The following is a 144,179-nucleotide window of genomic DNA, read 5'->3' on the forward strand; positions in this document are numbered from 1 at the left end:
CATCACACAAATAACTTGTACAAACCCATCCACTGTGTGAAATCACAGCTTTTCCCCCGTGCCTCCAAAGCTACAGAGAAGTCAGTGTTGCACCAGAGTGAAGACTTGTTGTCCTCTGTTCTCTTCCTCATCCCTTTGCCTATCCTCTTGTAGACCCCACTGGTAGCATCACCCCGTCACCTGACCTGATGCAGTCACGCAGCCTAGACATATATCACAAGGGACAACACAGGTCAGCTGGAGGGGTGGGGAACGGGCTCCACTTTCTCATATAAAGGCAGCAGCCACCTTTGGCACTACAGTATTCAACTGCAATTAGCACAACGGAGTGTATACATTTCTGAATAATGTAGCTATTTTCAGGAAATTTTTTGTTTGGCCACATGACATCAAATGTTGAGATAATTTTGAATGCTTTGAAATGACACACATATGCAATGCAGTTTAAACCAATTATTGTGCTAGGCTTCAACTCAGATGGAATAAACACACTGAAATCAACCTGGCATGCCATGACAGTTTCCGAGCTTACCCTCAAATATGGGTCTTCAATTAGTAGCTGCTTGAGTCTGTTCACTGTGAGGAGAAAATAGTATTTATCACCAACTTTTATTTCAGCTTATTCAAGCCAAAAAAGCACTTTCTACGTATATCTCCTACTCTTAGTTGGTAAAGCAAATATTACAGCCATTGCCCTGATATACCTTCAACATCTTTTTATAAACATTCCTTTCCATCTAACTGCATGACTTAATGTTTTATTTCAAATAGTTTATCCAATGATCTGAGCAATGAAAAGAACTAAAGTGAAATCTGATAATTACCTGTGGATGAAAATAGGAATTAGATTAAGAATGTATTTCAAACAGGTTCTACTACAGAACAGAATAGTAGAAGAGTTCATAATATTGGTATGTAACACAAAATATTATGATGAAATTTAGACCAAAGGGAAAACCACCATGGGTGTTTTATTTGAGTCAGAATTGCTGAGTGTCAACTTTGTTCAATAATACACACAGCTGCATGAGGGCTTTCACATTTTCTGAATGTCGCATCTGTTCAATACAGCATTCTGTATTCAGTGCTGCTCTTCATATTGCAGCGGTGGCCAAAAGAAATAGTCAGACTCAGTGCCCTACTGTGAGCATTACTGAGACTATCCATAGGAAGCCACGGTCCCTGACCTGGAGAGCTCACAATCCGGCTTGAGAAAGGACATAACAATTGGAAAAAATCAATAGAGTAGTAAGGAGGAAAGATAACAGGACCAAAACCATGTACTTGGATAGGATGAGAATGTGAACAACAAACCATTTCTCAATAGGTTTAGTGTTCTTTTCATATCATAAGGAAGGCAGATAAATAAAGTCAGCTTTTCCCAAGACTCATTCAATTAGACTTTACTTTTTTCAGTCTTCCTAGGACAGTTATACATAGTTATGCCTAGAGAAAGCAATAGTCAGCAGTCAAGAAATGCTCACTAGTCCAGACCATCAGTTTCGGTAAACTGGCGTATCCACTGTTGTATGTAAGCTGATTTGTTTCAGGACTGGAAAATGCATCCATTTTCATAGAATCATAGCATGCTTTCGGATTGGAAGGGACCTTCAAAGACCATCTACTTCCAACCTCCCTGCCATGGGCAGGGACATCTTTCACTAGGTCAGGTTGCTCAAATCCTCATTCAACCTGACCTTGAACACTTCCAGTGATGGGACATCCACAGCTTCTCTGGGCAAACTATTCCTGTGACTCACCACCCTCATCATAAAAAATTTCTTCATTTAATTTAACTCTACCTGCTTTCAGTTTAAAACCGTTGCCACTGGTCCTGTCACTACAGGCCCCAGTAAAAAGTCTCTCTCTGGCTTTCTTACAAGACCCCACTATACGCTGAAAGGCTGGACCCTTCTCTTCTCCAGGCTGAATAACCCCAACTCTCTCCACCTTTCCTTGTAGAAGAGGTATTCCATCCCTCTGATCATTTTTGTCACCCTCCTCTGGACCTGCTCCAGCAGGTCCATGTCTTTCCTGTGCTGAGGGCTCCAGGGCTGGATGCAAGGCTCCAGGTGGAGTCTTACCAGAGCAGAGCAGAGCAGCAGAATCCCCTCCCTCAACCTGCTGGACGCACTGCTTTTTATGCAAGCCAGGATATGTTTGGCTTTCTGGGCTGTGAATGTATGTTGCCAGCTTATATCCAATTTTTCATCTACTACTGTCCTCAAGTCCTTCTCCACATGGCTGCTTTCAATCCCTTCATCCCCCAGGCTGTTGTACTGGGGATTGCCCCAACCCTTGCACTTGGCCTTGCTGAACTTCATGAGGTTCACATGGGCCTATTCCTAAAGACTGCCATCCTAAAGGATGTGTCACTTCCCTCAAGCAAATCAACTGCGCTATTTAGCTTGGTGTCATTGGCACATTTGCTGAGGGTACACTCAATCCCACTGTCTGTGTCGTTAACAAAGATACTGAGCAGTACTTGTCCCCATAGGGACCCCTGAGGGACACCCCTTCTGACTGATCTCCATTCGGACATTGAGCTGTTGACTGTAACTCATTGGATTTTGCCCTCGGTGAAGCCGTGTCGGCATTACCTCTCTGTCGTCCCTATGCCTTCACACAGCTTCCAGAAGGATGGACCACATCTGTTTGCGTAATCCACACAAAACTTTTTTAAGGGTTTACAGATGAAACTTTCTACATATAACTGTCTAATAAGCAAAACAGAGCCAATGTGTCTTAATAATATCAAATATTTTCTTGCCAATACCAAGCTAACAACCAAGACTGAGTTGCAAATATGAGGGTATTTATTTCAGAAACATCCTGCCCCCGATCAGACATTTACATTTTGAGAACATCACGTACAGCAAAATGCTGCTGGAGGCATCTAGGAGGGATTCAGGGCTGATAAATGCCTAAATTATACTATGTTTTTCTATGGGAACTTGGCTAATATAAGTTACCTTATAAGTTTGATCCTGCATCTCTATCAGAAGACCTTTTGTGAGGTGGGTTTCTGTGTCCTGCCAGAAGTAGATCTTGCTGTGGAGAAGTTGGCCTATCCATCTGTTCCTAGTCTTGCCGCATTTCATTTTGAATACAAACTGCAAATTGTATTTCTAATGTCCTTGATACTCACCTCTAAAGCACTCTCTCTAATGCAAAGATGTGGGGGGTTTTGTTTATTGTTTACTGTGTACATATTCTTCAGTGAAAACAAAGTAGCAAATAATTAAAGTCCTGATCATAGCAACACAGGAGTTCCTCTGCTAGTTCTTTATTCTTTATACATTGTTCCACCTTTTATGCATTCACATTTGCAATATGAATGACATTATTGATTGCTATTTTAATTGAGCCTTTGTATGAACCTCATCAGTATAATGCAGAGCTCTTTTCCAATGTCAGTTATGAAAGTTCACCTGGGGATTTGGAAGTAGGCTGTTCTCTGGACACTGAGGTTCCACAAAGAAAATTACCTGTCTCTGTGACCACCATGCAAATTCAGAGATGGTTATGAGGGTGACGACGCTGTACACTAGATGGAAAAGAACTATCAGATGCAGCTGTACAGGAGAGTTAGGAATTATATCTACTTGTAAACTGAGCAACCTAGATACGATGAACGGGACACAACAAATCTGGAACTCCTTTATGCTATTTTTACAATGTTGCCTTTGTTGTAGAGATGTCAAAGCCGCACTGTCTACCTTTGATGAGATGCATAGTAAAATTATGTTCCAAAATTTCTGCCAATGTGTTCTGCTTTTACATTATGTTGGACCATGTTCCACTTCGTGAACAATTTGCAAAGTCTTCTCCCCTGCTGAAGAGGAAAGGAAAATGATGGGCTTGAAATGTTATCCATTCCTCTCCTTTCATACCTGATGTTCCTAATCTCAGAACAGTCTGGTGAATACCTCAGTTCAAAACTGTTTTCTCAAGTATTCCTCAGCTTCAACTTAGTAGCTGAGTATTTTTGCCTTTGTGCAAAACATGCAGAAGGAAAGACTCATTTTGGAGCCCTGCCACAACAAAGACATGCTTGTGTACAGAACTATTCAGCCAAACATTTGCTTTTCCTGAATTTAGTTAGGTTTTTCAAGTTTATCACGATAACCTCTTCTCAGTATTCAAAAACTTCAGTAATATTAGGTGGTTGTCTCTGAGATGGCAAGCAGTTCTTGAGCACATGCTCTGCTTACGAAGTCAATTCAGAACTGAACTCCGTAAACAAAAAAGTACTGTTTCCACATACACTGTACAAATCTAATTTTAATTTTATTAACTTTCCTAAATGAGATGGTTGATTTTGAACTCTTTCTTGGCCTGGTGCAGGCGATTGCAGTTATCCTAAATGTAGGTCAGTACACACAACTTGGTTTATCAAGACACAAATTGGTATCCCCATCTCCTTCGTGCTGCCCCACCTTACCAGCCTGAGCACTTGCAAAGCTTCTGTTGGGATGTTCTTGGTCTTGGTCACAGAGCACAGAACTAAGGCTCACCACACCACATCTGTGCTGCCCTCCGGTATGTGACGCAGACAGAACCTCACCAGAAGCAACCACTGAATGTTCAAGCTTAAGGTGCCAGTTCTCCGAGAGGCTCTTGAGGAGGAACTATCTGAAGTTGGGATTAGGGCCAGTGCACATCACCCAGCAGCCAGGTGGATAGAACTGGTTTAGCTTGGATCTTAAGAAAAAACTCTTTACTGAAAGAGTTCTGAAGCATTCGACCAGGCTGCCCAGGGCAGTAGTGGAGTCCCCATCACTGGAGGTGTTCAAAAAATGCGTAGATGTGGCACTTCAGGACACGGTTTAGCAGGCGTGGTGGTGTTGGGGTAATGATTGGACTGGATGATCTTAGAGGTTGTCCTGGGTTTGGCCAGAACAGGGTTAATTTTCACCGGACTCCAGGAAGGGGCACAGCCGGGGGGTGGGGGCTGACCCCACCTGGCCAAACAGAGCCCGGTATTCCATACCATGTGACGTCACGCAGGGTTCCGGTGGGGGGGGGGGCGGTGCGGCGGGAAGGCACTCGCGGCTTGGGCGGGCGCAGCGCCGGTCCGGTTTTGGGAGAGCGGCTGTTGTACGGTTCGTGGTTGTGTTTTCTCCTTATTTGTATCGTTCTTGTTCCTGTTTTCCCTCTGTTTGCTGTTCTGTTAAACTGCCCTTATCCCGACCCACCAGTTTCTGCCTCTTTCTTTCCATTTCTCCTCCGCACGCCAGCGGGGGGAGGGGCGGCCGCGTGGCGCTTTTGTTGCTGGCGGCAGCCGAAACCAAAACAGAGGTCTTTTCCAACCTTAATGATTCTATGATTCTACGATTCTATCACAGGCATTATTGCACAGGTAGTGGGCTCTTTATTTTGAGTGCCTTGGATTTCTATTCCTTTGTACATGTCATCAGACAACTTACTGGAATCAAAACAAACATACCTGGTTATACTACTGATGGTAAGTTTTGCATACCATTGCAATGGATATTTCAAAGACAATAGTTGGGGAAGCTTTCATTACAGACGCTGACTGTGTAAGAAAAGAAATAACTTTGGATTTTCAAATCTCTCATTGAATTTGTAGTAGCTGCCTATTTATCTGTTTATATCACTTTTTTAGACATCTCACTTCTTATAGAAACCTTTGCAAAATCAAGAGAAAACAAATAGAAAACAAATAGAAAAGTTTGAAATCAATACTCATAGAAGAAACACACTATAAATTTAAGAAAGGAAAGAATTTTCATGTAATTTTCACTGTGCTTTTTTAAAATCTAGGTTCAAATAAGAAACCATGTAACTGCGTGCTGTGAAACCATTCATAATCAGCTCTACTAACACATCAATGTGGATGCTGTCTACCTTGACTTCAGCAAGGCTTTCGACACAGTCTCCCATAACATCCTCCTAGGGAAGCTCAGGAAGTGTGGGCTGGATGAGTGGTCGGTGAAGTGGATTGAGAACTGGCTGAATGGCAGAACTCAGAGGGCTGTCGTCAGCGGCTTTGAGTCTAGTTGGAGGCTGGTAACTAGTGGTGTCCCCCAGGGGTTAGTACTGGGCCCAGCCTTGTTTAACTTCTTCATCCACGTCCTGGATGAAGAGTTAGAATGTACCTTCAGCAAGTTTGCTGATGACACCAAACTGGGAGGAGTGGCGGATACACCAGAAGGCTGTGCTGCCATTAGGCGTGACCTGGACAGGCTGGAAAGTTGGGCAGAGAGGAACCTCATGAGGTTCAACAAGGGCAAGTGCAGGGTACTGCACCTGGGGAGGAACAACCCAATGCAGCAGTACAGGCTTGGGGTGGACCTGCTGGAGAGCAGCTCTGCGGAGAGGGACCTGGGTGTCCTGGTGGACGACAGGTTAACCATGAGCCAGCCGTGTGCCCTGGCTGCCAAGAAAGCCAATGGGATCCTGGGGTGCATTAGGAGGAGTGTGGCCAGCAGGTCAAGGGAGGTTCTCCTTCCCCTCTCCACTGCCCTAGTGAGGCCTCATCTGGAGTACTCTGTCCAGTTCTGGGCTCCCCACTTCAAGAAAGATGAAGAGCTACTGGAGAGAGTCCAGCGGAGGTCTACAAAGATGATGAGGGGGCTGGAGCATCTCTCCTACAAGGAGAGGCTGAGGGAGCTCATCTTGTTTAGCCTGAAGAAGAGAAGGCTGCGAGGGGACCTAATATATACTTATAAATATCTCAAGGGTGGGTGTCAGGAGGATGGAGCCAAGCTCTTTTCAGTGGTGCCCAGTGACAGGACAAGGGGCAATGGGCACAAACTGAAGCACAGGAAGTTCCGTCTGAACATGAGGAAGAACTTCTTCCCTCTGAGGGTGACGGAGCACTGGAACAGGCTGCCCAGGGAGGTTGTGGAGTCTCCTTCTCTGGAGATATTCAAGACCCACCTGGACAAGGTCCTGTGCAGCCTCCTGTAGGTGACCCTGCTTCGGCAGGAGGGTTGGACTGGGTGACCCACAGAGGTCCCTTCCAACCCCTACCATTCTGTGATTCTGTGATCCACAGTCTAAACTAAAAACAAAAAATCCCCTGACATCAGAGGGCTTTTGTCTTCAGATCTCATGCAAGAGAAGAACAACAGCTACCTCAGGTTCTGTAGCTGCTTTTCTTGATAATGTTGTCAGATCCTGCAGAGACAGACAAGTGTGCTCAATTTCCTTTATAAGGGTGTAGATATGTGCAATTCAGTAGCTCTACTCACAGTGTATAAAATAAAGTAGCTACAAATTAGTCTTGTAATGCAGATTGATAAACTGAAAGTACTAGACAGGGGCCAGGAGGCATTTTGGCTGATAATTTTGAATCGAGGACATTACCTGCTAACAAAATTCTAAGCGTTTTCTTGCTTCAACGGATTGAAAAGTTCATTGAAGCAACTAACATGTGTGTATTCTTTTATAAATTCAGAGCAGAAGAAGTTCTGAAAGTTTACTCTTGCACTTTACTCATGGTTGTAGGAAGCTGTCTGAGTACAGACTTTGAAATTGGACCAACGAATGGTACCTAAATTTAACTAGAAGATTAACTTTTGTGAAAATAAATTCTTACAGTCTGCTCCAAAGACTACTGATGTCATAAGAAGTCTATAACCCTGGTGTCTAATTAAGCTGGTTTGTTGAAAAAAAATCTCATTACAGACCTGATAGAGAGGATTGTAAGAAATGTGAAACTATAACAAAAAGGCCTTAATATTCTCTAGTTTTTAGTAGTCTTTAGTACTGTAACTTGTACTTCTGCATGCATAGTGATCTAACAATATAACTGTTACACTAATCCCTGTTTTCTCATTAAGGAATGTAGTGGAAGGACATGGGCACAAGCTATCACTTAGTCGTTAGACAAAATAATTAAGTGAAACAAAAGTGGTCTTGATTTTCAGCAAATAATTGGGATAATTGTGGGATAAAAGAGACTCCTAAATAACTCTACTTCAGACAGCTCAGCCTTGGGAGGGCAAATGCACCAAGCTACAGAGATAAGGAGGCACCCAGAGAGCAACAAGACCGAAGCAAAACAACCTGAAGGACATGGTGGACGTGATCCTAGAACTGAGTTTGCGCAGAAACAAATGTCAATCAGTGAACAGCGTGATGAAGAGGATGGGCCTTCATCTTGGGACCCCCGAAGACCACCCAAAGATACTAACAGACATGCGTGAAAGATATTTACATATGCTAATTAGTTCCTAGAAATATAATGAATAATTACCTGTGTGATTGTATTTAACCTGAAGCAACAGGGTGTCTGGCGTGCACGTTTGGAGGAGAAATCCCCCGTGTTCCCGGCGCCGCAATAAAGAATACCTGCTTAACAGTATACATTGTACTGTTAGGTTTTTCTTACCGGATCTTCGAATCAGACCTGAATCTGAAAATAGTCAGTGTTCTTAGTTTCTAGTGAAGTTCACATACTATAAAGAATATCTTAACATATTAATTCTAACTATTAAGGGGAATTCATTCTAATCAGGAACCTTTTAATCCTGTGTACTGACAAGTGAGTTTCTGAATAAAAATATCCGGACCTGCTGTAAAATGTGCTTCAGAATAATGCGTGTTCCAGTGTGCAATAAAATCACCCAATTTTGAATATTTGAATGTAAAAAATGACAAGTTATAAAAAATATTCTAAGATCTGCTAAACAATATAAATTTGAAAAATCTAGTTGCAACTCAGTGTTCATGCAAAGAGAAAAATTAAAGTTCTTTGTCTGCTCAAGCATAAGTCAGATGAGTAAACTAAATTCTTCTCTGGTACAGAAAGCTGAAACAAACCACTACTCTTCAAGCTTTTCTCATAGCTACTCCTTAATAATCAACCCTTCAATCCCAAACAAATAAATACCAATTTCAAAGAAATATACAAAGAAACACACGTTTACTTTGCCTAGTTTCACATTAAGATTTTATAAAATTATTTGTATTTCTTTCTTGATGTATGTGACTTTAGGTAATCATCCCAAATTAACACTAAACAAGAACACAAATTAGCCATCCTATAACAACAAATTGATGATTTTTTTTCAAAACAACATTAAAAATAACAGATAATGTTGTTGGTGTAAACTGTCTGTCACTTAAAACAACTTCCCCTTTTCTACACTATCACACTCTTGTCATCCACAGACTAAACAGTAACATCAGAGAACCTTAAAAGGTCTTTCTTAAAACATGTATTAAGACAAGCACAAATAGCTTTGGTTCTGCTGTTTAATAGTGGTCTACACACAAGCGGGACTCCAAATGCTACACATGCTGTTGAAGACATTTTTTCATTTGCAACCGTTGAATGAGGACTGCATCAATCTATCAGTTAAATGTAAAGATAAAATACCTCCTGGTCTCAGATTTTGAGAAATTACTGCGACTACTTACTGATACCTTTTCTTCAGTTGGTGTCATCTCCTGGTGAGGGAAAATGTAATTTCTCAGTTGGTATAAACTGTATTTATTTCTGTAGGTGGCAGAAATCAAAATCCCCAATGCAACAAGTATGCAGACATACCAGTCATTCCAGCCAAAAAAGAAAGAGGTAGATAGGCAAGTGCTTAAGTAACTAAATTAACTACTGTGATCCAATATCAGAACCGGGCTTTACAAAGAAGCTGTGTTCACCTCATGAGAAAGCTTAATACCAGAGTACTCAACAGCTCTTGGGGTATTTTTAAAGCAACCACAGTACCTGGCTGGCTTAAAAGACTTTTAAGGTATTGCAGAGATTTTCGCTTCCGTATGCTTGGTCACAAGTACTGACGGGCTTTTTGATGGTCTAGACAGACCCAAGGTATAAAAGCTAGGTATAATCAGACAACCTGCGAGGAGAGGACAGTAGTTGACTGGACATAGGCACCTAATGATGAGTGAAGGACCTGACTCTAGGGACTCTGATAGAGCTTTTCACGCTTTATAAAGCCTGAATTACTCAGCAAACAAAACTCATGCTATGGAAAAAATGGTAAACAATGTGAATGGCCAGTAAATGGGCAGGACCAGCCTCAGCTATGCCTTCTCCAGTTTGATGAGAAATAGTAACTTAATGGGGGAAAAAACCAAAAAAAGGCTAGAATCCCACTGTGCGGAAATGTTGTCTAATATCACACATTGGGCAACAACCTGCTATTTGTAACACGACTAAGATTCAGAGGAAGATTAGAAAGACAGAAACTTCATTCTTTCAGTGCTGTATTTTCCCTACCTTCAACCTTTCCATTTCACTCAGTCTTAGTCACTGATTGTTCCAGGCAAACCCTTAAATGGATAATAATATTTTCAAAGCCACAATGAGAAAGATCAGAGCGGATGAACAGCCTGCAAATACGATGAATAAGGGAACTCAGACCCAACCACCTCTATAGCAGGCTGCCCAGATTAGTACTAACTGGAGCATCAGAAACAACTTGCTGGTGGAAAAGCACGGGTTGCTGGTCCTGGTTGGGGGGCCCAGTCCAGTGGATGCTCCCAGCCAGCCTGGTGCTGGCTAGCAGCGATAACAAACACTTGCTTTGCTGTTGGGGGTATTCCCAAGTAAGGAGACTTTGCCCTCTTCGATGCGTACCTGCCCTGTGCTGCTTGGTGTTCTGCAGACTGGGAATTTTTACAGTTGGCTGCTGATTTCACAGTGATTTTAACCCTCTGGGTCATTTGGGTGACCGCAGGGGAGCGAACAGTGCTTAAGCAAGTCCGCCCAGGCTGCGCGCATGTCTGCGGCACAGGTCTCCCGAGACCAAGAGCAGAGCCAGCAAGGCTGGCTTGGTGAGCAGCTCGCACCAGGCACCAGCCTCTGCATCTGCCCTGCCTGTCCACAGGGCTGACTTTGATGCCCAGGATGGCACCACTGATGTCAGGGGCTATCAAGAGCTACTTTAAAGCTAAGCACTACTACAACTAATGGGACAGCAGTGTAAATCAGCATTCACAGTCGATCACAGCCACAACGCGGGACCGCGTTTTGTAGGATTCTGAAGTGCGAAGCATTTGAAGTAACATGCAGTCAAAATAAACTACACTACAAAAATGAGAGGAGAACTGTATCAAGAACATCAAAATGCAGTGGCAAATACCTGCCCGGCCAGCAGCATGCGGGCTGTCCACCTGACCTGGGGAAGCCAGCAGTGACGGGAAGGTGCCTTGCATCTACCTCAGCAGGGTAAAAACTTCCAGCCTGGGCCGATCGTCTTGGACGGGAATCAAACTTAGGAAATATCCTCACCACCAAAATTTCGGTGAAGGAGAACTTTTGTGTATTCTTCTCCATTCCTTTGCAAGGATTCATAAGCAAATGGCCCTTGGAAAAATACACTCAAAAGGAGCTCTGGCTGAAATCCATGGACCTTAATTCATTTGCCTGGCTGGGTGATCGGACTTATCAAAACACAGCATTGATGAACTCTTATAAAAGCAGGAAGGGAGGGAGAAGCTTTCGGGCCACATCCTGCTCCTCTCCTCCGGCACGGTTTTGGGGAGATGCTGCCCGAGCCAGGTTTATTTGTTCTGGTGACGGGGCTGAGCCTCTCCCATGTGAAATTTCACTCTTCAATGAAAACTTACTCCGGGAGGAGACGCCGCCAGTATATTTCTCGTGTGACTCATACGCAGAAAACCGAAAAGTCAATAGTCGAGAGTTTATTTGATGGAGGTTTTCTCCTAATTAAGAGGTCATTAAGGGGATCCGACCGTTACTCAGCGCCGAGACGAAGGTCCCCAGCAGCCGCTCCAGCCCGGGAGATGTGCCGGCCAGCAGATTTTCCAGAAACATGTTTCCTCTCTCGCTAGCGGCCCCTTCCCCCTCCCCGCCACCCCGTTTCTAGTCTCTCCAGCGCTGATGAGCTAATAGCATTCTTCCTTTGCATACTTTGGCGCTGCCCCACGGCATGCTCTGGCAGCCTACGTGTGTCTGAGCGCGACCGCCCGCCCGCCGCAGGCTCGGCACGGCTCGGGGGGAGGCAGGCAACGACGGAGGGATGGAGGGAGGCAGGGAGGGAGGGATGGAGGGAGGCAGGCAGGGAGGGAGGCAGGCAGGGAGGATGGAGGGAGGGAGGGAGGGAGGGAGGATGGGGAGCCCCCGCCGCCGCCGGCCCCCCCCCCCCCGTTCCCCCCCGGTGCGGGGCGGGCGGGGGGCGGCCGTGGGGGAACTGTCAGGGCCGCACGTTTCCAGCCGCATTACGTGAACAAATGGCGGGGGCGCAGCCAGCCCAGCCAGGGGCGCTTGTGTAACTTTGCGAGCTTGCCAGCAAGTTTAAAGTCCCTGGTCTCTCCTCCTCCTCCTCCCTTCCCTCGCTCCAGACACCAGCGCGGGCCGGAGGACGATGAGAGGCTGATTGTTTGCTCCGGCTCCCATCCGCGTCCTCCCTCGCCTATAAATACCGCGCAGAAGAAAAGCCGCTCCCGCCGCCTCCCCCGGGCCGGGTTTTCCTTCCCGACGGCCCGACCTGCCCGATGGCACCGCCCGGGTCCCGCCGCGCCTGAGACCCCGCTGCCCGCCCAACCCTTCCAGGGGCGCAGCCCGCACCCCCCCCCGGCCTCCCCGCAGCCCCCGCCCCGGCGCGGGCAGGAAAGAGCCCTTCGCTCTCCGCTCGCCCCCCAGTTTTTTTTCTCTCCACCCCCCCCCCCCCGGACGCCGTCACCCAGGGAAGAGGAGAAGATGCATTTCGCGCCGCCGGGGCTCCTGCTCGCCCAGCTCCACGCGTGCATTTACTGGAGCTGCCTGTGGCCCGCCGGCTGCCAGCAGCCGCCGCCGCCGCGCCGGGACCCCCCGCCGCCCCCCGCCGCCTGGAGGCAGCGCATCCAGTGGGAGAACAACGGGCAGGTGTACAGCCTGCTCAGCCTCGGCTCCCAGTACCAGCCGCCCCGGCGCAGGCAGGCGGCGGAGGCGGCGGGCGGCCCCATCCTGCTGCTGCGGAACAACGGCACCCTGCCGCGGGGAGCCGCCGCCCGGGCCGCCGCCGCCCAGCCGCAGCCGCAGCCCCAGCCCGCCGCCGGCAGCCGGGCGGGCTCCGGCGCACGGCACTGGTTCCAGGCCGGCTACCAGGCTCCCTCCGGGGGTCGCGGCGCTGGCGGGCAGCGGGGGCCTGGCGCCGACAGCCCCGCGGGCGCCGGGGCGGCCCGGAGCGCCTCGCCGGGGGCGTCGCGACCCGGCGCTCCCACCAGCCCCGCCGGCGGCACCGGCACCGACGGCAGCCCCGGCAGCCTGCCGCCCCTCAGCGGCTTCAGACCTGGGCGGGAAGATGTCATGGTAGGAGACGACCCCTACAACCCCTACAAGTACACGGACGATAACCCCTACTACAACTACTACGACACCTACGAGAGGCCCCGCCAGGGCAGCAGGTACAGACCCGGCTACGGCACCGGATACTTCCAGTACGGTAAGCGAGCCCCGCTGCCTGGCCGGCCCGGCCCCGCTCGGTGCCAGCGCGGCGCGTCCCGGGGGGTCGGCGGCCCTGCGGGGCGGACCCGGGCCGGGCGGCGGTTTGCGCGGCTCCCGGCCGGCGGGGAGCCCGGTGGGCGGCGGGGGGGGCGGGCGGGGCAAGGCGGGGAGCCCACCGTCGGGGTCCGGGCGTCGTGCCCGGGACGCGGCCTTCGAGAAGAGCCGAGGGGCCCGAGGAGAAGGGAGAGCGAGCTTAAAGGGGGGAGGGGGGCCCGCGGCTTCCGACGGCCGGGGCGGACGCCAGGCGTTTGCGGACGTGTCCCGGGTTGATCTTGCTGTTGTGTGGTTGGTTTGATGAACTGCAGGTCTCCCTGACTTAGTCCCGGATCCCTATTACATCCAGGCGTCCACCTACGTCCAGAGGATGTCCATGTACAACTTAAGGTGTGCCGCCGAGGAGAACTGCCTGGCGAGGTAGGCATTGCCCCCGGCTCTCCGCCTCTTCGCTGCGGGTCCTGGGGCTCACCCGGAGTGCCCGAGGACACGGTGAAGGTACAGAGGAGCGAGGCCAGAGGGCTCTCGAGGAAACGTCGCCCGCTCCGTAGCCTTCTTCGAGCCTGCCTCAGATGGTGGGGTGTGCACGCAGGGAAGCGCTACCGCCATGTTAGAGAGACAAACCACAGATGCTTCGAAGAACCTGCATTTTGTGAAAAGTTATGCTGCATGTTTCTCTCGCAAGGATCGTTTGAACGTATCTGAATTTTGGAAAACGGAGGCAGCTAAAAAAAGCACTTGGATCTGGTGATTTTGATCTCTCTCCTCTAATCCAACCGGATCACATTCTACTTCATTTAAAAAAACCCAACCCTGACCTATTCGTAACTAGCACAAGTTACTATTAAAACTATAACGTGCTAATTGTTTCTGGGCCTATGCCTGGTAACGTCTCTTAAGACTAAAATCTCCCCGAAAAGTGTTTCATAGTCTTTTAGCGGGTTGAAATAACAGCTTTGCTATGAAGTTAGGTCCTGTCCAGTTGGCAAAGAGAGATTTTTCCTGTTTTGTTTGGAAAGGAATCACCGTGGCTGTTTTTAACCATTTTAACTTGTTTGATACCTTATCACGCAAAACAGATTTATTTACATATTAGCATCATTAATTGATGTCAGACCATTTCCAGGGTTGGGCTCTTTCTTCACTTGCTGGAAAAAGAAAACATGGCATAAGAAGCAGTATTTTTTTTATGCTAGCTTTACAGTGACGACTAACTGAAATGTTCTTGCTGGCTATCAGTTGATTAAAATATTCCAGTATATAAAAATACTGTTGATAATAGCTATGTGAAATAGGAAAATACAGCCCGAGGCATGTATTTATTAATTTCTTTTACAACAAAAACAAGCATCTGTTGTGTGATCTTACATACACATTGAGTTATTTCAGTGAACAGTAACTGATGAAATTGTATTTTTGGTACCAGAGTAACTTTACAGCTAAATGCTGATCTGCTTTGGGGGCGAAGGCAGAGAGTCAGCGGTCAAACTCCGGTTTATATTATTAGAAGCAGATCTGAATCTTATGCGGTTCTTGGTCTGACACCAGGCACTTCTGAGCACACCATGGAGAATTCTTCTGCCTCTCCAGTGCATGAGCTTTGTGGGGGCTGAAAAGATCTGTGCTATCAGTTGTTTCTGAGACAATATAAAGTGTTTTTTTAAGGTGTTTCTTGCATGTGCTTACGCTCTTTTTTTGCATTATTACAGTTCAGCTTATCGAGCAGATGTTAGAGACTATGACAATCGAGTGCTCCTGAGATTCCCCCAAAGAGTGAAAAATCAAGGCACATCAGATTTTCTGCCCAGCAGACCCCGTTATTCATGGGAGTGGCACAGCTGTCACCAGTGAGTGAAGTGCTCCTTATGGTACCTTCTAATTATCTTTTTCACTAACAACTTCTCACTTACAAGGTGACATTTTCTAAAAATGCAGTGAGGCGAGGGAAGCCGTGGGGTAACTTTAGCCTTTTACTGTCTGGTTAATTTTATGGTAGTCGTAATTATTCTTTATGAAACCAAAATGGATATGAAGCTTATCTACTAGTATAAAACTGTTACTGTATAAGTTCATTATAAATACCACTGTCAAAACTGATTTCAGACTTGTACCTTCTCCCTTTAAGTACACTTTACATAGGTTATAGTCCAGTGACACTTCAGTCATCCAGTAAATAACAGTCCCAATCATGTTAAAATAACTGTGGAAACCCTAAAAGGTACATTTACTAGCATGTTCCCTATAATACATCCTGACCCATACCTCTTGACCTGAATTTTATGGGTCAGTTCTTGACATGGAATGGTCTGGTTAATATGGAAAAGAGATGATACTCAGTTGGCTGATCCCATTATCAATATCATATCGTGATACTTTAACATAGCAGTATTGCTCTAGAAATAGCAAAATTACTGGAAACATGGCAAGGCAAACGTAGTAGAACATTTTCAACATTTTGGGAGCAGGTAGCACTGCAAACTTGTACCTTTTCATAAAATTCACATACAGCAGTTTGCAGGTTTGTTCCAATTTTTGCTATTTTGTAGCAGGACCAATTGTAAAACACTAAAAAGCTTACATTGCTTCCACTCACTGAAAGTACAATTCTGCTGATACAGGTACATAAGTGGTAACTTAATAATATTCTGTTAAAAAGATAATACGTAATATGGGCTTGATCTAAAGGCCCCTGGAGTCAATGGAATATTTCTGTCTAGCTTCAGAGGGTTTAACCTTTCAATGCAGTATCAGTATCATTAGACTGATACTAGTAGTTTATAAATCTTGTAAGGACCAAAACGCTAAAATAAATCAAACCAAATTAAAAAAGCCTCCATAAATGCTTTAGTTAATCCCCACTCCTGAAAAAATCCATCAGCAACAACAAAAAAACCCCAACTCTGGTGCTTAAAAAGCTCATAAATTTGGATAAAGAGCGATTGAAATCTTCCACTTGTAGAAAAGCAGTTTCTTACTCTGCCACGACAGCCCAGCTATCACTATCCAGATGCAAAGTGTCTCTGATGTTGATTCAGTTCTTGGACAGAAAATACATTGCCTACCAAAAAAATGCATTTCTTGTGATTATTTCCATGGCAGTGAAACAAGCTCATTTGGAAATGAACTATAACTGCCAATTAATTTGGCTAGCATCGGACTTCAGTGTTAGTCATCATCATCTGTGGACTGGTTTTAGTGTTCTTGACATGCGTGCTTGTGAGGCATGTGTGCTCCTCTTTGTTTTGACAATATGTTTGAATTCTGTTTAATTATGTCTTTTTCATATACCTCTTGAGCTGAAAGCACTCCTAAATAACAGCAGCCACATGCTGCACAGACAATGTGCAGGTAGATAGCACAAGTTTAGTCTTCCACATGTTTGGAAAAAGTGAAATTACAAGAATAACAGGAGTTGGAAGTCCACAGTAAGAGCTAGAATTGACTTTATGTGAGAGCAAGAAAAATGCATCACTGTGCTCAGGTCAAAAGAATACACACTTTTGAAATAGAGACTGCATTAAGTATAGACTACAAAAAGTGTTGACAATGGGTGAGATCTGCATTGCTAGTACACAGAAACCGATTTCTTTATGCAGATTTTTGTTTTCTGAAGTTATGGATGTGTTACATTGATTAAGAGCCATGGAAATGTGAAAGTAAATTTCTGGGTTTTTGCTAGCAGGTAGCAAACTTCCCTGGAATTTATAATATGTAAGGTAAGCATTCCTAGCAAAACTCTGGCTAAAGGCAGTTATAAGATGTATAATTCAAATATGAACTACTTAATACTTGCTATTATTATTGGAAAAGAGCTGAAACAGGAAATTTTGGAAAAATGGTGCTGCTGTGGAGTCATTCCCTTAACAAATTAAAATCTATTATGCATTTAAAGAAGATGGCATTTTTATAGTAATTGAAAATTAGAACAATGGAAATTTAATTTAATTGAATGGCCAGTAATAGGAAAGCATGCGAACACACAAGTTCTGTGTAATAAATAAGATTTGGCCAGACCTAACAGAAGGTAGATCAAGCAGAAATACGTTAAAATGTTATTGACAAGATCTGATCCATCTTTAATGAGGAGGGACTTTTTACAAGGGCATATAGTTATAGGACAAGGGGTAATGGCTTCAAGCTGAAAGAGGGGACATTTAGATTAGCTATTAGGAAGAAATTCTGTACTGTGAAGGTGGTGAGGCACTGGCACAGGTTGCCCAGAGCAGCTGTGGCTGCACCCTCCTTGGCAGTGTTCAAGGCCAAGCTGGATGGAGCTCTGAGCAACCTGGTCTAGTGGATGTTGTCCCTGCTTGGGGCAGCGGGGTTGGAACTAGATGATATATAAGGTCCCTTCCAACCCAAACCGTTCTGTAAGTCATTCTATGATTCTATGATAATAATACATCTATGGTTTAACAGACATTATCACAGCATGGATGAGTTCAGCCACTATGACTTGTTGGATGCAAGCTCACACAGAAAGGTTGCTGAAGGACACAAAGCAAGTTTCTGTCTTGAAGATACCTCCTGTGATTATGGATATTATAGACGGTACGCATGTACAGCGCATACGCAGGTAAGAGTTGATTTGGAGACAACCATGTTTGTTTTCCTCCTCTAATTTAGCTTTGGATATTTTTTTCTACCAATCATCTGCTACCGTAAATTATCTGATGCCCTAACTAGCTCTGAAATTCTCCATCGTAGAGGCCAGGATAGCAGCTTGGTGACTTATAATTTACCCAGGTGCTGCTAAATGTGGGTGTCTCATTAAAATGCAGGGACACTCATTAGCATCACTGGTAACTGAACTGTATTAAAACACACCACAAGCTCTTGTGGTTATAGGACTGGTCAAGGGAGCTAAAGGGAAGTCAAGACAGAATCAGTGAAGAAGTCCCCCACAAACCGCTTGGTGATGTCCTCGGCTAGTCTCAGAGCTCACAGCTAGTATTTTTCTCCCTTGCAAGAGCATGAGGCTGCCAGGTGCTGAATTCCCTTAATACCTATAGCTACCGGCTGGCAGTCCAACACAGAAAACTTACAGTGTAGTTTTATGCGTCTATAGAAGGCTGTTAAAGACAACGGCAGCCATATGAACATTATGATGGGTCATATACAAATGTAAAGCAAGGTGTTAGGCCCTATTAAGAGAAAAAATAAAAAATGGAATGTACTATTACGATATTATGCAAATCCATGGTAGACTCTTACCTTGCATAGTGCATGATGTTCTGGTCACCACCTCTCAAAACTGCCACAAAAAAGCTTAAAAAACCCAAACTAACCAACCCCAGGAGAACAAGGATGATCAGCAGTGTAGTATGGCTACCACACTAAGAGATTTCATAGACTATTCCATTTGGAAAACCAGAAGTAATACCACATCTTGAGTGGTCCTGGATAGAAAGAGGGAGTTGTTGATATTCACTGGTTCTCACAGTACAAGAATCTAAGGATATCCAAAAGAACTGTCAGACAACAGCTTTAAAACAGAGGAGAGTACTCTTTTGACTCATGAATAAAGTATTAAACTCCTTGCCATAGGATATTGCAGACATCAAAAACATCTATATGGGTTAAAAAAATATTTAGACAAAGTAATGGAGGCTATTAAACACAAAAATCTGATGGTACCCCATGTCTTAAATACAGTTAAATGCCTGGTGGAAGGAATTTGCCTGGGTAAAGCACATTACACATCCCATTTCTTACATTCTTTTCTCCTCAGGCATGAGCTGACCACTGTTGGAGACATGACACTGAGCTTGATGGATCTGTGGTTTAACTCAGTGTGGCCATACTTATACATAAACTTGTATCCCTTATTCTGTAGTTTTTAATCTAGGAGGTAGTTATTTTATCACAGAGAAATGACAACTGTGCTTCACTGGCTGACATGTCCACATTTGAATTTTAAATATAATGAATGATCTGCAATACATAAATGCTTTGAAGAGGTTTTGTAAATATCTTTTCTCCTTCTGTATACTATGACATCTAACTAAGCAACATACATATTTTACAGCTGGAGTATTTGTGTCACTAGAATCATGGCTGTGTCAGCGTTTCCACTGGAAGCCCATATTTCAGGGGTTTGTAATTGGACTGTAAAACTTTCCTCCAGCCTCAGACTTGGCACATACATGCTAGAGTCTGAGCTGATCACCAGCTGGGTTGAGAGGGAATTCCTGCAGGACCTGGGTTTTGTGCACTCTGTGTGTTGCCAGAACAGATCAGCTTTGCCCAGAGCAATCTGTATCAGTCACGCTTAAAGACACTGGATTTTAACCACCGAAACATATATGAGGATTCTTACTAATGTTCGTAACAGCAAAGAATTTTTCAGAAAAGATTCATCTGGAAGAAAGGCTACATTTTCAGTTCCATCAGATTCTTGTGTCACTGTTTGCCTGAAGAGACACCATTTCCTTGCAAATATCAATGTGAAAATAGCCCCACACTCTACTACTATGCAGAGATGGCACTTTGGCAGAGTACATCTATAGCAAAAAGTCGTGTGATTCGTAAGGGTAAAGGCAGGTTCCAACATGGTGATCAAGTTTGTGCTCAGGGACCTCAGAAGCTATTTACTTGAGATTCACAGATATTTAGGTCCAGTATTTGGTCAGTTTTGTGGTGTTTTTTCCTCACCATTTGTAAAGAACAGTGAGTAAAACATCAACAATATTTGCATAAAAGGAGTACTGTAACAAGTGCTAACAAAATACAGATATCTCACAGAAGAACATCAATAGCGCGGGCGTTTCTTATGCAGTGGTAATACAGTGCTGCCTATAAAAGTGATTTGTTAGACTTACATATTCTAGTGCAGATATTCAAATAAACTGCCAAGATAAAAAAAAACTCATTTCCTGAGGTAATTTTCTTAGTGAAAGGTGATGGTTAAGTGAACTTCAGTCTGAGTGTCTCTAATGTCTAGAGTGCTACTATTCCTAATGATTTTTTGACATCCATCTTCACTTCATTTTTAAGGGCCTGAGTCCTGGCTGCTACGACACTTACAATGCTGATATAGATTGCCAGTGGATTGATATTACAGATGTAAAACCTGGAAATTACATTCTGAAGGTAAGGGTTTTGGAAGTGGGGAGATTTGTGGGGTCTTTTTTGTTTGTTTTTTAAAGAAGTAAATCATATGCATATAGAATTTTGAATGAAAGTTATCAACTCAAACCTGGAAGTAGACAACACTGTGCTTTCTCCCCTTAAGGTCAGTGTAAATCCCAGCTATTTGGTGCCTGAATCCGATTACTCCAACAATATAGTGCGCTGCGATATACGCTATACAGGCCACCATGCGTATGCCTCTGGCTGTACAATTTCACCGTAAGTACACTCCTTTATCTTTGCAACTGTTTTATATTCACAGGACTAAAGCTGACAAACAGATTTGTAAAGCTTAGAGATTTATTTTGTATTGAAAAAAATAACTCCCACCATTAATTCTAGTGACATCAGCTTCTTCAGTATATTTTTTCTTGGGTTTCAGGATCTAGTGTGATACTTCAGATGGTACTTTTCAAAGGTCTTTTTTGGCAGGAATGATGGGAACGGTTGCTTCACTGTTGACAAGTGCATAGTTATCAGCAATTCAAATCCTGACCTCCGGTAATTAAAACTGTTTCTGTAAGGCTAGCACTGATTTTTAAAAATTATTTTGTCTTGAAAAACAATCATAAGTGAGAATTTTGCTCTTGCAATTGTGCCATCAGGATATATAGCACTTTTAAAATTGCCACTACTGTCTGGGCTGCTAGATAACTACCTCTGGCTCATGCCTTCTTTGTATTTGCACTAAAACCTTTCTGTGCTTATTCAAGACCCATTTATAGCATCCACACAGAACTGTTGAGCAGTTACAGAGCTCTTAAAACATTCTGCAAAATCCCACACGTGTATGTTACTTTGCTGCTGCTGCTGACACAGCAGCTATCCTCCTTGAAACAGTTCTTCCAGACATACTCCATTTACAGTTTAGTTCTTTGAATGTTTGAACAATGCCACAATTATGCCTCTCCCCCCTGCCCCCGCAAAGGCAAATTCATTTAATTAATGCTCTCATGGTAGACCTACTGTAGCTTAGTATCTATGAAACACACACACAAAAAGCAATCAGTCTTCTGTTACACTGAGGTAAGCAGTTCTCAGGATTACGTATTAGTTGCTCATACAAAATATTTATCAAGTGGTTTCATTTTCATTACATAAGGAGTGAGTATCCACATTGTATAGAGGTTCATGTGAGAGAAATTCCAGAGCAGTAAATGAAAAGTAAAATAAATGACCAGCGTAGTCTGCTATAACAGCATCAGTGAAACAAACATACTGAATTAATGTGACTATTGCTTAATTAGCCTTTAAAATATTCATTACTTCCTTTGTATTAGAAAACCAGTAGTTAAATGAGACTGAAATGAGAAACATCTTTTCACACCAGTGTGGAAATCTGTATGTATAATCACACTTTGGTCATAAACGTGTGAAATGAAATGGCTGCAGCAAAATCCTCTGTTTGCTGTTGTGGTGTGGTGGTGAGACTTGCAGGAAACAGAGGAAGAAGAACAACAGGCATCCTGCAGGTCATGAGCCATTATTTTTGTCAGACCTGTGACAGCAGCTTTTAAAACATTTTTCTGTAACAGGACTGACTAATTGGTACTTCTAGGAACACCATAACTGCTCACATTCACGTTGAAGGGTAATTTATGCTTCACGCCTTTAATTTTTAGTCTCCCCATCTTACCCCTGTATTTGTTATCACTAAATATATTCATGCAGGTTGAGGCAACAAAACTTCTGCTATTGTTTGTTGACCTGAGCCTTGAAGCTCACAAAAGGGTATTTAGCAGATAGTCCTTTTGTATCTGCTTGGTTATCTGCCTAACATTGTTTCTTTTCTTTCGACAGATACTGAGAAAGATGCAAGAAAATGGATGAGACCTTGCCAAATGTTTTGAACTGAAGTATCGTTATATAAACTTCAATAAGATGTAAACACTATAGAAACAAAAGTACAGAACATACACACATACACTCACACACCTTATGTGATTTTGAAGCACTTAGGTGCTTCTTAACCAAATCTGCAACTGGATTTTAAGCGTTTAAATTGGCATTGCTTTTATTACTGTTGAAATGTGTGGAACTGGTGATTCATGCACAGATACTTTAAATTTTGAAAATCTAACTCATTCATAAAAACATGAGCATTTAACTCCTGAAAATTTGGAGTTTAGGTGATAATAGACTTCAGTGGGAGCATTACTGGTGAATGAGTTGAACACATTTTAAAAGGTAGGAAAAATTTATGTAAAATGAATTAAATAAAATGCAGTAGAAAGTACTAATGACAGCTATCTCGGAAAATACCAGAGTGAAAACCAGCTTAAGAGTAATGCTACAGTACCATTAAAACTTGCTAGGACACGTTGATATGAATAAGAAAAGTACGTTCAGTTTTCAAGGAATATTAACATATAGCAGAGAAATACATATATATATATATATCTCAGTTATACCCCTGCAAGAAAAGTTATGTTTACATTTTTAATACATTAGAAGTTTTTCCATTTTCTTAAGTAAAAAACAGATGGGGTTTTGAAAGAAACTTTTCATCTGTGGAAATGAATTAAAGAACTTAACCACCTTTCTATGTTCAAGAGATTTGTCAAGGTGGGGCTTTTAAAAGACTTCTGCAAACTTAATGTGGACAAAAATAAATACCTGTCAAGAAAAGGGCTCTTGGAGATGGTGAAGAGTCCCTGAAGTAGTCATCTGTGAAACACATCCAACTTGAACAGGTTAACCATTAAAATAATACAGGCAATTAACTCAGGTGGCACCACAAACAGAAGTAGGTCAGAATCTATAACAAAGTATTTTTATCGTGAAGAAGCCTACTGCCTGCTTCCCCCTTAAGTACTGTATTTGACTTTAAAAATGTATATCTCAGTATTCAGACAATGAAGTTGAAAATATACTATATATAGAGGGAGAACAAAAGTCAATGTATTTAACATCCTACTTGAGGCTGTTCAGGAACCAAATGTAACATTGTTAAGGGGAAAAGCTTCCAGCCCAAATTAAAGTTTTTGCTGAACTGCTTGACTGGTGCTGGGTACACCACTCCTCCTCCCATCCCCAAGTTGTTTTGCTTTTGCAGTGCACCCTGCTGTAAGCTACAGTAGCTGTGATTTTGTTTTTAAACTGTGAAATAACACATCACAAGGGGATCTGGTGTTTTTTTCAGAAGATTTCTTATCATGTAAAATGAAGGATCGACTTTTGAAACAAAGGGACCTAGAAATATTAGCATTGGTTAAGTTTAATCAGCAGTTCAAAACACCTAATGAAACATGGAAAGCTCAATATCTTTTAAAAATCCCTGAAAAATAGACATACTATTTAGTACAGTTAAAAATGAGAAATCTGAGGAGTATGGAGAGGTTTTATTATCACTATTGAGAATACTTCAGGCAGTATCTGGAAGTATTTTATGCAATGGAACCCTATGAATGTAATTTGGAAGTTTTATGAATTAATCATAATATCATTTAAGGATCAGCTTGTTCTTTACTACATATAAGCTTATTTCGTGATTATAAAGTACTTCCATCTTAACTGTAACTCGTTTACAAATTTGCACAACTAACATACATACTTAAAAAGAATTAAGAACCAGCATCCCAGTGATTACTGCCCAACATTGGGAGTGGGTGCAGAATGAATATGATTTATACCTGCAGGTCCCTTTTTGTTTGCTGAGAGATCCATTTTAGCAATCAGTCACCAGTATGGGCAACGAACAGAAGAAAAATTTGGAAACTAGATTTATTAGAAAGCCATTTATTACGTCTGCAAAAATGATAGTCTGTGTAAAGCCTAGGCTTCTGACATCTCAGTCCAAAGGGTTTTTAAGATTAAGAGGTGTTAAGGAATGCAAGTGTATTCACCTTTCGATAGACTTAATGTCAAAATTGGGGTGAGAGTCTTGACAGCAGCCTGGGCAATGGACACAAAAGCTACTGTAATGGAAGCTAGGCTGTGGGCACGGGCTGCTTCCTGGTGAGAGGTGGTGTGCTTGTACCTCATTGTGCCTGATGCTGAATGTGGGAAAAGAGAGCACTAACTGGACACAGAGCAGCCACAGAAATTGAGTTTTTCCCTCGGCTTACGAGGCAGTAACCTGCTCATGTCTATACCCAAACTACTTGCAGAACTCCACTGGAAGTCAGCAAGGAGCCAGAGGACCTTGAGCATCTGTGTAGGTGGAGCAAGTTGTAATACTGGACTTAGTCCTTTCAGTGGGAACGGCCTGGTTCAGAAAGGTGTTGAACGCCGTAACTTTGAATATTGGGGATATTGTTGCTACAAAAATGTAGCTTTTTTTCCGTAGCAAAATATTGTATTTGTTTTGAAATGTGTGTTAAGCAACATGACAGTGATGTACAATAGCACAAAAATTGCCTAAGGTAACATGAACAGTCTATTTAGAAAAACAAGGGATTTTAGGATTAAAAAAAATGAAGGAATGTGACTTTAACTTCCCCTGTTTAACTACAGCAAATCACAAAGCAGTAGAAGAGTTTATTATTATATAGCATGTGTAGAAGTAGTTCTAAATAGGGGAGTGCCAACCAGTATTTTCAGTATTTTGGATCTGCAGTTTTGACCCAGACACCTTAACTGACTTTTTTCATACTGGAATATATTTATGGGATTACGTGTATTTTTGTTGAAAAACATTTATAAAAACTGTTTTGATAAATGCTTATTTTTTACGGCAAATTATATTTTGGAATCCTTTCTACCAGACATTGGGCTTATTCCCATCATCTTTGAAAGGCATCTTGCCATTGGTCTCAGTGGGAGCAAAATCAGATCTGAATTTTGTGAGAATTCTAGTATAAATTTGCTGTCTTGCAGTCTCAAATTTCCTTTGAAAAGCCAAATCTTAAGAATGTGTGTGAAGCAATTATCTCCCACATTTCAGATCTTTAGATAAAAATTGCACATAAGGAACATATTGTATGTCAGGCTCATTAGGCTCATTACAGGAGGGGTTTGTTACGTATTTTTTTTTAATCCTGAAATACATTTGATATTTGCGTATTTCTAGAGGGAAGTGTAACAAAAATGACAGATTGGTCACCAAGGGAACCAACGTACTGTGTAGATGATGTTTTTGTGTTAGTAAAAGTCTACTCATTTTTTCTCTGCTCCAGAGTTTACTATGCAGTGTCGAATGAGTGCAAACACCACATGTTCCTTCCTGTAGTCATTCATGCATTGTTTGCAGTGTGCTCATTCAAAACCAGCAGGGTGAATTTCATAAATGAGACATTGAAAGGTGGTTTATCCTGTGTCTCACATTTATGCCGATAAGGCATTTTCATTTTCTCCAAATCCTAAAAGGTGCTGAAAGATTTTAACTTGAATTAAAATCAAAGAGTATGTTATTGGGAGGTTTTTATTATGCAACTAAATGCTACAGATACAGTGAAATGCCACTTGTTTTTGCAACTTTTTTGAAGATTTTCATTATTTCCTTCACTTTTCTTCCAAGAGTCTTAACTTCAGTAACTTTGCATCTTTATCTGAAGAGCTCTAATTTATACTATTCAGGCACTAGCTTTGTATTCTTCATTGCACTTTCATATTCTTGTGTTACATGCCCGTATTATGGTTGCAAGTTTATGTGAAAATGACTTGAATAAAAATGTTTCAAGCGTTCTACCTGTCAAAGTATTATACTTAATGCATAGGCCAGATCCATCTGTCAGTAAGAAAGCTTCAATTAAAGTTGTTACATCTATGTGAAAATGAGGAAGATTCTGTCATGGTGACATGGTCTCAAAAAAACCGCCAGAAGTTAGAAACAAGAAAGAAAAAGTTGAAAGGCATGATAAATTACCTCTCACACTATATGAAGGCTTAACACTTGAAGGCATAACAGGATGAGGTATAGTTCATCTGGATACAAGATTTCCTTACCCTATCGGCTGTCTCTGTAGGAACAAAAACTTGGAAGCTACTCCCAGAATTTCTGCTCCAAAAACTTTAATGGAAAGAACATTTGACCAGCCCATGCTAGAAAGTCTATATACTCTAGAAAATTGACTAACACATTTAACATTCAGTTACTCCAAAAATGTTCTATCCTCCATTATTTACATTCTCTGAGTACAAACCAATGTCGTGCTGCCTCTTCAGTCTGTATGCTAAACTGATTAAATAGGCTGAATTGTGAAGCCGCTCCTGTCCCTTCACTGGGGGGTTAATACAGAAGAGCACAGTTACAAATTTTGGAATGCTCACTCTAGTGTTAAACACTTAAGTATCAGCTAATGGCACTCTTGGCTTTGAGTAAATGGGAGATAAAAATGGTGTAATACCTTTGAAAATTCATAAAATAAATGTAGAATTATTTCAGATATAAACAATATGGTGATGATGTTTCTGCAATTTACTTCACGAAATTATTCCTGTACTACCACATATTAGAGCTAAAAGCTTCAAACTGAGAAGAAACTGCCCTAGAGTGCAGAACTTGGTGTGGATCTGAATCCATGCAACTACACAAATGCAGTCAAAAATGCATACAATTACTGCAGAAAGCATATTCAAATTTATTGAAAATTAAGCATCTCCGAGTTCACAAGTATCTTCTACTTGCTATTCTACAGTCTCATTTTCACATTAGATCACCTGCCTAGTATCACAAAATGATCTATCACCAGTCTACAATTAGAAAGCAGCTCAACGCTTTCAGTTAAGATGGTATTGCTGTAATTTGAATTTAAGCCCTATTTCTCCTGGTCTAATCAGTCCGTAAAAACTGATGAGAGAAATATTTATGCCGGTCTGGAAATCTTCAAACTGGTGCTATCAATAGTACACCTGTCTTTCTTCTTCTTAAAAAAAAAAAAATCACATTTAAACTAATACTGACTCTCTTAAAAGATATGGAAAAATCGGATACTGTTTTGTCCGTAAGTCTGAAGTGAAAAAACTGTGCGCCTGAAGCGGTCTAGTAGTATCTGACAGTATGTACCCTTACTGAGAACCTTTCTTCTATGGTATGGTACTGAACTGCAAAGCATAGTTCTCAAGATTTTTGAAATCTAATCACAGAATTAAATGATTTTCCATATCACTATAAAAATAAACAGGTAGTGCTTTGTGAGAGGTCTCTGTCTAAACACTATTACAGATACAAGTTACTTTAAAATCACGTATATACTGAAAACGTTATGTTGTTATGATCAGGAGAAAATGTTCCAAACTTTTATCAACAAACTCCAGGCAAGTTCATTGGGTTTATCAGTTCACAAAAAAATGCCCAACTGCACATAAAAAATATCATCAAGTCTCAACCACCACTACTCATTTGTATAATGCATTACGGCTGTGATCCAGGTGAGTCACTAAGCGCCAGCTAAAAGCAGTAGTAACCCATTAAAATATGAAGCAATGCCAGTAACCTAATCTTTCTACCCTCATTCATGTTCACTGTATGTTACCTTTTTTCGTTTCTCTAAGAGCTCAGAAGTGTTTCTGAAGACAAAAAAATATGTTTTGGTAAGTCAGGCTTCCTTCAGGAAGAATTCTATGGCCACAAATTACAGCTGTGAGAACGGAGTAAGAAACTTGCTCAGATGCCAAGATAAACCAATGTTTCTATCTCTCCAAGCACATGCAGAAAAACACTTTAGAACACTAGCTCCTTAAAGCGTCTTTTTTTTTTTTTTCCAAATTATTTGCCATCTTTAACTTTTTGGTCTTTAATGCAAATGAACTCATAAAATAGGGTGCTCATCTGCTAAAAGAAAGATAAGCTGTCCATGAAAAGCTGTATTATAGCCAATGACATCTACTAGAAGAAACTTTTGTTGCCTTTTATTGGAATGAGAGAAGTCACACATAAAATATTTGTTTGGCTTAGCATTCGGCTAGGATTTATTTATTTATTAATTTAAAGTATTAATGATTAGCATTTACATTTGTAAATTTAAAGAGTAACAGGTAAATGCATGGCTTTTTCTACAAAATACGATCCTTCCCTACAAAACCACAGTAAACATGTTTCCATGTTTTATTTTGATGCTTCTGGCCTTAAACGTTGTTCCACATGGTACAGTGAAAATAACAACAATGAAAAACACCGGGAAATGGAAGGTTATTTGAATTTGTAATTCCTCTGAGCGGCAGTGCCATTCAGGAAGATAATACCACATATACTGACATTTGTTTAAGATGCAGAAAAGAAGCCTAACTGAGTAGGGCAAGGACATGCCAGATAATACTACAAAATGGACCAACTGGAACGTTTAGCCTTCAAGAACTTAACTCAGGGTGGAAGAATAGGCAGAAATTGCTGGACTATAAATATTAAGATACAAAGTCTGCAAGGGGGAGGGAGAGAGGTGGCCATACCAGTAACAGAGTAATACTACATTAAAAAAAACTTGCTCCTGCTATTTGACTCTAATGTCATCCCAAGTGGAATACACTAAGGTATTACACAGGGACTACCTGTTTTACGACACAGCCAGTAACTCCCCTGTGGAGCCACTGCTGGTTAGTGAGTCATTGCTTGACTCAGTCCTAAGTATACAAGACCACAAGGAGTAGGTAAGGTAGGAAGAGACCTCTGGATATCATTTAATTCAAACCCACTGTCCAAGCAGGGTCACCTCAAGATGGTTGCCCAGCATTGTGTCCAGTCACGTTCTGAGGTATCTCCAAGGATGGAGACTCCACAGTCTGTCTGCGCACCTGTGCCAGTGCTCAGTCACCTTGACAGCGAAAAAAGGGTTTTCTTGCTTAAGTAGAATTTCTTGTATTTCAATTTGTGCCCACTGCCTCTTGTCCTGCCACTTGATAGCACTGAGTCTGGCTCGATCTTCTTGACCCTCCGACTCCCCTCCCCATATTTATACACATTAACAACATCCCCTCAAGCCTTCTCCTCAACAGTCCCAGCTCTTTCAGTCTCTACTCCTATGTCATATACTTCAAACCCTTCATCGTCTTAGTCACCCTTTTCTGGACTCCTTCCAGTCTGTCCTTGTCCCTTGTGTACTGGGGAACCCAGAACTGGACCCAGCACTTCAGATGTAGCCTCACCAGTGCTGAGTACAGGGAAAGGATCACCTCCCACATCCTGCTGGCAACAATCTTTCTAATGCAGCCCAGGAGGCTGCTGGCCTTCTTTGCCAAGACATAGAAAAAGACTGGTTTTCATAAGAGTGTAATATGTAGGAAAGACTTCTACACCTTAAGGTATGACAGATTCCACAAGTTTACATGGATTGAAGAGTAGACAAATCTGCAGAAAAGAAAGACATCGAGGATTATTAAACACAATAAGCTACAATATCACAAGATGTCCCTGAGCTATAAAGTCGGAAGCTTGACGAGTTGGAAACTGGATGATGTCTCACTGTATGCTTCCTCTACTCCTATGCTTAAAGGATCCCTTTTCAAGTACTATTGAAGATACTAGGCTAGATGGACCTTTGATCTGATGCAGGGCTATTCTTAGGCATTACAAAATGCCTCATGAATTGTACAGTGTCTTATCTTACACCTACTGCAGTCATTTACCAAGTTTCTCAATTAATTTGATTATGAAAGATACAAGATTATGAAAGACAACTGTATTTACATAAACAACACTGTTAAAGATTAATGACAAGTTCAGAACTTGTTTCAATCAAGCAGTAGGAAAAGCCCATGAAGAAAAATCCAATGAAGATTTTACATCATAACCCAATCAAATGAACTCAAGAACTCAGAACGGCACTTCAAAGTCAAATGTCTCTTAGTGCACAAAGACCTTTTAGTTTTTCAGCATTCTTTCAGAAGGTGCAAGACAAACATGCTGGGAGCACCCAGATATATCCACCAGGACAACAGTATTAAAGACACTATTTCAGTTCTTCAAATTGGCTGTATAATCGCAGAATCACAGAATCACAGAATAGTAGGGGTTGGAAGGGACCTCTGTGGGTCATCTAGTCCAACCCCCCCGCCGAAGCAGGGTCACCTACAGCAGGCTGCACAGGACCTTGTCCAGGCGGGTCTTGAATATCTCCAGAGAAGGAGACTCCACAACCTCCCTGGGCAGCCTGTTCCAGTGCTCCGTCACCCTCAGAGAGAAGAAGTTCCTCCTCATGTTCAGACGGAACTTCCTGTGCCTCAGTTTGTGCCCATTACCCCTTGTCCTGTCACTGGGCACCACTGAAAAGAGCTTGGCCCCATCCTCCTCACACCCACCCTTCAGATATTTGTAGGCATTTATAAGGTCCCCTCGCAGCCTTCTCTTCTTCAGGCTGAACAAGCCCAGTTCCCTCAACCTCTCCTCGTAGGGGAGATGCTCCAGTCCCCTCACCATCCTTGTAGCCCTCCGCTGGACTCTCTCCAGTAGCTCTTCATCCTTCTTGAACTGGGGAGCCCAGAACTGGACACAGTACTCCAGATGAGGCCTCACCAGGGCAGTGTAGAGGGGAAGGAGAACCTCCCTTGTCCTGCTGGCCACACTCTTCTTGATGCACCCCAGGATCCCATTGGCCTTCTTGGCCGCCAGGGCACACTGCTGGCTCATGGTTAACCTGTCGTCCACCAGGACACCCAGGTCCCTCTCCGCAGAGCTGCTCTCCAGCAGGTCCACCCCAAGCCTGTACTGGTGCATGAGGTTGTTCCTCCCCAGGTGCAGGACCCTGCACTTGCCCTTGTTGAACCTCATCAGGTTCCTCTCTGCCCAGCTCTCCAGCCTATCCAGGTCACGCTGAATGGCAGCACAGCCTTCTGGTGTATCTACCACAAATAATCAAAAGACAGAGATCACAATTTAACAGGCCAGTATTTTATTGCTCTCCAGAAATTTCCGTATCACGCATACCAGTGATAGGCTCTTCTAGATACCCGATACATTCATTAATTTGTGAAGTCTGTTCAAGTTTAAGAATCTTTTACTTTTTCTCAGTTGAGATGTATTTGATAATATAGTCCTAGGATTATCACCTCAGTATTTTGCATTTTCCCCTCCCTTTTGACATCCAAGTCCTCATAGAGTTTAAAGTAAATTTTTACACAAAAAAAAGCTTCAAGGAATCTGTACTATTCCTACAGGGCACAAACAGTGTTCCTAAAAACCATTCATTCACATTAGGGTGTATTTCATAAATGGTTGCATATGTAAAGGGACTTACGAACCAACACCATATGACCACACATTAATCAACAGACAGCACATTAAATAAATGAAGCAATCTGCACTTTAACAGATGGTAAGTTCTAGCAGTTGCTATTTTATAGGTGCAAAGGATAAGGAAAGTATAACAAAAATGTTCAAACAGCAGTTGTTACTTCATAAGAAAATACCACAGGATGCAAATCTGCAAGAATTTTTTCTTAAAATCTCAATTTACATACAGTCTAGTCATCAAATATAATCTTTTTCCCTTGGAATGCTGTAATTTGAGACATTTGTTCCCGGCGTCTCTTGCTTGCTTCCCATGACGGATGAAGAGGCTGCTCCAAACGTGCTTTCTTATTGTCACATTTAATACCTGCAGCTTCTGCAAATGGCTGCTTCTTGAGCCGTGGTTCCTTTTTAAGAAAAGCTGTGCAAGAAGTACAAAATAAAATATTAACTACATCATGAACCTTCACAAAAATATACTAAAACTACCTTGATATTGCAGACGTTTTAAAGAATTTCTTAACAAGCCACAGGGAAAACATTAATCTTCAGATGTTCACAACAAGATTTCCTCATCTTGCAGCCCAGTAAATTGTCACTTGGTAGACTGCAGATAGTTAAGATTTATCATTATTGACCACATTCAAAATTTGTGTAGACAAATATATAGGACAGTCTCAACTTTTCTCACAATAAAGCAATGAGATACTATACAATGTAATTCAGTATGACTGAAATAATATCCTTGATCCAATGAACTCCAAAATCTAATAATGTAGTATAAATTGAATAAAATACTGAAGGAGCTATTGAAGGTATTACATGATAAATTACTTGTTAAATATCATAATCTGATACCTTTACCAGTGCACAGGTAACACTAACTGCTCAACATGAAGACAGATGGAAAAGCACTTTCCTGTGTAAACCCTACTTTAAGTATATCTAACATTCAAAAATCGAAAATAGCAAACCGTATCCAGAGATTAAAATGAAAGCTCAATAATTTGACTATTTTAACAACAAGTGTTAAAACTGAAATGAAACAAAAAACAGCCTATCACAATTAGACTGCAGAGCCAACAAGACCTCATGATGTTTTTACTCTTGTAACTTTACCAGGTTAAGTAATACATACCCGTTCTTTCATTTTTCAGAGGCTGGTTGTCAATATTTCTAAAAATAAAAAGAGAATTTAGAATTTTTCAAGAAACTTGTATGATGACAAACACCTGTGAATCAAGAATCGTCATCACCAAAACTCTCACGCAACGACTTTTCAAGCATAATGGGGACAGGGTGCTAGCGAGGGCCCTTAGCCTGGTGTCCTGAGATATGCTGGCTACATTGCAGCACACTTGAAGTCTTACAGAGATAAGCCAGATGCTCCTGAGGTAACAGAGGCCAACAGGGAAACACCAGTGAAATACCTTAAATGAATTAAGGAGTTTTTCTCTAAGAAGGTGACCCAGCCAACAGAAAGAAGAGCCTCTACCGCAATGCACACCAACAGGGGCGAAAAACAGGAGTTGGAAGCCACTGTGCTGCTAGAAAGCTATGACCTAGCTGGCATTACTGAAACTTGGTGGGACAAATCCCATGACTGCAGTGTGGCTATCGATGGCTACAGACTGTTCAGAAGGGACAGGCAAGGAAGGGGAGGTGGAGGCGTAGCCCTCTATGTCAAGAAATTGATACAGTGTGAAGAGCTGTCCCTGAAGAACGCCCACGAGCAGGCTGAATCAAGAAGAGTGTGGCCAGCAGGACGAGGGAGGTTCTCCTTCCCCTCTACACTGCCCTGGTGAGGCCTCACCTGGAGTACTGTGTCCAGTTCTGGGCTCCCCAGTTCAAGAAAGATGAAGAGCTACTGGAGAGAGTCCAGCGGAGGGCTACGAGGATGGTGAGGGGACTGGAGCATCTCCCCTACGAGGAGAGGTTGAGGGAACTGGGCTTGTTCAGCCTGAAGAAGAGAAGGCTGCGAGGGGACCTTATAAATGCCTACAAATATCTGAAGGGTGGGTGTGAGGAGGATGGGGCCAAGCTCTTTTCAGTGGTGCCCAGTGACAGGACAAGGGGCAATGGGCACAAATTGAGGCACAGGAAGTTCCGTCTGAACATGAGGAAGAACTTCTTCCCTCTGAGGGTGAAGGAGCACTGGCACAGGCTGCCCAGGGAGGTTGTGGAGTCTCCTTCTCTGGAGATATTCAAGACCCGCCTGGACAAGGTCCTGTGCAGCCTGCTGTAGGTGACCCTGCTTCGGCAGGAGGGTTGGACTAGATGACCCACAGAGGTCCCTTCCAACCCCTACTACTACTATTCTGTGATTCTGTGAAAGCTTATGGGTAAGAATTAGAGACCGAGGCAACAAAGGGAACCTTGTGGTTGGTGTGCGCTACAGGCCTCCTGATCAAGGGGAGCCTATTGACGAAGACTTCTTCCTCCAGCCAGGGGAGGCATTGCACTCACAAGCTCTTGTCCTGCCAAGGGACTTCAACCACCCCAACATCTGCTGGAAAAGTGGCACAGCAAGCTGTAGGCAATTCAGGAGACGGAGTGTATAGCAAATAACTTCTTAGGCCAGGTAACAGCCCTGCCAGAGGGGATGGGATACTGGACCTGATGGTCACCAATGCAAGTGAACTACTCAGTGATTTCAAGACTGGAGGCAGCCTGGGCTGTGGTGATCATGCACTGGTGGAGTTCACAGTCCTGAGGCATAAGGGTCAGGCGAAGAGTGAAGTCAAGACCCTGAATTTTAGGAAAACAAACTTCCAGCCCTTCAAGGACTTGGTCAATAGGACCCCCTGCGAAACAGTCCTCAGGACAAGAGAGCAGAACAGAGCTGGCAGATGGTTAAGGATGCTTTCCATAGAGCACAAGAGCTCTCAGTCCCCATGTGTAAGTAATCAGGAAAGGAAGGCAAAGAGACTAACATGGCTGAGTCGAGACCTGCTGGCCAAACTAAAGAGCAAGAGGGAACTTCACAGGCAGTGGAAGCAGGGACAGGTATCTTGGGAAAAGTACAGGGACGCTGCCCAGTTATGTAGGGAGGGCGTCAGGGAGGCCAAGGCACGGCTGGAGCTGAACTTGTCAAGGGATGCAAACAATAGTAAGCAGGGCTTTACAGGTATGTCAGCCAGAAAAGGAAGGTCACAGAAAGTGTACACCATCCTCTCCCTGATAAGCAAGACTGGCAAACTAGTAACGACGGACAAGAAGAAGGCTGAGGTACTCAACAACTTTTTTGCCTCAGTCTTCACTGGCAACCTCTCTTCCCACACCTCTCGAGTGGATGCCCTGCAAGACAGGGACTGGGGGAGCAAAGCCCCTCCCACTCTAAGAGAAGATCAGGTTCACGACCACCTGAGGAACCTGAACGTGCATAAGTCTATGAGACCTGGTGAGATGCATCCCAGAGGCCTGAGGGAACTGGCTGATGTCACTGCAAAGCCACTCTCCCTAATATCTGAAAGGTCATGGCAGTCAGGTGAAGTACCTGGTGACTGGAGGAAGGGAAACATCGCACCCATTTTTAAAAAAGGTAGAAACAAGGAACCTGGGAACTACTGACCTGTCAGCTTCACCTCTGTGCCAGGGGAGATCATGGAAGAGATTGATACCCAGAAATGTAAAATTTCCACTTACTAGAGTGATTGTAATTAAACTTAAGTAGATTCTTGCTGTTTTGAGAAGACAGGAAAGCTCTAAGATAGTCTCCTAAATAATGTTATTTGGACAGCCCAGCCTTGGGAGGGCAGATGCACCAAGCTACAGAGATAAAGAGGCACCAAGAGGGCAACAAGACCAGAGCAAAACAACCTGGAAGGACACGATGTACGTGATCTTAGCACCGAGTTTGCGCAGAAACAAAGGTCAACCAGTGGACACTGTGATGAAGAGTATAAGCTTTCATCTTAAGATCCCCAAAGACCACTCGGGGACACTAACAGACATGAGTGAGAGACATTAACACATGCCAACTCGTTCTTGGAAAAGCCATGAATATGCTAAGCATTTCTCGGAAATATAATGAATATGTGTATTGTGATTGTATTTAACCTGAAATGACAGGGTGTTTGGTGCACACATTTGGAGGAGAGATCCCTCGTGTGCCCTGTGCGGTAATAAAGAACACCTGCTTAATAGCCCTCTGACTATTGAGTCTTCGATTCTGGCTTTTCACGGCATCAAGATCCTCCTAGAAGCTATGCTAAGGCACATGGAGGACAGGAAGGTGATTCGAGACAGCCGGCATGGCTTCACCAAGGGCAAGTCCCGCCTGACTAACGTAGTGGCATTCTATGATGGTGTGACTGCATCAGTGGGTACAGGATGAGCTACAAATGCCACCTGTCTGGATTTCTGTAAGGCCTTTGTCATGGTCCTCCAGAACATCCTTCTCTCTAAATTGGAGAGATATGGATTTGATGGTGGGGATGAACATAGTGGGATGGTGGGGATGAACATAGTGGGATGGTGGGGATGAACATAGTGGGATGAACTGCACCCTCAGCAAGTTTGCAGATGACACCAAGCTGAGGGGTGCAGTCGACATGCCTGAGGGATGGGATGCCATCCAGAGGGACCTGGACAAGCTAGAGAAGTGGGCCTGTGTGAACCTCATGAGGTTCAACAAGGCCAAGTGCAAGGTCCTGCACCTGGGTCGGGGCAACCCCTGCTGTCAATTGAGAACAGTCCGGCCGGGAAGTACTTGGGGGTACTGGTGGATGAAAAGCTGGACATGAGACACCAGTATGTGCTTGCAGCCCAGAAAGCCGACCATAACCTGGGCTGCATCAAAAGCAGCGTGGCCAGCAGGGTGAGGGAGGTGATTCTGCCCCTCTACTCTGCTCTGGTGAGACCCCACCTGGAGTCCTGCATCCAGCTCTGGAGCCCCCAGCACAGGAAAGAGATGGAGCTGTTGGAGCAGTTCCAGAGGAGGGCCACAGAAATGATCCAAGGGCTGGAGCATCTCTCCTGTGAGGACAGGCTGAGAGAGTTGAGGTTGCTCACCCTGGAGAAGAGAAGGCTCCAAGAAGACTTTATTGTGGCCTTTCAGTACTTACGGGGGGCTTAAAAGAAAGCTGGAGAGGGACTTTTTACAAGGGCCTGTAGCAACAGGGCAAGGGCTAATGATTTTAAAATAAAAGAGGGTAGATTTGGACTAGACATAAGGAAGAAATTTTTTACAGTAGGGGTGGTGAAATACTGGCACAGGTTGCCCAGAGAGGTGGTAGATGCCCCATCCTGGAAACATTCACGGTCAGGTTGGACGGGGCTCTGAGCAACCTGATCTAGTGGAAGGTGTCCCTGCCTATGGCAGGGGGGTTGGACTAGATGACCTTTAAAGGTGCCTTCAACCCAAACTATTATATGATTTTATAACATGCAAAACCCTTACGTATTGTTTCCTTTTGTTAATAAAGAAGTAAAAATAGAGGTATTCAGTAGTGATTTAATTTGGATGCAGGTTTAGTTAGGAATCCTATGTATATGGCAGTGCTAATGTGAATAGGAAAAATATACAAGTGTGAAGAAAACACAAGAAAACTGCACAATAATTTATGTGAAAGTGTTCTAAGCTGTAATTGGCTGAAATTCTCCTTGTTTGGTAAGGGCTACTAAAAAATCACAACTTCCATTACTGAGGAGGCGGGAGGAAATGGGACAGCAACATGGGGAAAAGGTTTACCTTCTCTTTTGAGATTTCTGATTAGAGCTGGACAAAGAACTGCAGAACATTGATTCTATCTTGCTTGCTTTTGCATGTCGCTTTCCTTCTTCCATGACCGAATCTTGTACTGTCCCGGGGACTGTGTTCTTTTCTTTCTTCGCTAAGTTTTTCTGAAGTCTATCCTTTTCTTTTGCTGAAGAAAGACTACTAACTGCTGCTATCTTTTTCTTTCTTTTACCTTTGCCAATGAAGAAATCATCATCGCTGTCACTGTCAGAATCTGATGACTCGTTATAAAACCTCTCTTCAGTACTATCATCAAAGTACTCCTCTTCATTAGGATGTTCCTGGTCACTGTCATCATTAAGTATTTGTTTTATTGCATTTAATTTGTTCATGCTCATATTTTCTTTCCTTTTTTGATAGCCATGTTTCTTTCCTGTTCTATTCTGAGTGACTGCTTGCATTTCTACTGCCTGAAATGAAGATTCTTCTGGAGCAGATACTCTCTCCACTGCCACAGTTTTCTGCTCAGATTGACTCTCACAATCTTCTTCCGCCACCCCGTCAGTTTCTATTTTCCTACTCATTTTTGCTTTGTCTTCACATCCTTGCTGTTTTTGAGCTAGTTTAAGAGCTTGGTCATCCAAATTGCTATTGATATGTTGCACTGATTTAAGCTGTTCTTCTGACGTAGCCTTTTTTGAAGAAGTGGCTTCGGCTGGGTTCTTTCTTGCATCCTGAAAAGCTTTTACAGCAGCTATAGAAGGGGCAGAAGAAAAATCTTTTGTTGCAGCTACACATGAGTTTACATAAGTTATTTTAATATAATAAAACATTTATGCAAGTTAAATATGTTGTAGTGAGTAAGCACATTTTGAATGTCTTTATCAATCATTTCTGAACACATGGGGCAAGAAATACCTTACAGTACAGCATCAACAAAAAGTGAGGAAAAGAACGTGAAACTATTACCAAGTGAATACACTGTTAAAATTGGGTTTAACTGTGAACTTCTCTTTCAGAAAATAATCTGCAGCTGATACCCATGTCAATTTAGGGCATTACTTTGTGTGTAAAAACTGCAAATAGTAAATTGCTTAGATATAAATAAATTGATATCTGACTTGCTCTCTGTTATTAACAAAGTTACTTTATTACTAGGACTTGACCCTTTTTAACATCACTTTTAGTTGGAAAATTTAAATTTAAAGAGAACGGGAGATAACCTAAAGAACCAGGAAAGATTCTCTAAGGATTCTGGGGACAGTTTCCAGGGAGTATTACGTGAGTCACTTGCAAAACCTTTTAGCTGCCTTTGGAAACCTAGTTGCAATGTTGTAACGCTCCTCTTACCTTTGCATCTGCAAGTTACTGTGCCCACTGGCAGTTCACTTCTATTTAATTTAGAGACACTCCATTACATCCATTCGATTTTTAGAGTTCCCATTATGAGCCCTGTTTGTCCTACACCCTATATCTTAAATGACATATAGCATACTGTCACATATAAGCCCATTTCAGCCACTATGACTACAAGCTTGTGACACTTGGTTCACTGCAGCTAGTTGAGGTAGTTACAGGAGCTTTTCATTTTTCACTTTTCTTTTTATACTGGTTGTTCATGTCAGGAATATACAGGAACAACGTAACACACCAGTAAGCTACTGAAGTCACAAACAAGTTAATATAATGTTTCATACCTTTAAGTTCAACAAATTTGGGTTTCAAGATGCGATGTATCGCAAGTCTTGCAATGGCTCGCTCAGTTGCAGTACAATTTGGCTATACAAAATAAATTCAAAGGCATGAAGTCAATAGAATGGTGAGTACTTGTACAGGTCTGTATCAGTTATGCTACAATGCATACTAATGTGATTCTGGACTACAAACAACAAGAGGAAAAGCTTATGACACTATCATATTTGAATGTTTCTTATTTTTTCTGTATTACTGTCATTCTAAATGAGGAAAAATCAGACTGCCCAAACATTAACAGAAACGTAACAGACACGTAAATCTGCTATTTCTCTGGTACTGAATAGGGATAACATGATTTTTATTTTGAAAGCATACCAGACACATTTTTCAAAGTTAACACGCTGAATTTACATTCACTGTTTCTTACACACGCAAAGCAAATCCATGAACCTCCTGAATAAAGAACATCCTACTGGTAGAAGGCATTCTTCATGAAGGAATACAGCAGCTTGCAATAAGTGCAGTACGGATGCCATAAAAGTAGGCAAAATGACATAGCAGGTATTGAAGGAATATACATGAAATTTGGTTGACAGGCAAGGTCTAAGCTGATCTTAAAGACAAACAACCTTGAATTTGATCTGGTAGAATACTGGAGCTCTGTAAGCTGATTCAAAGAACAAATATGATCTTCATGTTTTAATTTGAAGAAAAAGGAGAAAAGTAGGAATTGCTTCCACCTCCAACTTCCTCTTTTATATATTAGAAGTCACAGGTACAACACATTGTAAAAGCCATCTCATTTTCAGGTTCTTGTCATGACTCTGCTTGAATAACAAAATGAGAGGTTTCTTAGACTTGCTCAAAGACAGCTTTGTCTTACTTTTTTTGAAGGGCAGGAAAGGGGGTGCAACAAGCTTGTAAAACACAAATTTAGCAGGAAGATTTTTTAAAGCCTGCAGTGGAATTTGGGAAAGAGGAGAAAAGACACACCTCTATCCCTCCATCCTAGTGGTACTGTAATTGATATATGTCTAAATTATTGCTACCTGCAATCTGAGCTATATGCTACAGGAAGTACTACTGCAGAAGCCACCCAAACCAACAGATGATGAGACTTGTAAAGAACCGGGCAAGTGGCCCGTGACCGAACCTGAGCTGGTGCCCAGCAACTCAACACAACACGCTGCCTCTCCCGTCCTGAGCAACTACTGCAACAGATGGAGCCCAAGTCACAGGTATGTAAATGGCAGGGAATAAGGAGATTGCACTGGCTCTGCCCTGAGAGTGAACCTTCTCCACAGCAGTCAAGATGCTGCTGTGCTTTGGATTTGTGACTAAAACATCTTAAAAATGAGTTGGTAACACCCCAGTGGTTTAGTTATTGCTGAGCAGTGCTTGCACAGCATCAAGGCTTTCTCTGCTTCTCACTCTACCCTCCCAATAAGCAGGCAGGGGGTGGGCAAGAGGTTGGGAAGGAATCCAAAAGGATATTCCATTCCATATCAAGTTGTGCTCCACAATAAGAGCTCAAGGAAAGGAAAAGGAAAGGAAGGATGTTTGTGGTTATGGCATTTGTCTTCCCAAGTAACCATTATGTGAAATGAAGCCCTGCTTTCTGGGATGTGGCTAAACATCTGCCCGCTGATGGGAAGTAGTGAATAAATTCCTTATTCTCCTTTGGTTGCACACATAGCTTTGTTTCACTTATTGAATTGTCTTTATCTCAAGCCACGAGTTTTTCTCACTTTCTCCATCCTGTGGGTGTGGGGTGAGCGAGCAGCTGTTGGGGACTTAGTTGCTGGCTGGGGTCAAACCACGACAAAAACACCACCCAATAATCAGCAACGCATGTTTAAAGTATCTGATTTGCTTGACACAGGAGTGTGCAGTGGGGAATCTTAGTTGCTCACATGTACATCTTCTTCCAGCAGAATTATGCTACTTAGTATAAACAGTTGTTTATTCATTGCATAAAGATAGATGGACACTTCAAACCAACTACTCGTGTAGGAGAATTTCTTTCAGTGCTTTAGTCTGAAGGAAACAGAGCAGAAGAAAAGACTACAGCTACAGCAGAGCCCGTACTTCTAAACACAGAAACATTTAATTGGTTTGCAAAGTGTGAATCTTGTTCCTCAACCAATGCAAAGCAAATACCATTTGTATTTCTTTTGCCAAGGTTCTACAGCTTAGAAAACTCTGCGTATGTCTGCTCACAGTTCACATTTGAAGTGCAGAGCATCTGGGAATTCTAGTACTTTCTCCTTAAGTCTCTGCTATTACAATGTTATTCCTTCAGGTCAAGAAGAAGTGGAAAAATGTTTTCTCTGTAGACTGTCTACAGAACCATGAACACTGGCCAGAGGAGACAGGTCAAAAGATGGGTCCATTTCCAAGGGCCACAGACTGGCTTACTTTCAGGCTAGCCTAGCTCTGAGAACTTGAAATCTGAATTTTGATCCCCATGTGACAGCGCTGCATGCTGCCACCAGATTCCTGGGACAGCAAGCTCACATTTCTGAAGATCAAACACTATTTTCTTTGGAGATTTTTCTAAAGCTGGAAAATCTATTTCTGAACTTAATTAATACACTTTTTCCCTCAGCTACTTCCTGTGGGTTTTGAAAGAATACACCATGAAGTTCAGAAAGTAGCAGCAGCTTCTGTGCAACATCTGGTGTCCTTTAATTCAAATATTTATAGAAAGGGTTTAAGCATGTACATGCCGATCCATATGGAATAACAACATTTTTTCCTTACAGCAAAATATTTCACAAACACTACTCACACTGATAGACAGTAGCCAACAAACATACAATACGACATTAACATTCTTTAAAATTTCCCATTTTCCTGTTTTTTTTGGCACATCCAATGCTCAATTTATTTTTCCTCAAGTATTTTCCAGTATATTAAACCTTGGCAGAAAATCAAACTTAATAGAAAAGTGTCAACTGTATTTACAGCAAGAACACCCTCTCCCCCGCCCCTACTATGTTTAATTATGCAGATACTGTAATTGTACACATTTATTCTTGCAGGTTCCTGCTACTTCTTGTATTATTTTGCATTTTTCATTTTTTCACACAAGAATGTCCCAGTACTTTCCACAGGAACACTCTCCCTCATTCAGTGTGCAGCTAGGGTGCCGCAAAGTGAACAAAGAAACTGAGCAGTGTATAGCCACATTTTTCAGCAAGAAGTTGTAAGCTACATACAGAACCACCTGAAAGTCAAAGTCCCCTCACACTTTTTGTCTTGCTAAGTAACAAAACAGTATAGACAGTGTTTCTGTACATAGTATTAAAGACATCTGTCATCACTGATGTATTTCATTAAACTCCATGTGGACATTTAACTCAATTAACTGCACTGATCTCTATATTTTCGAATCTCTTAAAATGAAAAGAAATCCAAGCTGCGTAAACAAGCATTCCTCGTCCTGAATGGCAGATATGCACACAGATGCACAAAGCTCAAACCACAACTTGTAGCATAATAAAGCAGCAGTTGTATAACTTGCACATGTGCAAACACACATGCATGTCCCACATAAGGGAGACAAACTTTGTACAATGTGGAATGACTGGGAAGAGAATGGACATTACGAGCTTGCTAAGATAAAAACAGATTCACAATGCAAGTTTTGAGATGTGCTGGAACAGGGGTCAGAAGAATTATGGAACGGCTCTGAGAGCTGGCAGCAACTGGGTAAAAAAAAATGCCAGGCAAAAGTTGTGTGGGTAGTACTTGCTTCAACAACGCAGGTTATAAAGTGAGAACGAGAAACTGAGTGTCTCAGGGTCTCGGCGCAGATGGGATTGCAGGAGCTGAAAGGGATTCCCTGTTGTCATGCTTGAGACAGTAGAGCTTCAGGAAGAACTAAAGAGCAGAAACCTGGGATTAACTCGGGAACATGACATGGAGACTTCTGACCATTGCTTCATTCTGATTACTCCTCCTTGTTCAAGTCTACTTTTGGTCGTACTCTCTCTGCTACAATTATAATCAATAATTGCAAAAAAAGAGGTCATACTTCTATTCTTCAACTGGCTTTTGTCCAAAAGGCGACTGCCTTGTTACAGGTCTCACCAGAAAGAAGACTGCTACTGGAAGAGTATAGTACTACAAAGACTACTACTAGAATTTCAGCTGGGTCAAAGGACAGTGCCACCAAACTGGTAATGCTTGGTGGCCCTGCATGTGTCAGTGTAGATCATGCCTATTATTTAAAATAATGACATTCAAATGAAGACAGTCAGAAACCCCACTGACAAGTATGCAGTACATAGCAAAAGCCATGACACAAAAAGTAACCTTGAAGCATGTTATACTCAAGTTTCTAAACTAACTGGAAGTGCAGGTTAATGTTGAGTCCAACAACAGCCTCATTTTAAGCAAAAAAATGGCAGAGCTAATGCTAACAAGGGTAAGCATAAAAAAAATAAATCCCCAATTCCAGGCCAAAACAAGACGTCATTGCAATACCCTTTGTGGCAGCTTAGGAGAAGAGCTGTCTCTCTACTAAGAAAAAAACTCAGAAAACCTGTTAAACCACACGTTCTTCCCAGAGCTCTAACTAGTTACAGCTGTCCTTCAGAACAGCAGATGTGGTTAATGTGGAGTCACAGGCTGGCTGAAGGTGCCAGATCATCACTGCTACCCAAGTCTATCCCATGACTTCATACTGCTTTGGAACAAGACCAACAAAAGTTACTTTCTGACTGTGAAATGCTGCTAATTCTCCCTCTTCCTTTATGTCTGGAAGACATATAGGATGTGATTTGTGGCCATCAGACATGGCAAAGATTTTGGTACGAGAGGCAACTGGTTAATGGTATCACTTGTAGCAGTGCTGTTGTCTCTCAGCTCCTGACAGCAAGAGACTGTTAACTGTGTCTCACTTTGATAATGGGAAGATGGATCAACGAGGGGATGAAGTAAACAAGACTCCATTAGACGTGGCAAGAGTTTAAAACAGAGTGGTTCTCCCAAAATACAGAAATAACAGAGAGCAATACCATAGTATTCAAAGGAGAGAAACATCAGCATTAAATGCTTCAGACTGCACTGGAAATGAATAGCCAAAACCTGTCAGATTTATAATCAGCTTTTACTCAAGCTTTCCAAGTTTTCCATGTAACATCAAAATTACGGTACAGGTGGTACAAAGAAGAAGCTATACAAGCTTAAAAGCCAGACAGGTGAGACGTTCTTATGGCAATTAATTCTGTATGGATCTCATGATATCACGAAAATGTCAACATGTCAACAGATATTTTTTTTAATTGGACTATATACAATTTTTGAAATTGACTGATGAGAAATTTCTGACTGAAGCTAAAATGTATGTCCTAAGATCTAAGGTCTTTGAAAAAAAAATCCGCAGGATAATGTCTTGTAATAGAACTATAGAAGAAAAATGCAACAATTTCTTACAAAACTAACCGTGTCCTGGGCTGCATCAAGAGAAGCATGGCCAGCAGGTCAAGAGAGGTGATTCTGCCCCTCTACTCTGCTCTGGTGAGACCTCACCTGGAGTACTGCGTTCAGCTCTGGAGCCCTCAGCACAAGAAGGACATGGAACTGTTGGAGTGGGCCCAGAGGAGGGCCACAAAGATGATCTGAGGGCTGGAGCACCTCTCCTATGAGGAGAGGCTGACAGAGTTGGGCTTGTTCAGCCTGGAGAAGAGAAGGCTGCGGGGAGACCTGATTGCAGCATTTCAGTACTTAAAGGGAGCCTATAGGAAAGATGGGGACAATCTGTTTAGTAGAGACAGCAGTGACAGGACAAGGGGTAATGGTTTTAAACTAAAACAGGGTAGGTTTAGGCTGGATATAAGGAAGAAATTCTTTACAATGAGGGTTGTGAAACACTGGAACGGGTTGCCCAGAGAGGTAGTGGAGGCCCCGTCCCTGGAAACATTCAAGACCAGGTTGGACAGGGCTCTGAGCAACCTGATCTAGTTAGCGGTGTCCCTGCTCGCTGCGGGGGGGTTGGACTAGATGACCTCTAGGGGTCACTTCCGACCCAAAACTTTCTATGATTCTATGATTTTAAAACATAAGATACACAACTAAAGCTGAAGTCCCCCTTGGCTACTTGTTAATTATTCTTCTCAACGTTTCCCACAGTTTCTATTAGTTTAAACTGCTTTCTGTTATTGTGGTAATTCAGCCATGAAAATTTGGATATTTATTTACCTTGCAAGCTGTGGTGCGTTGACCCTGGCTGGAGGCCAGGCGCCCACCAAAGCCGCTCTATCACTCCTCTTCCTCAGCTGCCAACGAAAGGCTCATAGCTCAAGATAAGGACAGGGAGATCACTCAGTAATTACTGGCAATGGCCAAACAGACTTGACTTGGGGAAAAATTAATTTAATTTCTTACCAATCAAATTGGAGTAAGATAAGGAGAAATAAAAACTACATCTTAAAACTACCCCCACCCCTCCCTTCCCTAAAGTCAGAGAAGGAAGGCAAAGAGACTAACATGGCTGAGTCGAGACCTGCTGGCCAAACTAAAGAGCAAGAGGGAACTTCACAGGCAGTGGAAGCAGGGACAGGTATCTTGGGAAAAGTACAGGGACGCTGCCCAGTTATGTAGGGAGGGCGTCAGGGAGGCCAAGGCACGGCTGGAGCTGAACTTGTCAAGGGATGCAAACAATAGTAAGCAGGGCTTTACAGGTATGTCAGCCAGAAAAGGAAGGTCACAGAAAGTGTACACCATCCTCTCCCTGATAAGCAAGACTGGCAAACTAGTAACGACGGACAAGAAGAAGGCTGAGGTACTCAACAACTTTTTTGCCTCAGTCTTCACTGGCAACCTCTCTTCCCACACCTCTCGAGTGGATGCCCTGCAAGACAGGGACTGGGGGAGCAAAGCCCCTCCCACTCTAAGAGAAGATCAGGTTCACGACCACCTGAGGAACCTGAACGTGCATAAGTCTATGAGACCTGGTGAGATGCATCCCAGAGGCCTGAGGGAACTGGCTGATGTCACTGCAAAGCCACTCTCCCTAATATCTGAAAGGTCATGGCAGTCAGGTGAAGTACCTGGTGACTGGAGGAAGGGAAACATCGCACCCATTTTTAAAAAAGGTAGAAACAAGGAACCTGGGAACTACTGACCTGTCAGCTTCACCTCTGTGCCAGGGGAGATCATGGAACAGATCCTCCTAGAAGCTCTGGTAAAGCACATAGAGGACAGGGAGGTGATTCGAGACAGCCAGGACGGCTTCACCAAGGGCAAGTCCTGCCTGACCAACCTAGTGGCTTTCTAGGATGGCGTGACTAGATCAGTGGACAACGGAAGAGCTATGGATGTGATCTGTCTGGACTTCTTTAAAGCCTTTGACCCAGTCCCTCACAACATCCTTCTCTCTAAATTGGGTGAATGTTCGGTGGCTAAGGAATTGTTGGGAAGGTCGCAGCCAGAGGGTTGTGGTCAACAGCCTGATGTCCAGATGAACAACGGTCACAAATGGTGTCCCTCAGGGGTCCGTACTGGGACTGGTGCTGTTGAATATTTTCATCAATGACTTAGACAGCGAGGCCAAGTGCACCCTCAGCAAGTTTGCAGATGACTCCAAGCCGAGGGGTGCAGCTGACTCACCAGAAGGATGAGATGCCATCCAGAGGGACCTGGACAAGCTTGAGAAGTGGGCCTGTGTGAACCTCATGAGGTTCAACAAGGCCAAGTGCATGGTCCTGCATCTGGGTCAGGGTAACTCCCTGTATCAATACAGGCTGGGGGATGAAGGGATTGAGAGCAGCTCTGCCGAGAAGGGCTTGGGGTTACTGATGGATTAAAAGCTGGACATGAGCCACTAGTGGGTGCTTGCAGCCTAGAAGTCCAACCATATTCTGGGCTGCATCAAAAGCAGCATGGCCAGTAGGTCGAGGGAGGGGATTCTGCCCCTCTACTCTGCTCTGGTGAGACCCCACCTGGAGTCCTGCATCCAGCTCTGGAGCCCCCAGCACAGGAAATAGATGGAGCTGCTGGAGTGGGGCCAGAGGAGGGTGATAAAGATGATCAGAGAGTTGGAGCACCTCTCCTATGAGGAAAGGTTGAGAGAGTTGGGGTTGTTCAGCTTGGAGAAGAGAAGGCTCCAGGGAGACCTTAGGGCAGCCTTCCAACACTTAAAGGGGACTTACAACAAATATGTGGAAAAACTTTTTAGTCAGTCCTGTAGCAACAGGACAACAGGTAATGGTTTTAAGCTAAAAGAGGGTAGATTTAGACTGTATATAAGCAAGAAATATTTTACAATGAGGGTAGTGAAACACTGAAATAGGTTGCGCAGAGAGGCAGTGGAGGCCTCTCCTGGGTTTAGCTGGGATAGAGTTAATTTTCGCAAGAAGCTGGCTGGGCTGACCCAAACAGCCAATCAAAAGGGATATTCTATACCATGTGATGTCATGCTCAGTATTTAGGTGGGGAGCTGGCTGGAGGACGGACTTTTGCTACTCAGGAGCAAGCTGAGCATCAGGTGGTGAGAACACTGTATGTTGTACATGCTTTTTATCAGTACTATTGACTGTTTTCTTCTCCCTTTGCCATCTTGTCAAACTGTTCTCCTCCCAATCCACAAGTTTTTGCCTTTTTCCTTCTGATTCTCCTCCCCACCCCACCAGGGAGGGGGAAGGAGTGAGAGAGTAACGGTGTGGTTCTTTGTTGCAAATTGAGGGAAAACCACAACAAGGCCCCATCCCTGGAAACATTCAAGGCCACGTTGGACAGGGCTCTTAGCAGCCTGGTCTAGTTGAAGGTGTCCCGGCTTACTGCAGGGGGGTTGGGCTAGATGACCTCTAACGGTCCCTTCCAACCCAAAGCATTCTATGATTCTTCTTCCTGGACTGAACTTCACTCCCGATTTTCTCTCCCTCCTCCCACCGAGCGGCGCAGGGGGACAGGGAATGGGGGTCGTGGTCAGTTCACCACACGCTGTCTCTGCTGCTCCTTCCCCCTCAGGGGGAGGACTCCTCACACTCTTCCCTGCTCCAGCACGGGGTCCCTCTCACAGGAGACAGTCCTCCACAAACCGCTCCAGCGTGGGTCCCTTCCACGTGGTGCCATCCTTCAGGAACAGGCTGCTCCAGCGTGGGTCCCCACGGGGTCACAAGCCCTGCCAGTAAACCTGCTCTGGTGTGGGCTCCTCTCTCCATGGGGCCACAGGTCCTGGCAGGAGCCTGCTCCAGCACAGGCTCTCCACAGGGTCACAGCCTCCTTCAGGCATCCACCTGCTCCAGCGTGGGCTCCTCCACTGGCTGCAGGTGGAGATCTGCTCCACCGTGGACCACCATGGGCTGCAGAGGCACAGCCTGCCTCACCATGGTCTGCTCCACAGGCTGCAGGGGAAAATCTCTGCTCTGGTGCCTGGAGCACCTCCTCCCTCTTCTCCAGTGACCTTGATGTCTGCAGGGCTGTTTGCCTCACATCTTCTTCATCCTCTCTCCAGCTACAGTTCCCATTCTGCAGTTTTTTTCCTTTCTTAACTATGTTATCCCAGAGGCACTACCATCGCTGACTGGCTCAGCCTTGGCCAGCAGCAGGTCCGTATCGGAGCCGGCTGGCGTTGGCTCTATTGGACATGGGGGAAGCTTCTGGCAGCTTCTCACAGAAGCCGCCCCTGTAGTCCCGCACTCCCAAAACCTTCCCACACAAACCCAATACACAAGCATTATGAAAGCTGAAGACCCATGGCAACATAGGGTACTATGGACAATCTGTTCACTCATCTGCGAAACTGCACACAACAGAAGGCACCTGTACATCCAGTTCTGCTTGTCCTTTACCAAAAAGGTATGAAATATAAACTTGTTTCTACCACCATCTCCTTTTCTTTTAAAGTAAGAATTCAAAATAGGCCATAAATCCAAACAAAAATAGATGTCTTGCTGTTCTTTGCTGCATGCATGATAAATACTAGAATTTGAAAAAGTTTAAAAGCTCTTTCAGAAGCCTAGCACTTTACCAGTTTTAGAAGACCATATTTAACTGAAGTATAGAAGACTCTAACAGAGTTTCTCTGGATTAACTTGTCACAACTAATTTAGCCAACCATACAAGTGTGAGGCAAATGCTGATTTTTCAGATTGGAAAATGGTCAAAGAGAAATGGAGTGTTTCATCCCAGACTACCACAGTGATCTACAGCAGAGCTTGGCACAAACCCCAGACCTGCCCAAGTACGAATTATGTACTTAATCTCCTAATTCTTTCCTTCTTCTCTTTATGCATACTATGTTGTTTCAATAAAGAAAAGTCAGAGAAAAAAAATTCAGACTAAAGCAGACATGGATTCTCAACTGTCTCCTCAGGGAGAACAGAGTCAACTCTAGGTGTAAGCTGAAACAGAAAGATTGTGGGAAAACTCAAATGCCACTAGATTTTCCTCACTTCTTCCAGGTCTAGTAAGAATACGTGTCTACAGTCTTCTCAGTTTGGCATCCCACACAAACAATGCACACACTTTTTAAAGAAAAAAGTTAACTTCTTAAAGTTACGAAAGAGGACATGAAGCGAGCAACGTGCCAACTCCCCCACACAGTTGTGGTGGTCTAACTCATTGTGACTACTGACACTGAAACCTCTGCTGGCCTTTGAGAAAACCTAGAGGCATGCTGAACATTACTTTCTGCTGTAGACAAATGTGTCTATGATGTGTACAAATTCCCAGTGGAAAGCAGTTGTGAAGAGAGTACTCCCCATATTAGATTCTAAATTGAATGATACATCCAGTACAATTAAGCAGTATAAAATATGCATAGTTCTGACTTACAGCAATGTGAAATCAAATAAATAAAACATATAGTATAATATAAAGGCTATATGGTTTTTTTAATACACATAGCTTTGTATAAAGTATATGCATTTCATATATTGTGACATTTGAACAGTTAAGGCACTATATCACTATAAAATACATGCATCTTGCCAAAATGAATTAAAAAAAATTGGCACACAGCACAGTAAAATAGATGCCACTAAAAAAAAACGCAAACAAAAAAACACAAAAAAAACCTGGCCCTCAATCACATTGGGAAAGTAAACTGGAAAACAAAATATGATGGAACAGAAACCCTGAAGCAAAAAAATGTACTTCAGGGGAAAGAGAAACAAAATGCATCTTGGATAATAGGCAGTAGCTGTGAACAATACAAAGAGAAAGGTCTTTGCCACAAAATTCACATAGACTTCCTCAGAGAACATAATGGAATTTGGAGGAAAAGTCATATATAAACTAGTTTGACAACCACTGTGTATCAGATCTGAAACCACAACTGACTTTTGCAGCAAAGTTACTTTGACAGATCATTTGCTTGTAACTGTCCATCTAGAATGAGGGTCTGGAGACTCAGAACAGGCACTAGTTTATTAACTCCACACAGGGAGTTAAGCTGACCAATCTCGAAATTTGAAAGAACCACTATTTGGGATAATTCAATTAAAAAAAAAATGGATTACTTGTACTTATTTATTATAGGCAAGAGAGCAGAAACACAAAGTAGACCAACAACACTTAGGCCATGCTGCAAGCCGAGCGGGAAACAGTGTTCTCCAAATTAACTAAGACCTGAATGCATCTGAGCTCCCACGATCCAGCTGTGCATCACGGGCATGTCCAAAGGCTGAGTGGAAGCAGATGGTGGCAAATAAATTAGTGAGATACAGGGATGAGCTCCATATTATTAAAACTATTAATGGGCCAAAAAGTTCACAGTATTCTGCATTTGATGAACCTGAGCAGTTTCAGAATTGAGATATCCACCAGTCTCCTTACTAAGTCAATGTGGTGACAAAACTGTGTACTGAACTTTCAGGGATACACTCTTGAGACATCTTTACAATATTTCACTGTAAAACACATGCTCAGACCTCAAATTATCACTTGTCAGATGCAGCCGAAAACGGCAACCTATGTATAAGCACATATGAAAGAAAGTTTATACCAGAGAAAGTAGACATCGTTCAGATCTTCAAATTTAAAACATATGCAAAGCTTCAAAACTAGCTAACATCTGAAAAACAAGTTTCACTTTAATCAGGTATACTTCAGATAATTTATAACAGGAAGGTAGAAGATATATTGCTGCCAACAAACCCTGTCTTGCTCAGATCTTCACATTTGCAACCATTACCACCAGGGAACACACCTATATATAACTAAAGTGTTACTAGGTCAATGTCTTCAGATAAAACTCTCAGAAGAGATGTACTTAAGTTCAGAGCACTGCTGAAGCAACTAAATATGAGAGACAACGATTTGGAGGCACAGCCGACTTAAAGACTTCACGAACACTGCCCACAATAACCAGGGGTAGGCCATGTTACAATACGCTATTCAAAACAAGACGGAATTTCTTGGCATACCACATTGCAATTTTCGTGCACAAGTGAAAACAGATTTCTTTTAATCTATATGTTTTTCAGCCACTTTCTGAAAGAGACAATGGAAATACAAATTCAGTTCACTGAAAAACTATTAAAACATCTGAGATAAACATACCAGTTCTTTGGCAACAAAATGTAGATTTTCCATCATCAAGTCTATTGAGGGAGTATACGCATTTGAAACTTACTCTAATGATAAACACATGTCAGATATATATGGAAGCCCTGGTATTACTTGAGCATATCAGCAGATGATGAATGTAAAATAAATGGAAATCCTGGATATTCACATTTTATAGCAGGTATTTCACCATATGGCACACAGAACAGTCACCTTCATGCTTAGATACTCTCACGCATCTTGAAGGCCATTACATTATTATTACTTAACTCTGGCATGCAGCATTCTCCTGATGTGTAATCACACAACTATTTCAATTGTCATGCAGTTATTTGTATTCCAATCCCAATACAAACTAGACCATCACCCTTTAAATTGATGCTGTTATACTTTCACTGAGTGACTAGCTACCTCACATTTCCCATACTTTCTCTTACCTAGTAATCTTGCCATAGAGGGGCAATATGCTGTAAATCTGTGCTCTCATTTGACCAACATGTAACTTTTTAATGTAGCCGGTCTTAGGAGCTACATTCATTGACTTCCTGACACAGGAGATTTTTCTTTAGACAGAATTCCAGTAATTCAAGAACAGCCAGTCTTTCTCCTTCTACAGTTACATTTTCAAAAACTTCAGGCAATAGTGCCTCCAGCACTCTTCATCTAATTTTCCAGTGTTAGACTGACAGGCTTCATACTGAGCTGAAAGAGCCCTCCTAATTCCATAACTTCCTTTTTTTAGTTTTTATTTTTATAGATTTCAATTTCTTAACTCTGAGTTGCAGCACTTTAAAAACTGATCTGGATAGGAAAGGGGGAAAGAAATCAGAATGGTTTTGCACTTTATTTTTATATGATATATCATGAAAAACTGAAAGAGTTTGATTTATAAAAATTAAAAGAGACAGCAGCAGCTGTTTTTCATTTTTAGAATATCAGGAATGTCAAGTATTTTTTTTCTGATTTTGTAATGCAATTCTGAGTCACAGTACAAAGTATATATAAAGAGTTTTTCCAGTTAGTAATGTGTGAGTAGCTGCTAGTCCTTAAGCGATTACAATTGTTTATATAACATTAAAGACATCTTAACACTTAAAGTTCTCTAAACAAACAAAATAATGGAAGATTGCAACTCATGTATGTTCTGCCTTATGTTATCTCTCCTTGCACTTATCTTCTGTGCCAACTTTATGGTGCTTCTCAAAACAAGATCAACAGGTAAAGACCTACAGCCACCTTTCCCTCAGTGGTACACCGATATTGGTTTCTCACACAAAAAGCCCTGTTGGAAGTTAATGCTTTCAAAATCACCTCCAGTAACCTTGGCTGAAATTGCTCAATGGGTACCAATACACAGAGGATGAGCAGAAAGATACATCCTGAAAAGCAGCCACGTGTCCCCTGTTGGTCATGTCATTGTGAATCAGATGTTCCTCCATGCACATCGCCTTTCCCCTGCTTTTAATTTAAGCATTCCTTTATGACCTTTAAAATTTTCAGTGCCAGAAGCCCGCCACAATTTTGATGATGATGCAGTTCGTGTTTCCTGTCAAGCTTCCTATTGCCCCAAAGGTTTCCCAAACAGCTAAATCTCTCCTTTCTGTACCATGCTGTCATCCATGCCTTAAGATTCTGGAACTCTGCCTGCCTCTTGGGCACTGTATGCAAGCCTGAACAGTATTTTGGAGAAGACTACCGAGGAGATTCTGGACATCAGTATCTTGGCCTCCCTTTATTACAAAAAAAAGCCAAACCAACCGCCATACCTTGAGAACCTCTTGCTAGGCTACATTTTTTTTCCTGCTTTTTCTTTAAAGAAGGCATAAATCCAAGACTACTTCTAATATTTTCCTCTATTGTTCCCGTGACAGCTCATATCCAGTAAGATATTCATACACATCACTTAAACACTCATTGAATATAGGAAAGAAATTCTAGAGTTGCTTGTCTTTCATAAGTGCTGTGATACAGATCTTTCTGGGACTGAAAAAATACAGCCATGTGCATGTGAAGCACCATGCATCACAACATCACTACCACAGGCATATCTGAGCCTAAAAACACTGCTCTTCCCCACCCACCTTTTTGTCCATTTATGCTCTTGCAAGAGTGTTTATTGTGTTTGAATTACCTAGATGATCCATGCCAAACATTGCTTACAAAAATGTGAATCGACTCCCTCTAAGCTTTATTGACGACAATATGCCTGCCCACATTCTGGTCTGACACACCAAATAAGTGAAATAAGCATATTCAAATCAAAGCAACCACATCACTTTTGAGATTGAACCTTGTCCAAGCACAGAAATACATTTTAATAATCTTGAATGAACAGTGCAGCCAGACAACAAAATTAAGTAATGCAACTTCACAGGAATGCAAATGAGTGGTAGAAAGATCTCTGGACTACTCATATAAAATTTGTCAGGAGACAGCCTTTTTGTGTCAGAGATAAACACAGTATCTCTGTGAAAAACTGCCAAAGTTACTAGCAGTTTACTTCAATACTGAACTGTAAAAAGATTCTTTCCAGAATGGACAAAATCCAAGCTGTAATTAAACTGAGATCACTGCAATTGCTACTCTGATGTTGAAGGTGATGGTAACTTTGGTCTAATCTGTCTCCCTGCTCTCAAACAGTGATGCTACTGAGGCACATGTGCGGCAGCTTAGTTTGAATGCAAAGGGGCTAATGGAGAAGAGAGCTACAAAGAGGTCCAGAGAAAGTAAGGGAAATGGCGGGGGGAGAAGAATGGCTAACCAAAAGTGGGAGGGCAATAGATAGAACATAGCATAGACAGGAGCCTGAACTCTCCCACTGGCATCCTGGGAAGGGACTGGTACTGGCTGGGCTAGCAGACAGATGGACAATTGGGTGGAGAAGTAGCTGGGAGAAGAGTGGAGAAACATTAGTCAAAAATTGACAGACTTAGTTTTATATTGACATAAGACTTAAACTGCAGGCGTAGAAATGGATTCTAGGCTCTGAAACATAAAGGATTATATATAAAAGGCATCCTAAACAGCTTGCAGTTCAAGTGATCGAGTTTGGAAGATGAGGAACCTTCAGGAAAAGAAAACAAAAAACAGTCACACAGAAAGTATTTACACCTGAATGTGATATTCATCACTGAATGCAAAATTCTTCACTTCATCAGTAGTCTTAGAAAGACCACAGACATTCCTGTTTAACGTTAACATCTGGTGTTTGACATGGAAAATTCTCAGGAAACAGTGGCTTCGTACATTCAGCGTAACTTCCATTCAAACAGAGTCAAAATACTCATGACAAAAAGAATTCAACTCTGTAGCATTGATTCCCAGCATCAAGCCAATTCTTTTAGCCTGTGTTACAGGAAATTGTGCTATTAAATCAATGCAATACATTTTCAAAAACATAAGATGTTGACAGATGAAACTATTACCTAGAGAAAACTATATCTGGTATCTGATACAAATGAATAACCTTTATTTCCACACTAAAATAAGAAAGTAACATAACATTTTAACATGTAGGAAAATAAATGGATTATTACTATTTTACTGTTCTCAGCACAAACACGTTGTTGTAGAATGGAAACATCTTTGTATATCCAAGGCAATACATTCACTCTGAAGCAAGAGTAAGTAATATTGATAACAATGTTTCTGATACTTGATACTTACAAAAAAAGGGGTGGGGGGTGGGGGGGGAAAAGGAGATGAGATTATGAAAAGTCCAGGTAGGTGAGCATTAAGCTATTAAATGCTTATAATTAATCTCTGATTGTCTAACATGATTTCTAATATAAGAAGAGCGTAACAATCAGAATTCAGAAAAAAAAAATAATGTTTTTAATGGTTCCCTCAAAACACTAGCCATTCACCCCCATGTTGCCAAAGCCAAACCACAAAATAGCAAAGTGCGAAGAATTAATGATAAAGGTATTATACAAAGCTGATGGACTATCCCATCAGTATTACACAAAAGACTGATTCACACAGTAGTCCTCTCCCTATGGTTTACGGATTGCAAACACAATATTTTCATAAGCAAAGAATGTTAAAAATCCACACAAGTAATTATCTAGTTATGCTATTAAAGGCACTAACAACAGCAACAGAAGTTTTATATCAATAATAAGATCTATCCTAATCAGAATGTTTTTGCAGTGAGTAGAATTCTTCAGGGGGGCTTTGGCAGGGGGGAGAGGGAGGAGGCTGTGGAAAAATCCCCCACAGCCCAAATGAAAGACAGCAACTATTCTGTGCTCGATCCAAAGCCTTTGAAGTTAACGGAAAGTCTTCAATTAAACTGCAAGAGACCTTGCATCAGGCCCTTTCTACGATTTACTGCATTTTCCTCACATTAAATCCACAGAGAATACAGAGGTTTTGTTTTTATATATTTTCCACCATCAAGTACATTTTTAAAATAAATTAAGCCAAAGATCACAAGTGTACATTTAGGATTGGCAATTAAAATAGAAACCTTCCTATTTTTCAAAGTCAGAAACCATAGGACTGCTCCTCCTCAGATGCAGAAGTGTTTAATCAAAATTTCTGCTTGATACAGAAATTATATTTTCCTTTCTTTCCCTGTCACATAGTTAAAAAGTACTAGCAATATCAAGTTCAAAATTTCCTTAATAAATGTGTTCATTAGAATAAATGTTACGCATTTATTGGTAGTGTAACCATGTCTTGTATGTGTTAGTGCCTTGTAACTGAAGGTTACCATCTAGTGATATATTCCAGGGAACCTGATGCTCCAAATAATTACTTACTGATTGTTAATTAGTGCTCAAAGTTATTAGCCTTTCACAAATTGCCTTTCACAGATTGCTCATGTGAAACATATTTTCCATGTAAATCTACAAAGAACACAAAACAACACAAGCACTGCGATGACCCTATTCTTGCTCTCTTTTTGGTTACTGATGAGAGAGAGGTTGAGAAACAGACTAATCTCAGGCCATCATGTGCATAGTTTAAAAAGAAGGTGATATGAATCAGGGAAATGCTATTTTGATAATGTGATTTAAACACACTTTTGAAAGAAATAAAGGTAATATATAATCAGTCCTGTAACTTCTTCCTTTTTGTTCCTGTCTGTCCTAGGCAGAAGTACCTTTCCACCTCTTTCTCACTTCCTTGCCCAAGGACTTCCTTAGACTGCACCAGAGATCCAGTGAATTCACAGAGGAGTTTGGGAGGTGAAACAGTCTTCTCACACGTGAAGCAGCAGAACTCATTTGATACATCACAGAAAACCTTTTCTTATTACTGTTAGTATTTTAGCTGGTTCCCCAATCCCAAATTTATTTGAGCCATACAGGTAAAGAGCCATAGACATTAAATTCACTCACTCATGAAATTACCCCCGGAACTTTAACAGTAGCATAACCACCTTTGGGCACCCGTTAAAAGTATCTGGACCTGAAGCTAGACAGCACTAGTGTCATCCCTCCAAAATCACATTAAGTACCTGTCCTCATCAGGCAGCTTAGACTTCTAATGATCAAAATCATACTATGCACCAGGCTGCTCAGTCAAATCCTGGCACATCTCTCTACGGCCGTGCATAAGCTGTCTGAGGTCCTGTTTCTAAAGCCTTTGAATTCCTTTTAAATTCCAAACATGACAAAGTTGGTTCCCGAACATGAAGCAATCCAAAATAAGCTCACCAGGCCTTACATTAGCAAATAAAAAGCTTCTAAGAGCTAGTAATAGCTTACATTTCTGGTCTAGAAGAAATTTCTCAACATGCTTAGAAATTGTGGCAAGCTTTTTAGTAATCTCGAGACTCAGAGGGATGTGACATGGCCCCAATAAACCTTGAAGATCACAATATACTCAGAACTTGCTGTGTAAAATCCTCTTTGCAGACAAGCATCTGCATGATTCAAACATGACAGGACTGGAGTAACAGGTGAAAACACAGGACTTGACAGGAAAACGTGGTGCTCCTGTCAAGGACCACAGACTAGAGCTCAGTGCAAAAAAAGCAAAACTATGCTACTAAGGTTATGTGAAGATTGTATCTGGAAGTAAAAAGTAGGGGATGTATTTATAATCTGCAAATATTTGTTGGTTTTTCTGCCAGTCAGAAGCATATGCTTAGTTCAAGCTCTGACAATAATGTATACTACCTCCCTATTCTTCACTCAAAGAAAAATAGTTCTTTGCAGTTTCAGTTTCAATCCCCCCCGCTTCAAAAATCTGAAAGTCACTGAATTTTGAAGTGCATAGACTTTATTATTTAAAAAAAAAAAAAGAAGTATTTTGATGTCAGGCAAGACGGCACTCAGGATTGCTGCTTGTAGTAGAGTGCCACGAGAATTCTCTCATTCTCAGTGTTTAAAACACAGGAGTTTTTTTCTCATGGCCTATATACCAACGACTTCTTGGAAGAAAAACTAAATGAGACGCTACAATAAGTTAGTGAATATCTGTTTGCACCAGTGCAAAAGCAACAAAACCAACTGCGGTTATGAAGGTGTTCACAGCTGGACTGATGTCCCCTTTTCTCGAGAAACAGCACAGATGGTCCAAATAATTTCTCTAATACTGGAAAAATATTAATTCATGTTAACCTATCTATCCTGCCTATCTTAACCTATCTAAGGTACCTTAAACCTATGTTAGCAAGAAGTTGAAGATAACAGTTAAGACCTTTGTCAGTTCCCAGATCAGTTTCCTGCTTGTAATGAACAGCACTTTTAGGCATAGCTTCTGACTTGTAACTTTGGTGTGCTAGAGCACACCACCAATGCACCAAGCCTCCCATATAAGTTCAGTTACATATGCTGTAAAGAACACTTCAAAATGCACTCACAGCTGGAAATACCAGCTTAAAAGAAAACATTAGACAACAGATCTGCCACATGTTTTTTAATTTTATTAATAGCTGGCAAATATACTGGTTGCAGACATTGCACAACTGTGTACAGGAAGTGCATAAAAACACAGTCAAAACCTAGAAAATACAGGCAACAGCTCTAACTAAACACCAACAATATAAACCCTAGCTGAAGTCGCATGGCAACATTCATCACAATTTTTACAATAGAATTTATCACCTGTTGATAGTAATTGTGTCAACCACAGCAATATTAAAACAAATAAAAAATATTTCAGCAGAGGTGCACAAAGAACAACTATTCGTCTACTGCTTCTTGTCTTACAGTAACGTGGTAAGCCCTACAACATAACAAGGAAGAAGTCTTGTCTCCTGTGGCTGGTGACTCTTGCCAACCGACTCTGCAACTATCATAAATTTGATTTACTTATTAGCAATCATCAGTATAGCAATATTGAGAGCTAAATCATAAGAATTCAAGTTAGAGTCGCACTTGCTACACACTTGGCAGAATTTTATTGTACCTACCTGAAATCTATGCAAACTCTTTTTAAATAGGAAAGTATGCTTATATTATTCTGAAAATATGTGGGGAAACATAGTAATGGAACATAAAATCTCAGTGGGCAGAAGGAACTAAACAAATATCTTGACTACATGTCCACTATGCAAAACTAATATTCAGCATTCCACAGTGAATTAAAAGCAGATTGCCTTTTATCAATGAAAACAAATCTATTCTGAAAATTAAAACAGCCACAGGATGTTTTCCTTTGAATATTTCAAAACTCTAGTTAATGAAAAGGTAAACAGTGTGGTCTGCATTTCATGTGACCTACAGAATATTGCTGCAGACAGAAAATCAAATTTTTTTTTATAAAAACTGTGGGAAAAGAAGAAATAATATATTGGAAAATTAACTTTTGTTAAAACACAGGAGGGATGCGTGCTTTAGCTGGGGATATGCTATGGCCAACCAAAAGCAACCAATAAAGTTATGATGGCTTAGCCACCACTTGTCAACAATACTGTAATAATCAATTGTACGTGTTCTTCCACTGCAGTGAGGTTAAAAACTCTGTATGGGTTGAAAAAAGCATCAGCACCCAACCATAAACTTGATTTGAAACATGAGACCCATTCACTACAAGGTGTGAGATTACCAGACCTTCATACCACTGAAAAAGTAACAGAAATAACAACAGTTCTAAAACCCAGACCAACTCCATGAAGATATCTGTATCATCTGTTTTCAAGGATTACAGCTAAATGAAAGCCTATTTTATGTAAATATCGAAAACATACAGTCAAGACATGAATATGAATACATAAAAAATAATGGGAAAAAATAAACTAGTAAGATTAATAATACTCCTTCTATATTCTTGGCAACAGAATTGTCCGCTTAGAAAATAAAATTCCAACTGTAAACCTGTAAAATCCTTTAAAACAATAGCATCGATTATTTCATTTGGGGGCTCTTACACTTTATGCAACCAGCATAAGACTGATGCATTTGAGTTCTTGGCAGAAGAATCTCCTACAGCAAGTGACAAAATGTCTTATTGTTTGAGTTTAGCATCCCTCTTCAAGCATGAAATTGCCCTCCACGTGTCCTCACACATTCAGAATCTTCACTTCTGCACCATTTCTAACATTACAGTAACCAGTTTCTGACTAGTTAACCTTCAGACTGGAAAATTACGGTCAAATAAATTTAAAAGAAAGCTGCTTTTTAGCTCCATGTCAGTATATCTGTGTTCTTTTCCTCAGTCTGTTCTATCATTAAGGGAAGAAAAAGCAATACGATGTTTCCACCTAAACACTGCTCCAGAAATACCAAATTCTTATCATATTTTCCTATTAACTTGATTTTGCTCACATGAAGCATGGAAATCTTGCTGCACACTATGCTAATAGCTGAACTACACCACACCTGACTGCTTTGCAACAGCATAGTTATATTACAAACTAATGATGATATTATAAAAGGAAATGATCCAATTCTACATTAAAACTTGGCCTGTGGACTATAAACATTTCAGATTTCAGACTCACTTAGAGACCACTGATAGGAATTTAGAAAAATGTGGAAGAAAATATACACTTTCATGTATTGATATTTTTTGATTCAGAGTTGCTTTCTGGCACCATTTCTGCTGCACATCCCTTAAAATGGTACTTATTTCCACTCTTTACTCTTCTTTTAGAGTACCCTGTCTGTTCTCAACCTCAACTGCTTATTTCAACACGCGTCTTCCCACTTGTATGTTTTCATTTCATCTCTTACAGACATTGCTGGTTAGACAGTTAACATGTAATAATGTAACATCAGTGGCATTCAGGAAAAACACTGCACTGAAATTAATGAGCCACAGGGGTGTTGGAATTCCATCCTTACTTCAGGCTAATGTTTGTCATGTTTTGCTGACATGTGGAAACTTCTCTCTGCATCTAGAAGTATTTAGGGCCTTTTTCCAACTCTTGTTGAAAGCTTAGATTCTTTACAGTAACTGAACCACATATATGTGCTATATAAACAAAACAAATCTATTTGCAAAGACTCAAAAACCACCACTACGCTTCCTGTTATTTTATTCCAGTTACTAGTTGCCTAGATGACAAGCCACTTGTACTAAACAGCTACACAATTTTTTGTAGATATGTCCTAGTCAATAAATTTCCTCAGAAAAGAAAGTAAAGTCTACAATAAAGATGCAATATAACATACAGAACACGCTGTGCAAATGCACGTATTCCACCCACATATGCACCTCTTCCCAAGGAGCACTCTCACACTCAGAGAAGCAGGGGAACAAAACAAAAACCAACAAGCCTTACCTTTCTGCAGACACTGTCAAAATTCACTTCTGTCCTAAGACCAAGCCTGGTAACTTCATCTGGCTTTATTGCCTGTGGACAAAAGATGTATTTGTTCTTCTTATGATCAGACTTTATGAAATCTTTCTAAGGTTCACATTCCTCATAAATATTCTAACTTCACGGCATCTCCCACTGATCTCTTAAAGGAAGAAAATCAGTTTGTTATATAGAGATTTTTTTTTCTATGTATGGAAATACTACATTTACTGACTTCCACCTTACTGACACCTCATCTGACTGTATCTACTACTACTGAGGGCAACAGAGATTTTCGACAGTGAAGTATGCAGAAGGGTGGTTTTATTTAAAAAAAATATCTAAATTGCCTCTATTGTTGTGCTACAAATAAACTTTGGAAGGTTTATAAAGTCCCACTTATCTTAGACTCTTGAGTTACATCAGAACTTATCAACATATGTGAATATGTAAGTTTAAGACAATGAAAATGAAGTTGAGAAATAAAAAAAAAATCTCTTTTCTGAAGAGACTGACTACACATGCAGTTTTCATTCCTGGACTTAAGCATTTCCATTGGCAGCTGAAATAGAGGAATGAAAATCCTGGACAAGTGGATTTTGTTAAAAGTTGAATATTTTATGAAACATGCTCCCACGACAGATTTCTCATTATTTTAAAATACATACTTTATATAAGTTGTATTACAAAATGTCCTATTAACCTTATTGATTGAATGCACTGAATATTGGTTTTTTCCTCCTAGGGCAGTGCGTCAAATAAATCACGTTTCATACCAGTTGTTTGCCAGATGGCCATTTTAAAAGCGTTTAATTACTGTTATGCAGAGCCCAAATAACTTCCACACATTCATAGTTCTAAAAAATGAAAAACACTGTACAAAGAAACCTAGTTATTCTGATAGCTTTCATCTAGATCTAGCCTATATCACAATGCTGGTGGCTTCAACACCTGAAGAAAATTACGTTTACTGAATTTTTAAAACTCCAGGAAAGTAGACAGAATCATAGAATCATAGAAAGATCTGGGTTGGAAGGGACCCCTAGAGGTCATCTAGTCCAACCCCCCCACAGCGAGCAGGGACACCGCGAACTAGATCAGGTTGCTCAGAGCCCTGTCCAACCTGGTCTTGAATGTTTCCAGGGACGGGGCCTCCACTACCTCTCTGGGCAACACATTCCAGTGTTTCAGCACCCTGTGGTGACTTAAGTATAACAATACAGTAATTTTACAATACTTGTGGTCAATAAAGAAGAAGAAAACCTAAATTGGAAGTGCCCATGCAAAGTATTACAGTTTGAGAAAATAAGACATGTCCAGGTGATTGGGCTGCACCTATAGTTAACATTATGCTCAGACCTGGACAAGAAAGACGCTAACCGAAAACCCCTTAAAAGCAACTCCTGTGACTACTGGCTCAGAATAATTAATGCATTAGCAGATTCCAATGCAAATCAAATTACGAGAGACATGATAATTTACAAGTGTCTAGAAAAAAAAATGTATTATATAACAGCGAAAGGCTTTCATGTTCAACAACTAAATTATACTTGTCCCTTTCTCTCTTCTTCCCTACTTAATCATCCTTGATATGCATTCCACCACTTTCATTTAACATCCTGCTCCATTGTTGAGTTTCCATATTCTATCCTGGTCCTGTCCTAAATCTGGAGCAGTCTGTGCACTTACCTAGATGTAATTTCAGGACAAACCAAGTAGCTTACTTTCTTATAGAGGGTCATACCTTACGTTTCAAACTCTTATGCTGTTCTTCCTTCTATATATTAGATACCTTAAAGTGAGTTTGCATCTTACCTAGATCTTCAGGGTGTTGTGTAAATTGCGTATGTCTTAAAACTATAAGCTAGTATATAACATTGGGAATAAAGTAACAGAACAAAATTAAATTAAAAATGACAATAAAAAATTCTTTTTGTGAATGTCAGAAGAGCTTCCTGACAATGAGGTATAGAAGTCTGCAAAATAGTCTCTCAAAGGTACTGGTGGAAGCCCAATCACTTGGAGAGCAGAATCCAGACTGGAAAAACACTGGTGGATGTAGGAAACAATCTTCTACTGGCAGATGGACAGTTGGATGACCTAACAGAATGTAGAGATGGAAAAGACCTATGATTCAGTTTTCCATGACTTTCCAAAGCATTTCCCAGATGGTGAAAGTAGGACACAGTGGCTAAGTGACATGCTTACTGTCACATAGTTGGTTGGGGGCTACGAGTGAAGCTCTGGAACCCAATGCTATTCATTAAATCACGCTGTTGCTTTATTAAAAAAAAATTATATGATCTTCATCCCAAATAAAACTACCTATTTCTTGTCTCTTTAGGATTCAAATGCAGCAACTTGGTTCAGAGGAGAGGCAGGTAAACCAGCATTCCCCATGCTAGAATGTCAAAGGTTTAATTTTTCTATGACAACATTGCAGAATCATGCATAGTAATGGAGAAAGAACAACAGTTTGGAATGTGAAGTCATGAAAGCAGCTTCACTGAAACACTTGGTACACAGAATGAGGCCAAGAACCTCCTGTTAAGGTTTGCACACCCAAATTTACAAAGCACCTCCTTCACTTCTCTTACATTTAAGACAAAACAAGTGTTTTTGACTTACATAGTCTTCAGCAGTACAGTGGTTTTGTAAAAGTAACCACATAAATCAAGTTCTTGGAATATATAGACCTTTCTTCTGTATCTATTACTGGTCAACAGCACACAGGAAAATAGAAAAAGGATACAGTGATTATTTTTCCTAGTACAATCTTCTCAACTTTGAGATGCACGTAGCTCCTGACTCACAAAAAGCACCTTTGTATTGAATATCTATTATGAAATCTTCTTCCACCAATTATGTTAAGTGATGTTGTAAGTGGCTACCACCTTCAGAATCTCCAGGACCAGTCCAGGTACTCCTCCTGCCCTGCTGCTGGAGCCCAGCCCAGTGCATCTAGAGACCTGGACGTCTAGACCCCTGGTCCACAGATGTGGCAGTTGCTTTCTCATTAGCAGGTTTAACCAGCAGTGAAACTGAGCTATGCAGCTAGCTTCCACAGACACAGTACTGCCTTCGACAGACAGCACCCACATGCAACACTCCCAGGACTCACATGAACTTAAGTACAGACACCCAAGACCTCTTCCTCCTTTCCGCCTGGTCAGGATTGAAGCTCACTATTGCGAACATGTCCCCCCCATCCCCTCTAGATTGACGAACACATGCACATCCATGGATCCATCAAGTAGCAGCACAGCATATCCCTCTGTCCATCTAATACTCCTCTGCCTGGGTCCAGAGCCCTTTTATCCATCTCACTGGCCTCCTACTTGCTGGCTGGCAGCAAGTCACTAGCAGGCAGGTACATGCACTCTACTGTCTCACAGGCACTCTCGTCCTGCAGGCACCCCACGCTCACCGGTCCCTCCCGAACACCAGCACAGGCCCTCTACGCACCTGGTACCCCTGCCCAGACCCAGCGCCTCCCACTCACTGCTGGTCCAACTTGGAAGTTTACTAGGAATTACACAAGTCAGAGAAACACATACATGGGGTCAACCCACATCGCCAGGTATGGTGAAAACGCAGACACTCTGCCTGCCCCTGCCAGCAGCAGGCACCAGGCACACGGGCTGCGACCAAAGCCTCACTCACTTCCCTCACCCCTGTCTCACCCACACCTGTGCCCAGGACACAAACTGGTCCTGTCCTCCCAGCTGGGACGCATGTTGCTCTGTCCTGCAGCTGGGGCTGAGACCCTCACCCGCTCCTGCTGCTGACACCACAGGCTTGGGGCACCTACATCAATTCCAGTTGCTGGCCCTGCATCCTCTCATGCCGGTCGTCCCAGTAGCTGGCATCTAGTTCTTACATCACTCACATACGGAGGATAAAGAAAGCAATTACACGGAGAGTTAAGAAAAGACTTACAAAAAGATGACAGACTGTGGCGATCAGACACAGGGCTTGGTCACCTAAGTGTACCGACTGGCAATGGTTGGGATGGGCCTCTCTGATACCTGCTCCCATCTATGTCCCCTAAACGTTGTTTAGTGACTTTCACATAGACCACAGGTCCCCTCATATCCCCAGATTCTCATGTTCATCTTGTTTCCCCTTCTTACCAGTTACAAGGCCCAGGCTGGCCTTCCCCAGAGCAATACCAGTAGTTTCTTAATGGCCTGTTACTTAGTGACTGGGGACTTTTTGTCTTTGTCATTGCCTCTGTCATCCCTTGGCCACCAGCTCTGTTGCTCTCTGTGTTTTTGTTTACCCCTTCCCCCTTCACATATTGTCCCCTTAGCATTGAAAAGTCTATGACTGGAGACTCAATGAAGAACACTCTCACCACCTTCCACATGCCCTCACAGATTACAGCTGCTTTCTGAAATCATGTTACTATTTGGTATCACAACATCCTGTGCCAGCAAGTTTCCAAGATTAATGAGGTGTCATGTTCTAAGTGAAGGGGGAATACAAAAGTTAGGAGGCAACTGGGTAACTATGCTACTTCCTGAAGTATCCGGTCCACAACAATCCTAGATTAGGTAAATACTGACAAAGCCCCCCCACCAACCAACACACAAGAGTTTCCTTCTCTCCCTGAACTTCACCTCTTGACAAAGATTTTAAACAACTTCCAAATGTCTAGAAAAAAAAGCCTTAAAAATAAGGTGTTGAACTACTGACGGCCTCTTGAAGGATGATGAAAAACAATTGTTGGGATCAACAGACTCTTCTGCCCTGCACACTGACCATGTTTTCTCTTGTGGGAAAGAGACTACAGTTAAAATGAGAGCTAGGGACTTTCATACACACTGCTAGCACAGACGGTAGCAGTGGCCTAGCCGAAAAATGCTGGCACACTGATGGATAATAGGTAGTAAGCAACAAGGAGAACAGATGGATTTTTTTAATTACAGACTACACCCCTATCTCAATTTCCATCACAAAATCCTCTAAGAGACAGGCATGTGAGCAAGGGAAGACTCTCTGCAGGCTGACATACACCACACAAAGCGGAAGGGTGTAGCTCTCTTCATCCCGGTGCCGAGCTGAGCCAACAACTGCCACGGGAGCAACCAAGAAGAGACTGGAAGGAGGTGGCGAAGGTGACAGAGCAGCAGCAGCAGGACCAGCCTGACTCTCAGTGCTGGAACTGGCGCAGTTTTTCAGCACCTCTCACGTCGTGGGGATGGAGGCTCCTCCAGGCGTTCGCTGCCCGAGCAGCTCCACGCGCCGGCAGGCGGCGGGGGGACGTCAGGCAAACTGACCGCCAGCCAGTTGGACCTCGTCACGGCTGCAGGCCGATGACTAGGCCTTGGCCTGAAAATAAGCTGAATAAACAGGATGTGAAAAACTACTGGACATGACATAAGAAAACTGCTGGATGTGACAGATAATGCGAGAAGCTGACAGAGCGGCTGGATTTTACACATCATTAAGGGAGAGTTACGTGAAAAACAGGCAACCTCGATGGAAAGCTGAAGAGGAGCACAGCGCAGCTTTGGGGGGGGACATCTTGCCAGGCTGACGCTACCGAGGTAACCATACTGGTAATAGAGCATGCAGCCAAGACCGCGTACGAAGTCACACTGAAATACCAAATTTGGGGAAAAAAGTAACTACGGGCGGGCAAAGTCCAGCCTGGGCTGGTACAGGAGTGCTGGGGCATGGGAAGGGATACGGCGGCATGCAGCAGGGGTAGCTGCAGGACAGCCACGCAGCTCTGCTGAAGCGAGTCCCAGTACCCAAGGCAGACAGCTCCCCCCACTACTTGCACAAACTTAGAACTGAAAAGTCTGGGTTTTTTGTTTTTTAAATGAACTTATTTAAATAAGCCATAACTCTCTACACAGAAATGCAAGACTACACAAAACAGCAGTATGTCAAGCATAAGTGGCATCTGAAAACACGATTTCATGCCGACACTGATCACGGTTGCTCAGACAACACTTTATCCAAGTGACACTGAGGAAGATACAGTTTCTAACTTGATGGGTATGGAAATGTAATTCATGGAATAGCCTTTGTAAGACAGGAAAGACAAAAAAGTCCTGTCGGATGAGGCTTTGACACATCTCAGAAATGCAAGATTATTCACATAAAATATATTCCCAGCTATGCTGTCTAAGGCAGTTTTAGATGACTCAGGGGAAAAAAAAAGTTTGCCAGGAGTGCCCTGTGGAAGCAATTTAGGAATCCTCACACTATTAAAAACTACTCAATTTCAGTTTTGCCTTGACTACTATTTTCCTTTTACCTTTATCATGCAATTCATTCATTTTCTTCATTACTTTTTCACATTTTCTTAGCTGTGCAAGTGTTAAGCCTTTCCTTATGAAATCATTCCACGTACACCATCTTTATAAGACGATTTTTGTCTTAAAATGGAGGAATTTCTGTAAAAAATAAGTAATATAGTAAAAGTACATACAAGCAGGTAACAGAACACCCACACCAAAAATCAAGTACTTCTGGTGAAATCTGAACTGTAGTTTGTTACCCATTACTGTACTTCTATCTTTTAAAACATACAAGCAACCTGGTCTGGTGGAAGGTGTCCCTGCCCATGGCAGGGGGGTTGGAACTACCTGATCTATAAGGTCCCTTCCAACCCAAACCATTCTATGATTATCGTAACTTTTACCCTTTAACATGTGTTTAAGATTACTTTCTCACAAAGTTTCTTATATTTTATTCACAGCCTCATTTTGCTGTTTCTTGTCATTTTTCTAGGTTCCTTAGTGAGGAAAAAGGGACAGGAAAAAAACCCAAACCTCATTTCAGAACAGGTCTTCAGCTTCTTTTTTCTGTAATTTAATAACTGCATGGCTTCCTGTCATAACTAGTTTGTTCCCCAAGTCTGCAAAGGTTCAGTATTTTAGTGACTCAGAGCAAAAGTAGTCTTTGACTCTTTGTGTAAATACTACCATTGTGAATGTACACAAAAATGGGATCATGCACCTACAAGCAGGATACCTTCAAAGTAGTGAAATAAATCAGCCATGGTTCACCTGAAAGTCTATATGTCCTTCAAAAAGAAGCTAAATCCATGATAAAAGTACAAGTTTATTTCAGCTATGAAGGCCTGTTTTCAAGAAATGCAGTACTCTAACTGGTTATACCAAACCGACTATAAACTGACACTTTCTTTCCCCTGACAGTTTACAAATCCAAATTCTTTGTCAGTAACTGTGACCCAAATGTATACATGTGTGTATGCACACACACACCCCAGAATTTCTATAGATGTAAGTCTCATGAGCGGACCACCGTAACAAACTAAATGGCACTCTGCCTATATCAAAAAATAAAATAAATCCACCCCCCAAGCCACACACCCCCAAGCCCCAATCTTCCCAGATGTTAAGCCAAGATGAATAGTATTGCCAGGAGGGCAATTTGGATAAAACTAATAAACAGAACTGTAGGACAGAAAATTTAAACTGGTAAATAAAAATCTGATATTGTCTAGTTAAATGAAGCTGAAGCTTATCAACAAGCTTATTAAACAGATCAGCGCTACACTGAGATATCTGCTTTACTATAAAATCACTGTGTAATTTGACCAGCAGACAAAATTAAACACTTTCGAGTAGCTGGCTGCCTTCCTGTCAGTCCTCACAAACTATTGTCACCTCTCAAGCCCCCTTTTGATTAATTAAATGTCCTGAACTACTTCTACCATGGAGTGATTTGTCAGTATGTAACCTCTGTAAGTCTTTTCTGCATTTGCTCTCATTTTTTAACCAGAATTATTAAAACAGGAATAAAATGGGATGCAGTATCTGTCTTGGTAATATCATACAGAAGAGAAGAACTCTCATTCTAGACAAAGAGCCTGTAGCCTTCCTTACTCCTGGAAATTTAATCTTCCATTTGGCTTTACTTTTTTCCTCAGTGGAGTCCAGGCAATCCAGGTCACTCTCATCTTTACCCATCACCTTTAAATTATATAAAATCCTTCCAGAGAGGTTTACTGATTTGTCTCAAATTTATCTAACTGCAACCTTATGTTAGGTAAACACAGAACACTGTATTTGCTACTTGTTCGTGACTGCAACTTCTGCAGTAAAGCTTTTGACACATAAAGACTCAGACTTTTGTTTCAGTAATTTCCTGCTTTGTTGACTGCAACAAGCAACCCTGAAAAACCATTTATCTTCTCTGGCCAAATGACAACATGAGAATGCCCCAATGATGCAACTGCATCATTTATTTTACTTGGTGCTAATAATAGACTGGATGATCATTAAAATGTTCCATTCCTAATTAACAAAAAATATAAGCTGATACATTAATTTAAATAAATGTAGTAGCTCTGCTTTGATACTAAAATTCTGTTCCTAGCAGCCCCTAGAAATCTCTTCACACCCACATATTTCTACTAAAAATACAGCCCAATCTGAAAGGGTGGCAAGTGAAAACCAGATTTTTTTCATCAGGAATTCAATCCAGCATTTCAATGCTAAAAAGACCTGCCATTGCCTCCTGTTGCAGCAGACTGCAAACAGGGACTTTACATAATGCTTCACATCAGTGGATGTGAAAGCATCACACCACAGTTACCAAGAGTTTCAAACTACTGCTGAGGAGGACTGAGGTTTTCAAACCACAGGTGAGAATCCAGTGAGGGCTGGTAAGAGTCTCATCATACGCAGGTTGATTCACAGCGAGTCTAGGATGGCACTGTTAGGGACGTCCCTATCACAGGTCTGAATTTGACTGACACACAGAAAATTACGAACACATACAGATTCCCAAGTCACATGTTCAGAATATTATTGCCCTTCACAAGCCAAGTAAGCATCTAGGTGTCTCCGTGCTAAAAGCATTCCTTTTTTGTTTTTTTTCATTCGGAAAAAATTTGTACCCACCAATCCTAGAAGTCTCAGATCACCCGCTGGCCCTTGCTGTTGAAATGGAGATTCATTCTCACGGTCCTTGGGTGAATCACACTTGGTGCTTCCTGGCAAGGCAACACTCAGGATTTTCAATGTTTGGGCATATTTGTGCCACAGCCTGCACCTTTCAGACAAAGGAAGTGAGGGACTCTATTCATGAGCTACTGTCTTAGTTTCTTTGATGACTCAGTGGCACCCCACTGGCATAAACCCTTGCTTTTTATATTACAGATAGACACAAAAGGTAAGCAGTGCAAACGTATGAAGCTTATAAAAATACACAGTAGTCTACTGGGTGCTAACAGAGATTATAAAAGACAATAATCAACCACTGTGGGGTGAATGTGTTTGGGAAGGTGGATCCCAATCTTTTCTTCTAGTACAATTGTAACATACTAACAAAGTAAAGACTGCGTGTTGAGGCATAACTACACTCAAAATTTCTATAAACAAGACGAATCAGCATATTACTAAGATGTTCTGTTTTCTAAGTGAAAATTACATGTCACATTGCAACGGGGGTAGGAATGTCTTTCCAATTAGCAATGTTCTGCGTGTTGTGGGAAGGTCTTACTATTAAACTGTTTTGATACTATCAGTCTCACAAATCTTTACTAATACTGTTTGAATAAACACTATTTCAGAAGTTTGTACGTTTTCAGGAACGACATCTTCTTCTAATAAATTATTCAAGAAGTTAAAGCTTTGCTAAGCTTACAGCCAACGTAGTAGTTCTGACAAAAGTTCAAAGCATGCAGATGTACAAATTTAGTTTTCCACAGAAGTTTTACTGTAAATACCTGTGTCATAAAGAACAGACAACTACAGGAAAGCAAAACCACAACAAAAAAAGATGCCATAGATCTTTTTTTGTTCCACCAGCCTAGCCAACAAAGCTTTTCCCGGCAACCTGACTGGATGACTAGATTCTATATCATCACATATTGAAACCAGAGGTTTTATCCCTTAGAAATGAAGACATTTTCTCTCTAATTGCAGGCAAATTAAGCAAATTATAATTTAAATACATTCTCCTGTGTCATCAGGGTTTAAGATTATTATGTCCTACAATAATTATAGTATTTTTCACTTATCAAATATCTAGACTCTGTATTACATAAAGCAAAGCAGAAAAAGTAAGGGTTCTACAGTTGCTAATTTTCCTAAAGTATATGCTAAAGAAAATTTCATGTATTTTCTAATGACTTTGCTTGTTTCATCGATTGCCTTACATTTTCAAAAGCTTTACAGAACTTAATGTTGTTTTAACTTCCCTTTTATTTTAAGATACGACTTCTCAAAATAAAAAATAATCTTCCTTGAAATCAGTAATTTTCAACATTACAGCTTGGGCAGGAATACTACAGAACAGATTAAGAAAAAATAGTAAAACTTAATTCCCATTTTAAAATAACACAACCAAGTAAGTCACTAGAAGAAATTATCAGAATAGAACGTCCCAGAGAATTGAAAGCGCTGTACAACCACCCCACTTTAGATGAATATATGGCATTTGATTTTGATGGGAATTAACTATTACTAACCTGTTAAAAAAAAGCACTCCAAAATTACAGTTAATCACTGGGAATGCAAGAATGTATTTCAAGTGCAACTTGTCTAGCAATTGTTCTTTTTGTAAACTACACTGGTGTCAGGTTTTTGCTGGCACCAATTTTAAACATTACTAAATGTCTACAGTATTGCTGTCTCAGTTTAGATCCAAGTGAAATTCAGTGTCAACCTGTGAGTTTTCATCTACTAAGTTTCACATTACAAAATTGTATAGTTTTCTGGTTTTATTGCTCTCTGGAAAATTAAAATTATTAAAATACTTCTCAAAGAAATATACACAATATTCCTATAAACATAGTTTTGTCCCAGTGGTTACCTTCCTCTAGCTAAATATCCTTATTCTGCTATGCTGTACAAGCTCTCTTGAAAGCAGAGCAACCAGCTAACGAAAAGACTACTTATTCACGCAGCTTAATAACAAAACAAAATCAAAAAAACACTCTCTAAAGCAAGAGTTAACATGGCTAGTTTGTTTAAACTGTTGAAAAATACCCAACTTTATTTGGCAAGTATAGGCTGCTCTTTTCTGCCACGTTTATAAACTAATTTAATATTTCAAGAGGTATGCAAGTCAAATGCCAGCAATTACATCAGTCTACAGAGATGAACACTGTGAACTTGGCGTTTTATTTAGTCAATTAGATTAATGAATTATTTAATTTTGGAGGTTCCCATCTGATTCAGTAGCCACATTCAGGGAGCAACAGGCACTGTTGTTACCACAGGATACCAAAAAAAGTTAGCAAGTCTGTAATCTTGTGACAATTTCAGAAGTAGAAGCTATTATGAAAGTAAACTACAATTACAAGCATTCAGAAGAAAAGTCACAAAAGAGGAAAAAACAAGCGTACTGGATTATTCACTACAGCAAGCATAATGATGACAAAATTATTGTCATTTGAATATTACTTCTTTTTCAAACATCTTTTGGTTCTGACTGTCAGTGTTCACTTGGATTGGTACAATCTGTAATTTCACTCTGCACTGGCAATTTGTTCCACGCTGCTTTTCTAATACTAAAATAACAACCACATGCAATTTCAGGGTTAACGTATTTCCAAGCAGTCCTGTGTTGGCTGGAACTATCTTCGGTTTTGAATTACTATCCCCGGTATTCACAATCGTTGCCAGTATCGCTGGTTGCCAAAAGAACTGTTTTTGTAAAAATTGAAGAAAAACAGTGGAGCCTGCCAGAAGGGGACGCTGTGCACAACTAGCAGAAAGCTGCCTCTTCTCAGCTTAGCCTTTTTTTCTCCCAGCAGGAGCCTGAGCCAGCAAGGCTGCCACCAAAGCAGCCACAAAAAGGATGTCCTGTATTGTCACAGCGTTCCCAGTAGAAGAAAACAGTGACTTACAAATGGGTGCAATCCACCTAACAATCCCCACTTGCTAGATTCTCGTTTGAAATAGACAGGGAAACAGAAATGAGTAAAGAAGACAGAAGAACCTGGAGAGATGCAGAAAGAGGTAGAAGAGCACGAATACACAGATCCATATACACAGCCCCTCTGCTTCCAGAGGGCGTAGAAGAAGGAGTTCGAAGATCAAACACAATGGAGAAAGCACTACTTTCCTTTTTCCATTCCCTTTCCCACTATGCACTATCTCCAGGAAAAGTACTCCTACTCCACTCATTTCTTGAAGCACCACGGGGAAGAAAAAGAATTACTTTTTGTCCTTTCCTAGAGACCTTGAAACTCGTGCAAGAAAAATCTGCTATCTCATTTGCCCAAGTTGAAGGGTAAAGGTGGAACGAAGAGATCTGGCAACAAAATATGAAAAATACGATTTTTTTCAGTACCTGCAGATTTCCAAATTGGCTGCTAAAAGCTCCTGAGCAAAACACTGGTTTACAAAGTGCAGAAGAACTATCAGGACAAATACATGAATCATGTAAACCTCCAGCATCAGTAGTTCACCTTGTATCCTGGTGAATCCTATTCAAATTTTGTTACACCTTCTGTAGATGCTATGCCATAGCCCTGATCATCCTCAACACTTGTCCTCATATTTTTACTATCCTTTTTTTTTTTTTTAATAATACACTGAGTTATGCAGTATATGGTAAAACAACTGATTTAAATAGGAACAGATTGTTTTCTGTCTGAAGACACCAGTATCATAATTTCATACAGTTATCTATAGTAACTTCAATACCCACCTCCTCACTTGTAATAGCCAACTTTGATCTAGTGAAAATGAACCATTGGAAACGTAATTGTCACCACTACCACATGCATTACTTTGCATTTATCACTACTGAATTTCTTTGGTCATTTTACTGCCCAACTAGTCACTTTTACAGTATTACTCCATAGTGTCTTAGTGTTAGGATCTTCACTATCCTTCAATTTTGGATCGTCAAGCTCTGACATTCACTTTTTCTGAATCATTTTCAGCACTGATCCCCACAGAACTCCACTGTTAGCTTTCCAACACCACGAAAGCTAACCATCTATTCTTCTCTTCCACTTACTATGTTTAACTCTGTGACTACAAGAAGAAAATTCATATCCATGTACAACTTCTTTTTTTTAAGAAAAAAAAAAAAACCACCACAGAAAACCACCAGAGGATTTAGTAAAGCTGGACAACAGCTTTTTGGAAATCTAAAATAATATACAGACTCCATCAGCAGCATCCACTGTATGCATTTATTCCTTCAAAGTACTCCCACTGATGTGCAAGGCATGACTTTTACCTCCTAAAGGTAAAATGATTATGCCTCATCCTATTCATCCACATGTTCACTAAATCCATTCTTTATAAAAGTGCCAATGAGTCTGTCCAGCACTGAAGTCATATTTACGTTAGTATTACATTCCCAGAACAGACTGTATGTATTTTTTTTTGTTAAGCAGGAGGGCACCATGGGGGAAATAAGACTCTACACACAAAGGCATCAACTGGAATAAGGAGTCATAGCAGCTGCAGTCACCATTCTGAATTAATTAGTTTCCAAGTGACTATAAAGATATTTACAGTGGTCTCCAATTTTTTTGTTTTTGTCTCTCCCTCAACCCCTCCAGTTAGAAGAAATAAGAATAAAACCTTTACTACATTATTCAAGAATAATTCCTTTTACAGCTGTGAAGAACAAAAGACCAAATTTATGTTGGGAAACCTCTTCAGAAGAAAAAAAACCAAAAAGAACAGTTGATTAAGGATGCTGAGACAGTTTAATATTGAGCCACCATACTAAGTAGATTCACTGTTTATTTGAGATCTTCTTCTTAGCTTCTCTAGAATACAATAAGTATAAAGACCAGCAAAATACAGCAAGAAATTAACTAGAACAGCCTCAGAGATCTCACAAGGACCATCTTATTTGGCAACTATTAGTACATCTCAGCATGGGATGGCCAAAATGTAAAGAAAAGGTATGCAGTTCTTACAGAAACGTTCTTTTCTATCTCAGGTTCAGAAAAATTACGGAGAAGGTTAACGAAGAGGCCTAAGTTCGTGCACTAAAGTGAAATACATGTTGGGACAATGAAAGAAGTCAACAACAACAAAAATATCTGCCTGGAATATACATAAATATTTCCAAAATGAGTGCAGAAACATGATGACACTTCTGTCATTTTCAATAGTAATAACAGTAAGTGTTTTGGTTTGCTGTCACTGTTCAATTTTCAGATAAATTAAGGCATATGGGTTGCATTAATTTGTTTTTCGTAATACTGCAGAGACTGCCTCTTTATTAAAATAAACAATAAAAATACGCAGAATTCAGAAAGGAGATGGAGTCTCATCTGCAAGCCATATTTTTTTAAAAGTGAAAATAGCTCATTTTGCATCCTTATAAAAAAATAAGATAGTAAAAATATTACGCAAGACTCAAGAGGAAAAAGCTTCATCTGCTAGCCACATTTTTAAGACAGCTGACAACCTTTACTTAGGATCTACTTTAATAATTTCCTTAAGTCGTCTCAAATCCAAGCAAAAGCTGCCTTTGTGATCTGTTTTCATTTTGTAACTAAGAATCCAGTGCATAAGAAAAAAAGTACATGATAACTGGTTCTATTTCAGTATCTTGTCAATGATGAAGACTTGAAAACGAAACTGCTGATATTTTTACTGACTTTTATATTTAAGAAATGCAGCCCATCTTTTTTTGTGCAATCCAAATCAGTCTTTGGTGTAAAAAATCACTGTTTCTGTTATCATAATGAAATAAAACAGGAATGGCTGTCTGTTGCTCTCTCATTCCAAATTAAAATTGTACACTACAAGATTTCCTCCCCAACATTTTTCTCTCAGTTTTCCTTACAATTCAAACTATTCTTATCTGCTTTCTATCTAGAAAAAATTGTATCATATTCTACAGCTTCCAGTAAGGGATGGAAATTCTCCTTGGCCCTCTTTTTGTTGTCGATGTATTTGTAAAGTTATTTTTTTGTTATCCCTTACAACAGTGGCCAGCCTGAGTTCTAGCTGGGCTTTTGCCTTTCGAATTTCCTCTCTGCACACCTAAGGAGACCCCTGTACTCCTCTTGAGTCGCCTGCCCTTTCTTCCATAGGTGGCAGACCCTCCTTTTTTTCCTGAGTCCCAGCAAGAGCTCCCTGTTCAGCCAGGCTGGGCATCTTGCCCCCTGGTTCATCTTGTGGCACACAGGGACAGCCTGCTCCTGTGCCTTTAAGACTTCCTCGTTGAAGAATGTCCAGCCTGCCTGGACCTCTTTGCTCTTCTGGACTCTCTCCCAAGGGACCCTCTCAACCATTGTCCTGAACAGGCCAAAGTCTGCCCTCCCAAAGTCCATGGTGGCCGTTTTGCTGACAATGACATGGTTTTCACTCCTAACTAAAAGCCAAAATATTCTATTATACATCCACAGTTTTAGTGTTCCTAACTTTAATATCCTTCATACTTACAATTGTGTAACATAGGCCTATGTAGGCTGGAAGAGACCTCCAGTTCTGGTGCAACCTTCTGCCCAAAGCAGCTCTAGACAAAGGCAGCTGTTCAGGGGACTTGAGTTTCGAACACCTCCAAGGGCTGAGATCCCACACCCTCTCTTTGTCACCTGTTTCAGCATTTTATCACACCAATCTTGAATCACAGAATCACAGAATGGTAGGGGTTGGAAGGGACCTCTGGGGATCATCTAGTCCAACCCCCCCCCGCAGAAGCAAGGTCACCTACAGCAGGTTGCACACGATCTCGTCCAGGCAGGTTTTGAGTATCTCCAGAGAAGGAGACTCCACAACCCCGCTGGGCAGCCAGTTCCAGTGCTCCTTCACCCTCAGAGGGAAGAAGTTCTTCCTCATCTTCAGACGGAACTTCCTATGCTTCAGTTTGTGCCCATTGCCCCTTGTCCTGTCGCTGGGCACCACTGAAAAGACTTTGGCCCCATCCTTCTGATACCCACCCTTCAGATATTTATAAGCATTTATAAGGTCCTCTCTTAGTCTTCTCTTCTTCAGCCTAAACAAGCCCAGCTCCCTCAGCCTTTCCTCGTAGGAGAGATGCTCCAGTCCCCTCATCATCCTCGTGGAACTCCGCTGGACTCTCTCCAGTAGCTCATCCTTCTTGAACTGGCGAGCCCAGAACTGGACACAGTACTCCAGATGGGGCCTCACTAGGGCAGTGTAGAGGGGAAGGAGAACCTCTCTCGACCTGCTGGTCCCACTCCTCTTCATGCACCCCTGAATGCCATTGGCCTTCTTGGCAGCCAGGGCACACTGCTGGCTCATGGTCAACTTGTCATCCACCAGGACACCCAGGTCCCTCTCCGCAGAGCTGCTCTCCAGCAGGTCCACCCCAAGCCTGTACTGATGCATGGGGTTGCTCCTCCTCAGATGCAGGACCCTGCACTTGCCCTTGCTGAATTTCATCAGGTTCCTCTGCGCCCAACCCTCCAGCCTGTCCAGGTCTCGCTGAATGGCAGCACAGCCTGCTGGTGTATCTACCACTCCTCCCAGTTTGGTGTCATCAGCAAACTTGCTGAGGGTACAGTCTGTCCCTTCATCCAAGTCACTGATGAAGAAGTTAAAAAAGGCTGGGCCCAGTACTGACCCCTGGGGGACACCACTAGTTACAGGCCTCCAATTACACTCAGCACCGCTGATGACAACCCTCTGAGCTCTGCCATTCAGCCAGTTCTCAATCCATCTCACTGACCACTCCTCCAGCCCACACTTCCTGAGCTTCCCTAGGAGGATGTTATGGGAGACAGTGTCAAAAGCCTTGCTGAAGTCAAGGTAGACAACATCCACGGCTCTCCCTTCATCTACCCAGCCAGTCTTGTCATCGTAGAAAGCTATCAGATTGGTCAAGCATGATTTCCCCTTGGTGAATCCATGCTGACTACTTTGATAACCTTCTTTTCATCCACTTGCTTAGAGATGACCTCCAGAATGAGCTGTTCCATCACCTTTTCAGGGATAGAGGTAAGGCTGACTGGCCCTGCAGTTCCCTGGGTCCTCCTTCTTGCCCTTTTTGAAGACTGGGTGACATTGGCTTTTCTCCAGTCCTCAGGCCCTTCTCCTGTTCTCCAGGATCTTTTAAAGATGATGAAGAGTGGCTCAGCAACGACATCTGCCAGTTACTTCAGCACTCGTGGGGGCATCCCTCTGGGGCCCACATATTTGTGAGCATCCAGTCTGCTTAAATGATCTCTCACCTGATCCTCTTCAGCCAAGGGAAGGTCTTCCTTTCTCAAGGCTTTCTCTGTTACCTCCAGAAACTGGGATGCCTCAGGACCAGGCTTAGCAGTGAAGATCGAAGCAAAGAAGGCATTCAGTAACTCCGCCCTCTCTGTATGCCCCGTCACCAGGGCACCCACCTTGTTCAGCAGCGGCCCCCAGTCTTATTTTTCTCCTAGTCTTCCATTTGCTACTGATGTAGTTGAAGAAGCCCTTGTTGTCTTTGACATCCCCCCTCCTCCTCACACAGCAAGTCATAGCTCCCCAGGATGCAGCTTATGCCTGTTGCCCACCATCCTTCCACTGGACACTTCTGAAGAAAGAACGGCTCCATCTTCCTAAGCCATCTAAGGTAACTACAGACAGTAATAGGAATCATAGAACCACAGGTTGCAAAAGACCTCTAAGATCATCGAGTCCAACCATCTGCTCAACACCACCATGCCTAGTAAACCATATCCTGAAGTGCCATATCTACACGTTTTGTAAACACCTCCAGTGATGGGGACTCAGCCACCTCCCTGGGCAGCCTGTTCCAATGTCTGACCACTCTTTCAGTAAAGAAATTTTTCCTAATATCTAATCTAAACCTCCCCAGACATAACTTGAGGCCATTGCCTTTCGTCCTATCGCTGGTTACTTGGGAGAAGAGACCAACACCTGCCTCATCACAACCTCTTTTCAGGTAGTTGTAGAGAGCGGTAAGTGCCGCCTGCAGCCTCCTCTTCTCCAGACCAAACAGGCCCAGTTCCTTCAGTCGCTCCTCATAAGACTTGTTCTCTAGACGCCTCCAGAGCCTCACTGCCCTTCTCTGGACACACTCCACCAACTCAATGTCTTTCTTGTAATGAGGGGCCCAAAACTGAACACGGTACTCGAGGTGTGGCCTCACCAGTGCCGAGCACTAGGGCATGATCACCTCCATACTCCTGCTGGCCACACTGTTCCTGATATAAGCCAGGATGCCGTTGGCTTTCCTGGCCACCTGGGCACGCTGCTGGCTCATGTTCAGCCGGCTGTCGACCAACACCCCTAGGTCCTTTTCCGCCGGGCAGCTTTCCAGCCACTCCTCCCCAAGCCTGTAGCGTTGCATGGGGTTGCTGTCACCCAAGTGCAGGACCCGGCATTTGGCCTTCTTGAAACTCACACTTGGCCTTGGCCCATTGGTCCAGCCTGTCCAGATCCCTCTGCAGAGCCTTCCTACCCTTGAGCAGATCGACACTCCCACCCAGCTTGGTGTCATCACCATGGGCAGCTAGTTTCTCCAGGAGGATGCTGTGGGGAACAGTGTCAAAGGCCTTACTAAGGTCCAGGTAGATGATGTCCACAGCCTTTCCCTCATCCACTAGGCAGGTCACCTGGTCATAGAAGGAGATCAGGTTGGTCAAGAAGGACCTGACTTTCATGAACCCATGCTGGCTCGGCCTGATCCCCTGGTTGTCCTTCACATGCGCGGTGAGCGCACTCAGGATGAACTGCTCCATAATCTTGCCTGGCACCAAGGTCAGGCTGACAGGCCTGTAGTTCCCATGTTTGTCCTCAGCCTTTTTTCATTAAGTGTGAACAAAGACAGTTCTCTCACCTTATACATCACATGTTCCAGCCCAAAACAGCTTTGTGGGTGTGCAACCCCAGGCCGGGGTGGGCAGTTGTCACAAACAGCTGTCTTGAGAAACTGACAAAGACATGGGAATCAAGCAAACTCCTAAATTGGGCACTGTGCCATAGGAAATTCCTCAGCTTGATAGGGGGTGTGGAAGAGGAGCAAAACCCCGTGGAGGCAGGGTGTCGGCTTTCAAAACCCACCTATGTCACATAGGCAAGGAAGTTAAGCACTTGCCTTCAGGGCAGGGACTGTGAGAGCACCAATACTCCTCCCACGCCCACTGATCCCAAGGGTGGTGATACCTTTTATCTTATCTCTTCTCTTGTTTTCCTCTCATTCTCTGTCTCTGACTTTCTGTTGTTGTGACTTTGCTAACCTGCTATATTCTGTGGTTTTGTGAAATCAGACATTGTGTTGTTGAAACCTTTGCCAAGTCGATATCCCTTTCCAACCCCACTGCACTAAAAGTAATGTTATGAAGTTGCAAAGTTATCACTTTTTGTAATTCCACTGGCTTCCAAGTAAAGCTTTGTTTTCAATCAAGCCTCTCAGTCACTGTTATGACTCTTCAGTACCGCATAGCGAATTAAAAAACTCACCTTCCCCTTTTCCCACTGAGTGGGACAGGACAATGCGCTCTGCTGGACTTGCTCCAGAATGTGTCCATGTCTTTCCTATACTAGGAAGCCCAGAACTGGACACAGCACTCCAGAAGCAGTCCTATCAAATACAGGGGAAGGACCAGTGTCCTAGGCCTACTAATGTAGCTGGTGTTCCTTTCCACAGGGGCACTTTTTTGTCTTACGCTCAACTTCTTGTCCACCAGGACACTGAGATTCTTACCCGCAAAGTTGCCTTCCAGCCTCTCAGCCCCCAGCACTGATGGGTGCAAGAGTTTATTGCTACCAAGGGGCAGGACGTGACATTTTCCTCTGCTAAACTTCACGAGATTTCCTCTCTGTGGTTTCCTACAGCCCCTCCACGTCCCTCTGAACGGCAGTACAACTATCGGGGGTACTCTTCCCAGTCTTTCAACTTCTGCATACTTGTTGAGCACATGCTCTGTCCCATCCTTAATGAAGACGTTAAACACTACTGACCCTAGGATTGAACTCTGCAGTATATCACCAGTTACCGGCCTCCAGGTAGGGGTTCATTGCTGCTATCAGAACCCTTTTTACTCAGCAGTCCATTCAGTTTCTGATCCACTCACTGTCCATTTACCTAGTCCCTGCTACTTCAGTTTGTCTGTGAGGATCTTATGGGACACAGTGTCAAAAGCTTTACTGAAGTAGTGATAAACAAGCACTGTTCATCTTGCCCACCAAGCTCGTCACCTCCCCGCAGAAGCCTATGAGCTTAGTCAAACATCATTTCCCCGCTGTAAAGCTATGCTGAGTATGTCCAACAAGCTGCTTGCTCTTTTTATTCTTGTAAATGGTTTACAGTATTATTTGCTCCATTCACCACCTCAGCAACTGAGGAGAGGCTGCCTGGCCTGCAGTACCCCTGATTTTCCATCTTGCCTTTCCTGAAGACAGGAGTGACATTTGCTTCTTCCCAGCTTCACAATTCTCCTCCCGTCCCCCTCCAAGTTCGTCTCACCAGGCTCTTTCAACAATGACTGAGACTGGTGACAACAGTCAGCTTCCTCAGCAACCACAGGTACATTCCAGCAGGTCCCATGGACTTGTGTATGTCCACTTTGTTTAAATGGTCCCTAACCTGATCCTCCTCAGTCTTCCTTGGTCTGGACTTTCCGACTGGTTTCAGGGACCCCGGATTCCCAAAGGCTGCTCTTACCAGTAAAGACTGCAAGGAAGAACCATTGATTACTCTGGCCTTTTTAATGTCCTTTATCAGAAATCTCATGTCCGCTCTTCAGTGGGCTCCCATTGTCCCTACTCCTCCTTTGGCTGCAGATAGTCCTGCAGAAGCCCTTTGCTTTGCCCTTCACGTCTCTCACCATATTCAACTCAAGGAGCACCTGGGTGCTGGCAGGGAGCGTGGGGGAAAGTGGACAACAACCAAGGCTGGGCCTTGCTGGTACCCAGCACCTCAAGCAGGCAAGCTGCTATGGCACTTTGGCCCTCACTGCCAGGCACAGCACCACACCACGGGCAGCCTTTGTGCAGCGGGAGTTGGGTAATGTGGGGAAGTTGTGCTTTGCAGAGGGGACAGCAGTGTGAGGTCATCCAGAAGGGCATCTTCATCTTTGTCTCAGAAACTGTGGCCAGCAGGATTGGGGAAGAGATTGCCCCTTTGTATTCAGCACTGCTGAGGTCGCACCTCGAACACTGTGTTCAGTTTTGGGCCCCTCATAAAAAGCAAGACACTGAGGTGCTGGAGCATGTCCAAAGAAGAGCAACGAAGCTGGTGAAGGGTCTGGAGAACAAATCCATATGAGGAAGAGCTGAGGGAACTGGGGCTGTTCAGCCTTGAGAAAAGGGGGCTCAGGGGAGACCTTCTTGCTCTCTACGACTACCCGAAAAGAGGTTCTAGCCAGGTGAGTACTGGTCTCTTCTCCCAATTAAGAAGCAATAGGATGAGAGGAAATGTCCTCAAGTTGTGCCAGGGGAGGTTTAGATTGGATATTAGGAAGAATTTCTTCACCAAAAGGGTTTTCAAGCATTGGCACAGACTGCACAGGGAGGTGTTTGTGTCTCCATTCCTGGAGGTATTTACAAAACGTGTAGATGTGGTGCTTAGGGACATGGGTTTTTTGTGAACTTGGCAGTGTTAGGTTTTTAGAGTTGGACCTGATGATCTTAAGGGTCATTTCCAACCTAAATGATTCTATGATTCCATCATCTGTTTCTGATAAGGCAGTGTGTAGCAGGTACTCACAGTAGTATCACCCATGTTGGTCTGTCTAGTAATTCTGACACTTTATAGTCTTAACTGGTTCATTATCCATTCCAAGGCATAGTTCCATGAAGTCCACCTGCTCTCTCATAGAAAAGGCAGTTTTTCCCTTCCTTGTCTTCCTGGCCCTAGTTTGGCTATACGGTGGTTACAGGGATTGTGTCACAGATTTTGTTAAAGTCAAAGTGTACAACATCTGCTGCTTCCTTCTTGTCCACACATACAGTCATCTCATCACAGAAGGTTATCAGGTCAGTCAGGCACAACTCACCCTTGGTAAATCCATTTGGGCTATTCCCAGTCATCTTCCTGTCCTTCCAGTTCCTGGAAGTAGCTTCCAGAAAGATTTGCTCCATAACCTTCCCAGAGATTGAGACTGACCAGCCTCTATTTGCGCAGATCCTCCTTCTTGAAGTTAAGCATGATGTTTGCCTTTTTCCAAATGTCAGTAACCTTTTTCAACTACCGTGACCTTTCAAAACCAATGAAAGCAGCCTCATCACGACATCAGTCAGCTCCTTTTGTACCCCAAGACAAGGTATCTAGTCCCACGGACTTGTATACATGTAACTGAATTATGCACTTCTTAATGGCATAATTTTCTGCTGTGGGTGACACTTCACTCCCACAGACTCTTCTTGTAGGCTCTGGAAACCTAGAAGCCAAAGGGCAGAATTGACCAGTAAAAGCCAAGACGAAAAAAAGGCACTGAATACCTCACCCTTTTCCATATCCTCTCACTGAGCTGTGAATCCTTATTTTCCTTTAGCTTTACTTTTGCTCCAGAAGCCATTCCTGCAGACCTTCACATTCCTCACTAGCTGGAAATCTATCAGCGTTTTGTATTTTCGAACACTGTGTGCACTCAGGCAGTGTCTCTACATTCCTCCCAGGTAGTGTGTTCTTGCTTCCACCTTTAGTGGACTTCATTTTTGTGTTTAGGCTCAGGAATGCACAGTTTATCCATGCTGTCTTCTTCTGCTTTACTTCAGGTGCTCTTTACATTCTGTTTCCTACTTGGAAGAGCTTTCTACTTCAGACCTGACTGAATTTCCTAGAAGTGCCTGACATCTGGCACATGTCCACCCCAGTAATGCACACATGGATTTATCCACCACCCAAAGCATCAAGTTTCCTGCATTGCTGTAGAGCAATGCATCATGCAGATGACACCAAGTCAGGTGGTGTGTTGATATGCTTCAGAGTAGAAAGGCTCTACAGAAGGATCATTTCAGGCTGGATCGATGGGCCAAGGCCAACTGTATGAGGTTCAATAAGGCCAAATGCCGGCTTCTGCACTTGGGTGACAACATCCCCATGCAACGCTACAAGCTTAGGGAAGAGTGGCTGGAAAGCTGCCCGGCAGAAAAGGACTTGGGGGTCTTGGCTGAGAGCGGGCTGAACAAGAGCCAGCAGTGTGCCCAGTTGGCCAAGAAGGTGTGGTTATGGCATTGATGGACTTGTCAACGACATGCTCAGACTCAGGTGTCAAAAGCAGAAGAGTTAAAGACAGCAATTGACTTGTGCTCATCTTATCAGACACAAGGGGGATAGCTCTGACACCTGACAGGAGGCCAGAGGTTGCTTAAACATTTTGGACCCATCGACACATAATAATTGACTTAGATTTTCAAACATATAAAACTGGCACTTGAAGACTCTGTTGGTGAGGAGGAGCCAAGTGAGAACCTTACCTGATGGATGAGTCAACAGGTGTGAACCTCTCTTCCCCCCCAAGAAGGGATGCCTTTTTGGTAAGAGTCACGCCTCTGACTTCGGCAGAGGTATCCCCGGGAACACAGTGTTAACTAAAGTGCTACACCATTACCTTGAGCTCAGCTTTTGTACACAGTGCACGTATCAACGGTAATCCGGAATCTGTGATACTTGTTGCTTGAATAAATTACCTATTGTTTCAACTTTGCGAAACTGTTTCAGTGCAGGCCCTTGGAGGGGCTCTGACAGGCAAGCTGAATCTGGTAAGTGGGTACACACTTCACCCTTTAGACATAAACCATTTACCAAGTCTGGCACTAGGAGCAGATCCAGCCACACCTAGACTCCAGTCTGAGAGAGAGTTTAGAATGCAAAGGGGTCTGCTCTGAACCTCGTGACTCAACGGGAGGGTTCTCCTTTTGCTGCTTACCAGACTCCTCCTCCTCCTCCTCCTCTTTTAATGCGACAGGCAGCCAGCGGCATCCTGGCTTGTATCAGGAATAGTGTGGCCAGCAGGAGTAGGGAGTGATCGTCCCCCTGTACTCGACACTGGTGAGGCTGCACCTGGAATACTGTGTTCAGTTTTGGGCTCCTCATGACAAGAAGGACACTGAGGTACTGGAGCGTAAGAGCAACAAAGCTGGTCAACGGTCTGGAGAACAAGTCTTATGAGGAGCGGCTGAGGGAACTGGGATTGTTTAGTTTGGAGAAGGGGAGGCTGAGGGGAGACCTTATTGCTCTCTACAACTACCTGAAAGGCAATTGTAGCGAGGGGGATGATGGACTTTTCTTCCAATTAACTAGAGATAGGACAAGAGGCAATGGCCTCAAGTTGTGTCAGGGGAGGTTTAGACTGGGTATTAGGAAAAATTTATTTACTGAAAGAGTGGTCAGGCCTTGCAATAGGCTGCCCAAGGAGGTGTTGGAGTCACCATCCCTGGAGGTGATAAAAAAACATGTAGATACGGCATTTCAGGACATGATATAGTAGGCATGGTGGTGCTGGGTTGACGGTTGGACTTGATGACCGTAGAGGTCTTTTCCAACCTTAACGATTCTACGATTATATTCTATGCATGGATAACAAATCAAACACTTGTCAAAGCATCTGCACTGCTCCACTGAAGGGGGGCTGAACGACTACCCTTTCTTCCCTCACTGAAACGGTAAGTGGCATTTGGACCATAACATAGTCAAATCTGGACCACCCCTACCTCTGACTTTTATTGAAAGGCACCAAGGACCCTTCCTAAGCTGATTCCACTAGAGTTGAAGAGCTTCCCATTACTCTTTCAGAAGTCTTTAAAAGTTAAAGATTCTATAACATTAATATGAAAGTCTCTTACCTATTATGAAAGAAAATATGCAAGACTGTTGTAAGAAACATACACTAGGAGAAAGACAAAGTGCATTAGTCCTCACTCTTACTTAAGACAATTCTACATTTAAATGTTAACTGAAACCAAGGCTACAGAAGATGAAAGCTTTAACTAAAAAAGAAACCACTACTGTTAGAAGAAAATGATAAGGCTTTCTGAAAAAGCCTTGTATTTCAGGATACAAAAATTTAATGCAAAAAGAACATACTAAAAGAAAGATCTATCAAGCTCCTCAAGGCTTTTGTTCAGGCTGGGGTAACTGATGATTTTACAGTTGGTGAGCCTTTCTCACTCCTACCACTGTTACATTCATAAAATTGGATGATTTCTGTTCCAAGGCCAAAGACTGTAAAAACATCCTTCAGACTGAAGCTCTATCTTTACAACATGATTTGGTTTTCAAAAGTTTGACAATAACACTGGAATTCATACTTAACTCTACTCCTGTTCATATCTTGTTAAAATATAAAGTTGACAGAAAATAATTTAGAGTAAAGCATTATTTTTTCCTGTATCTCTTGTACTAAACTCATTATTCTCCAATAAATATTGTGTTTTAAGGGTATTGAAACAAAAATGTTGTATTGACTTCTCTGTTTCTCCAGTGATAATTTTCAGGACAGTGAACGTATCTTTCCAAGCCACATAACAATGGTTGTAACCAACTGCTGCTCATTCTCAACAACTGGAAGACATTATGGCTTCAAGCACCACAAATAGTTTTTCTTCCGTATCTCATTAATGGGTATCCTCCAAGCATGATGTAGCTGTAGCAATACCTGCCTCAATACCAAAGTCTTCATTGTGAAATAAAGGCAAAAACTACTCCTAACTACACAGTAAACCAACTATGTAAAGTTGTATTAAGACCAAACTTCAGCCAAGAAAATTAAACAATTCAAGGTAAGCTACACGTTGCTAAGAAATCGCTAGACAATCAGTTATTTTTGTGTAAAGAAACTTCTAAAAATATCACAGCTTCCTAAGTAGGGTAAGAAATACTCTACAATGGATAATTAACCCATTTTGACAGTATCATCAAGCCTGACAAACCAGCAAAAAAATTCTTGTAAGTATACACAATTTTATTTTTTCAAAAGGTAGTATCATAACAGAAGGACTAGAAAGGATCATACTGTTCTTTTTTCCCCATCTTTCATGAATTGTTAAATAAATATTTTACATGGTTTTGGCAAAATGAAATCTGAAGAACTCAAAAAACAGTGTACTATTCCAACAGCTTTGAAAACTCCTGCAAACAATTAACCCAGTTCCTTTATCCACGTAGCTGGAATTTTTAACTGCTCTCATTTCCCACAATGTTTACTTTTGATTGTTGTGCTTGAGACATTATTAATTGCATTATGCCAATTAAGTTGTTTTTAATCTTCCATTCTAACAATGAAAACATATAGAATCAAAAATTGTCGTTCCAATAATAAAACAACAATATATGCTATTTTCTAACTCAAATAGTAAAATGCTTAATACAGCCCACAACCAACATTTCTTAGGTTTTCAATATACACAAAACTGTGCATGTGTGAGTGTAGGATATAAAAAAACGTAGACACAGTATTTAACCTGAAAAAGTGAGCATCTAATTACATCTTACTCCTAGGAAACTATATATACGGTGAAATTGTGTCAGTATATATACGGTGAAATTGTTTAGAGTGTACCTGAAGACAGGAAAAAAGCATCCCCAAGAGTTAGTCATAAGAAGAGTTATCAAATAATACCAAGCATTTTCTTCTTCTTTTATCATCAGATCGTAATTAGTAAAGATCCACACAAGAAAGAGAAGTTAAGATCTTTCAACTGAAAGTTCCATTTGTCTCATTCAGAAGGACAGCAGCTCTTACAAGTCCTGCTGAGAAATCAGGCAATTGGTTTGTTTTTTGTTGTTTTTTTTTCATTTTTCTAGGGGGGAAGCGGTGGGTTTATTTTGTGGAGTTTTTTGTTTGGTTGGTTTTTTGTTTGGGTTTTTTGGTTTTTTTTGTTACAGTCTGGATGACAGATAACAGTTGTGCCACGAAGTGGTGGCAGCAGCCATGCTCAAACACTGTGCTGACCAAGAAACTAATTCCCCAAATAAATGAACTAGTACAAAATATTTGTGGGTTTACAGGCAGCTAAATGCGGAAATGTAATTCTTAGGAAGGCAAGGAATTCGCCCTTATTGAGATTTCAACCCCCCAGATTTTTTTTTTTTCTAAGAGAAACTTAAGCGATCACATTAAAATCTCCAGTGAGACAGACAACTGTGTCAAGGTCCCAGAATTTCAGTTTCTGTTCCCTGATCTTGAAACGAATCACTCTTGTGCCTTCTGAAGTCACCAGGACACATGAAGTCCTTCAAAACAGACCCTGTTCACACCAGCAGTCCCCATAAGGCGCTTTTTTTTTTTTCTGGATATGTGCTAGGGGAACAGTCATCTGGGTTTGTTCATGACTGATGGAAGAAAAACGCATATTTAGAAAAAGGTGTGCTGTCTTCAGTACCTGGGAAAAACCCAGAAAAAAATTCTACTATCTTCCTTTCTTTCAAATATGTATTTTCTTCAATCTACAGCAACTCTTAGCGTCTTTGTCCAACCAATAAAGAAGTTCTAGAAGTTGTAAGTAGCCATCTCAAGCAATCTTTTAATGTGAAAATACTCATGATGTCAGACTCTGGTGTAACATCCACTTTCTGGCTCCAAACCACTTTGGCTAGTGTAAGTATTTTTCGTTTTTGTCTTTTCAGCTGAACTCCCCTCTGCAGCTTGCTATACTCCTCAAGCCTAAACATTCAGTAAGAGAGAAGGCAGGCATTTTTACTTACATAAAACACGGAAGTAGAAGCTTATGGACTCTTTCTGTATGTTATATGGAAAATTATCAGTTCCTATATTCTGCACACAGACAATCAGTTTTGAACGGATTTGCATCTCCTCTGAGAAGTGTCTGGTATCCATACACTGAAACTGCTAGAGTAGTCCAGATAATACAAGCCTCCTTTAAGTTGCAACTTCAAAGACCACATAACAATTTACTTTGTTAACCATTTATATTCTGTTCATTCTTTCCTAAAAATTCTAAAATATCCACTTAGGTTATGCAAAAGAGTTCTTTATGAAATCTTCTGATCAAGAACTTCAGACAAAAAGTTGCTGGAAGTGATTCACCAATATAAAATCTCCCGCTATCTTAAATAACATCAATGATTTCTGTGAAGGCTGTGATGTTACTCTTCCATGCTGAATGAGGAATATTTCTATGCCAACTCTAAAAAGCTCTCTTAGTCTAGAAATCAACAGTGGTGAAAAAATATGTAAACAACTAGTGCCTTTTAGGCTACGATCCAGAAGAGGCAGGAATTTCTTTCGTCTAAGAAACAAAAACACTGTAAAGCTAGTAAGTGTCTATCTGTTCATTTTTAAAGACTAAAAAAACCAAACAAAACTAACCTTTTGTTATAAAAATATTATTAATATAAGGGTGCATTTCTTAACAACAGAGACCACTTAGAGCACAATTTCAGATAACTGTGTTTACTAGCTATCTGCCTGAGACATGGGAAAGCTTTTCCTCTTTCTCAGCTGCTCACTTTGAAGACTCCTCCCTTTCTAAAAACTATTTCAAAGCAAAATTTTTTTGCCTTCTACTCTCCAGATTACAAATCTATCGTCCCTTGACAATTGTTCTTAAAGTTAACGCTTACAAGTCCTGCGCTCATTAACACCAAGTGAAGAAACGTCCTGAATGTATTTGGCCAATAGAGTCCTGAGTGCAGACAGCCTTTGAGATGCCTGCATGAGTCAATCCTGGAAGGAAAAGCACAAGGTAGACAAAGCGAACACTTCTGGGAGATGTGTGCAGAATGGAACTTGCAGCGAAACCCTGACAGAAGCCCCGTAAAACATGGGTGTTTGAGGTCAGTACTGCACCATACCTGATCACTTGATATATACTCTCACAAATTGAGATGTTTCCAGAATCCTCATCATGCTGCAACAGACATATGTCATAAAAACCCCCCCAAAACACACCAACCAATCACATGACCAAGTTTAAGGCTGAGAGCAAGTCAGAAAAGCTGAATGCCTCGATAGCATTGCAATGTTGCCTGGCCAGTGCTTTACCCTTTTCTTTTTGCTGCTCATTTTCTTCTTTCCTTCATCAATTTGTGAGGACATTTGTTTTTTTACTGTGCTAAAAACCCTAGGATTCCATCTGATGTATCTGGCACAAAGCACTTCTAAATGGGTCAATGAAACCTTTTCAGTTACCACCTTTTTTGAAGACTAAGATCTGTGCAAGGACCAAGAAAGAAAAAAAAAAAAGTGAGGCTGATTCAATCACTAGAGTCACCAAGGAAAAACAAACAAAAACACAGTAATTTTATGTGAAAACCATTTTCTTGGCCTATACAGGACTTGAGATCTAGCCTTTTGACCGGAATTTGTACCTCATTTCAACACACAATTTTAAACAGTATTGGTTAAAACTGAGATATGCCTAGTACAAAACATTAGGAAGTTATAAAATTTCTGAAGCATTTGATGATGTCATAACATATAAGATACAAAAAATGTATCAATTGACAGTAAGGCTGAAGATAAAAAAAGGTCTGACCCAAGTGTTTCCAGTCCCTTGCAGTTAAAATTTCAAGCTACTACAGAACTTTGAAGTTGAAAGTAAAATACAAGTAGCACCACACTTAAAGCTAAGAGAACTGAAAATGAGGATACTGTATTGTTAGGCCCACAAAATGCCCTCCGTACTCCTGAGTGGCATAGGAACTTTTAATTTCTGTGCTTTAACTGTTACAGTAAAAACTTCAAGCACCACGTATTTCTAAACAAATTCGTGTTTCGTCTAGCAAGCTTAAGATTCAAATTGTCTAACACCTTGACAGATGCAGCTAATAAACAGGGAAATATGCAAATATTCACAAATTTCCAACTGCATCATAGTAGTGACAAGCTGACTCTCGAAATACTTCAACTATGTTTCACTAATGCAGAAAACAGACAAAGCTTTTTGTTACTAAAATTAATTGCCTCTAATATTTAAGTATCTAAACATGGTATTACCTTCATGGCATGGATTTCTTCTATCAATCTCTCAACTCGTTTTTGGTTCTTTAATTTCATGTCTTCTGAACCCCTGCAAATGAAGTCTGGTTTTACTAAAAAAATCAGATTTTTGTTCATTTCCTTGTGTGAAAATACTAAGTAACAAAATTAAATTATCACAGGAGTAAGCATTCCTTTATTGTTAATGGAATATTTCAGCAAAGAGTTGAGCATAATCTAATGCTTCCACTGTTCTGAACAGAAGAATAAAATCCGAGAATTCAGCAGAATAATAAGAAAGACAAATGTTACTTCATTACAAAACAGTAATTACAATTCCTATCAACAACACATAGGAGACATTGATATTTCAAATATAATTACATTTTAAGATCTGTAATATTTAAATGTGAAAAATTAATGGGCTTGCTTCTTATTTTGCAGTTTGTTACAACTGTGGGAGAAGAGTACACTCAATTTACACTTTGAACACAGTAGCAGACGTATCTTGTACTGTCCCCATTAAGACACATCATAAGTTACTTTGGGCCAGTTATCTTTAAAAATATTATCTACAAAGTGTTGTTTTAACTACTTACTTCAATATTAACTAATACTAGTTATTAAAACTCAAGTATGACTTGTGTATCTATGCAAACTGAACATTACTTTTTTTGCTATAGAACCTTGCAGACAACTGCAGTGAGAAAATGTTGCACAAATTACGTTCAACAGCAAAATAAACTAAAAGCTCAAGTCTCACACCTTCAAAAGTACTGTAAAAGGTCCTGTAAGTGCTAAGTATTAGCTTCCAATACACCACATCCCTTAAAAAATGTTATCCCAATTCTGCTTTATGAAACTGCTTTTTAGTTAGCATTCTTAGTCTATCTAAAGTGAGGTAAAAATAAGACAAATAGAATTTATGCATCATAATGCCTTAAGTTTTATATGTAATACATGTTTCTCCCACTTGTCTTTTCTTGGGAACGCAGTTAAGATACAGTCTCATTTATAAACAAGCAAACAAGAATACTGATATTTAAAACTGACTTTTTCAACTTTAATTTCCCTATGTGTCTGGTTAGTCTGCGAATAGTCAGGACTCTGGCCTTCTTCACATCTTTTCTCATCTTCACAACCTGTCAGAGAGATGGAAGACATTATAAAGCTTGTTTTCCTTGATTAGTTTCCATATACAATACATTCATTACATTGACTTAAATTTTAGAAATTAATTCAACAAAAAGAACCATTTTTGAAAACAGAGTGCATTCCCCTGCTAACGAAATCACAGTTCAAATTAATTCAGATTTAATTTACAATAAAACTGCTTCCATAAACATCAGAGGAAGAACAACCAACAGTCTAAAAATGTGTCTGAGGTCTAAACAGAAGACAAGACATTCCTAACTGGCCATATTTTAATATTATTCTTAGAGCTAGACTGAACTAGAGATTTGAAAAGACTCACCTTTTGCCTTGACTTTGTTTATTTTTGTCTCAGCGAAACAGTACCAGTACTTTTCCACTAGTGCATAATACGTAAAAGCATTTTCATTATGAACCATTTTATAAGATTGAGGAAAGACTCCCAAACTAAGCATTATTTATTAATGCACAGAAATCAAGATATGAAAGTATTTTTATGTATTTGAATTGATTTTTGTTGAAAACAAATTCAAAGTGATTTCCAACTCATTGCAGTCTCCTTCAACTTTCTATTGTACCTAGCACCCTGTTCCCAAAATGTATTTCACAGTAGACAATATTAAAGAAAATATGACAATGATGTTTTGGTCTTATTTCTCGCCCCAAAATAAAAGAAACAGAATTCTAATGCTTATTTAGACAGATGGTACAAACGGACAAATCTTTGGAATATTTTGCCGTTAAATTCCATCATGAGAAACCCTAGGCCTAGACATTGTCTTGTCAATGGTGAATATTCTGGAGATACAGGGAGTCAATACTGCTTTAAAATCTTGTTTTTTGACATCTCAGAAAACCCCCTTATTTATCCAGATATATATTACCATCCCTAGTATTTAACAGTTAAACTTAGAAAATACGAAATATTAGAACAAACAAAAAAATCTTTCTTCCTAAAAAACCGCCACATTTCTCTTAACTTTATCCAGTGGGATGTTTCAAAATAAGTTGGCACCTCTTTCTCGAGAAGTTCTTTATCTCAGATCTCTATTTTCTCTTGCAATTTCACAGAGATCACATCAAAATGATTGCTACTGACCGGATTCTTGCAGCTGAAAGATCATTTGTGTGAACTAATATCCAATGTCTTTAATTTTTTGAAAATGTAATCGTGTCGTGTATGTGAAGAGACATTGCTTTAATGTGCAAGAGGTTTGCAACACTAGGACAATGCAGACCCTCCAGAACTCGGTGCAGGCATTGTGGTGTTGGGGTAGTGGCTGGACTTGATGATCTCAGAGGTCTTTTCCAACCTTAATGATTCTATGATTTCACTCCTGTGTTGGGAAGCCTGGCTAGTATATTTTCCCTGTGCATAGACCATAAAGGTGAGACTGTATTATTTATTTAAAAAAAACTAAACAACACATGTCAACTGATTATGTTTCTAGCTAGGATACCAACACAAGCAAGAAGTTAAGCCTTGACCTGTGCTCAGCAGTAGCTCTGCTGACAGCGAGATCAATCAGAGCAAAACAATTTCTACAGAGGGGCACATGCTGACCACTGGCGCCATGTCTGCCAGGTAGGAGGAGGAGGAGGGTGTGGAGCAGCACCTGCTCGAATTATACTGTGGAAGCTTTACCGGCACTTGCACAGACAGGAGGGAAAATGCAAAGAAGGTTTTTGAGACAAGAATGGCTGACTCAAAATTGGTCTCCTGTTCTAAAATTTGTACAGTGAAGGTCAGTACTTACCTTGGTTACCCTAGTGAAAATAACTGTGCACACAGGTCTACCTACAAGCATTTCTACTTCAGTTAAGCACTGAAACCATGTGTTGAGAGGCACCTGTGCTGTGTCTCTGCTAGACAGCAGCACTGCTCAAATCTTCACGCACTAAGGAAGAAATCCTTAGCATTACTATTAGCCATCTGAGCACGAAAACACTTCTTTTTCTAAGATATTGACTGGAATTATCACAGCTCCCTATGCTACATCTTCTTCTAAATGGAAGCAAGAAAATAAAGCATCTTCTGGTTGGATACCTCTTAAGATACTTCATACATTCAAGAGTTTGGCACTTCAGATGCAAACTGGGCACGGGTATGCCTTCTTAGAAAGTTTGGAGAGGGAGAGTTGCTTGTTTTGGTGTTTGTTTGCTTGTTTTTAAAGTAACCATCAAAAACATCCACAAGCTACAAACACCCTCTGAATGTAAATAACTTGTACTTCACATGTTAGTTACTGCGTATCCAAACATGAAGTATATTTAACTTTCTCTCAAAAAAAATATTTTGCAATGTATTTTTTAATAGAAATACTAATGCAGACACAGCATGTTTCCGGGGTCTGCAAGAGCCAAAACCCAGCCTCCCCTGCTGCCAACTAATGAAGGCTGTAGAGACATATGGCAGCAAGAATGAGGGAAGGTATTCGCTCTTTGGCAGACTAGGAATATCAATTTATGTAATCCACAGTCACTTCTTTCACACGGGACAATATGCGTCAACTGTGTTCTTGGAAACAGTCATAAAGTTCTCAAGAAAGCAGTCAGCTCAGCTCCCTGGGACAGAAATCCAGAAAGTTTTGCATTAACTTTACAGTGTGCCTGAAACAACGGGGCTTACACCACCATGGCAGCTCCTAGGACTCACTGAACTATTCGACTCCCATGTTACAAAGCAAGATAGGCAACTTCATCTTCAGTAAAAAAAACCCAAACACCAAAACAAACAAAAAACCCCCCATCAAAAACAGTAGTAGATTTTGAAAAACAATAGCAAACATTTATTTGTAAGTAAGATAGCATTTTTTAGAAATAGGTTAAGAAAAGACAAGAAGAAAAGTCTCTGCACTTAAATTTAGAAAGGCTGCAGTGTGTAAGTCAAGATCAGACACCAATGCTTAAAGACTGTGCAATGAGGATTTTTAATCTACTTGGAGGTGGCAGTAAATGCAAAAGAATAATTATAACCACAGGCAAATCTCAAAACAAACAATTTCTTCTATCAACAGGAACACACTCTAAGTTTCCTGGGAATTCAGGAAGCCTGCAATTCTAAATGAAAACAACCACTTCAAGGATTCTTTGCAACAAAGAAGATGAGATGTTTTCCTTTGTTTAAGACATTTCTTCATTCTGTAGGAAAATACTATCCAAGAGGCAATTAAGCCAATACTAGTCAGTAATACCAACAAATATCTGTGTTTATTAATTTATTAATTACATTCTTAAATAGAAAGTAAGAATAGATAATACATAAGTAAGAATAGCTAATATAAAAGAACAAATGTAGGTAATACATAAATTATTAAACTTGAAAGAAATTCTAAGGGAAATGAACTCACTTTTAAAAACAAGCCATAGTTAGAAATAAAATTCGTATCCATTCTGTACTTTGCCTTTCACAGTATACTTCAAGTATTCATATTATTTCAGACCCTAAACAAAGATGAGATGCAAAAAACTTGCATAGCTGCAGGTATTCCACAAAGAGAGGATTCCATCACCCCAACAGCTTGCGACCTACAGTAAGCACTGCCACAAAACACAACGTGCATCAGCCTACTGCACACAAGCTGTTTCAAGTCACAGGCAGACAGTAGCTGCTGCAGTTTCGAGAAAAAGGGTAAACAAAGAGCACAGCATGGGATCAGCATATTACTAGCCAGACACAAACTAGAAACCCTCTCTTGCAATCTACCTTTGCCCAAGGAGTGCACATTACAGAGGGTGATTATAACAGGAACTGCTGACTTCAGCACCACCTACACTAAAGGGATACTAGCTCCCAGTACACACTCACTGCTAGCAGCGGCAGTACCCAGCGGTAAGAGCCCAGATTTGGATGGATGGGTACACTTGGCATGGTACAAAGGAACAATAGGGTATGCGTCAAATCAAGAGTGTGATTTCCAGCAAAAAATGTATCTAACAAGTGTGTGTTTAAAGGCATCACATGAACTACATTTCCCCCAGAACGTATAGCTGAGGAAGGGAGAAACCAACAGCTTCAGCTGCTTTGCCTTCTTACTTCCAGGTTGCTCCTGCCTTTGAAGGATGAAAAACCATTCCCAGAGATGTGTCATCTTGTGGGGCAGTCCAATATCAAGCCTTTTCCCAATACTCGGCATGTCCATGCCCCTCCCACACCCAAGCAAGGGGAATAAAGGTAGAGAAATTGATAACTGATTATTTATTGTACCTGTGATCTCTAGGTTTCCTTTTAGGTTTTTTCCAAGAAAACAGTTTGGTTTGAATACTGACATTTCAGTCATAGTTACAAATTAAATAATTTCAACTAAAAAAAATCATAGAAGGGCTGAATCAGTGCCTAAATCAATGTTGGACTTCCTGGAAAGGGCTTCTGATCACATCCATTATACCTTTTAAACTAATAGGACATTGTTATTGTATATAATGCAAGACAGAACACGTGTAATAGAAGGGAAAGTTGTTTCAAGAGTCTCCCACAGAATTAAGCTGTTGCAAAAAAAACCTTTTATGAAAATTTTCAAGTTTCTGAGAGAGAAATCTACGGTATTTTTAGATGAAAGAACCAAAAAAAATCTGAACTTTCTCTCAGATACTTTAGGTTTTTAGAACCTAAATCACTATGGAACAGTCCTCATACTGGTGATGGCAACAAAAACACACCAAGAAATGTGGACAAAACAATATAGGCACAATACTACATTCAAATTCACATGACTGATCAAAAGTATTTGTCTTCACATTTTTAAGACAACAGCAGCAAAGTTCTCAAAGGAACACTACATTAGAATAAAATGTTATACTTGGCCACTTCTGAAACTTGTTTTGAGGTCTGTACAGGCAACAAGCCTCCAAACTAAGCTAGTGTTCAGCCAATTACAAAAAAAATAAAGGAAAGAGTGACTAAAGATTTGTAGATGCATCAAGAAAGGTACGTGCCTACTCTGAACTATAGCATCAACTATACTTGACCAACAAAACCCCAAACTCAAACCGTTCTACAAAAAACACTAATTCAACGGATTAAGAGAAAAAATAAGCAGTAACGTGTTTCTGCCCACGATTTGATTAATACATTCTATTCAAAAACACTAGAATACTAGAAGAACTGTGTAGGTTTACAAATATGAAAAGTGTTTTTCATCTTACCATGTACAAAAGCTAGTACTATACATGAAAATACATGAAAGACTCAGAATGTCTTAAATTCTTCTTAACTCAAAGTTAATAAAAGTTTACTTACGCAGTTGGCCCCAGCCATCCAATATGCATGAAAGCAAATAAACTGATGGCCATGTATTTTTCCTCTGAGCAGCCTGAACCACATACAAGTGTTCTCCTTGGGCTACAGCCCATGAGGTGCTGAACATTTTGGACCTGACCCAATAATGCACTTTAATTATTAAATCCTTAAACAACCAGCACTAGACAGACTGGAGTTTTTTCATCCACTTCTGCTTTATGCCAGCACCCAGTCTAGTCCTAGTCCTTGTACAAGTAACCAGAAAAGACAAATCATTCTCTTCTCCTCAAGGAAGGACACTGCACCTAACCTCATCCAGTGAAAAAACTCACTGTAAGAATTTGTAGTGTTCTGAAATATCCATAATGCTTTACAAGCACACATCCATTAAATAGAAGCCTCACTCTTCTCCCTCCATATGGTGAAGTCTCTCCTATATGGAGACTGTCTTTAAGGTCAAGACACCATTGCAAAAAAATTTCATTTACAGTTTATAGTTATCATTCCTAAGCAAATCCGTAATTTCACACAGACGGGCCCAAATCCACTCTGCAATTTCCGCCTTTTCTATCACTTGATGCCTGACAAAAATAGGGTAGTTCTGGGTTTGCTTTTGTGCTTCAGTTTCATCCTGTCCTCAAGGCTAACAGGCTTATGCATCAACAAATGTCAAAGAAAGAAATCTAGTTTAAAAAAAAAAGTGAAAAGTATTTAAGCAGAGTATTCAAGGTCTCTCCAATACCTACAAGAAAAACATGGAACTAAGTAATGTTTCAGTTCTCACTGATTGTCTTTCCTCATTTCAGGGCACACTAAAAGCATTGGTTTCATTTTATAGTTACTTGGCAGTCTTCAAACCAAGAAATTACCATGGCAACGGAGTATTAATTTTTGGTGCTATTTGGCAACCGAGAGTTTTAAAATTCAAAACACCTGCAGCTGGATCACGTTAGCCAGAACTAACAATAGTACATAATCTTTTGAGTGAATAATCTTCGTGAAAAAATGTTTCTGGAACTTCATTACAAATACTTCTCTCTATTACCTGGAATGTCGGCTTGAAAGATCTAACGATTTTTAGATTCTTAGGAAAAGTTAGGAATTGCCAAGTTGTTTTTTTTTTCTCTTTTAGAAAAAGAATCACTATATTATAGTATACATTTTATACACGTCAAAACATGTGGAAATAGCCAGTCTTAGACTTACAGTTTCATACATTTGTATTATAAAAACGTATGTAACTAGGGAGGTAAAGGTTGCAACAACAATGTAAATGCACCCATATGGCTTATCAGGGTTCAACTGTTCAGTTCCAGCACAGTTTTACACAAATATATATCCACAAAAAAGAAAAACCACGCACATCCTAACCTTACAAAAAACAAAACTAGGCGACTTTTCAGCCAGATCAGTTTCCTGAACTGTTTCTCTTCATGGTCACACCAATGCTAGCTAGTTTCAGGGCAAAAGAGCAAAGTGAGAATGCTCAAGAGGAGACAGCTAGACAGGCTACAACAAGGCAGACTACAATCAATGAGCTGTCCCCTTAAGGATCAAATCCCAGCACAGAGGGTGCTAAGGAACACACAGTTTCTTCAGCTAGTGTCTGTGTCGTACCATTATCTTGCCTTTGCCATCTGCAGCTATACACAAACAGGTTCAAACGAAGTGGACTGAATTGTATCACAATACATCTAACAAAATGTAGACAAGCTCATGAAACACAAGGCAACTTTTTCTGGATTAAAATATAGAACCCTGCTGCCCAAAGCAGGCAGAAACACCAGAAGCACCATCCCTAGCCAGAGGCTCTCGCAAAGCAAAACACTCACAGCCTCTCAGGCCTCTGGGCACTCACCCTGCCGACTTCCCGAGGCGGACTGCTAAAGTTGAATGGCAAAAAGCACGCTGCCCACTTGGGCATATTTCTGTGTTTCTCACAGCAAAAGTTACGCACACCCTCCTTGTGAGTTACTGTCAAACCCTTCCTCCACAGACTGTCCATGCTGCTTCCTCTATGCTTTCTCAACTGAAGCTGTGAAAGATGTTTCTTTTTTCAGTCTAGCACCGTATTTCCTCCTGCATGGAGAACACTTGCCATTTCTAACATCACTTCTCCAAGTGGAAACCACAATGAGTACTCAGATTTCTAGCAAAGATCATTTTCATTTAACGGTTTTGAAAAGCAATTCCAAATATCTCAGATAGTTGGGAGGGAATAAGGCTAGTCTAGAATTACTTGCTCGTTGCTGAAGACAAAAATCTAACGGATTTACTGCTTCAAAGTTGGTGTCTCACTGTATGGAGTCAGGCTCTATGTAGTATTTCAGAAAGCATTTGAGCTCTAAAGTCCAAACCAAGACCATGAGCTGGCTAGACACATTTCTAACCCCTAAATAAACAGCAGTAATTGTAAACGTCCAGATCAGAAATAGCTGTGATAAATTAGCCCAAAGATGCTGTATCACATAAATTAGCACATAAGGCACCACAGAAATAAAAATTACACAAGTCCTCAAAAATGGAGGACTACCTGAAGGCAATTTCTAACCTTCGATTTAACTGATCAGCTAGACACAAGTTTGAAAATCCCAGCTAGCACTCTGCTAAAAATATTTCCACGGAATGTTGCAAGGTGATGTGATCAAGCCAGTCAACACAGCCAAGCTCAAATCAACGGATTTCTATGTCTAGGATTTCTTCATTAGAACAGAGCTCTAGCTAGAAGCCATATGTGAATTTCAGGCGCATCTTATGCTTTGCTTTCACAGGAAGACAATAATGGCAGAAGCTACAATAGTAATAAAATAATTATCAGGATGGACATGGGTGAATAATGAGTGGTTAGAGTTTTTTCCCTTCTTCTCTTCAGATGGTAAACTTTGTAAAAGCAGAAGAAAAAGAGAGCACTGCTCACATGGCAACACCACGAATCTCCACATCACTTGCAGAATTTGAAGCATAACACCATACCTTGACTACACCAACTCACTAACAATCTGTGTAATTTTTTGCATCAATTATAAAAATCACTAATATTATCCAAACCTGTGGAGGTGAACTGCTATCAGGAAAAGAAAACTGTTGCAAAACTGGGTATGACACCTGTTGCAAAACTGGGTATGACACCTTTCAGATAACAAAGTCAGAAATGCAGCAACAGTGCTTCCACTATTAATGCGAGGGGGATGGCGCAATTGCTTTGGCTTGGGACTGTTATTCTTTTTTTTTTTCTTCCCTCTAAAGATGCACTGTGATGTTGCTACTCTCTTCGTGCACTGCAAGTAAGATAGGCACATTTCTGTATAAACTGCACAGTAGTTTAAAAAAAAGACACAGTCAAAAGGTGTTTACAGACTTACACACCTGTTCTGAGGGTATTTTGAAAATATAACATGACTCAGATTAATGTATAGTTTTTACAGATTAACCTCCTTTTATTTCAAAATGAACCTGAGTAACACTGCTGAGCACTTGCCACCCTTTCACCCATCACAATTCACGAACCACAGTATTAGCCTAACCACCACCAAGGAGGTAGAAGTCTTGTCTTCTAACTGCCTGGTACCAGACCAGCAAGTGCTTTAAATGCAGGTCAATTTCAGTCCACTTGTCAAAGCCCCAAAACATCAAGGCATGGGTTTGTCTGACAGAACTAAGAGATGCAAGACTCCTTGCTACATAAGCCAGCAAGACGTTTATCAAATACTAACTCCTCTGCAACAGAATGTAAAACTAAAGCATCTGAATAGATATCACTCCATCTTGCAAGAAAAGCAGCAGCAGAGCAAGCAGCTAGCAGCTCAGCTAGAAGGACAAACCAGTGCATTGGATCATTTTCCCTTATTCTACCTCAGTCAGAGAGTATCAATCACTTGAAAAAGTGCACTGTAGAAATGTTTACAAGATGGGAATGGTGAGAGAGTGAATAAACGTCGGAAAATTGCAAACGTAGTGCTATTTCCCTTATATTCTTCTGTAACGTCCATCATTTACCTGCTGCTGTACTTCCACATGACTGTTAAATATTCATAGAATCACAGAATGCTTTGTGTTGGAAGGGACACTTAAAGGTCATCTCGTTCAACCCCACCTGCAATGAGCAAAGACATCAACTAGATCAAGTTGCTCAGAGCCCCATCCAACCTGACCATGAATGTTTCCAGGGATGGGGCACCCACCACCTCTCTGGGCAACGTGTGCCAGTGTTCCACCATCCTCATTGTAAAAGATTTCCTCCTTATGTCCAGCCTAATCTACCCTCTTTTAGTTTAAAATCATTACTCCTTGTCCTATTGCTACAAGCCCTGCTAAAAAGTCCATCCCTATCTTTCTTATACACCCCCTTTAAGTACTGGAAGGCTGCAATAAGGTGTCCCTGGGCCCTTCTCCAGGCTGAAAAGCCCAAACTCTCTCAGCCTTTCCTCATAGGAAAGGTGTTCCAGCCCTCGGATCCTTTTTGTGGTCCTCCCCTGGACCCAATCCAACAGGTCCATGTCTTTCCTGTGCTGAGGGCTCCAAAGCTGGACACAGGACTCCAGGTGAGGTCTCACCAGAGCAGAGGTAGAATCCTCTCCCTCGACCTGCTGGCCATGCTTCTTTTGATGTAGCCCAGGATATGGTCGGCTTCCTGGGTTGTGAGCGCACACTGGTGGCTCACGTCCAGCTTTTCATCCACCAGTACCCCCAAGCCTTTCTCAGCAGGGCTGCTCTCAATCCCTTCATCCCCAGCCTATATTGATACTGAAGGTTGCCCCGACCCAGGTGCTGGACCTTGCACTCAGACTTGTTGAACCTCATGAGGTTCAAAGTAAGAGGCTAGTAAATTGCGCTTAATTAAATGTGCATTTCAAGAATCCTCACACCATTCTTCTGGCCAATCATTTGTTCTTTGCATGCTACAGTTCACTCTCAAGTAACTACGTGACTTCGGCATTCATTGATCATCCATCCCTCATCAACAGGCCTCCAGTATCCTATGGTCAAACAGTCTGCAGGTCGACTGTCATACTGTCTCACTCATATTAGCTGCCAGTGTGCTTTGTCACTAAGTAAACCACCAAGATTCATTTTTAAATCACAACAAAGCTGCTCAGCTCCAGCTATAAGAAGATTTGTCTGCTGTGTTAGGGTACCTACTGGGGGTAGGATGGGAATGGGGAAATAGGGACAGTGGCAGTTGTGTGCCAACTAGCCCTACAAGAATGCATGCTGCCCGTTCTTTTTGCATTGGTAGTACTGATCTCATATTATTCAGGCATCCATTTGTTTTGGAAGTGCTTTGGACAACATCCACTGAAAGCAATTAGTTGCATCCAGAAAGGTGGCACAGCTTACGATGGGCTTTAAAAGCAAGCAGAGAATCAGCACCTGAGTTGACTTCAAGCTTCAGACAGAAATTCTGAAGACTGCCAGCCAAACTGGCTCTTCCATGTATAATTTTGCTTTTTAATAGCTTATACTTGAAGTTCCTTAAACCTTACATCAATTTGTATAACTACTATTATGTAACACTGATGTTAAGATAAATCACTTTATTTACAAGCTCATAAAAATGCAGTAAAGCATCTCCTATCCGACATTTATTATTGTGTCCATGTCACCTTAGAAGTCCCCTTTCTCAACTTCATTTCAAAAATAGAGATTTTCAGAATATGTCTGCTGATCAGCATTTTCAATTGAGTTTAATTAATTATCATTTTTGCAAAGAGATGCCGGTATTGGCCTCCTAAGTTACCAGAAACTTCAGTCCTGAGAGCCAATACACTACAACTTTTCTCAGCCATCCTGAGAAAGCGGAACATTAAAACTTTGTATATTCTGGAATTACATTTGTGAACCTGGTTTCTGAGGAAATTAAGTCTATTATCACATTGTTTGCCTGTCAGCATCTCCCTCCCCAGTAAGTTTTGGGCTTATTAAATAGAAACCAAGTTTGACAAATCAGCACAGGCCAGGGCTCCCACACATTTTGTGAAAACTGGTAGCCAAGTAGGAGATAAGAACCAAAATTACCATGTCTAGTATGGAAGAAATACATAAACATAATTTAAATCTTTTACATTTTGATTGCCAATCAGTACAGGCACACTCATTCGCCAGCACATCTGGCTCTGAACTAGCCACAGAACACCAGTCACATCTCCTGATCGGCCAAACAGGTGGGAAACACAGGCCATAAGTACAGTTACTGATTAGCTCTCTAAGAGAGCAACTCCAAGGATAATACACCACAAAACTGTAGAGGCAGAGGAATAACCACAATACTGGTAAGGAATATGGGACTCTAAGCTGTCACATGGCAGGCATCATTGGTTCTGCAACTTGAACACACAACAGATTTTATTCTTACGACATTCATAGGACTGATGTTTTTCATCTGGTGATCGAAGCTTCAAGGGAAATTAGAACACTGATAGGTTGCAGAACTAGACAGAAGATGCAGAGGTTCTTCTGTGCCAGATACTTCATGTAAAAAGAGACATCTTTATAGTTACTTCAGTTACCTTCAGCTTACACATCAAGAAGCCAGGGAAAGAATGGGAAGCCTGCGCAACATTGTAGCAGCACATTTGCCAAATATTCATATCTTAATATTACCCGAAAACACATTGATTATTTTGTAAATCTGTCACTCAACACAACCACTCATGTTGTATTAGGACTCATCCACTTCAAAATTTCTACTTCAATGTCACTATATAGTTGGCATTATGCAGGTATAAAGGAATCATAAAGTAAAAATGGTTTCAAGTTCATTAAACAAATAAAACAAAACTCAGCATCAGCTGAGGAGTGATCAAGTTGGAGAAATACCCGTTAAATCATTTCTCCATTTCTCTGTAAATCTGAAGGATAAAAAATGGATTAAATATCACAATTTTTAGACGATGAAATACATGTTTAACCTGTTTTTGTGAAAACTGAAAACAAAAGTAACTGATCATACTATGAAAAGAAAAACAAACTTTTTGTTTTAAAATCTAAACTACCTTTCTTCAGACTCCTCCTCAGTAAAGTTTGTCCGTCTCCATACACAGAAGAGGAATAAATTCTAGCAAACCAAAAGGCAGGAAGGTTCTTTAGGCACGTGAAAACTGCCGTCAAAAAAGGGGAAGGTCTCAACTATCAACTCCTGCTGCTGAAGTGAAACTCAATATTAAGTTTAATTAACTTTTGGATGAAAGCAAACCACATCTTAAGTTAAATATTGCAACAGTTAAACCTATTTTCATCATATTAGTAAGTATCACCAGTAGTGATGCTTTCTCGAGGAATAAGCAGCTCTCCCTGTATTACATTCTCTGTGAGCTGAAGCAACTTCCATTGTGCAAGTGTACTTCAAACTAACGATAAAATTTTCTCCTGCCGCTAACTCCCAAGCGCATATACTTTCTTGCCTGATGCTCAAATCTAAAGTTTAGACACAGGAAAAAAAAACTATATAACTATATATATACAATGCCCACTGTAGGAGAAGACCAGGTCTGAGACTGCCTAAGGAACCTGAATGTTCACAAGTCCATGGGGCCTGATGAGATGCACCCACGGGTCCTGAGGGAACTGGCGGACAAAGTTGCCAAACCACTCTCCATTATATTTGAGAGGCTGTGGCCGTCTGGGGAGGTTCCCACCAACTGGACAAGGGGCAACATCACCCCCATGTTTAAAAAGGGAAAAAAGGAAGACCCGGGGAACTACAGGCCAGTCAGCCTCACCTCTGTGCCTGGCAAGCCGATGGAGCAGATCCTCCTCAAAACCATGCTAAGGCACATGGACAACAAGGAGGTGACTGGGGACAGCCAACATGGCTTCACCAAGGGCAAATTGTGCCTGACCAGCTTGGTAGCCTTCTATGATGGGATTACAGAGCTGGTGGACATAGGATGGGCAACTAACATCGTCTGCCTGGCCTGTTGCAAGGCATTCGACACTGTCTCGCGTGATGTCCTTGTCTCTAAATTGGAAGGACATGGATCTGACAGGTGGACCACTCGCTGAACAAGGAACTGGCTCACTGGACACACTCAAAGAGTTGCAGTCAATGGCTCGATGTCCAGGTGGAGACCAGTGATGAGTGGTGTGCCTCAGGGGTCAGCATTGGGGCCGGTGCTGTTCAATATCTTTGTCAGCCGCATGGACAGTGGGACTGAGTGCACCCTCAGCAAGCTGTGTGATGTGGTTGACACGCTGGAGGGAAGGGATGCCATTCAGAGGGACCTTGACAGGCTGGAGAGGTGGGCCTGCGTGAACCGCATGAAGTTCAGCAAGGCCAAGTGCAAGGTCCTGCACGTGGGTTGGGGCAATCCCAAACACAAGTACAGGCTGGATGGAGAGTGGCTCGAGAGCAGCCCTGAGGAGAAGAACTTGGGGGTACTGGTGGATGAGAAACTCAACATGAGCCACCAGCGTGCACTTGCAGCCCAGAAATCCAGCCGTATCCTGGGCTGCATCAAGACAAGCATGGCCAGCAGGTCGAGGGAGGGGATTCTGCCCCTTTACGCTGCTCTCATGAGACCCCACCTGGAGTCCTGCATCCAGCTCTGGAGCCCCCAACAGAAGAAGGACATGGATATGTTTGAGCATGCCAGAGGAGGGCCATGAAGATGATCAGAGGGCTGGAGTACCTATCCTGCAAGGACAGGCTAAGAGGATGTTCAGCCTGGAGAAGAGAAGGCTCCGGGGTGACCTTATAGCAGCCTTCCAGTACCTGAAGGAGGCCTGCAGGAAGGATGGAGAGGGACTTTTCACAAGGGTGTGAAGTGATAGGACAAGGCGGAATGGCTGTAAACTAAAAGAGGGCAGATTTAGATTAGATATTAGGAAGAAATTCTTCACCATGAGGGTGGTGAGACACTGGCACAGGTTGCCCAGAGAAACTGTGGATGCCCCCTCCCTGGCAGTGTTCAAAGCCAGGTTGGATGGAGCTCTGAGCAACCTGGTCTAGTGGAAGATGTCCCTGCTCATGGCAGGGGGGTTGGAACCAGATTATCTCTAAGGTACCTTCCAACCCTTACCATTCTATGATTCTAACTAGCATCACAATATCATAACCACAACCATCACACAAGAGCTAAGTACAGCAGTACATCATGGAATGAGGGAGTATAAGGGAAGTAAGGAATGATGTCTACTCCAATAAAATGATAAAAAAAAAGTTACAGTGACTGAAGTTCTAAGGGAAGAAAAAAGAAAAAATCATAAGCAGTTTTTTTCTATGCCTGGAAAAAAAAAGCTGTTGCAATAAGCATGTAATAAAGATTTAACATTTATGTTTTCAAAGGAAGAAGGTGAAGAACAGAAAAGGTGTTTATGTAGTTTTACACTTTCAAAATACTTGGTAGCTTTGCATACATTCTTAAAAAAACTCTATCTTCTCCTGATTTAAAAAATGCTAATAAAAGCAGATTTCAGACTCCTTCTACTAATGGACTATAAAGTCTAACATACAGCTTTTCATGTGCCCTATGCTGTCTTTAGTACAAGGCCACCTAGCATGCACATACAATATGCATCCAATGTAAATATAAAATGTGTAAATCCAATGACTACAACTCCTGTTCAGACCTAGGGTACTCCAGTAACTGACAAGTGCCATGGCCTCAGGGACAACACTGATAACCACTGATCTAAGGGAAATCCAGATTTGCATCACAGATTTTTCTGGCTTATTCACACACAGTGAATATTGAACCTTTGTCAAAAACTACTAATATCATCAGAAAGTGAGGTGAGCTTCTGTTGGCTTCAAACATGTTTCAATATTATTGGCCTCCCAGACTCTGAAACAGTATACTACTTCCCACAAAAAACCTGCTCTTCCGTTGCGGTGATTTCTGCTATCATGTCTCCATGACCTATCTTTTTTTGTGAGAACTCTAACACAGCAGTTACAGATTAGGCCAAAAATATCTTAAAAACTTAGATATTTTAACACCACTACCATGTAACTTACTTTTCAGTCTTTTTGGAAGGACAGGAAGAATTCTTTCTAGTGAAAATGGAGAATTACCTTGCTACACCACTTATTGTTCTTTTTCCCCTGAGAAACTTTTATAAAAAATTTATTTCATTATGAGAAATTTTGATGAACACAAACATATGAGAAAGTCAGTGTTTGAAAAAAAAAAAACAGAAAGATCTAATAATCTGCATTCCTCCCAGAAGCTTCTTCATGATATAAAACAGAACCTGGGGAAAAGGACCAGTATGAAAAGCAGAAGGAATAAAGAACTTAAAATATCCCTTCCAGATATCTGATATATGCTACTCTTTTGTTTAAAAAGCTTCAGGCAATTAGTTCTCCACCAGGCAGTTGCCAAGACACCAGATCTACAAGAGGTTATGTACCTATCCCAGTATTAGTTGCTAACAACTCAAGGTAGTGCTTCAAGGTTCCTGCAACATCTTCATTGCAGCAGAACAAGTGCTCTCACATTACTCATCTATTTTAGGTATGGTATGTTTATCGTCCAGCCATTTAGAACTTCACTCCCCACACCAAGTGATCGTTCTGTTGGGGTATTCCCTTCTTCTGAAGCTTGCTACTTTCTTCTTCAAGTACCCAGCTGTTCCATACCAAACCAGCTTCCCCTAGTTACAAGCTCTCCTCATTCCTCATCCTGTTTCCTCTTGTCCAACACACCTCATTACCCACTTATCATTTTTGACTGCTGCCATATTTAAAGAATTACCATCTCTCTCTCTCTTCCCCTCCTTTCATCATTCTCATTATTTCTGAACTGTTCCATGAGAAGTAATCACCTTAACTGCCCCTTTGCTTTATATCATCTGGAATTGCTATTTTGTCATGCAAATAAGTTTAAGTTATGCTGTTCTGCTCCTATGCTACTCATTTTCTTTGCAACAGTCCTCCAGCGATTTCTGCCTCTGGATGAAATCCCTTATTCATTCCTTTGAACCAGCTGCTATTCAAAACAACTGTTGCCAGCCTCTCATGCAACCAGTCTATTCACTCACCCCTCCTACAGTAGCATATCTGTACATGACCTCAGACTTTTTCTAACGGGTTCTCATAAAACAGCAAAGAGGAATCACAGAATCATTTAGGTAAGAAAAGACATTTAAGATCATCAAGCCCAACTGTAAATCTAACACTGCCAACTCCACCACTAAACCATGCCCCTAAGCACCACATCTACATGTCTTTTAAATACCTCCAGGGATGGCAATGTAAACACTTCCCTGGGCAGCCAGTGCCAGTGCTTGAGAACCTTTTCGATAAACAAATTTTTCCTAGTACCCAACCTCCCCAGGCACAACTTGAGGCCATTTCCTCTCGCTCCATCACTTGCTGCTTGGGTGAAGAGACTGAAAGCCACCTCGCTACAACCTCCTTTCAGGTAGTTGTAGAGAGTGAGAAAGTCTTCTTTGAACGTGCTTGAGCACTTCAGTGTCTTTCTCCTAGTGAGGGGCCCAAAACTGAACACAGTATTCAAGATGCAGCGTCACCAGTGCTGAGTACAGGGGCACGATCACCTCCCTGCTCCTGCTGGCCACACTATTCCTGATATAAGCCAGGAAGCCGTTGGCCTTCTTGGCTACCTGGGCACGCTGCTGGCTCATGTTCAGCCGGCTGTCGACCAACACCCCTAGGTCCTTTTCTGCCGGGCAGCTTTCCAGCCACTCCTCCCCAAGACTGTAGCGTTGCACCGGGTTGTTGTGACCCAAGTGCAGGACCCGGCACTCGGCCTTGTTGAATCTCACACAAATGGCCTTGGGCCATTGATCCAGCCTGTCCAGATCCCTATGCAGAGCCTTCCTACCCGGAAGCAGATCAGCACGTCTGCCCAACTTGGTGTCATCTGCAAACTTACTGAGGGAGCACTCAATCCCCTTATTCAGATCATTGATACAGATATTAAATAGAACTGGCCCCAGTAATGAGCTCTGGGGAACACCACTTGTGACTGGCCACCAGCTGGATTTAACTCCATTTACCACAACTTTTCCTGTTTGGCCACACAGTCAGTTTTATACCCAGTGAAGTGTACGTCCATCCAAGCCATGAGTAGCCATTTTCTCCAGGAGGATGCTGTGGGAAATGGTGTCAAAGACCTTACTAAAACCCAGGTAAACAACACCCACAGCCTTTCCCTCATACATTAAGTGGGTCAACTTGTCATAGAAGGAGATCAGCTTAGTCAAGCAGGACCTACCTCTCATAAACCCATGCTCACTTGGCCCTGATCACCCGGTGTGTGCCATGTGATGGCACTCATGATGATCTGCTCTATAACCCTCCTCAGCCCTGAGGTCAGACTGACAGGCCTGCAGTTCCCGGATCCTCCTTTGGCCCCTTCTTGTAGACGGCCATCACATTTACCAACCTCCAGTCAACTGGGACCTCCCCACTTAGCCAGGACTGCTGACAGATTGTTGAAAGCCACTTGGTGAGCACTTCCAACAGCTCCCTCATTACTGTTAGGTGGATCCCAAAAGTACAGCTGATTCCGAAAATAACGAAGATAGCCTGTTACGATAAAAATTCTGAGATGCCATCCACCTGACACATAATAATGGCTACAGATTTAATGGAAAATGTTCCCCTAACCACATACCCATAGTCAGCATTTACTGGTGGCTCCATGCCAGCAATATACTGCATGTTTTTCTTACATAAAATCCCATTTCTGTTTGCCCTGGTCCAGCATTAGCTTTAAATAAACTGTTTTTTTAAAAGAGGCGAGCTTTCTTGTAAACATTTTCTTTCAAGATAAAATTAATGTTATTTCACTGTTTTCAGTTTTAAAAGTACTAAGAATTCTACTCTGAGGAATAAGTTTTGATTATCAACGGTCAGTTTTATTTTGGTGGCTAGCTGTCATTCTCTATTGAAATTATCAAGGTCAGAATCTAGGGAAACGAGCTAAGAACTCCTGAACTGCAGAAGAAAAAAAGAAAACAAAAATAATGAAGGAATAAACACAATTTTATAGCCATTGTAAAGCACGTTTAGAGATTTTTAGTTGAAACTGGCTTATTCTCATTATTATAGTTATTTGGAAAATGCGTAAGCCAAATCATAAGATGGCACTCTTCTCAAATAGCTTCCAAAGGGCTATTCACAGCTTACATTTGCACCTTACCTTTACACACAGTATGTTTTAGAAGAAAGACAAGCATGAATTCCAACACCTGACTCATCAAAAACAAGAGGCAAAAAGTCCCTCACATTTTACTCCTTACTCTGAGCTCCTGCTCCTACTAGAAAATTGCTCATTTCTGCTCCTAGTCAGGATAATGAATTTTTGAGATCCAGCTCTTTCACACTGCATCGATTTTAAAGACCTTGCAAACTAACTTCTCTCCCTACCAAGCTACTATACAATAATACCTTAAATTTATAGCTATCCAATTCAACTGCTGAAAGTCACTTTATATCCAATGTTTGCTTGACCACAGGTAAAAAGAATTTAAATAAGTCTACAAACATATGATAAACCAGCTTCCAACACAATTTAACAAATCCAAGCAGATCTCTAGCTAGTAAACTTAAATTTCTGAATTAGAGCCCCTAGCTTATTTTTGGTGTCATGGAGATCTCACTATTGAGCTTACTGATTATTTAAATGGAAGTTCTCTAACAGCCTTCAGATAAATACTCTGCTGGACCCAATTTTGACCTGTTTACTTAACACAAAAATTACAGAACAGAAAAGCAAGACTCTAAGTTAGGTGAATACAGAACAGAAAATAGCCCAGAATAAAAATGAACAGAATATTTGCACTCAAAAAAATAACTGATTTATATTCTAAGTGGTTAGTTTTGAATACATATATATACACACACATACACTTCATCGGGTATCACATGCCATATAAACAAACACGTACCATTGTGACCCATCTTTGCAGCGGAAGTAATGTAATGGTATTTTTCTTTTCATATAAAATCAGTAGAAGAATTTCAAAACTCTTTCTCCTATACGATTTAAAGGACAATCAAAAAACTCACTGAATTTAGTAGCTGGCCACTTTTGTGCTGAAAACTCTAACTAAAAAAAGCTTCCCTTAATTGCTCTTCATTACTGACCTCCACAGCGTAAGACAAACTGAAAGAAACTTTATCATTGCCATACCAACTGGCAGTTTGCAATGAATTCAAAATTGATTACTATTCTCCTTGTAGGAACCTCACCTCCTCCAAGCCCCTGAATTCTGTTAGAAAAAAAATCCAGCACCACTTCTTCCCTTCTAGACCGATTTCAGCCTTGGTTTCCTTCTTTATTTGGCAGCAAGCTTCAGGCCCAGCAATGCAAAGGTTGCAGAAAGATGTCTACAATGACAGCAGTAAGCAATAAGCACATCTACTATAACAGCACCATTTCTTAAAATTGTATTTTATGCATGCATATACACCTATAAATTACATCTGCTGAAAGACTATACTGTGTACTGCAAGTATCTCACAGTTCCTTTAAAATAAAAGTTACAAAGTTTCCCATGACTGTGTTCGCATGTTTTTTTCATTATTATACACTACGACACCAAAAAACCACAGATGTTTTGTTTTATGAGAGCATCTTACTAGTCTACGTGGCCTACCACACACACTTTATATAAACCACTTGAGCTAAGGAAAAATCTTCATTTCTGTCCTGAAGAACATTAGTTCGATAACGGCTGTATACAATATTGCCAGAAGCAAAAAACTGCATAGTTTGCCATGTTTAATTGCTTCAGTAATCTGCCGAAACAAAGTCTGTGTGAACAGCAGATCAGAATTTGCTGTTAATATAACTGATGATGTGGCAAGTCCAGAAACTTTAGCAACAGCTGCTGGAACAGTTCCTAGGGAAAAAAAAAAAAAAAGCCACAATTCCTCAGAATTGTATCTCACAGAGTATAAGTTTGGAAATTTCATAAGCTTTCAAAAGACCTTTTCCTTAGGACATTTACATGGTCTGTAAAAGAATGTCAGTAATTTAACACTTGAACTGTTTTAAGGAGAATTCAAGCCCAATCTAGCACAATTTTCTTCTCCTTCAAGACACTGTTGTGCTTAGAACTACTTATTAGTAACACAAGTAATGCAAGAATTTTTACATGCATTTCCATAGAGTTAAAATGACTGCTGCCAAGTATTCTAGAGTTTAAAGAGAAAGTCCTGTTTGCTTTCTAACTTTGCACAGACTTGCAACTTACAGCAAAAAGCAGTGATTCGCCAGTACACTGAGAAATAAACTCATGGAATAGATTAGCTATTTGGTTTTGAATTGTGTAGAAATTTTTTTTTTCCTCAGTTCTCTTAAATTTTTTATAGACCTTTCCAAGACTTTAGACCGACTTCAGTGACATATAAGAGACTGTATGACCAGCTTCAAGGAAGCGTTTAAGACCACATGAAAGCCAAGCATACGCAGACCCTTGCAGTGCCAGAATTCAGCCACGGTTTCAATTTTGACTACGCAGCATCCTAGGCAGCTGTACTTTTTCAAAAGTATCTACATGCTAACCACTTTATCATAAGAATAATTTTGATACAGTCACAGATGAACCTAAAGCTGACTTAAGTTGCCCCAGTCAGTATCTCTCTGATATAACTTAACCATACTGGCAGATAGTTCAGAACAGTACCAGAACTTGTGTCCACCATCTGAGGGACAGTCTAGATGTTGAGGCACTTATCAGAACCAAAAAGCCTAAAATTACAGACCTTCTTCAATGTGAGGAAGTCTAGGACAAATGCTTCTACTTCAAGAGAGTGGCTTGGCCAGCATGCAGGATAGGTGCTGGAACAAACAAGGCTCATAAGCCAGAGACACAATAACAGAAAGGAACCCATCTGTAGACCAGCAAGAAGAATTTCCTCAGGGGTAAAGAGTTCTGAGTTCCAGTATTTCCTCTGAGGGAGCTCATCCTGCATTTTATATTAATTGTCTGATAAGCAGCCTTTGGAGCACTGTCAAGGACTTTTCCTATGGAAATGCTCCCATTGGTGAAATATCAGGCTCCCCTCACCCCATAAAATCTCCCTTCTTTGCTGGACAGTAGCCCAGCGTCAGTATTTGTTGCCATTTGTGATTAGTGCACTCTGCTGGTCTTCGAGATAACAGCATTCAACTCATCTCAGACTAAGGGAGCCTAGACACCAGCTTTCTCAACTACTGGAAAGTTTTTTAACAACTAAACCATCAAACAAAAAATGCAGCATTTTCCCCATCAGACAGAGGCATGCCTGGAGAGAAGGCACGATATTTTGAATTATGAGCAGTAAGACATCTCACAGCTCAGTCCAATATCGGATAACTGGTCAGATACCTCACCTCCCCTTTAGGCAGCTATAAAGTCAGCACACAGGAATATTTAATTGCCTTAAAGGTACTCCTGGACTCCCACATAGCCCAGCAGATAGCACACAAAAAAAAATCTTTGGGGGTAGCTACTTTATTTCAAAGAGAAGCCCGGATGACCGCACTGGGCTGCACGCCCAGTATTTCAGACTCCTTTAAACACCATAATGTCTACAGTACTCAGTCATTGTTATTTCAAAAGTTTCCATCTAGGATTCTTTTTTATCACTAGTAATGCAGGCCCAGGAATGCACTTAAAAATATCACAACATTCCTTAGGTAACCCTAGCTGTTTGCATACAATGCAATAACAATCGAATGCTCACATCAGCTTGTTCACGACAGTGAAAAGCAATTTTAGAGAAAAACGAAGAAAGAAGGCCTAAGTGTTCATTTCTTTCATTACTGTGGGAAATACAACTCCTGAAAACTACATTTTTTTCTACTTATTACTGCAACTTAAGACTCATTTTGCAACAGGTAAGAGACCAGGGTTTTTTTCCCCCCTTGATATACCCTTGGTCACATTTTCCAAAAATCAACACAAACTCATTTACGTGTAACAACAAAATCATAAGATTCTTCTTTCTAGCTGGTTTATAATTAGTCTCCAATTAACTCATTATGTAACATTATCAAGATCAGATAAATATATGGGCTCCTTTGGCTTCTTCTTTGAACTCTCTAGTTCTCCTGCCCTTATTGCCTTGACCACTAGTTAATTTCTGCAACATAAACAGGTGCCAGGCAACATAATGCACCTCATGTAATTATCTTGACTGTTTGGGGTTTTTCTGGTTGAACACCCTCCCCATATCTATCCTTACTCACAGAAATGCCACTGCCTAATGATAAACACTTAACTGAGATGAAGAACAGCACAGTTCTACCAAGTTTGCTGTGGTGGAAGCGGGACAGTCCGCCTGCATTCCTCCTCCACTCCCCTCCCATTCATCCCTGGTCCCATGCTCTTGCTGCAATCACTCCCTGTAAGACCCTACTACCTTAAATCAGTAGCAGCAAACTACCCCAGCAAAAAAATTTGTTCTCCTCCCAGAACAGAGAGGCAGCACCATGCCGCTGGAATGGGTGAGGAGCAAGGAGAGTGAGAAGCCCCAGCTTCAGAGGCAGTGAGTCCAGCTGGCCATGAAGCCACAGTTGGAGAATCACACTGCTTCGGGGGGCACGTCACATGTCTGAGACGCCACACAATAAACAGCAAAGCAATTCTTCACAAAAAGCCTTATACGAAAGGCTCTTCAATGTGAAAAACTGTCCAGGTTTCTACAGGCTAAAATGTCAGGGGGGAAAAAGTCTATTAATGAATAAAAACTTGAATTATATGTCTATATTGTCATCTTTAGTCAATGAAAACACAGAAAGGCGTATCACACCTGAGTGCTGTGGCAGTCACAATGCTCAAGAAGGCTGAAAACAAGGAAGATCTTAGGTAACCACAAATAAACACCATGAAGAAGTCTTAAACTCTGTAATTCTAATTCTAATGTTTCTGTGCAAAAATGGTGATCATTCAATGATAAAAAAAACCCTGAAGACTAATTTCGTTTCAGATCAGCTTAAAGCTGACATTTATATAAGCATGCTGGACCTACTGTACCAATAACAGAAATACATAATGAACTAAGAACTAGCATGGGCAAGTAGTCAGGTTTTCCACATTTAATGCCCCTTACAAAAATCATGATGCACTTCCTGGCTACACAAGTCAATTCAGATTCAGGAGGAATGCATGACCCTCTCAAATTCCCCTCTCCCCATGCTTTAATAATTCCACCTGATACCCCAGTCAGACCATGTTTTTTTCACTGCTATACAGAAACTTCGGTCACCAAAAATAATTCTTTTTTAAAAGTATGTACTTGGTGTTTCAACAATTTGTGAGTGAACACACGTATACGTGCAATTTCAGTAACCGATTTTCATCTGTGTGTGTTATCTTAGGCATATCTGACCACCCAGTAACAAACACGACACTTACACATGCTACACCAGGACAACCCAACCTTTATATAAGCATCTCCAAATATAATTCTAGTTGCACTGTGATAAAAAGTGGAAGTTTCGCAGAATTACAGCTATAGATTAGACTGCAGTTTCAGACTTTCAGAGACTGTGTGACAGTCTTTCTTCACAAGTTAAGATTATTTCCCACAGATTTTTCTCTGATTTTTTTCACTATCAGCCATGCTATCCATCTTGACTTTGCTGCACACCAGTCTAAATCCTCAGCCAGATACCCAGATTGCTTTCTAAACATGTCATTCACCTAATTTACAGTCCAGACAACTTGGAGGTCACGATGTCAGTCCTAAACTTAAAGAATATAAGGGCCTGAGTAATGCCACGTTGAGTATCACAACACAAACTGCTGGGACTCCAAACCCTACTGAATGGAATCCACCACCTTGAGCTTCAATATTAAACTCGCTATGTAAACATTTTTTAAATCTGCACTTTGCTTAGCCAACTGAAAAATACATGTGTGCACATATTACTTTGAAGATATACTTTTATCTTGACTCTACCTTTCAGGAACAAAAAAAAAAAAACACTTCAATTGTGGATGATAAGTATTATGTAGACATCAGCTTTCATAATCTAAAAACCACATCTTTGTAAATAAAGCTCAATGTTTTCTAATTCAGTAAGAGGTTCATAACATTTTTTCTAGAGAGAAATTATTTTAGATGTATGCAATTGATTATTAAATACAAATTCAAGAGAAAAATTCACCTGATATCAAAGTTACCAAGACACCTGATACTCAAAAAAGTGGCAAATTCAGTTTGTATGTCCCACAGACAGAAAAAACTCTCATCTCTGAGAAGATATAAATTTGCTTTATATAATAAGACGCCTTACTAATATCCAACTTCAGACATTCCAGCACTTGTGTAGATTCACATTAGAACATTTACATTTAAAACAATTCATACACACATCATTTGCATCAGCTTCATGGGCTTTCTGCAGCTTAATTTATTGAGGTAGTTGTAAGCAGAACTTAATTACAAACAGAAAAAAGGGGGGCAGAGAGATAACTGTATTTGTTGCAATCGTACCATACTGGTAGGAGAGTATGACTGTGAAATCAGAACAATGTAATTTAAAGAAGCACAGGTTCTGAGAAAACACAGATCTGGGTTTGTTCCCATTCAAAACCTTCAGATTCATACTACTGTATACTGCTGATAAACAACGATCTTTCTTCACATTGAACATGAGCCATCTCCCTTTAAACCTGCCCTTGTCCATGGCAGTTGATGATTATGTGCTGCCATCTAGCAAAAGTTTCCAGAAAAGCTTAACTTTGGAAGCTAGTCTCTGACACAACATCTGAAAATTCTTAGAAAGCTTTTTAAAATACGAATTATATACAAGACAGCAATAGTTTTAAGATTCCTTCAGCCTGCATGCCTATAAAATTAAAGATGACATGAGAATACCATTAGGTTTAATACAGACAAACCCTGCAAAAACGTGATTATAAGCAGTTGTCGTATAATAATTGCAAAACTGAATTTTTTCATTCTACAAGTTATGCTTTCCCTTATACTAAAGCACGTGACAAGAAAGTGGTAAGAAATACTGCACCTTCCTCTTCTTTCTCAAAAACTCGTCTTCACTGTTTCACTTTGTTCTAACTTTCTGCAGTCTTCACATCTTCCTCGCACCTCACCCTCCCTGACTCAAACTCTTCCTTAGGCACAGAAATCAAAATTCATTAATCTCATACAGGAATGGGATGTTTGAATGACAAAAAACATTTGTGTTTAATTCTTTTCAATCTTAACTTTTCAGTCATGCAGTCATACTGATATGGTACGTTATTTGCCAGCAGCAACTTAGTGGCTTCTTAAAATTACTGGACCTTGCTAACTGCGGGTTCTGCCAAGATTTTGCTTTTTGCTGTTGTAATCTAGGTATATATGTAATTAGTGAAAAATAACATTTACACACTTTTGGCAAAATACCCATTTGTTAACACGGAAATAACATGAGTTTCTCAAGCTGTTATACTGATATAAACAATTTCACATAAAAAAATAAAATAAATGATGAATACAATGTCTAAACTAATCATTCTGTAAATAGTTGAATAATTATGACTAGTTTCTTATATTTTTCTGTCTTAATTCACCTCATCACAACAACTGCAATTCCCTCTTATTTTCATCCAGGATCCTTACTACCGTACAGTAACTTCAGACCCTGTTTATGCAGTCAGCTAAACAGTACATTTTCATTCTTTGTTCCCTATTAGATCAGAACAGTTGGGAGTATGTTGCTTCATGGAGGCATTATTCTTTAACCAAATCATAACCCAAAAAACCCCAAAACTACACACTTTAGAGTTCTTTACTCCGTTCCAAACTATCTGAAATTAGCCAATGAATTCAAAAGCTACCAAAAGGAACACAGGCATCACAATCCTTTATTCGGCTCATTCCCTTGGAGGATTATGTTTTAATAATAATAATAATAATAATAATAATCAACATTCAAGTTTCTTTGGCAGGAAGAAGTCCAATCATCACCCAATTAAATGTCCTTTAATTTCCAAACCCATATACACTTAATATTGGAATAAAGGTTTGATTTTTACACTGCACTAATAAAACTTTCCATTAAGAACATGAGGGTTGTTTTTTTTCATTTTCACCAGGGGAGTAATAGCACAACAATTCCTGCCATTGAATCACACGTAAGTGAAGCTACCTACTCAAGTGGCAAGTAACTATCCTTCCCATTCAGAAATAAGCTGAACAAGTATCTCTTACCTGCACAAAGCAAATGCTGTGCAACTCTTACCGATGACAATACAGTTAATAGGAATGCTGTAGACACTCCAGAACAGAGAAGTTTTTGGACATCGGTAACTGTTTTGTTAGTTACTAGTATCAGACATGTAAGGGGACGTAATGAAACTAAAGGTCAATTATCATTAAGGAAAGTATCAGTTCATGTTACTGAGAGACACTGTTCTTAGACGGTTTCTTCTTCCTGTAAACAAAATATTAATTTGTACAAAAAATTCTGAAACCTGTCATCCTAGAATTTCGTAAGACTCCATCATTTAGCAGGCCACTATAGTTTATGATAACTACTAATAGCAGAAGTCTACCTTAGCCAGAATTAAAACCTGGAATACATAAATACAACACAGGCCTTACAGAAAACTACTGTAAATCCAGCTAAGACAAACAGGGTTATCAGGTATATAAAGGTCACAAGAGTCTTTCTGCAATAACTACCATAATGTCTATTTGATATAGCGTGATGAGGGAAGAATTCTGTATGACCCCTAGCACTGGGTGATTGCAGAACGCCAAAGATGCAGCAGAGTACAAAGGTGCTTTGTAATTACAGTAAATCTTTCCCTTACCAAACTGGAAGATTAGACAAGAAAAACTCAATAATTTGTTTAAAACATTAGACTTTCTAAAATCATTATGCATGCTCAGATTCTGCCATTTCACCTTCATGAGAGAAAGATAAATATTTCTCACCAGTAAAATGCATTCTTCCACTGCAAAAGCATCTCGGTACCTCTAATAAATACACACAGGTTATCCAAGTACTGGCAAAGAAAATATTTATTTCAGATTTTATGGCTAACCACCATAGTAATTAATACAGCTCTGATGCTTATGGAAAGGCATATGTCTATAAACGGAGAAAATTGTTTAACCTACTCACAGTAGGTCTCCATACTAATCTTAGCCATCCCTCCCGATGAGATGGCATTCAGGATTTCAGTCTCTGTTTTACCTTACATCTCAGATGGACCTGTTGTTAGAGAGTGTCTACTTTTTGTCCAAGTTCTGATGAAACCTCCCACCTCCAGAAAAATCTGAGAAGTTGCTTTCAGTTTCCTCCTAGGATAGGCAATGTTCGAACCATAAGAAGAAACGGCATCCCCAGTATCCTTACTGAAATTTTTCAATCATTTGTACAGAAACTCATCGTATTCTATCCTTTTCTGAAGAACTGCTTGGTCGTCCCTCAGTCAAATCATGCTTCTCTTTTCATCCTCTGTTATAAGAGTATCTCTTTGGTGAAAGACTATGAATTGCCACCTGAACTTGATCAATCAAAAAAAATCCCTGCTTCAACAATGAGTGACATACTCCCTTCTTTCTTTAGTGATTCACTAGCATAATTTGACGTGAAATCACTCACATTTGACCTTACATTTGTTAACAGCAAGGACAAAAAGCTTGTAATAAATTATCAAGTAAATACCTACATCTTACATAATATCAAACTACATTTTTTCTGACTAATAGGTTACCTCTCACTAAATTCCTGACTCACAAATCAACGTCTTTCAGAGTTACTATGTGCCTAGAACCCAAAACTTACTTTAACACAAGTGTAATCTGACAATGCTTGTGTAATCACAGAGGCTGTCATTTCGGTTCTGCTGACGACAAACAGTAACTTTAACCATACTGTGAATTACTTGGGACTCCTGGAAGCGCACCACGCCAACTGCAGAAGCTGACACAACACTTGCTCAGCAGAACTGCCAGCTACTCTTAAAGGTACTGCAGCAACAATCTGAAGAGGCCTCCTGGTTGTGTCAAGACTTAGTATACACAATGATTTGCAAACATGTAGTCAAAACCACCACAAGTGCATCACACATAACTAATTTAACTCACACTATAGAGAAAAAAAAAAATCTTGAAGGAAATACAAAACACCAAACTCCTTATAGAACAGGCAAAAGTCAGCTCTAACCCATTAGCTGCTCCAACAAAACAGGGCAACATCGTATCTTTGCTATGCAGGAGACAGGCAGCTGAGACTTCGGTAGGTCCACTAGGATCACCCGCAGAACTTCAGTGCGAACACAAACAGAGTAAGACACGGCGTGACCGGATGACGACACGACACCCACTGACCGGATGCTGAACCGAGGCACACACGTCGGCATGTGCTTAGCGCCCCTCCCCCCCCCCGCAGGTGGTTTACCTCTGCAAGACCGACCTTTATTTTTATCACACAGCCCTTTAGCCGAGCACCAGCGCGGTGCCCAGCACTCCCCAGAGTGGAACGGGGGGGGGGGGCAAAAGCCGCAGCGTCTCAGGCCACTCGGCGACTGCCGCGGCCGGGCCGAGCCGCCCCGCCCCGAGGCCTTCCCCACCGCGCCAGGCAGCCACGCCGGCCGCAGGGAGGGTCCCGGCCGGCTCGCAGGGTGACGCGCCGCCGCCCGGCTCTGCCGCTTCCCTCCCCTCCCGGTGCCCCGGCCCCTTGCGAGGGCCGCCGCCTCCACCCGCCCCGCCAGGCCCCCCGCGGCCCCGGCCCCCCGCGCCGGCCTGCTCCGACCGCCGCCCCAGAAAACGCAGGCGGCTCACCTCGTTGTTGAGGTTCAGCACGGGAGCCATGGCGCCCGCCCGCCGTCCCCCGGCCCGGCCTGGCCCTCACCGCCGCCTCACCGCCGCGCTCTCCCCACGCCGTCGCACAGACACCGCGAAGCGAAACCGGCGCATGCGCCGCGCGCACGCGGCGGCGGAGCCGCTCCGGGCTGGAGCACGATGGGTAGAGCCTCTCTAGGACAGCTCCCCAATGCCTCGGTCCGCCGATGCCGCCCCACCCGCGCGGCTTCCGTCCGAGGCGGCGGCGGCGGCGGGCCCGGTGCACAGCCCCCCCCCCCCCCCCCCCCCGCGGTGCCTCCACACTCCCTGCCCGGTGCGGACGCCGCGGCGGCCTGGGGCAGCGTGCGCGGGCGGGCGGCGCGGGGTTTGCGCTGTCCTCCGCCGCCTCCTCCCTGCCGCAGGACAACGTTTTCGCGTTGATTCCCCCCCGTCTGCGCGGAAGGCAGGCGAGTCCGCGCTCGGCCGCAGAGCGAACCCCTGGCTGCCTCACGTTACGGTTTGTCTGTGGGCGGTGGTCGAAAGAACTGAGGTCACGTTTGAAAATATTTCGGGAAACGGTTTTAAATATAAAGCCCTTTTTGTTTGTTTGAATAAAATCAGCTTCAGTAAATTCTCCGGCAGGTCTCCGGCGATCAGCTGGCCCTTGGATGGCACTGTGGGGCCTGGAACTCTTCTGCTCTGGAGCCTATGGAGCATTTCAATAAATACAGCCGCCATCAGCTGTCTCTGTAGTGCCTTCTGTATGCAGGATCCAGCATTTGGATCTTCTCGTATTTCAGTGTTTGATGTCCAGCTGGCGCTCAGGCATCTGCTGCCAGTGAACGGCAGGTAAATCACCTTTGGCTGTGATTCTTACCAAGTCTGACACGCAACTGGGATCAGGCCAGGCTAGTCCTTCACGGTAAAACTTTGGAATTCCGCTTAAGATGTCTCAGAATGTGGTACTGTTGTTCAGTAGCAGTCTAGGTTTCATCTGGATCAGTAAAGAGCCAACTGAAACTGCTCTGAACCCATCCGTTCGTCATGTGGCAAAGGCAGTGTGTTCCATCAGGGGCTAAATTTCAGGCTAAACGTAAAAGCAGCTGTGGCTTTACCTGAGGTGAGGGGTGTTTACCACAGCTTCAGTTTCAGAAGATTTCTGACTTGGGCAGGTATAACCGTCCTACATAAAGTCAGCCGACCAGCATATAGTATTCTTCGCTTTTTAGTACCACTGATGGCAAGCAGCTATAGTGTTCTGAATGAGAAGTAGCTGCGTTTGATTATGGCTGAATATAAAGCAGTCCTGGATGTGATGCACTCAATACCATCAATGTGTTTTTTAAAATTAAAGAATTACAATCTCATGTCTAGATTGAATTTGTATGCACTGAGTGTAAAATTGGAATCAGAAACTCAATAAGCAGAGATTTTCCAAGGAAAATGAAGAGGTGCTTCCCTTTGTCTTGATCCTTCACGCAAAACTAATTCCTAGATATGCCAGTTTTAAATCCCATTGTGCACTGTAGCAAAGAGAGGGACAAAAGCGGGACCAGGGAGCCAGCTCCAGTTCTTTGACTCCAACCAGTGCCAGCCTAGCTTCACATCAATCAGAGTTATTCCCTGTCTATGTAGCCTACTGGTTCATAACTTTGATTTTCCTTTCCATTTCCTCTGGACACTGAAATAACTCACTTTGGAAGTTTCTTATAGACCCCGATGACGTACTTCTGGCCCTTCTTCATACAACAATTGTATCTTCTTGTTACTCAGTCACTGAAGAAAATCTGTATTTTGTTGCTTTCATCTTTTTCAGTCTCGGTGGCCTTCCAGAGTAAGAATTGTTGTGCCTCACAGCTGGTTCATTGGCTCCTTGTCATATTATTTTTTGACTTACATTCATTCTAAGTCAAGATTTTCTTGTCAGCTTGTCACAGTCAGGATGCTTTGAGGCATTGCCCCAGTAACACTTTCATACTTTAGTGCTTTGTTCTGACCTTTCTTCCTTTCATGTCAGTATTTCACTCGGATATTTTGGCATGCTTTCTCAGTGTTTGAATGCGTTTTTCTAGACCATCTTCTCTACTTTGAGAACAGCTGCCTGTGTGTGCACATGGCGGGACAGTGTGTATATGTTGCAGAACAATACAGGGGAGCTGGAGTTGTAAGCCACTTAAGGAAAAAGGGGGTTATGACTGGATTCCCTTTATCATGGCACTCTCTTATGTGATCTGGTAGCAGCTGTGCAGACCATCCTGCAGCTACATCTGGCCTTGATCCCAGAGGCTATGTGTAGAAGTCATATTTATCTTTATCCAGTTCTTCCAGAAGTTCTTTATCCAGTCAAGGTACACCCGTCCAAACCATGGGCAGCTAGTTTCTCCAGGAGATACTGTGGGGAACAGTGTCAAATACTGTGGGGAACAGTGTCAAAATGTTACGTCATTTAGTTTACAGGTACTAAAACCATGTAGTCACAAAAGCTCCTGCTGGAGCTGCTGGAAGTTAGTGTTTCATTGCTCTCATTTCAGTTACGCTTTTGCCTATGAATGTAAGTTCAGAATAATTTGCTGTCTAGTAACTTACCAAATCGTATTACCAAGGTCTGTATTGTTAGGTTAGAATAGAATTATATAAATAATAAATTATTCAGTTCGTAAATAATTATTTAAATATGGAATACTGTTTTCAGTACTTTTTACTTTAGAAGGTTACTTTTAAAAGCTGATATGCTGTTAATTTCCATCACCATACTGATACATGCTTTGATATAATATCTTTTCATTACATTCTTGGGGTATTCAGGGTGCTGAAACCAATACGTTGTTGGGACATTGAATATTGTTTCACTGCTTTTTCCCAACATCTGTTTCTTATTTGAACTTTCTGTACTCCCTTATTTCCCTGCCCTGTCTGGGCCTCACTGTGAAATGGAGCTTCCAAAAGGAAAAAAAAAAATAAAAGAAGTTTCTGGTCCCCTGAAACTGTGGTCAGGCAACTATGTTCTGCAGTGTTTTCTTTTTACACCACCAGACACACGAATGTGCGCTTACCTTTATTCTACATTTTTTTCTCTGAGGAGAAACTCTAGCCAACTTTATGACAGAAGAAAGGCAGCAAAAAAGGCCAATAGACAATTCTCAAGTTCCAAAAGATGTTTTAGAGATTGGCGTCTACAAATAGATCTGCCAGTCCACTGATCTGGGCAAGCCATCCTTCACAGGAAAATCACTTACCAGGGCTCAGTGGGCAGCGATCCTTCTTTTGAGAATGCTTACCTCAGAAGAGCCAAGAGGCTCCAAAAAGTTGTCAGGACATGGCACTCTCCTAGAGCCGGTCCAGGTTTCACTGACTAAAAGCCATCTCCCACCTCATGAGGTGTCCAGTGGAAACATTTTAGGAACCTATTGTTTCTTAAGGAGATTTAGTGAAACTGACATGTCTCTGGATTTTCTTAAAAAAAAAAAAAGCAGACAAGCATTGTCAGAAAAGTCTAAAGGAATTTTATGTATTAATGAGGTAGAAATGAGAATAAAATTGTATAGGATATTTTTCTAAAGGAGTGAAAATTTTTTTTAGAATTCTGTGAAGCGCAAATCTCTCTAGAGCACATTGGCAGGTCACTCAAGGGCTGCCAAGAAAAAGGACTCCACTGGGAGTCCAACACGAACCACTCTGACAGTAAGAATGCACTTAAGTGATGGCAAAGTTGGTGCATTTGCAGCACGGTCCAACACAGGAAGTGAAATCTGTGCTAGAAGTTAAAAGCGTGTACTATGTACAGTGTGTGGTAAAGGAAGATGAATGGAGGCCAGCGTCTGTTTTGCTGAGACAGAAGTTCAGCAGACACTACTTTGAGAGATACTAGTCCTCTTTCAGCTTTCTTTTTTCAAACTAATAAACATTGGCATTTTAGTGTTCCAATGTCGACAATGGAAGAAAAGACTCATTTGAACACATTATGCGTGGCCTACTGAAGGTGAAGGGCTCTGGAGCAGAGGCTCGCGCCGAGGGACCCTTTCTCCAGTGGCAAAACCGCAGCGGCGAGGCGGCAAAAAGCGCCGAGAGAGAGAGGAGACTCCAGCCCACCGCCCCCCCCCGCGAGCGGGAAAGCGGGAGGTGCCAACGAGCGGCAGCTCTGACTCAGCGGGGGCGGAGTCGAGTGTGGCAGCGGCCAAACCCCCTCAGGGATAAGAGCAGCCCCCAGGGAGCGCGGGCGAACAGAGCCGGCAAACAGAGGCGGCGCAGCAGCCCGGGAGCGGCGCGGCAGTTTGCGCGGGCAGGGCGAGCGGGGAAGGCGACTGGCAGGGTGCAGCCGCCCCTCCTAGCAACTCAAGTAGTGGGCATCGCTCTTCCAGGAGATACTCTAGCCATGGTTACCACCCGTGGTAAAGCTGTTGCTCGAAGGAGTGTGGGGACCCAGACGGAGGCCCCACGCAAGAACGCGGGTGTCCAGGTCTCTGGCTGCAGGGAGTGCATGAGCCTGGCGCTCGTACCGGAGGACAGCAGAGACAACGAAACGGCTGTGTTCGGTGTGAGCAGGTGAATGATCTGCTCAGCCTGATGGCAGAGCTGAAGGAGGAAGTGGAGAGGTTGAGGAGCATCCGGGAGTGTGAGAGGGAGATCAACTGGTGGAGCAGCACCCTGCCCTCCCTGAGGCAGAGGCAGCAGGAGGCGGCTCCACAAAAAGCAGAGAACCCCCTACCCTCTTGCCACCGAGCAGAAAGAGGGGACCTAAGAGATGGGGGAGAATGGAAATGGGTCCCTGCTCAGGGGGGCAAGCGAATCTCCCCCTGGCCTCCCTCACCTGCCCAGTTGCTCTTAAGCAACAGGTATGGGGCTCTGGAATATGAGGGACCGGCCACAGAGGAAGTGGGTGAAGGTGAGGCTCCATCCAGGGGGTTGCCTAGAACGAGTCAGACAGCCCCACGTATTACAACTGCCTCAACTAAGAAAAAAAGGAGGGTCATTGTCATAGGTGATTCCCTTCTGAGGTGAACAGAGGGCCCGATCTGCCGACCGGACCCATCCCACAGGGAAGTCTGCTGCCTCCCTGGGGCCCGGGTTAGGGATGTTGCGAAGAAACTCCCTGGTGTGGTGCGGCCTTCTGATTACTACCCCCTCTTGGTAATGCAGGTTGGTGGGGATGAGATAGCAGAGAGAAGTCCCAAGGCCATCAAAAGGGACTTCAGGGCACTGGGGAGACTGGTTGAGGGATCAGGGGCATGGGTGGAGTTTTCCTCCATCCCTTCAGTGGCAGGGAACAGCACTGAAAGGAGCAGGAAAACTCAGCTGATTAACAGGTGGCTCAGGGACTGGTGCCATCGGTCAAATTTTGGCTTCTTTGTTCAAGGGGAGGTGTACACAGCACCGGGCCTGCTGGCGACAGGCAGAGTGCAGCTATCTCAAAGGGGAAAAAGGATACTTGGCCACAAGCTGGCGGGGCTCATTGAGAGGGCTTTAAACTAGGTTCGAAGGGGGAAGGGGACATCGCCCAGCTCACCAGGGATGAGCCTAGGCTTGGCGTGCCAGGGCCAGGGGTGAGATTGACAGCCCAGCTCAAGTGTGTCTATACCAACACAGGTAGCATGGGCAATAAACAGGAGGAGCTGGAAGCCATTATACAGCAGGACGGCTACGACTTGGTCGCCATCACAGAAGCGTGGTGGGACAACTCACATGACTGCCACACTGTCATGGATGGCTACAGACTCTTTAGGAAAGACAGGCCAACAAGGAGAGAAGGTGGAGTTGCTCTATATGTGAGGGAGCAACTGGAATGCATTGAGCTTGGCCTGGGGGCAAATGAGGAAGGAGTTGAGAGCTTATCGGTTAGAATTAAGGGACAGGCTCATAAGGGTGACATTACGGTGGGTGTGTACTACAGGCCACCTGACCAGGAGGAGGAATCTGATGAGGCCTTCTACAGGCAGCTGCAAGCAGCCTCACAATCACAGGCCCTGGTTCTCATGGGGGACTTCAACCACCCTCACATCAGCTGGGAAGACCATACAGCTAGGCAGGCGCAATCCAGGAGGTTCCTGCAGAGCATCGATGATAACTTTCTGATGCAAGTGGTGGAGGAACCAACAAGGAAAACACTTTGCTGGACCTTGTACTAACAAACAAGGAGGGACTGGTGGAGGATGTGAAGGTTGGAGGTAGACTCGGTTGCAGTGACCATGAAATGGTGGAGTTCAGGATCCTGCGTGGAGGAAGCAGGGCAATAAGCAGGATCAAAACCCTGGACCTCAGGAAGGCTAACTTTGCCCTCTTCAAGGGGCTACTGGTAGGAATCCCGTGGACCAGGGCTCTCGAAGGCAGGGGTGTCCAAGAGTGTTGGTCGCTCTTTAAACATCACTTCCTCCATGCTCAGGAGTGGTGCATCCCCCTGAGAAAGTAATCGAGCAAAGGAGGCAGGAGACATGCATGGTTAAACAAGGAGCTTCTAGTGGAGATCAGGCAGAAGAGAAAGGTCCATGGAATGTGGAAAGAGGGGCAGGCCACTTGGGAAGAGTACAGGAATGTGGTCAGAGCGTGCAGGGATGCAACGAGGAAGGCCAAAGCCCACCTGGAATTGAAGCTGGCAAGGGATGTCAAAGACAACAAGAAGGGCTTCTTCAACTACATCAGCAGCAAAAGGAAGGCTACGGACAATGTGGGGCCGCTGCTGAATGAGGCGGGTGTCCTGGTGACGGAGGATGCAGAGAAGGCAGAGCTACTGAATGCCTTCTTTGCTTTAGTCTTCAGTGCTAAGACTGGCCCTCAGGAATCCCAGGCCCCGGAGGTAAGAGAAGAAGCCTACAAAGAGAGGACAACGTTCCCTTGGTCGAGGAGGACTGTGTGAGGGATCGCTTAAGCGATCTGGACACCCACAAATCCATGGGCCCCGATAGAATGCACCCACGAGTGCTGAGGGAGCTGGCGGATGTCATTGCTGCGCCACTCTCCATCATATTTGAGAGCTCCTGGAGGACAGGAGAGGTGCCTGAGGACTGCAGAAATTCCAATGTCACTCCAGTCTTCAAAAAGAGCAAGAAGGAGGACCCAGGGAACTACAGGCCGGTCAGCCTCACCTCCATCCCAGGAAAGGTGATGGAGCAGCTTATCCTGGAGGTCATCATCAAGCAAGTGGAGGAAAAGGTTATCAGGAGTAGTCAGCATGGATTCACCAAGGGGAAATCATGCCTGACAAATCTAATAGCTTTCTACGATGGCATGACTGGCTGGGTAGATGAATGGAGAGCCGTGGATGTTGTCTACCTCGACTTCAGCAAGGCTTTCGACACAGTCTTCCATAATATCCTCCTAGGGAAGCTCAGGAAGTATGGGCTGGATGAGTGGTCGGTGAAGTGGATTGAGAACTGGCTGAATGGCAGAACTCAGAGGGTTTTCATGAACGGCGCTGAGTCTAGTTGGAGGCTGGTAACTAGTGGTGTCCCCCAGGGGTCAGTACTGGGCCCAGTCTTGTTTCACTTCTTCATCAACGACCTGGATGAAGAGTTAGAATGTGTTGCCTTTGTTGGCGTGGCGACCTGGTTCAGGAACGGCACGGCGACCTACCCCCCGGCCGCTCGGGCCATCAGCTCGCAGACACCAATGTGGTGGACAGCAAATGGCGTTTATTGACGGGTAGCACAGTATTATATAGCTTAGGTTTACAGCGTCACTTCCGTCTGCTTACACCTATGGGCTAAACGCTACTGGTTATCAGGAGAGGAGGGGGGGCCTACCTTTCCGTACAGCACAACATCTTCCGACCGCCAGGCCCTAACTATCCACATTTCCCCGCTCCTTATGCTTAACTAAATAGGTTAATATAAAATATAAAAGTGTTAATACTTAACCTTAAGACTTAAACTTAATATCTGGCCAGACTTAACCTTACTTAACCTTAACTACAATTTAAAAAAATGTAAATATTAAAATCTTACGATTACAAAGATAAGGTACCTTAGACAAATGCATTTGTAAATTAGCTAAAATATAATCTTAAAAATTCTATTGTTATTCTTATTCTTATTCTATATTGTACAGTAGTGTTAAAAAGTATATGCTATAAACTTGAATAGAAAACATAAGGCACAGTAAACGGGTAGAAGTTGAGGTAACTTTTAGGGACGATTGAGGATAACACTGGGTAGGTACATTTTTAAAGCAGTTGTTGGTGTTCTACGAACATGATGTTAACTTTCTCTAGCCGACTCTTGACGAATGACACGATCTTGTTCAGTATACAGGGTCCAAAAATTAGTGTCATTACGATCATCGCGATCGGCCCTATCAAGGTGGATATCAGGGTGGTTAACCATGGCGAATGGTTAAACCACGACTCAAACCATCCTTGTTGGGCTTCTTTGTCTCTTTTTCTTTTTTCTAGACCTTCTCTAAGTTTGGCCATGGTATCTCTGACTACTCCGGTGTGATCAGCATAAAAACAGCACTCTTCCCCTAATGCAGCGCAGAGGCCTCCCTGTCACAAGAAAAGAATATCCATTCCCCTCCTATTTTGTAACACAACTTCTGATAGTGAGGAACTTCCAGGCTTGGACAGAACATTTGCTGACTTGTTATCTTCTTTTGTCGTCAGGGTGTGCGGGTTATGGGGGTGTCCGATGATCCGGTCCTGTGAACAAAAACTCACAGTTTTCATTAGTTTTATTCTGGCTAGTATGGTGCGAACAGCCACCTGGATCGGGGTTAGATGCTCTTCCTTCGCGACATGCTTAATCATGTCTGCGATACTCGACCCCGCTGATAGTGATCGCAGGATTTCTTTGGTTGTCGAATTACACTGCTGACGTAAACATTCTGCTACGACTGGGCCTTTTGCCTCCACAGGCAAGGCTGATGAATCGACCGCTGCTTGGAGACGATCCACAAATGTTGTAAAACTCTCACTCTCACTTTGCTTAATTGTGGACCATGGCGATGGTTTGGCAATGACTCTAGAGGCTATGCGAATAGCTTCTCTGGCCGCACGAGTAGTTGTAATGACTTCATGGGCCCGCAGGCCCTGGGCTTGTGCCTGGGGAGTAATCACTGTGGGATCTGTGCCCATTAACCGCTGCAGGCTGGAGCCATGCAGTGGATGGTCTGCCCCAGTTACTTGGGCCAATTGCCTCGCACAGATGTCCTCCCATTCTTGTTTAAAAACGATCATCCCTGCCCCGTCAAAGATCAATCTACAAGTTTGTTTTATATCGAACGGGAGCATATCGTCTCCCCCGAAGACACCATCTATGAGGGTGGAGACAATGGCAGAATTAAGGCCTTTATCTGCGATTGCCTTAACAATCGCTTGTATATCCTTAGGGTTTATCGGTGTGTGGACCCTCTGTCCCCCGTCCGTCACCCGGACCGGGAACGCTAGTGCGGCCGATGGGGCCCAGTCAGCGCACGTAATCTTTATTTTCCTTCAGTCCATGAGAGGGATTTCTCCCCCTCACGGTTTCTCTTTAATTTGGATGGGGATATTTTGGCTCTTGACTTTATTTATCTTTGTTTTCTTCTCTTCTAAACTTAAATTAGTTACGAGCCACTCATCCCCGCTAGTGTCTGATTCGGAGTCGGAACTCGACTGACTGGTTACTTCCGGTCTCCAGTACCTTTTTGCCGAGCTCTGGTCCCCTCCCCTATGGGCGGGCTTCTCCTCCCCCCGCCCAGGCCCGCCCCGCCCACCGCCCGGCGGGGTGCCCACCTCACAGGCGCACCTTTTGAAATGCACGCGCTGGTTGGCTCTCTGCCCCCCGCTGGCCCCCCTTTCCCCTTCTAGGTCACTCCTACCGCTCCTCTCCCCCCTGTTCTCCTCCGCCTCCCCTTTGTGTGCGCTTGATAACTTTAGCGCTTCCTCCCTGTTATCACCAAAGGAATTTTCGTCCCGCCTTTCCCCTTTGTGCTCGGTGCCATCTTGGGGCGCATAGCGCGGTGGTGTGGCCCAGACTTTATCAGACTCTGTTTCTTTCGCGGCGCCCCTAGCCTCCTCGGCTAACCCGCCCCAGAAGGATTTAGCTTGTTTCTCTCCCTCCGTAAGCGGGTCGGGGTCCGGGAGTTGAGGGGACGTGTCGCCCTCTTGCTGATTTTTAGGCTCAGCAGAACCGTTATCGTCTGGGGGGTGCGAAGTCTGTGTAGCTGCCCCGATTCCCAATTTTGGGGTAGCTAACAAACAGTTCTTTGCCGCCTTCCAGGTCTCCTGCTCTTGTATAGCTTTTTGCAGGGCCTGCACGACTTTCCCCCACGACTTAAGCTTTTTCCCACAACCCGAGGACTTCATTTCCTCGGCTAACGCTTTAGTGCACTTATCCCACACCTCAGGGTGGAAAATATCCACCGGCTGGTCAATGACCCCAATTTGCAAAAGCCTCGCAACTGCGAGCGTAAAATCTTTGGGCTTACAATCAATTCCCCACTGCTTATGTAATTGCGATACGACCTTCACAAGGGCTTCCATCCTCCTTGTTGGTCCGGGAGCGTCCTCCCTGCCGGGCTGGTCCCGCCGCTCCGGCCGCCGTTCACCTGACTCCAGGCGAGTCTTTCCTGGGTTTCGGCACCACTTGTTGCCTTTGTTGGCGTGGCGACCTGGTTCAGGAACGGCACGGCAACCTACCCCCCGGCCGCTCAGGCCATCAGCTCGCAGACACCAATGTGGTGGACAGCAAATGGCGTTTATTGACGGGTAGCACAGTATTATATAGCTTAGGTTTACAGCATCACTTCCGTCTGCTTACACCTATGGGCTAAACTCTACTGGTTATCAGGAGAGGAGGGGGGGCCTACCTTTCCGTACAGCACGACATCTTCCGACCGCCAGGCCCTAACTATCCACAGAATGTACCCTCAGCAAGTTTGCTGATGACACCAAACTGGGAGGAGTGGTAGTTACACCGGAAGGCTGTGCTGCCATTCAGCATGACCTGGATAGGCTGGAAAGTTGGGCAGAGAGGAACCTGATGAGGTTCAACATGGGCAAATGCAGGGTCCTGCACCTGGGGAGGAACAACCCCATGCACCAGTACAGGCTTGGGGCAGACCTGCTGGACAGCAGCTCTGTGGAGAGGGACCTGGGTGTCCTGGTGGACGACAGGTTAACCATGAGCCAGCAGTGTGCCCTGGCTGCCAAGAAAGCCAATAGGATCCTGGGGTGCATCAAGAAGAGTGTGGCCAGCAGGACGAGGGAGGTTCTTCTTCCCCTCTACACTGTCCTAGTGAGGCCTCATCTGGAGTACTGTGTCCAGTTCTGGGCTCCCCACTTCAAGAAAGATGAGGAGCTACTGGAGAGAGTCCAGCGGAGAGCTACAAGGATGATGAGGGGACTGGAACATCTCCCCTACGAGGAGAGGCTGAGGGAGCTGGGCTTGTTCAGCCTGAAGAAGAGAAGGCTGCGAGGGGACCTAATATATACTTACAAATATCTGAAGGGTGGGTGTCAGGAGGATGGGGCCAAGCTCTTTTCTGTAGTGCCCAGTGACAGGACAAGGGGCAACGGGCACAAACTGAGGCACAGGAAGTTCCGTCTGAACATGAGGAAGAACTTCTTCCCTCTGAGGGTGACGGAGCCCTGGAACAGGCTGCCCAGGGAGGTTGTGGAGTCTCCTTCTCTGGAGATATTCAAGACCCGCCTGGACAAGGTCCTGTGCAGCCTGCTGTAGTTGACCCTGCTTCGGCAGGAGGGTTGGACTAGATGACCCACAGAGGTCCCTTCCAACCCCTACCATTCTGTGATTCTGTGATTCTGTGAAACATTTGATTTTGACTCTATACCAGATAAGTTTTAGGTAAAAGCATTCATTTGGAAAATTCACAGTGAGCTTTAGTATGAAGATTAATTAAACAAATGTTTCCTCACTAAACATACGAAGCTGCGGTAGCTCTAGTGAATTTTTGGTCTGAATCCAACAGCGTTCAGGAAGACCAGCATTTCAGTAGAAACTGGTGGTCTAACATCAGTCATATTCTTGCTGATAAAAACTAATAAGGAACTTATTTCTAAAGAGGACATACAATTTCTGTCATAGACATGTTTATACTATGAGCATTTTGAATACTTACACTGAATGGAAAAGAGTTTTGCATGTCAATTATAAACATGCAAAACCAATGAATGACAGGTTTTCCTTTCCCCCCTGCTCTCAGCCCCTACACAGAGAATTCCGTGCTTCTGAATCTTGATCTTCAAGCGTTTGCAGGCATCATTTCCTCTACAACTGCTTAGTCTGAAAGTGTTTTTAACTAGAAGCTGATGTTTTCAGGCAATCATCTGACTCAGATCTGCTGCTCAGTCAGTTCCATAGGTGGCATCTGCCTAGTTTCATGCTCAAATGTGGATCCATTTATACACCTTCACACTCTGCAAATTTGTTCTCACAATACGGTCTTGCAAGCATTGACAATGCTGTCCTGTGTAGAGGTACGCCAGCAACGGTATATTAGAAGTCATCTGCACAGTTTGGAAACAATAACAGACAAATGATTTTGCCAGTAGCAGCAACCCCACATTACGGCTATAAAATACAGAAAATCCCATGGAGGCCAGATGGGGCCTTCTCATTTTCTGCTCAGAGAAGCAAAAACTGAAGTGGTACCAGGTGTCAGCCTCAAATACTTGTAGGCATGAAGACAGAAGGACAAGTGGTCATCCTGCCCGATGTCATAGTTCTTACAGCCCACCCCACGTGAAAGAATAGTGTTGTGTACTTCATTGCCTTCTGAGAAACACTTTATCGCTCTTAACAGCACTGAAGAATAAAGTCTCTGGAGTACTTTTGGAGGCTGTGAGACAGTTCTTGTTGTCGTTGTTTTCAGATGTGGAAAACATCCCACGGTTATTAAGGATCTGAGACAGAGCTAGGGAAAAGACTGAAAGTTGTTGACTTCCAGTCCTTTGCCTTAACCAGAGTATGATCTTTTTGAGACTGTATCTCCTATTTCTAGGCGTTTTCTTAGTACACAGCTGAAGAAGGAAAAAAGTTGGTTTGGTTTAGTTCATTACTTCAAACCTTTTCTGTCAGATATGAATCTGTTGAAGGTAATGTGTGGGCTGACTTGCATATCTTGTGTGACTGGACGGACATCAGGAAAAAAAACACTGGGATGATATAGTAAAGAAAGTGTAAAAAGACTTTAAAAGAGAGCTTGCTTCAAAATCTCAGGTCTCAGTAGCTCTCGTGAAAATACTCTGTGATCAAAGTCTGGGACTTACTGCAACACAGATACTAAACTAGTGGCAGCTGTGATTGAGGCTGCTGTTAAGTGTGCAGGAAGTTCCTTGCTCAGTGCTGTAAGCGTAATGTTACCAGACAGAGCATCTTGAAATTCTCAATTTTATTACTGCCTAGTGGAGACTAGTGGTGTTTTCAGAGACCCCATCAGCAGTTCTGCTCAGGCTGTTGTATGACATCTTTCCAGATGGTGTCAGTCGTATCACTGGAAATGTAAAATTTACACACAGGATCTGACACACAAATGGTGACATTTTCTAGTTTAGCATTTTGTATGGCATGGACAAGAATGTGGTTTTAAAACTAGATCTGTGTTGCAAAGCTGACTGCTGTGAGGTAGAGCTATGGTAAGAGGTTTAGCAGTGTCCTCTAGGAGTTCTCCTGGCCTTCCTCCTGCTGACGAGCTGCTTCAGTAGCTTTTGAAAGGAAATGAACTGACAGCTCTGTGCAGAGTCTGCATGAAGAGATACTGCTGGTGCTAGCCAAATACAGTCTTTTTATTCAGACAATCCAGTGCTTGTGATTTATTGTTAAGACAAATGAGTGGCCAAAGGAGATTGCCCTCCATTTACGTTCCTCTACATTTAAGGAGCACACAAAGTACCACTGAAGCAGTTCTCTTATCGTTGGGCTAGACTATCGCATAAACCCAAAAGAAACTTTTAAATGTTGCGTACTGTAGTTTTATAGTTATGAAGTATAATTTTTTACATCTATCAAGATTTTAAGTGGAAATTATTGTAGAAAGCTATTGAATTATAAAAATTCTGGCAGAGAACAGGGATGTATCTATGCTCCATGGGCTCTACGTTTTAAAAAGCAGAAGACTTGTTTGTCTTATTAACTTTTGCACATGGCCTGTGTTAGAGAGCTTCCAGTTCAGCTAAGCACACTGAATTATTGCTTGAATAACAGTAGCTTATAGGAAGTTTTGAAGACTTCCATGGTGTTTACATTAATAGGGGTTGTGATTACTGTTGCGGGAAGCAGCACTTTTCACTTCTCCCTCCACTGAAGCATAATAATCAAAGTCAGAAGGCCACATTTTTCGTTAGAAAACAAATGAAAAAAAAAAGTTAAATGCAGTATACTTTTGTAGTTACTCCTAGACTGCTTGCCTATGCTGTTTTGCATGTCAAACTGTCCTTTCATTTAGGAGGCATTAGTGTGAAGTATAGGCAGGCATCTGGTGTTTCTGATGATAGATCAGTAATAGCTTCAAGCAAACGTGGGTGATAAAGTGTTGAGTTAGTTTTAATGCACTCCTAAACTCTTTTGCTCACTCTCACAGATATACACCAAAATGCCTGACTAACAAAAGAAAACAGATCAAAAACCAAATAATAACTCAAAAGCTCAAAACTTAGAATAACTAGGTCTTCTGAAGTGTCAAAGACTTCTTGTCTTTCAAGGTAAACGGGAAATTATGCCGCACGATATTTCTGACTTAGCGAGAAGAATTCTCAATTGAGGTAAAAGTCATCAAGTCAGTGTTTAGCAGATGTGAGATGATGCCGTCATGCTGTGTTCTGGCTGGGGGGAGCTGGGCGGCGGGAAGGGAGTCACGGCTCGGGAGCGTGCGCGGCAGCAGGTGAGAGCGGCTCTCTGCGTTCTGCTGTTCGTGTTGTGTATTCCCCTTAGCTGTATCGCTGTTGTTCCTGTTTTCCCTTTGTTTGCTGTTCTGTTAAACTGCCCTTATACCTTCCCACCAGTTTTTGCCTTTTTCTTTCCATTCTCGTCTGCACCCCAGCGGGGGGAGGGGTGGCAGAGCGGCCACGTGGCCCTTTTGTTGCCGGCCACAGCCAAACTGTAACAGGCCTGTATCAATTGTTTTGATTTTAGAAGAAGTGTCTACATTCACCTGCTGTATAAAGGACTTTATTAGCAAAGTGTAGCTGTTTGTACAGGCAGGCTCCTTGTGAAAGAAGTGAAGCTGACTTCCGTTGGAGAGTTGTGCTCCTAGCAGTCTCATCTGGCAACGTAGTCCCTGATGTTAGACAGACCTGGCACCACACAGCAGCTCAGAGCACTACGGCCGATGTCCATGTCTCGAACGCTGTACCACTTGTTGGCTTTTTCATCGTAATACTCGGCGTTGGAAGTAGTCGTAGAACCGTTAAAGCCACCAACCGCAAATAACAGATCATCCACCACTTCAATGCCAAAGTTGATGCGAGGACTGAACATGGTGGGGACTGCGTGCCACGCGTTGGCAACGGGGCTGTAAGCTTCCACGGTCTGAAGGCAGTTGGCTCCGTCAAACCCTCCTACCTGCGAATGCCAAAGGTGTGGAGTTGAAATAGGCCCTTGCTCACCCGCTAAGGCAGCCGAATCGTTCCACGCACAAGTGAGATGGTGACTGGTTCTGCCTCACTGACTTCAGTCTGAGCATTGCTGGGAGTGTGTGGGCTCAAAACCCAGAGCGTGCTTATTGTAGGCTGCTGCCTTGCTCTTTGTGGAGCTTCCAAAACTGCTTTTGTGCAAGAAATTTTACATTTGAGATTTGAGATTAGAAATTAGCCAGATTTTAGACTTCTACAGAGTTTAAAGGCAGTACCTGGATAGGAAAACAGGACCAAGCCAATGTTCCGTGCTGCTAATGCTGTTAGCCGCAGCAGAAAATAATTTCTTTGCTGCAGCTGCTTAAAAATTGTCCACGCTTTTCTCCTGACAAAAAGCGTGCAGGTGGTAATATGCTCAGGAGGCGTATCAAACATTCTGGCTCCGAGTTTCTTCCCTAAACCTCCCTCACAAGCAATGGCCAGCCTGAAAATCTAGGAAATGCAGGTGAGCAAGAAGAAGTACTAGAGGCGCGGGGTGGTGTGACGGCAGAGGTAGCGCGTCTCCCTTACCGCGTAGACTTTGTTTTCATAGGCAACCACACCTACTCCACGTCTTCTGCTTCTCATCGGCGCTATGAAGGTCCATTGGTTTGTTGCGGCATTGTACACTTCAGCTGTGATCAAGCAGTCGTTCCCATTGAAGCCACCACATATGTACACCTGTTCACCGGGGGAAAACCAAGCGTCAGAAGAGCAGTTACCCTCTCAGTGGGAGAACACACCGCAGAGAAAATGCATGGTGTGGCTGGATTTTGGGGGGGTTGGTTTGGTTTTGGTTTGAATGGGTCAGCCGTAATCAAAGTGCAGCGAGTTACTGAGGCCAGCAGGATTTGGAGCCTGTATTTCCTGAGCTGCGCGAAGCAGCCAGGCATGGTGTTTGAGCTGTGGCCAGGAGAAGCTCTGCCTGGCAGCGAGTGGCTGCTGGTGGTGCCAGCTCTGGGAGGGTTTGAGCGCTCCAGTCTGCGTCGCTGCCGCACCAGTCAGCTGCTGCCTCTGAGAGAGCTCTGTTTCTGTAGCTCCAGGATTTAACGAATAAGGTTGATGTGAACTTTCTTCCTCTTTATTTTAAATGATGCAACACGTTCAAGGGAGCATTTGTTTCCTTTCCTGCTCCCACAGCTCCTTCTCTCTGTCTAGATGACAAATTCGGGCTCGTAGCTGTGTTTATCAGGTCCATAGCCCAGCGAGAGGCTGAGCTCCGTGAAAGTCCCTGCGTCGATGCATGCCTGACGAAGGACAAGGAATTTACTCGCTGTGTAATGCTGCATGGTGATGCGTGTTTGGTTCCTTGTGATGGAACCACTAAGGTTGGAAAAGACCTCTAAGATCATGAAGTCAAACCGTCACCCCATCACCACCACGCCTGCTAAACGATGTCCAAAGTGCCACATCTACTCGGTTTTGGATCCCCTTCAGGAATGGGGACTCCACCACTGCCCTGGGCAGCCTGGTCCAATGCCTGCCCACTCTTTCAGTAATTTGACCTACTGTCCAATCTAAACCTCCCCTGACGCAACTTGAGGCCGTTGCCTCTCGTCCTACCGCTGGTTACTTGGCAGAACAGACCAACCGCTGCCTCACTACAGCCTCCTGTCAGGTAGCTGTCCTGCTCACCATTCTTCAACCTTAACTGCTTTCCATAATCTCACGCTCCGTTTACCTTTTCACACAGCGTGGTCGCGCTAGCATCGCTTCTCTTCTCGTGCATGGGGGCGATCAGCGTCCACTGGTTTCTCTCTGGCTCGTACCGCTCTGCCGTGTTGAGGCACGTGTATCCATCGAACCCTCCCATGGCGTAGATGACGTCATTGAGAACGGTGACACTGACGTAGCAGCGCCGCGAATGCATGGGTGCAACCTGCTGCCAGGTTTTCTTCAGCAGGTCAAACTGCTTGACACTGCTGAAGTAATTCACGCTGTCAAATCCTCCGATAATGTAGACAAAGCCTTTTAAATAAGCAGTGCCATGATAGGCAAAGGGGCTGGCTTGCTCACAGGTGATGTTCACCCACTGGTTTGCACGGACATCGTACGTCTGGATTGCGTTGGTTGGGCTATCCCCGCTCCAGCCTCCCATAGTAAACAAGACAGCATAGGGCAGGCGAGGCCGACTGAGCAGGTTGGTGAAATCTGAGCCGTGCATGTTCAGGTTCTCCATTGTTGCCAGTGTCTGTATGATAAGACCTTTGCACTCCTCGTTGTCCTTCACATAGTGGTGTGTTCTGACGTTGTTCATGAAGTATTTTACTTCCATCAGGGCCAGTCGAACCTGAAAAGTGGAAAAAAGGTTAGAAAATGAACGCAGAAGGTTTATGTCTTGGTGTCTTTCGTGGATAGCTCCAATGCTGGATGGCTTTGCTTTCGGGCCACGGTGTTGTCTAGAGCTTATTAGAGAACTGGAGAATTAAATGTGTCATTTTGAGCTAGTCCAGAAAGGGGTGTGCAAGGGTAAATATTCCAATGTCATGGCAGGGAGTCTGCCACTCTTTGGCACGGTGCTTTCCCGTACGCAGACTGAAACTGCCCTGTCGCCTGCTGCTGTTTGCGTAGTACAGCTGGTCTGGGCAAACACTCATCAACTTTGTGTACATAGAGAGTACGTTGTCCCATGTGAACTTTGGCCCTTCCTGGGTGTGAGGAACAGTTCAACTTAAGCTGTAGACATGAGGAAATATGCACTTGAAAGGCCTGCCCCAGCCCCAGCTCAGGATCTTCGACCCGTGCCCCAGCGTAGCAGTGGCCCAGCGCTCTGCAAGCTCACGTCTTCGTGAGCAGCGTGGTGGGGCTGCCGTTCCCTCCGCTCTTCACGGAAAAGTCGAGCGGCTCTGGCTGAGCAGCCCCATGCCAGCTCCGCAGGGCCACCCAGGCCCACCACGCCGTGACAGCACCGACCTTGCTCAGCAAGACTGCGATGTGCTGCGTCCTGTTCTGCGGGTCATGAGCAATCCATTTCAGAATAGCCTCGAACACTGCAGCTTCTTGTTTCGCATTGAGCTCATCTTTCTCAAGGATGTGCTTCAGCTCATTGACGGAGAGGTCTAGAAACTCTGTAGACACCCTGGTCATCTCCTCGAAGTGATGGAGGAGGAACATCCAGGCTGCTTCCCGCAGGTCGGGGAACCAGTAATAATCTGTGAGTCTGCAGATGCCGATGCAGTTTTCCAAGTACAGCTGGGATTTTAAGAACTCGCAGCACAGCCGGATGACGCCCAGGACATTGAACTGGTCTGCCGCAATTAGCAAACTTTCAACATTGTCCACCGTGATGGGTACCGTCCTGGTGTAGGCGTACTCGATAATGAGCCCCATCATTTTGGGTGAAGTGCCGGGGATTTTATAGACTATCTTCTCTGCATTGCTCCAGCCACAGGTAAACAAAGCCCTGAAAACAACAAAGCAGTTCTGTGGGAAAAAACAACTTTGCTGCATTAAACCCTGACCCTGTTACCCCTGTGCCTTCTTCCCCAGGCACCAGTTTGGCCCTGGCAGTAGCCACACTGGGAGGCCATGTGGTTTATTAATTGAGCTTTTACTAGCCGGTTGTTTGAAAAAGGAGTCCCAGCCTCTGGCTGTGGACAGAGCGCGACAGGGCAAGTGGCCACCTTGCTTCAGCAAGACTACCAGAGAATAGCGGTGTGTGGGGAAGGAAAACCTCCTGCCTGATGGCAGATGAGCCAGGCTGGCCACGCTCCAGCCCTGCACCGCGTCTGGGGCTTTGTCAGACACCGCTTCCAGAGATGCTGCTGGATACCAGGTAAAGGATTATTTCTGGTGAACAGGGAGGTACCAGGACTACGGGGAACCGCTGGATGAGAGTTTTAGTGCTGGTGTAAGCGCTGGAGATACACTAAGGCAGCGTGAGACAGGGTGGGAAATACTGTTTGTCCCCATCCCCTCCTGTCTCAAGCACTGACCTGAAATATTGACTGCAGCTGCAGAGGATGATCTTGTGAGCGCTGAATTCAATGCCCTCCACGCTGATGATCACATCGCAGAGTTTTCCTTCCAGGCGAAGGTCATTGAAGATGCTGCACACCATAGCACTGCGAGCTGTAGCACTCCTCTTCCTCGAAGCCTGAGGCAGTGGAGGGTGCTTCTCTCTGAGGTGCTTACAGGGCTTTGTCCTCGCCCTCCAACATTGTCACTAAAGCCCTGGTTGGCTGTCGGTTCTGGAATGTGCCCCATTATGAGATCACAGGCACAGGCGGGACCGGGACCAGCTGCGAGCCCCTCCGCAGGCCTCGTGGTCTTGGTCCTCCGGTCCCCCTTGTTCCATGGCTGCCCCCAGCCTTCGCTTAGCCAAAGCCCAGATGATGCTGGACCCTGTGCCTACACCCTGTTGTTGGTTGCTCCGAGCAAAACCAGCCATGTGATTCCCCTGCAACTTTCAAATAGTCTTTAGCCTGGATATAAAGCTCATCAAATGTAGGCACTGACAGCTTCTGCAGTGCCCTCGTACCAGCTCCTGCGGGAGGAACCTGAGACACAGGCTAGCTAATGTCAGTGAGAAAGCCACAGCTCCTGTCACTGCTGTGTCTGCTGCAGGTTTGGAGCGGTGGAAGGTGCTGCCTGGGCCAAGGTGAGGAGAGCAGGGGCACAGGGAGCCCTGTCGTGACTCCTCATAGCCTTCGCTCATGGCCAGCTGCTTTTCCCCTGTGCTTTGGCGGGTCTGTAGGTAGCAGTAACAGTGTGCCCAGGAGCGGCTCCGTGAGGGTCTCGGCACAGCTTGGAAAACAGTGTGGACTTCTTCATGGCACTGCCGCAGGGGAGTGTGTGTGTGCGTGTTAATCACAAAATCACAGAGTCACATAATGGTAGGGGTTGGAAGGGACCTCTCAGAGTCAGTTCTGTTCAGATGGAACTTCCTATGCTTCAGTTTGTGCCCGTTACCCCTTCTCCTGTCACTGGGCACCACTGAAAAGAGTATGTCCCCATCTTCCTGACGCTCACCCTTGAGATATTTATATGCATTTATAAGGTCCCTTCGCAGCCTTTTCTTCTTCAGGCTGAACACACCCAGCTCCCTCAGCCTCTCCTCACAGGAGAGATGCTCCAGTCCCCTCCTCATCCTCGTAGCCCTCCGGAGGCTGGACTCTCTCCAGTAGCTCCTCATCTTTCTTGAAGTGGGGAGCCCAGAACTGGACTGTCTTGGTTTCGGCTGCCACCGGCAACAAAAGCGCCACATGGCCGCCCCTCCCCCCGCCGGCGTGCGGAGGAAAATGGAAAGAAAGAGGCAGAAACTGGTGGGTCGGGATAAGGGCAGTTTAACAGAACAGCAAACAGAGGGAAAACAGGAACAACAACGATACAAATAAGGAGAAAACACAACCACGAACCGTACAACCCAGACAGCCGCTCTCCCGAAACCGGACCGGCGCTGCGCCCCCCCCCAAGCCGGGCCGCCCCCCCCACCGGAACCCAGTGTGACGTCACATGGTATGGAATACCGGGCTCTGTTTGGCCAGGTGGGGTCAGCCCCCACCCCCCGGCTGTGCCCCTTCCTAGATTCCGGTGAAAATTAACCCTGTCCTGGCCAAACCCAGGACATGGACACAGTACTCCAGATGGGGCATCACTAGGGCAGTGTAGAAGGGAAGGAGAACATCCCTCGACCTGCTGGCCACAATCCTCTTAATGCATCCCAGGATCCCATTAGCTTTCTTGGCAGCCAGGGCACACTGCTGGCTCATGGTCAACTTGTCGTCCACCAGGACACCCAGGTCTCTCTCCACAGAGCTGCTCTCCAGCAGGTCCGCCCAAAGCCTGTACTGGTGCCTGGGGTTGTTCCTCCCCAGGTGCAGGACCCTACACTTGCCTTTGTTGGCCCCACATTGTCCCTAGCCTTCCTTTTGCTGCTGATGTAGTTGAAGAAGCCCTTCTTGTTGTTTTTGACATCCCTTGCCAGCTTCAATTCCAGGTGAGCCTTGGCCTTCCTCGTCGCATCCCTGCATGCTCTCACCACGTTTCTGTACTCTTCCCAAGTGGCCTGCCCCTCTTTCCACATTCCATGGACCTTTCTCTTCTGCCTGATCTCCGCTAGAAGCTCCTTGTTTAACCATGCAGGTCTCCCGCCTCCTTTGCTAAATTTCTTTCTCAGGGGGATGCATTGCTCCTGTGCATGGAAGAAGTAATGTTTAAAGAGCGACCAGCACACATGGACCCCCCTGCCTTCGAGAGCCCTGGCCCATGGGATTCCTCCCAGTAGCTCCTTGAAGAGGGCAAAGTCAGCCCTCCTGAGGTCCAGGGTTTTGATCCTGCTTATCGCCCTGCTTCCTCCACGCAGGATCCTGAACTCAACTGTTTCATGGTCACTGCAGCCGAGTCTACCTCCAACCTTCACATCCTCTACCAGTCCCTCCTTGTTTGTTAACACGAGGTCCAGCAGCGCGCCTTTCCTTGTTGGTTCCTCCACCACTTGCATCAGAAAGTTATCATCGATGCTCTGTAGGAACCTCCTGGATTGTGCCTGCCTAGCTGTATGGTCTTCCCAGCTGATGTCAGGGTGGTTGAAGTCCCCCATGAGAACCAGGGCCTGTGACTGTGAGGCTGCTTGCAGCTGCCTGTAGAAGGCCTCATCAACCTCCTCCTCCTGGTCAGCTGGCCTGTAGTATACACCCACCGTAATGTCACCCTTATGAGCCTGTCCCTTAATTCTAACCCACAAGCTTTCAACTCGTTCCTCATTTGCCCCCGTAATATAGTTAAGGAGCTCGACAGAAGAGCTTTATTGGCTATTGAAGCACATTAAAATTTTCTGTTTGAATTAAGCATAACACTGCAAACTCTTGCTATACACTGACTACATACTGTAATATATTTGATATTTTGTGGAGGTGGGACCTTTGGAGAGCTCAAGGAGAGCAGCTTAAGATAACACATAGTATAAACAACACAGTAATCAGAACATCAAATTATCAGGGAAGCAAATGTTTCCTAGGGTTAGCTGTCAAAATTGATAAAGCTGAACAGTCTCTTTACTACTTACATAGCTTATTATAATACTTTAATAGTGCATAACAGGAGATAAAAATGAACTTCTTTTCCAGTCAGTCACAGGATTTTCTTGGGTGACAGTGTAGTGACATTTTGTGCTGCAGTGGTCAGTTAAATCATTGTGAAGTTATGATTGATATTCATCTCGTTTGCATTTTTTGACCTGTATTACATTTGTGGAGTTTTTTTCCTACAAAGCTGCTGGGTTTTATTTCTTCTTCTTCCCAGAAGGCATTTCTTCTTCCTGGATGCTGACCTAGTTGTGACACCATGATTCTGAAAACAGTTATTTATCCACTTTGGGTAGCTGAGATCCACAAGTGAAAATGGGAACTGAACGAGAGTATGTGAAGTGCGCGCATTAACTCTGGCTCACTATCATTTGGCATTTTGGCAAATTTTGAGTTCTAGAATATTCTAGAATTTCTTGAATTAAAGGTATAGTGAAGTTTGACAGTGCCATAGAAAAGGCCCACAGTTTGCTTAAGAAAGTCCTGTGCCTGTCTT

At 42.8% G+C, this 144,179-nt stretch overlaps 3 protein-coding genes across 5 annotated transcripts; 1 reads left to right on the plus strand and 2 right to left on the minus strand.

The window, feature by feature from the left end:
* The first annotated feature begins 12,309 nt into the window (after positions 1 to 12,309).
* Positions 12,310 to 26,207, plus strand: LOX (lysyl oxidase). Of its 2 annotated transcripts, XM_075411535.1 has the most exons (7): positions 13,160 to 13,382; positions 13,750 to 13,858; positions 15,148 to 15,285; positions 17,858 to 18,014; positions 20,435 to 20,530; positions 20,673 to 20,788; positions 22,370 to 26,207. In XM_075411535.1, the coding sequence occupies exons 1-7, from the start codon at positions 13,247 to 13,249 to the stop codon at positions 22,374 to 22,376; spliced, it is 759 nt and encodes a 252-aa protein (XP_075267650.1). In that variant the 5' UTR covers positions 13,160 to 13,246; the 3' UTR covers positions 22,377 to 26,207. The 2 variants fall into 2 exon arrangements, with proteins under 2 accessions (XP_075267649.1, XP_075267650.1); XM_075411534.1 differs by lacking the exon at positions 22,370 to 26,207 and having other exon boundaries at positions 12,310 to 13,382; positions 20,673 to 20,792.
* Positions 26,208 to 31,294: 5,087 nt separating this feature from the next.
* SRFBP1 (serum response factor binding protein 1) lies at positions 31,295 to 121,238 on the minus strand. Of its 2 annotated transcripts, XM_075411634.1 has the most exons (8): positions 121,121 to 121,238; positions 92,082 to 92,170; positions 91,047 to 91,119; positions 61,247 to 61,318; positions 39,048 to 39,129; positions 37,363 to 38,104; positions 32,809 to 32,846; positions 31,296 to 32,091 (listed from the first exon to the last, which is right to left on the minus strand). In XM_075411634.1, exons 1-8 carry the CDS (start codon positions 121,148 to 121,150, stop codon positions 31,904 to 31,906), a joined length of 1,314 nt encoding a protein of 437 aa, XP_075267749.1. In that variant the 5' UTR covers positions 121,151 to 121,238; the 3' UTR covers positions 31,296 to 31,903. The 2 variants fall into 2 exon arrangements, with proteins under 2 accessions (XP_075267750.1, XP_075267749.1); XM_075411635.1 differs by lacking the exon at positions 61,247 to 61,318 and having other exon boundaries at positions 31,295 to 32,091.
* Positions 121,239 to 136,054: 14,816 nt separating this feature from the next.
* Positions 136,055 to 140,806, minus strand: LOC142358922 (kelch-like protein 10). The gene is made up of 5 exons (XM_075411619.1): positions 140,594 to 140,806; positions 139,572 to 140,061; positions 138,340 to 138,948; positions 137,190 to 137,339; positions 136,055 to 136,608 (listed from the first exon to the last, which is right to left on the minus strand). The coding sequence occupies exons 1-5, from the start codon at positions 140,716 to 140,718 to the stop codon at positions 136,306 to 136,308; spliced, it is 1,677 nt and encodes a 558-aa protein (XP_075267734.1). The 5' UTR covers positions 140,719 to 140,806; the 3' UTR covers positions 136,055 to 136,305.
* Between the last annotated feature and the right edge of the window lie 3,373 nt (positions 140,807 to 144,179).

The sequence above is a fragment of the Opisthocomus hoazin genome, chromosome Z (assembly GCF_030867145.1).
Source record: "Opisthocomus hoazin isolate bOpiHoa1 chromosome Z, bOpiHoa1.hap1, whole genome shotgun sequence".
In the NCBI taxonomy this organism is placed as follows: Eukaryota; Metazoa; Chordata; class Aves; order Opisthocomiformes; family Opisthocomidae; genus Opisthocomus; species Opisthocomus hoazin.

Bases quoted from the DNA above. Each gene is read 5' to 3' on its own strand.
- LOX (XM_075411534.1), top strand. From the start codon at position 12,659: ATGCATTTCGCGCCGCCGGGGCTCCTGCTCGCCCAGCTCCACGCGTGC. The intron at 18,015-20,434 runs GTAAGAGTTGAT...TTCATTTTTAAG, and splicing joins CATGTACAGCGCATACGCAG to GGCCTGAGTCCTGGCTGCTA. The intron at 20,531-20,672 runs GTAAGGGTTTTG...TCTCCCCTTAAG, and splicing joins CTGGAAATTACATTCTGAAG to GTCAGTGTAAATCCCAGCTA.
- SRFBP1 (XM_075411634.1), bottom strand. From the start codon at position 121,150: ATGGCTCCCGTGCTGAACCTCAACAACGAG. The intron at 92,171-121,120 runs GTGAGCCGCCTG...TCTCTCTGACAG, and splicing joins TGCTGAACCTCAACAACGAG to GTTGTGAAGATGAGAAAAGA. The intron at 32,847-37,362 runs GTAAACCTTTTC...TTTTATTTTTAG, and splicing joins CAGAAATCTCAAAAGAGAAG to AAATATTGACAACCAGCCTC.
- LOC142358922 (XM_075411619.1), bottom strand. From the start codon at position 140,718: ATGGTGTGCAGCATCTTCAATGACCTTCGCCTGGAAGGAAAACTCTGC. The intron at 140,062-140,593 runs GTCAGTGCTTGA...TGTTGTTTTCAG, and splicing joins AGCTGCAGTCAATATTTCAG to GGCTTTGTTTACCTGTGGCT. The intron at 136,609-137,189 runs GTAAGGGAGACG...TGGCATTCGCAG, and splicing joins ATGAAAACAAAGTCTACGCG to GTAGGAGGGTTTGACGGAGC.